At 36.2% G+C, this 116,081-nt stretch overlaps 1 protein-coding gene across 1 annotated transcript; it reads right to left on the bottom strand.

Annotated features, from left to right (window-relative positions):
• Window positions 1-21,104: 21,104 nt before the first annotated feature.
• Window positions 21,105-90,270, bottom strand: trabd2a (TraB domain containing 2A). Its single transcript, XM_038299352.1, has 7 exons — window positions 89,589-90,270; window positions 86,916-87,476; window positions 55,255-55,401; window positions 54,720-54,894; window positions 29,791-29,881; window positions 24,729-25,001; window positions 21,105-22,195 (listed from the first exon to the last, which is right to left on the bottom strand). Exons 1-7 carry the CDS (start codon window positions 89,691-89,693, stop codon window positions 21,991-21,993), a joined length of 1,557 nt encoding a protein of 518 aa, XP_038155280.1. The 5' UTR covers window positions 89,694-90,270; the 3' UTR covers window positions 21,105-21,990.
• Between the last annotated feature and the right edge of the window lie 25,811 nt (window positions 90,271-116,081).

The raw sequence follows: 116,081 nt of genomic DNA on the forward strand, positions 1-116,081 counted from the left end.
TTGTGAGACTCCTGAAATTTGCAGATGAATCCAATGTCATTGTTATTATGCAGGATCTTGAGGAGTCCTCGTTCAGGCATGAAGTAAATCCCCTGGTCCTCTATAGCCCTTAGAACCATCATTGGCTAATTTAAGAATGACAGTGAACAACCATGCATACAGCATATTAGTCTGGAAACTCCCCACTCAATATCACCTCACACCATCATCAGCACAACTAGTTACGTTAATGTGCACAAAATTTTCCAATCAGATAAATGTGTGTTAAGACGTGCAAACAAAAAATGCTCAATCATATTATTTATATGGACATAAGGAATGAGAATAAAATGCACAACTAAAAGTGTGACGTGTAAACATGCTATTCGGATCATTCTGACAACCAACTAGCCACTCAGACGGCCCAAATTAAAAGTTGAAATCATACGTGCTTCTGGCAGTTCAGGTGACCTATGTGACAGTAAAAGAAAGTTCAAGTTGGAAGTCATGAAGTTTAAAGTAATAATGAAATCATCCAACCTTCCATCTTCTTCCAGATATCCACCACTTTCCCAGTGGGGCTAGTGCCCATCTTCAGACATCTATGGATGAAAGGCAGTGTAAAACCAGTCCCTCAGAGGGAAACCCAGAGACATACATTGTAAATAAAATAAATTAAGAAAAAGCTTCAACCATGCTCAGACAGAATATGGAAACCTCATGCAGAAAGACCCTTGGTTGGGAATCAAACCCAGAAACTTCTTGGTTCAAGGCAACAATGCAAAAAAACAAAAACAAACAAACTGTGCCCTGAAGTTAACAAACAAAGATTAATATCAGCAATATTGTTAATGAATAATAACAATAATCAATAATACACTTCACATATGTATCTTAGAGTGCTAAAGAACAGTAGTAACAGCCTTCAAAGAAGTAAACAAAACAGTAAAAGTTGAAGGAAAAAGAACTTAACGACCTTAAATCCTGGAAAAGCGCTTCCACACTGATATCCCCTAGTCCTCCAATCTGACACAAAATAAGCAAGCACTGTCAAATTTACCATTTTCATAAGGCAGTTGTTTTTGACCAGAGACTGCTCCTGGAATCTGGTTCAAGTGTGATAAATCACATTACAGTAAATATTTGAATCCAAATGTAATGTTACTACTGTACATTACCATATATTCTACATAGGCAAACATGCTAGAAAGTTTGCATTTATTGTTCTGCTCAATTTAGACATGCCATTGCGCCTGATTAGAAAATAAGCTCTAGGCACACTATCAAGTTTGCATAAGTTCTTATAAATGCAAACCTTTTGAAGATCCAAACCTTCCTTTAGGCACCAGCTATTTGTGTTAATAATTATTTTTATACTAACTATTATTTGCTAATGTTTTTAATGCTGTTGGCCTGTGTTATTTCTAAATGTTAAATAAATTCTCTTTGAAACCATGGGTACCAATGTATGTTTCCATATTTTTTCAGTTTGCCTGTGATTCTATAAATAAATGTCACACTGCAGGTAACATTTGCCTATGTTAGTTTCAAAAGAAAAGTGCCTAGAATTATATGGTGACTATGGCAACAGAAGGCAAAAAACATAAAGAGATACTTAACACAGGAAAAAATACACTTTTTTAATATAAATAATCCTAACATAAAGTAATCAACCTTGGATGTTCATTGGTATAACTAAAAGTGACACTAAAAAAACATTACAAACTATTTCTGTTAAGGATCTCTTGATAGTTTTAAGTTGTGCAAGAAAGAAAAAGAATGAATAAAAACACACTGGGGAAATGTCGAACAATTTTAAATGATTTAAAATGCATGTTATTTTTAAATAGATAAATAGTGGAAAAATGAAAGTTGTCTGATATCCAGAAGTTTGTCAGAGATAAGAACGAGAAAGCTGAAATCACTGTTTCCCATGCTATTATGTATCCCCATGTTATTTTGTTTTACAGCAAATACCTGGAATACTTTTTTTTATGCATTTGGGTATGTAACTCCCTGCACTGATTCTTAACAGCTTCCATTAAAATGTACAGTGTGTCTGTTTGCTAGAAACATAAGGGGATACTCAGTGAAAGGCTAAAACTTGTAATATCTTGAAATGAAAGCAATTTTCAGTCAAATGAAATGGTTCCACAAGAGAGCGGACTGAGAGGAAAAAGGGTAAAATCAATTCTTGGTTAATTTATGTAGGCTCCGCCATCCCTCCAAGGTTTTGACCTGATGTATTTCTATTATCAAAACTTTTGTCATGATTTGGTTTAGTAATGAACTCAGTTGCAGTGACTGAATAGAAGCCAGATATGTTAGTAATAAAATAAGAACCACTTACACCTTGGTCTTGTGCAACGAGAAAACGACATGGAGCGTGAGAAAGATAAGAGGCAATGAAAGTGGGCGTGAATATAGACAGTCTAACTCAAGAATCCACAACCAAAAACAAGCAAAGAGCTTAAATACAGGGCCAACGGTTGAGAAATTATGGCCCACTGTGTCTATTAATCAGTCAATCAGCCACCCCAGCTTTATTTATAAAGCACTTTATAGAAAATACTGCATGAAACCAAGAGTGTTGCAAAGTGAATAAATATACTGTTGGTACAATAGCCATGATACCAATCCTTAATTGGTGGTATCATTCAATTTTTTTTGTCACAAATTTTTTATGTCACGATTTGGATATGGTTAGTTGACCAAAAAGCAGAGGCAGGGAGGCAGAGGTGAATCTCTTGTGGATTAAATAATGAGTTAACAGAAAACAGAGGCAGGTTATCCAAAAATCCCAAAAGAAAACAAAGTCCAAACAAACATGAAAGCAGGAGTCCAAAAATCAAAACATGAAATTAGTCAAAACGTACCAGATACCATGGAGACATCAGGGGAATAACAATCATAAGGAGGAAGGCTCAGAGAGAAGGAGTTGGAGCATGTTTGACGAGGACCCAGCAAAGAGGAACTGAAGAGAGAGGGCTTTTTAAAGGAGACTGAGACAAAGAGGGGGCTAATGAGAAAACTGGGAGCAGGTGTGCACAGAACAAGAGAGAGAAAGAGCTAGGGAAGAAGGAGAACATAAGAGGGCAGCAGAGGGCAACAAATAGAAAGCTGGAAGACTGGAAATAACAACAAAATAATAATTAAACTACTAGAACTATAAAACACGGAGAAAGGAAAACTAAACAGTAACACTAGAAAACAAGGAGTAAAGCAAGACTGGATACTCTAAAGAACAGAATATTCTATTTAGTTTACGTATATAGCACCAATTTACAACACATACAATTTCAATGTATTTTACAGAGACAATACAGTCAGATACAAAGGTAACTGTTGGACACGTCCAGGAAAGACACAGCAAAGCAGCTGAGTTCAGGGTCAGAGGATGAATGCGAGCACATAAAGTTAATCACTATAAAAGATACAGGAGTACACTGAAAAACAGTTCAAGCTATAAACAAAGGTGTTGATAGCAGCAGCACAGCAGATATTTCAATCCAGGAAGGGGTCACAGCCAAGTAGGAACAGACCAGATGAAGCTACTATGACAGAAAAAAGCAGAGAAAACATAAGATTATGAATGGAACTCAACAAATAATGCAGAATAGAAGAATAGATATATACAGACACACAATGAAGGAAAACTGTCCCTATGTCCTTACATATAGACATATAGCAGCATAAATACAGAAAGTAGCTAAACTATTTTTAGATGAGGCAAAGAGATTTTCAGATAAGGTAGAGCCACAGTAGGGTCAGGGTAGAGCCAAAAAAACAACTGTCAAATTAACCACAGAAAAGGCTAAGAGCAGTTTGAACATAATTAAACATGGATAAAAAGAAAACCCAACTACAAAAGAATTCTAAAAAAAACAAAAAAAAAAAACCTGGGGTTAACACAATAGAGTTTTCCAATGAAAGCATATTGAAGGCTTGTCTGCTTTCCAGGATTTTCAATAAATTTACAGAACATCTACTGTTGCTTTTTAGCATTTCTTCAAAGGGTCTATTGAATAACTAAGGCAGTCCATCACTGTGGATGGTTAACCAATGCAGGTAGCACAAGCAACTGATTTGGCAATTGATTTGATTATTACACTTGTTATTACCCGTCACGAATATTATAAAACAAAGAGAGGTTACAGATCTCCCCATGTTTCTCTTACAATCAAAGATGAAGATATTGGATAAATCTGATGTATGGGCCTTATCTAATTGAGCTTTAATGCATGGATTCATTGGAGGCTGTTATACAATGATGAAATCAAAAAGACAAGTTTGACAGCTTACTGTAAGAGCTTCTGTTGCCAGGAAACAATATAAGACTTAAAAATTCACAGCAAAAGCAATACTGTATTCAAGCTAATTTCAATCCAAATAATAATTAAATTCTGTATATCCATATTCCTTATCTTTCACCTATCTAGCATTATTTAGAAGGTTAAGACATCCAGACAGGAGTCCCACACACCCTTCTTCTTAACAACTATGTACAAAGCAATTACAAAGTATTACCATGTCAGAAGGCACATAGCTTTATCCTGCAGTGCATGTTAAAATTATTGGTTTAAAGATACCAACAGAACCAAATTATGTGCAAAAAGCTCATTTCAGCTATTTCAGTTTCTGATACCAGACATTCTCTTTTGGAACGTTTACTGTTGACACTGTCAACACTGAAAACATAATGACACTGCATGCAGTCAGATAAGTTGGCAATTATTAATAGATACATTGTTAAAAAAAAAAAAAAAAGCTTTTCTTATCAGGGCATTTTATACTTAACAAGAATTCATACAGGTATCCTTGGAAAGTGTAACGGGAACTGAAGGTTGGACCCAATATTCAGCAGACAAACAGAAAGTTTCAAAAAAAAAAAAAACTGAAAGAGGAAGATGGAAACTCCTCAGAGCGGGTTCTCTGATTTTCTGCTGAGACAGGAAACTCAGGTCAGTGACAAGAATGAAGAGTGGAGAAGACAACAAAAAGTCACTGACCTGGTTGAGAGTTCAGTCCAAAACTCAGAGAGGAGAAACCGGGGGGGAGACAGTCCACGACTTGCGGTTGTTAATGCTTCAGAGAACAGAGTGTGGGGGAGCCGGCGCAGAGCGAGCTACAGTGACCGTGAGGGATTATGCTAAGCCGAAATCCAGTCCAGTGCAGTATCAGAAACCAGGAGATCCGAGAGCCGAAGAGGTATCCAGGGAAAATCCAAGCCGAGGTCAGAAAAACAGTCCAAGTTCAATAACAGGCAAAATCCAGGCAGTCAGGCCAAAAACCAAACTGAGCAGAGCAGACAGGGAAAAAGGCAAAAACCGAAAACACATGGGCAAAAAACAGAAGAATTCCACAGAACAGTACACCTACTTTGACAGCTTGGGTAACTCACAATGACACAGGTTGAATAATCCGACGCTGATGGCAGGAAAGCAAACAGCCTAAATAGCTGCAGGGACCAGGTGAATCAGATAGGCAGTAATCAGCCACAGGGCCAATTAGGCAGGTGAGCAGGAGCAGAGGAAAAAACCCAACCATCAGCGCCAGGATTATGACAGAAAGTCCTCATAGGTCCCTTCATTCATGTAGTAGTCACGTCCAAGAAAGGGGTTAAGGGGGTTTCAGTCATGGCAAAAGAAAACACATTTCTGTACCGTGGTAAGTTTAGACTTTAAAACTTGGGATGAGTGATTGCTCAAATAAATACAAGGTGTTTTCAATTATTGAAGCTGTAACATCTCAGGGAGAGAAAGGTCCTGACTACATTTGGAAAGTAACGTGCCTTCCAGAGAAAACAAAACTGGGAAAATAAAGTCTACAGAGACCATGAAAACAGGAGAGTAGTCTTAAGAACTAATAATCATCCATAATTATGGTAACTACACACCAGTAAAAGAAAAAAAAACAATGCATAAAAACTCTACAAAATTTTATTGTACAGTTACAGAAATGCAATAATCAATATAAAAATGTTAAGTTCAGGAAGCACAATAGTAATGGATTTTGCCGGGGATCCACTGAGAACATTAATAATTCTTTATAAAATATGTCATCACTTGGTTTGTGCACAGAGAGCAGTGGTCATTAATCTGTTATATTTTGGATGTATCTAACAATTACCTCTCCCCAAGTACATGATAGATAGATGCAGGTAAACATTATGATTTAACAGAGAAATAGGTTCTTACCAGAACTTTAAAACTAATGTGAAACTAATGTGAAATATATTTATTTGATGAAAGTAAACTGACCTTAAACATTTCTAAACAGTTTTTTAAGTTAATATCATACATCTGCACGGTTACTGAGTGCTTACATTATACACTCATAAACCGAGGCAAGGTTTATTCTCCAGATGGAGAACCAAAACTCAATTGTCGGTAATGTCAGTCACAGCTCAGTGATTATTTAAAAGATGATAATATTATTGCAATCAACATCTCCAAACAACAGCAATCACAGTGACAGCTGTGAAACTATTTTAAGCTATGAGCTCTGCCTCATGAAAATATTGTCAAGATGCCATCTAGCGTTCTTAACCTGCTATGAGAAAAATAATTTAAAAGCTCTTCCTAATATTAACATAATCTTCCTTTTCTTTTGGCTTTTTGGTGCTGTACAAAACAAGCTGTCATAAATCATTGGTGTCTCCTCCAGGTTATAAAGTAATAAAGGATTATGGACAGGGATAGCCATACCTGATTCCCAGGTACTGTCAGTTCTAAAACACATTTTCAATTTCCTCTGTCAGTCTTCCTCATCCCTCTCCAACTCTGCAATGGTGCTGATCAGCAGTGCTTCGGGGGAGTCAATGAGGTTCATCTGCTTCAACTTTTATTTGTCAGTGTCAGTTATCCAAACCTGAATCCAAAATATCAGACAAGCCTGGAGCAGTAGCATGCAGCTTACTCATGTGCTTCACCATAGATTTTCTAAGTAAAGAATCTATATTGTTTTTAGGTTAATCTTAATTTAGATGAACAGAAGATCCATCCATCTATTTTCTATACCTTCTTATCCTTTCTGGGTTATGGAAGGGTAATTCTCTTCTGTAAATCCATCTGAGAATGATTAAAAAGTTATCAAATTAATTGAAATCATTTTCATTTGGACATTATGTGCTTTTAATTATATTTTCTTCAGTTCAAACATAAAGTAGAGACATATCTTCTCCACTCCCCTATGGTTCAAATTCTCATTATAGTATACCTATTATTCTGAGGTTGACCGGTTAGATCATTCCCTTTTTGACATGAATTTAACATATGGTTTTATGCATGAAAACTTGATATTTTATGATTCACAGATTTTAAAACTTTTCAAAGCTACAGAAACGGAAAATGTCACAACAAAGAGTAGGCATGAAGCCCATCGCTTCTTGTAACAAAACAAAGAAAAAGCTATTTCTGTTTAAATGACAGAAACACATTATTTTGGAACAACAACATCCACTCTTCCCAAAGCCTGTTATTTTCCTCTGTATCCCCGGCTCTGGATACAGAACCTGCACAGGTCGGTACAGGTTATCTCTCTTTATTTCTCCATTTGCAGAATTCCTCTGGGGTCACTCTACACTCTGTCCTTCACTCATAAATTATCAAAATTCAATAAAATGAAAACTTCTCCCAAACATAATTTCAGTCTTTTCTCTCTGATTGGACAATGCTGCTAAGAATTGTTTTTCTGATCCCCTGAAACGGTAATATAAAAATAGAAAAGCAGACCAGATAACATTCAGAGCCAGCCCAAGGTCATATGGGGCCCCAAACAGAATTTGATTTGGGAACCCACCTGCAGATACGATCATCCATCAGCCACCGCTTCAACCTGCTGCATGAACTGTATGACAATCCTGTCAAGTCCGTCTGAATTACTTATTAAACAAAGGAGTTATGTCCTGTAAATAAAATTGTGCTGTAAAAACAGCGCCTGACTTTCTCATTAATTATTGGAGTCATGTGCAACACTATTCACTATGGAATTTTTAAAGATGGAAAGAATTGACAAGGTTTGCTCGATAGCACTTAGAAATGCAGAAAGGAAACTGTCAAGGTTAACACATTGACTTCCATAGAAGAAAGAGGTAATGGCAAAGATTCAAGCTTGAATTCGAGATAAAAAAATGAATATTAATATTGTTATTTATCCAGTGAGTAGGAGGATGTCAGGATAAATGTTGCCTGAAACAGAAACTTAGAGAATCAACAAACTGGAATCCTACTTAAAAGTTTTAAATAACCAAAAAACAAGAACTTTATTGCTACAATGTCAACATAATGAAATTTTACAGAGAAACCAGCTCAAAATGCACATGTAATACACTGATATATAGATTAAGAACACTTTCAAACACCGAATTTGAATTTCTTAGAGGAGACTCTCAAAAGTGTGAAAACAAAAAAAATATTTAGTAATGTATGGTGGCCTAAAGGTTGTATGCTGCCCACTTAGTTTTTGTTTGCAATGCAACCTCTGCCTCTTAGGCCACATGAGGGAAATGTTCAGTCTCTGTTAACTGCTCTTGTCAAATTAAATCTAGAGTTTTTCACCTGTTCTAGCCTTTCCATACTGAACTAATGTTCATATAAATTGAATCATGAACAAAATCACAAACATGAAGCAGCAGTTGTTACCTGCTCAGCTACTGTGTAAGATAAAGCACAGAGGAGTGAGTCTGTATAAGTCTGTATATAATTCATAATGTTGGCAGATGAGCACTTGAATTAAAACTCATCTGCTCAACTGTTTCTTTCCCAGACAAAGTCCCTTTTGGAACTAATTCGCTATTATCTTTACTAAGATAGAAAGTATTTATAGATCAGTGCTTCTACGTTCATTTCTCTCCTTGAACCCCAGTCAGCCTCGGGAGATGGCCGCTCACACAGAGCCTGGTTCTGCTGGCAGTTTCTTCCTGTAAAATAGGAGTTTTTCTCTCCACTGTCGCTACTTTCATGCTTGGTGTTAGGGATTGCAGTCAACTCAATGTTATCAGCTGGTTTTTCCTAGATAGAGAACTTTGAACTAATCAGACTGTATAAATTGGTTGTATAGGGTCTGTAAAGTGCCTAGAGATGACACATGTAAATTGGAGCTATATTTATACAGATGAATTGAACATAAACATCAATCTAAACCTCTAACGTTTCGGAATCATTCAGGTTAGACATTGTGATTTCTGATCAAATTCCTACTTTATCTGAATCTTAAAGTTGTCAGCCATTCCAATTTCCCCTGAAAGCTGTCACAATAATACTTTACATTACCGCCCCAGTTAACATGCAGAACATGTAGAAATATGATGTTTTTCAGAAAGGCTATAAAAGATCTCTAAGGAATATATGAATGGATGGTCAGTTGACTTGAAAAAAAAATCTTTGAGAAGACTCCATTGGTACATTAAAAGATTGAGTATGAAATAACCGAAACTAAAAAGGAAGCCTACATAGTGTTCACCAATATAGAGCATGAGTGCTAGACTAACAGGACAATGATGGCTTTCAGATAGACCAAAACAAGATGTATCAGAATTCTTGAACCAATGGTTATCAATCAAAGATTTGTTCATAATATCACTGCTGTCAGGATTGACCTGTATAAATTAGAGAAAGCAAACAAGTCAGACAGCACACATATTTTCATTTTCTCATCTTTTATTATACCATAGTTAATTATTTGTTGAACACAAGAGTACATACACAAGAAAGTAGTCTTGTAGCCTAAAATCCATGGATTCATACAACCAATGTTACAACACCTTTGTGAAGATACCAAAGTCGTCATGAGCACAACACATTTCTGGTGACTGCTAAAGTAATTACAATAACATACTATTAAACGTACATTATATCTCACATATACAAGCTACGTTAGCTACTCTAAGCTAAACTAATGTATATATTTAGGCTGTATTTTACTTTTGTATCCTGTTTTATTATCTAAAGTACTTTGTTTTCAATTGATAGCTGTTTTAAAAAAAAAGTTGAAGGTGATATTTGCTACACTAAATATAACAGATATTTCTGAGTGTTAGAATATTATTTTTCACTGTGACTAAGAAGCACAATTATTCGTAATAATTACTCATAATACTAATACTCAGTTTTTGAAACATAATAAATCATGAACAGCCAAGTTCCAACACACGTACAGTTATACTCTGACACTGCTACACAATAAGAATCTGTATTGATTTTTTAGATTACAAGAAAAAAAAGTGACTGGAACAGATGCTTGACATTTTCAAAGTCTGTTAATGTTTCCAAGCTTGACTTGCTGACATTGTGCACTCAAGTCATCAGTTTTCAATCCTTCATATTGCTGGATTTTTTGGAAATAGCTACTGAAAACTGGGCTTTGTATAACAAAAAATTATATTACTAAGCCGTGTCTATAGCTATTAAGTACCAAATTAAAATGGCCAAAGTGGCCAAATGCGTTACCGTATATCACATGAGAACTGCATATTTATACCTTCAAAGAATTTAAGGGCTCTTCGGCTTCCTAAGTACTGAAAAGTACTTCAGAAAAATCTATGCAGCAACTTGATAAGATAAAGAGAATGTTGTTGTTATTTTTAATTTCATCTAATGAGTGCTACTTTCAAATGTCAAGAAGGGAGAAAGAGTCGGCACATGCTTCATTTAAATTGCTGTCTCAAAAGTGTGAAGTCTGATGGAAAAGTGAAGACAAAAAAATTTATTTTGTCAGGATCTGTGGAGTTTGTAGAGGACCCAAATGCAGAGACTGAAGGCTGAGATGTTTTTCTGCAAGTTTAATGAAGAGGTAGGTGGTACAGAAGCATTAATCCAGAAATTACCAGCAAGGGACTCATGAATCAAAACTAGGAGCTGTTTGGGAGAAAGAAACATAAGAATTAAAAAAATCCAGGAATGAGGAACTGCAGTTTATATATGGGAGACGGAACAATAAATGGGCTAATCAGCTGATAGGGAGCAGGTGTGGATAGAAGTAACTAGAAAGGAGCTAAAGGGAAAGAAAAGTGACAATAGCGGGCAGCAAAGACTAACCAGGAAAAAACAACAGAATCTAACTGTAACTAGAAAAGAACATAAATCAAGCTAAGGTGAAATAAAACCAATTACTACAACCAAAACTAGACCAAGGAATAAATACTTAAAAAAATGCTGAGAAGAGATACCTAAAATTATGAATTATGAATTCAAAAATAATATAAATCTTGATGAATATAAAAGTTAAACAGAACCAAAAGGTCCAGAATGGCAGATTATGTGAGGTTTTTACAAAAAACATAGAAAGAATTTTTAATTTCTTTTGCAGAGAATTAAACTTAAGGATTACCCTTAACTCATTTAAATATATTTAATTCTAGGATTTCACATGGAGCCATGCCAGCATAAGTTGTTCTTAGAGTATAGAGAATATTTCAGCAGGGTTTTTCAACTTCCTTACTGCCTCTAACTAAACATTTCTCCTGCCTGCTTAAAAAGTCCTTCCCAGATCCTGCATACCCAATAATCATTAACTTTACTTCCTAAGGGAGGGCAGCACAAAAATAAATAAATAAAACTAAAGAAAGGCAGTTTAATACCAACTACTAGTATGGTAAGTAGCATTTTCTACCATCTGATGCGTCCTATTTTTACAAATGGAATGACATTGCAAGGACACAGTTAAATTCAGGTAAAGAACAATAAAATATTTGCACAACATCTAGGCAACTACATTATTTAATGTATCCCATCAAATGTATCCCACACATTTCTGGTGGGATACATTTGATGTATCCCACCAGTGCATAATATTATGAGTGGTCAGAGGTAACAAAATTACAATTTGACACCTCTTCAGAAATGTTTATGTGACTGAAGGATACCGTTAAATAAATTATAGTAAAAAATAACTTTTTATAAGCACAAAATTATGCACAGCATTTGAAGATTGCTCAAGCTGGTATATCATATATCAGCTTTAAAAGAAAAACAATCCGAAGCAGAAATAAGAACCCAACATGCGTATTAATGATTTTCATATTAAAAAATAAAATAATTTGAACTTGCTAACACTCTTCAAGCAGTTTTAAACTCCACCTGATGTTAAAAATGGGATACTTCAACTTTGCAGATGAAAATCTTGATCAGTTTTGTCAAGGATAGAATGAAGCAACATTGGTACTTATAACTTATTTTGTGGTGTTTGTGGTCCACCTTTAATTAGCTTTTATTTAAAAAAAAATTTCACTATGTAGATTACTATAATGAAAACGGTTGCTAAAATCTACATAATCCATATCTACAGAATCCCAGCTGACCTTTTACATTTCTCATTTGTAGTTTAAGCAAAAACAGCCTCTCTGCAAAAATTAGCAGGTCATTAGAGGTGGAACAAATGACTTTAAAAGCACAAGTATGAAATGGAGAAAAACTCTTATTAGCTCAGGTGCTATTAAGATGAGGAAGGCCGTAATCTTTGTCCTTGCCTCGAAGTCACATGGGTGTAAATAACCACGAGGTTAATGAGCTGTTCCACATGTGGGAGCTTACTTTTACTCTCTAATAAACTCCTGCCAGGGACAACATCATTCCTTGCCTCTTCTAATGGCATTTTAATAGTTATCATTTTACAATACCGCTTTGCCATCCGTGCATTGGAGGATGACAGGTATAGGAATCAGGAGGGGAATAGTTTACCCCTGCATTGGTGTTTATGGGACATGCATATAATGATAGCAGGAGCAAAATGAGTCAATAAGAGAGAGCACAGAAGACAGATATGAGGCTAATAGGAGGCTTGGACAATTCATGTCTTATGTATGTCTTTGTAGAAAGTATTTTTTTTTCCCCCAAAGAGTACATTGACCGCAAAAAAGATTTTCTTACACCTTAAAAAAAGGAATAACTTTTTCAATAAGTTACATGTATTTAATCAAAAATAACAAATGTTCTTTTTACACTTTTGTAGTGAGTAATGCCCATTTGTGGATTTTAGCATTCGATTGTTTACATTTTTAGTGATCATTGACAGGGACTGTTAACACTGTTAGCTGTTCGATGGAGAATAATCACAGAATTTATATTTAGGGGCATGCGAAAGCCAAAAAATGTACCCAAAAATGTTGTTTTACTTTTTGATTTAATGTTATTGACAAGCTTAAGGTGGAAAATCTGTATAAGAGATGAAATACACTCACCGGCCACTTTATTAGGTACACCTGTCCAACTGCTTGTTAACACTTAATTTCTAAGCAGCCAATCACATGGCGGCAACTCAGTGCATTTAGGCATGTAGACATGGTCAAGGCAATCTCCTGCAGTTCAAACCGAGCATCAGTATGGGGAAGAAAGGTGATTTGAGTGACTTTGAACGTGGCATGATTGTTGGTGCCAGAAGGGCTGGTCTGAGTATTTCAGAAACTGCTGATCTACTGGGATTTTCACGCACAACCATCTCTAGGGTTTACAGAGAATGGTCCGAAAAAGAAAAAACATCCAGTGAGCGGCAGTTCTGTGGGCGGAAATGCCTTGTTGATGCCAGAGGTCAGAGGAGAATGGCCAGACTGGTTCGAGCTGATAGAAGGGCAACAGTGACTCAAATAACCACCCGTTACAACCAAGGTGGGCAGAAGAGCATCTCTGAATGCACAGTACGTCCAACTTTGAGGCAGATGGGCTACAGCAGCAGAAGACCACACCGGGGGCCACTCCTTTCAGCTAAGAACAGGAAACTGAGGCTACAATTTGCACAAGCTCATCGAAATTGGACAATAGAAGATTGAAAAAAACGTTGCCTGGTCTGATGAGTCTCGATTTCTGCTGCAACAATCGGATGGTAGGGTCAGAATTTGGCGTCTACAACATGAAAGCATGGATCCATCCTGCCTTGTATCAACGGTTCAGGCTGGTGGTGGTGGTGTCATGGTGTGGGGAATATTTTCTTGGCACTCTTTGGGCCCCTTGGTACCAATTGAGCATCGTTGCAATGCCACAGCCTACCTGAGTATTGTTGCTGACCATGTCCATCCCTTTATGACCACAATGTACCCAACTTCTGATGGCTACTTTCAGCAGGATAATGCGCCATGTCATAAAGCTGGAATCATCTCAGACTGGTTTCTTGAACATGACAATGAGTTCACTGTACTCAAATGGCCTCCACAGTCACCAGATCTCAATCCAATAGAGCATCTTTGGGATGTGGTGGAATGGGAGATTCGCATCATGGATGTGCAGCCGACAAATCTGCGGCAACTGTGTGATGCCATCATGTCAATATGGACCAAACTCCCTGAGGAATGCTTCCAGCACCTTGTTGAATTTATGCCACGAAGAATTGAGGCAGTTCTGAAGGCAAAAGGGGATCCAACCCATTACTAGCATGGGGTACCTAATAAAGTGGCCGGTGAGTGTATTATATCTTTAAAGTAGGCTTGGAATGACTGGTCCCAATCAGATGTTAAAAAAACTACATAAAAAGAGTTGTATCATATTGATTTGCGTATAAGAAATTATTCTTACAGAACCATGCAGAAAGCCCATATTCTTATCTTCAGCTAACACAGTATACATGTCAGATTAAATTATACTACTTATACTTCAGCGATAGTATCAAGGTGTTACTTTATTGTATATCTTGTACCATGTCCGTTGGTTTGCAGTTCTTTTTACATCTCTTTGCAGGTGATATAGCTGCTATATTATAGCAGACTGAAGTTTTTTCTTTTTATCATTATCTCCCTTTTATCTCCTCTTTCTTGCATCTTTTCTCCTTTTTTTCCTGTTTTTCCTTTCCTGTTGTATTTAAATTGCAGTGTCCATATAATCTTTAATACTCCCTACATAATAATAATAAAGCTATTTATATGCTTAAATCAAGCGGAACACTATGGCAATAGCCGTACTGCTCAACTTGTGAAAGTAAAATCTGTTGGGCTCTTTTTGGCATCAAGACAATTATTCTTATTGGCACATTACCAGACAGGACACTGTATTAAAACAATAATAAAATTATTCTTACACAAACCATTTATCAATAATATACTTACTTAAGTAAGCTGAACTGGAGAAAACCAGGAAAATGTGGAGGTCATAAACGACAGGCCTTTTAAGGTGGATTTGTGTTTTGTGTCATCTCCTCTTAGGTACTGGTAACAAGTCACAGAGAACCAACTGTACCTTACCGAAGCACTTGCAAGACCCTGAATTCAATCCTAATGACAGTCTTATTGTATTATCTTTAGGTATTGGATATGTGGAGACAATTAAGTGTGTTTTGTCATAGATTTATTGAAGTGAATATTCTAAAAAACGTGTTTATGGCTTCTAGGCCTTTTTAACAGTTCATAACAAAGCTCCATTCCCAAAATCAGTACCATGCTTCTTGTGTTATGTGATAAACATAAATATAACAAACCAGCATTTCAAAAACACATTTTTGCTTCGTATTAACTAACCTTGGAGAGTTACCCAAAGACTTTAGTGCCATGAAAGTCATTATTGCAAGAATAGTGACTGACTTGGGTGGATGACAGTTCCTCTTCCTGCAGGCAGAGGGCAGCATTGCACACAGTTTGACTAGTGCTTGTTAACTTTCTTCATTTATTTGTAAGTGTTCCTCAAGGGTACAACGATTTTTTTAGCACTTCAAAACAATATAAAACAAAAGATTGCAGGCAAATAGTGCAATAAAAAGAAAATAGTTATTATTTTAAAAAGTTATAAAAGAACTTTGCAGTTACAGAAGAAAAACATATTTACACAAAGTGTTGCACATAAGAATATTGTATGTATTGTAAAAATTGCACCGCATGTAATGACTGTTAATGTGATTGTTGGTGGTTACAATGTATGTGAGGCATTCAGGGCAGCATCAGCTCTCGGGAAAAAAGCTGTTTTTTAGTTTGTTTTGGTACCTATTGCCCTGAAACACCTCCCAGAGGGGAGCATTTGTGATTTAAGGAGTCCCTGATGATGGGTTACCTTGGTAACCCATGTGTTTGTTTGATTGATATTTTTGATAAATGTAGGTTTTTAAAATGTGCATATCGAAGTAGTATGCGTTTTTTCCAAGCAGTTCTCGAAAACTTTTTCGTTTTTCCTAATTAAGCTGATTGAAATGAAATTATTCTGCAATAATCATTTTCTGGCTACAGCTTTTTTATCCTCTGTGCAAATAATCTGTTTAAACATTCTTGAAGTTACTTTTAAGAGCCTTTGAGGGAAGGGTGGAGTACATAGAGAGTAAAACTTTAAATAAAACATTTAGATTATTCAACAATATTTGTTGGATTTGGTTGGCATATGTTAAAAACATGGAGGCACACCTCTGGCATGACATTTTATAAGCGAACACTGTATCTAAAATAGTGTATTATTGTGTGTTTCTTGACTTTAACTTTAAGCTTGCAGCATAGGCTTTCTTCTCTTTATAGCACTACTCAGAAAAACAAATCCTTCTTGTGAATGGGATCCATTGACCCTAGCTGAAACTGAGTGACACCCCATGATGCTGTGCCAGCACAAAAACGGCTCATTTGTTTATAAACTGACAATCAAAGGCAGACCAGCCTTGAGAGGCCTTGAGAAACAAAAAATGGGTTTGTTCTGAAACCTCAACAGAACTGAAAAATAGACTTTTCATCCATGCATGAATGACATTTGTATTGGGTAAGAATTTTTTTGGGTTAATTATTTTTTTTTGCTCAGAGAAAAAGGCTAGGTAAATATCAAATTAGGATCTCCGGGAAAGGTATCATGGTTGCAGAAGTTATTTCCATGTTCTTCTTGTTGCGGCCACACAAAAATAGAACTGCTTTGAACATTTAAACACAAGATTTTAAAGGAATAGAGTCATGAACCAGGACAATAGGAAAAAAAAAAACGTATTAGGCCATTGATTTTGTTCTTTTAACCACACACATAAAATGAATCCCATTCACCCCATAGTTTGTCAGTATTTAGCCTTTAGAAAAGTATAAATGAACAAGATTATAAGCAGTAACAGCAACTAAATGAGTAAGCAGGTTCTTAGTTATTAATAAACTTAAAAGTTATATTCTATGAACAACAATTGTTGGAAATTGTTGGGATTAACTCAAATACTCCATGATCACATGAAGCAAGCTAGTTTTAAAGCAAACAAGCTTTGCTGATGGCACATTTTTAGGTTATTTTTTAAAGTAAAAACTAATGTCTGATCTCAGGCCATATTAGTGACCATTTCAGTTTCTGTTTCAGAACTGCAATATTGGCCTTCTATTTTTTTCTGAGATCAATCTATGTAAAACAATGGTTAAAGTCTAAACAGTACAGTTAGACTGGTGGTTCTTATGAGCAGGGTGGATGGCACATTTTTATTTTTGTCTATAGTTTCCTGTTTTACAGGAAACAGAAGTCTGCAAGGACATCTGCTTTTAATTTCTCCTGGTTCACTTGGCCGCCCAACCTCCAGTCCAATGTAGTGTGTTTTTGCAAGACCCAACTTTCTGATTATATTTTATCACAGAAATAGATTTATGCTAAACCAGTGAATGGAGCAGTCTGCTGATGATGACTAATCATTTGGTCTGATAGTAAGACCTAGGTTTAGGTTTTAAAAGGACTTTTTTCATTTTTTTTGTACTGCAGGTAACTTTTGTGGTTAACTTCTGACAGTCCCGCTGTTCTTCAAGCTGTGTTTCAAATGTTAAATGAGCTATAACATCTGTCAGCAAGAGCACTCCACAGGAGGCAATTAGGTGAGTGACCTGGACATTGTTTGTTTGCTCTTTTATGGACTGACTGACTGAGTGACTTACATGGTTTGTTGTTTTAAAAAAGGTTTGAGTTACATTTAGCAGATCATTACCGTCATTTAGAATTGCAATCTGTCTTCAACATCAATGTTTTTGAGCTGTAAGACTGATTTAGCAATGTAAATGAAATACAGGAGAAATGTAGTTTTTACCCTTTAAAAGGGATGTTATTTTTGTGGCAAATGTCTGGAATCAAGTTTGTTGAAGCTAAAAGAAAGTATGAAAAGCTATACCTATTAAATCAAAATGTCAGCAATCAGCGGAGGTCATTCCTGAAGGGGAAATCAAACTTTGATCAATATCAAATGTAATCGTCTGTGATTGTCTAGAAGCTATTTGGTTTGTCAAATACTTTCATTTACATTAACTATTTGCAATAGAAACATTGTAACGTTTTCCTCTGTTATGAAAACAGCTGAACTTTCAATGATGTTATTCAAGAAATAAACAGCTTTATCTCTTATTTCGCCTATTATCCTGCACACGTACATGAGCACACCAAGACCTTGCCCCACCTTAAATGAAAGCACAGGGTAAATAGTCAATTAGCTATCATTTCCTGTTGACAGAACAAATCTATTAACACTCATTTCCTTTACTTCTAAAGGGTCTCTTATTGCCTCACTTTCCTGTTTGTCTGCATTAACCAACATAGCAGCTGTTGTTACACAAGAGTTGGATTAAAAAACTTCTAATAGCAGTTTTCATAAACGAACATGAGAACAAAACAAACATGCCAAAGAAATAGCAGGGATCTTTTACGCCCACTTACTGTTTTGCACTTTAACCATGGCACACTTTCATGTTGATGAGGTTGAATGTCAATGCTGGACTTAAAAAAGTTTATTTTTAACACTGCCAAAGTTGAGAGACCAGTTACGTACAGGCTGCTCTCCAAAGACTCTTTGTAGATTCTTTGCCGCCTACCTCGTTTTGTTTATGCTTTATGGACCTTTGAGGATGTTCTGAGACATCCTTTGGAGATCATCTGAGGTGATTACTTTTTAAAAATGTTGTTATTGTATGTTTTTACTTGCTGCTTTCGTTTTCACTAGATCCCTGTGTTGCTCGATGTAGTTTTTCCTCAAACAGCCATCCTCAGATGTACATGTTTCCTAAAGGCCGTATTTCTACTTCTATTCCAGTTAATGGTAGTAGTTTTAATAGTTTTCTCATCAGTCATCTTTAGATCCTTGTCTTAATAATTTGTCCACTTAGATCTTTTTCTGATTCCTTACTGTAATGAACTTTATATAGGAGTCAATTATTTATATATTTCCCAGCTTCAAAGTGTACAAAATACTACTGCATGTTTTTTAACAAGTACGTGAAAATTAACCACATTTCCTTGATTATTTAGCTTCCTTACACTGGTTGCCAGTAAATTTTAGGATTCATTTTAAAATCCTTTTATTTGTTTTTAAAGCTTTTAATGAATAGTCCCTCTATCTGTCTGAGCTATTACATTCTTACACACCCTCCTGTTCCCTCAGGTCAGCTGATCAGTTGCTTTTTAAGGTCCAAAAGACAAGTGCAATCTCTGTGCCAGCCACCAAGCTATGTAAGTCCTTCTTTTGGACATAAGACAGGCCTCTTCACTCACTGTTTTTAACTTAGACAACTATTATTGTCATTTTGTGTGTACAAAATGAAATTTCGTTATGTACAGCTGTCAAACAGGTAGTGAGCAGCAGCTTAGCAGTGAAATTAACATTTCCATTTCATAAAGCGCACCAGTGATCGAATGTACAGTAAACAGTGTGGGAAAGAAAAAACATGGCACAAGAGCTATTGATGTGGAAGTTCAGAGTAGTGCAAAAACAAATATATATGGTGCAAAAATGCAGTAGAAAAACCTTTTTAAGTTAAAGGAGAAGTTCGGTTTTTAACACTTTTAGCCCATTTTCTGTAGTGTCCAGGATGAAATCGAATGATCGACACCAAAATTTTGACAATTGGTCCTGTCTCTGCTTTTTGGCTCATTTAGAATCACCCCCTGGCTGCTTTAGAATGGCTTCCATAGAGCATGTCCGATAATGTCCTTAAAATAACCTTAAACGTTCTTTTTTTTAAATATGCTACTCACCGGGTCGCCAGCGCTGTTCAATGACGTTCCAAAAAAAGTTTCGTAAAGAAAAAAAGTTCCTGTAGTGTTTTATTTAGCATTTTGTAAATCCCATTGAGTTCTGTTGGAATAGTCAATATTCCCCTGCCACCGGAAACGGAAATGGGGCCTGTTTACACAGTTGTAGTCTTTTCGCTTCACTCTGTGTACTCCGACGTCGAGAATCAAGAATCCACCTTTCGTATTCCATTTTCAGAGTTTTTTTAAAGTGTTTAACAGAGACGTTAGCACCTCGAGGGCGGAGTACATTATTTGTCTATCCCCATCCCCCAATACATCTTCCTACACCTTATTTAATTGATTTTATTTTATTTTTCTATTGTATATACTGTGTCTAAACATCCTCTTTTTTCTTATATGTGCAATTTTTCCTACTACTGGAAATACAATTTCCCGAAGGGAGTAATCCCAAGGGATTAATAAAGTCAAGTCTAAGTCTAAGTCTAAGTCTAAGTTATCAGTGTGATGCAGAGTCTCGATTTGTGACTTGATTTGTGTTTTTTTTTAACAGTTCAGCAGTCTGATGGCAGTGAGGGAAAAGCTGTAACAGAACCTCCTGATGCTGCAGTGGATGCTGCAAAGCTTTACTAGAGGGCAGCAGGGAGAACAGTCCATCTTTGTTCTTTGGCTTTTGACACAATCTAAGAGGTTTCAGTTTGTTTTATTGCGTCCGTTTTGTAATATGTATTTTATATTCAATCTTCTCTATTTTATAATTGAATCATATTTAATGATTGTGTGTGTTCTTTGGTCCTGTCAATGTTTAAAGTGCTTCATAAATAAAATTGGTATGATATTCCTTGTTAACTTTATTTTATTTTAGCATATATTAACGATAATTTAATTAATGCTTTCCAAAAAACTATTCCAGTCTAAATCTGGGTCTTATACCACACAAGATCATTTAAGGAGCATGGAACTCTAAGTCTGTTGTATGTTAAAGAAATAACAATAGTGATTTTTCACAAATTTTTATTACAGTAAATTGGCATCAAACACAAAAAAAGTCTAAATAAATATTTTATTGTATAAACTATTACAATTGACTCATTCCATATATGAAATAGTATTACCCTAAATACTACCCTGTACATGTTCTACATGTGTAGACAGTTTCATTATAAATGCAATATTATCATTATCTTTAAACATTAAAAAAAAAACATTTGTGTACTGTTGTAGCAAAAACATTTATAAAAAAATCATAAAAAGTGTACCTGATGCTTAACAGGAAAGCTAGTATAGTTGAATAATTTAAACCTAATGATAAACAAAAATGCATGGTCATGAACTCTTTCAACAAACACATAATTCAAAGCAGGTAATAACACTGATAATATACAATACAATCATATGTCAATATCACAACTTTCATTTTAGTGTAAAACATGACACAGGCTGTGGTGGTTAGTTCCTGATGTCCTTTAAAAAATATACCACACATCTATGGATTAAATCTTAACTTAAAAATAACCAAAATGCTTTTGATATTTTTTTTATTTTGATAACTCTAAAATAATTCTAAAGTATTTAAAATAATTATGTACAATTTCGTCAAGTAATATATTTGTGAAGCATATTTTTGTACATGTTGAATAAATTAAATTGTGAAGATTTCTGGTTGTGTTCATAAGGCCTATAGTCGCTGACAAACACTCTTACATGAGCAAGCACACATGGACATGTATACTCAGCAAACCCTGCTAAAGAGAAATGGTTCAAGTAGTGTTTATAAATGATATTTTATGTTCAGAAAATTGTATGTCTGTTGCAGGAATTGAAAAGATTGGTAGGATAACAAACATGGTATTGCTAAGAGAATTAGTTTGGATCCCTTTTCTTTCAGTTGCTTTTTCTTTTACTTTTCTGTGCAGTCTTATAGCTCTAAAATAAAATAAAATTATAAGAATCTGTTTGTTACAAAAAACACAAAAAATGTTTTTAATTTCAGTTCTTACAATGTATTTTTAAAACAGCCAAATAGCTACATGTAATGCTCATTTAACATGTCCGTCAGCTTATTGAAGTCAACCCTCCCGGTTTTAATCAGACCTTATATTAAATTGAGTTCATTAAATGCTTTTGTGCTAAATGAATTAACAATTTCCTGCTAGAGGACTGCAGAGTCTTTCTGAATTATCAAAGCTATAACTGTGGAAATCAAAATAATCCTGACGTATGGAAGGGAGGAGAAAGGTGAGGAAGACGGTAGATGATGGTAGTCATGAGTGCTGTAGATTCTGTTTGGTGGCTCCACTGTGATGTAACCATTGATGATTCGAACCAAGGGAGGAGGCGGGGACTGCACCATCGAACTGCAAGATGGAGTAACAACAAAAACATAAATTAGATATATGCTTTAATCCTTAGGTTTTCATGTAACCAAGAGGATTTCTGAATATCTGCAGACAAGATCTGATTACCGTAGCTTAGCTTATACCCACTGATTGTGCCTCTTTGATAAGTGATAGTTTTTGTTTATTTTAGTTATAGACAGATACATATATATGCATTCAGACAAAAAATAATGTTTTAAACATAAATCACATCAAACTTTTCTGTCTGAGCTGAGTGAGGATCATTGAAATTACCTATATCTATAAAAAAAAATGAATACTGACACATAGATCACTTTTTTATATTTTTAACACATTTTCTCTAAATTGAGAAGTTTACCTGTAGTTAATTGGTAACTGGTAGAATTATATATTAAACTCAATAACCTAGAATAAAAGGATTTGGTTATTTAGGGGGATTATTTTCCTAAATGTTAGCAAACGTTGTAGCTATAACTGGGGATGAAGGGGAAAATCAGGAAGAGAAGTGGGGATCCTATTTTTTTTTTCTTTTTAAAAATATGCTCAAAACTGCTTTGGAAAACTCCTGATTGTGTGACTATAATCTAAGCAAAGAAGCCTTTTTGATACAATGAAAACAAAGTTCTGTCAATTAAAATTAACCCCCTAACATTTCATAACTATTCATACATTCAGAATAAACGACTGCTCCCCAGGAATGGCAGCACACTGCTCCCCAAAGGTATAGGTTAAATGCAGAGAGTAATTTTCTTTGCTTTGTACTTGTGACAGTGTCAGACAATAAAGTAGAATTCTATTATGTTCTATTAATATATTAATAAACAGAATTGGTTTAAATTGGTCTTGTGCATTTTTAAATGGCCCAAGAACTATAATTTTATAAATGAATCACTATTGTATTACATTATTTAATATCACATTTGTTCTTTCAGCAGTACTTGGGTTTATAAAGCTACTGTCTGAAGACTAAAGCAACCAGGTTTGGCATTTCACACCATGTCCTGCAACAGCTCCATCAGAGGTTGTGCCTCTGTAGAGGACAACCCTGTCTACTCTGACCATGTTTCCTTTTGAGACATAAAAATTACAGACATGTAAATGAGTGAGCGTTGTAGCATGCATTAGCAAACAGACGGCTTCCTTTTGTGTTTAAAATTCTAGTACTTGCATAAAGAGAGAAAAAAATTCTACAGCCATAATGTAAAGAACATTTTATTTAACATTTTAATCCTATGCATACATTTGTACATTTGCTCTTTAGGTTGTCATATTCCACTCACACAGTTTGAGTAGGTCGGATGAAACTGGAAACCCTTAATGGTTTGTTAGGGCCATTTACTGTATTGGTTGACCTTATGACAAAAGACAGAAAACAGAAACTTGGAACAAACAGCTCCTACTGATAAATGACTGCAGGATATGGAAGTCCTACCCTGTTTGACAACTAGCATGAAAACAAACTCTTGCTGTCACAAAACATACAGAAGTTCTTTCTCATGGGAGGTAGCTCGTTTTTTTTCTTTTTTTTTTTCAAAAGGATGAGCTTGTTTTGTTCTCCTGTAAGTCCCTGCCTAGAGCTAAGTTGAGAGCCAAGTCAGATTTAACTGTCAAGTTGCTATTTTTATCTTGAAGACACTGATACCAGAAACAGAAGTGTGGATCTAATGTTTGTTTTCTGTCACTAAATGAAAAGGATGGTGATTTGATATCTCAACAGTTTGTTGGGCGTTTAAGCTTTGTGAGCCCTCAGCATCATATCAGGAAGTTCCCCACCTTCTTCTTCAAATCGTAATCTTAAGCCACAGCGAATACAGTAATGTTTCCATCTTCCTTTTATTAAAGCAATTCTAATTTTAATAATCATAAATATCATACAACTGTGGTCCAAAGTATACTTAGAATCATAATGTGCCTGAATGTCTCTAACTTTGGGTTTAAATTTTTTTTTTTAGGACAGGATGGTTAAATAACTTTGTGTATTTTTCAAAAAGAGGGCATTCAGGCTTACATTTACTGTGGATTTTTCTTTGTTTCAGTTTCACAAAGTCTAAATTAAACGAGAGGGGGGGAATAACAAAAAAAATAGATACAGCACAAGCTATGATGGAAAAAATATTAAAAAAAATAATAAGGGAGGGAAGAGAGTGAGAGATAAAAACGGCACAAGAGGAAGGAAGGTAATAATGAATGAAAAATAAGATGATAAGGAAGGAAAACATTTTCGTTTGGTCAGACCTTAACACCTAAAAGCTGCTGGCTTGTTCATGTGAACAATGGTCTGCTTTGATACTATTAAAATCTGTGTAAATTAGATCTATAGTACTGCAATCTACATCTCATCAATGACTGTGCATATTGTTTGAGCATAGATCTGTCATGTAGAAATCTGACTGTTTTACATTAAATTTAAAGTTAACTAATTATTGTTTAAAAATACAAACAAAATATATATAATTTTTTTTAACCTGGAAACAAACACTTTAAATAAATCCCTAAAGTTCTCTTGTCTTTTGTACTTCTGTCTCTTTACCTCTCTTCTATTCGGACCCAGAGGTCATTAAAATGTCGATTCCGTTGTTTCTTTTGCTTGTTCCGCCTCTTTTTCTTCAGCATTTTCCTCTCTGCTTTCTGTAGGAGATCCAGGCTGTCTGCAGGAAGGAGCATGTGGGGTAATGGATCCTCCTCCAGGGGAAGCCCATGGTCCTCCTCTTTGTGGGGGAGTTCATGAAGAAAAGGTTCCAGTAGAGTGAAATCATCATGGTGATCCTCTAGTGCTGGGGAAGCAGCTTTTAATAATGATTTCCTAAATGTCAAAAAACACAAGATGATAGATTGAAGAATATGAATGGAAAATGTTTTTTTGAATATCATACAAAAAGGATCAACATTAAACATCTAAACATCGTTTGACAGTTAAGCTTTTTTTCTATTTTTTTTTTTATGTTTGCTTTCAGTTATTTTTTCTATTCCAGACATTTTGTTAAAAATTCCTACATTTATACATTTAGGGTCATGTCTCTTAAAGATACAGATGCTGAGAGTTAGTTAGATGCTGCAGATACTCTGTGACATTTCTGTGACATAATCTCCTTCCTCCTGGGAATTTGTGAACTATTGAAAGAATGGCACACCCATCCTAGAAGGCAGTGTTTCTGTTCTTACATTTTAGTCAGCCAAGACCAAATAAAGCTAAAGGGAAATCGGGATAGGCCACTGAAGACGGGCGACAAGAAGAATTGCTCCAGGTAAATTTTGAGAGAAAACACATTAAATATTTGGGGAACACATCACAAAATCTGAAAAACAAATTGAAATAAAAAAATAGAATTATCAAAGAAATCCCCAAATTTAAAATGCAAAATTGAAAACTAGGTTTTAATAATATGCCTTGTCAGTTACTTTTAACTACTGTATGTTGCAGTGAACTCCATGATTTCTAACTTGCATTTCCTCTCTTTACACTTCAATGTATTCCTTTTAGAATAACAATCACCAATAAAAAAAAAAGCAGCATTTCATGTCCACTAAGACTTGTTGTCAGATTAAAGATACATTTAGGAAACAGCAACCTTTAAGCCTGGATGGCGCACACTTTTCATTTAACCCATGTTTCTGTATTAAAACTTTTTTATTGGTCTGTTGTGAAATATTTTAAGTAATTAAATGCTGACCTTTTTTATTTTATTAGCTCCAAGTGGAAAACTAATCAACTAATGAACAAATAAGGAGTAAAAAATAAATCTGTATGTCATTATTCTATAAAATGTGTTTCACTTAGTAAAATGAGCCAGTAAAATATATTACATTTGTGTCAGGATTGTATTTGTAGAAAATGATGAGGAGTATACCACTGAAGTCAGAACCCAATTTATAGGTTTGTAAAGAAGCCCTGAAATGATCTTGCAAAATAATCCAGTAAAAGCATGCATGTAGTGGTGGTCCCAATAAACAGGAATAATAGGACCATCTGTGCAGGGTATAATCTCCCAGAGGTAAAGTACTTTCTGCGTACTAAGTAAACTGAGTGTGCTTATAAACACCATAACAATTACATTTGTTATAGACCCTTTTCCTGATATATACTGTATTGTTGCAACCCACTTATACTTATTGAGACAAAAGTGCAGTACCCGTAAGGAAAAGATCAGTTTTTAGGTTAAGTTTAGGACTAAGTTGTGAATTGAGATCTCCAAATGTATTAGACGCCACACATAAAGGATACCAAAAAAAATGAGTAGATCTATAGTGTGTTCTCTCCAGCCACATGTCAGACGCATCACACCACGCACAAGCCAATTTCACTCCAACATTTACGTCAGATGGGAAATAATAATAATAATAATAACCAACTTGCAGAATTTACAATCGGAGGAGTCCTGATGTTCCACCAAGCAATCTCCGTCCCTCTTACCAATCCACCCACTGGAAGATGGGAGTAGAAATCTGCTCTTTAGTTATGTACTGGTGATTATCAAGGTAACGGTTAGGGTCAGGATTAGGCCACATAGATCTATAGAGAGTGGAAGTCAATAAATGGAAAGCAATTCTTAGTCCTTGTCAAAGTAGAAGAACCGAATGTGAGAGTGTGTGTCCTCCTGTTTCAGGATCAGAGGACCAATTCCCTATCGACCTCAAATTGGGGACATTCAGGCTGCTCCTGCTAGGACTCTGGCTGCATTCATACTCATTACTAAGTTGTTGGGCAGAGCTTGCTATCTGTGTATAAATATCCATTTTCATCTTCCAATAGGCCCTCTGTTTCTGTTTTTGGTTTTTGTTTTCTCTTTTCAAGTTGTTAGGTTGATTATTCTGAAGTTCAACGAAACGTTGTTCTGTCTGGTGCTTGACTTTTCCTGTTTGACTTGTGACATTCAGGAGCTTTAGGCAGAAACCACTGTGGTTTGTGGCCAAACATCCTTCTTGTGAACTCGCTTTGCTGATTCATTAGGCCTCAGTAACCACACCCACACTGGACCGTGGCTGAAGTGAGCGTACACATGGATTTTAATGAGGTTTGGGTTCCTAGCAGCAACCGCATCCCAGCTGTACCACAGCCGTACATTCAGTGTGAAGAAGCTGTTAGGTGTAAGACTGAGGTGTAAATTTAGCTTAGGGTGAGCATAGGTTTAAGTATGCTTTGGTAATGATTAGGGTGTAGAAAATTAAAAAAATGACTGAAAAGCTATGAAAGTCATTTCACTTCATGAGGATCTTGTGTTGGGGGGTTGATCTATGCATCTGTATCTAAAGATTAATTTGTAGTCTGCTGTGTTGTCTCAGTTCTAAATCCCTGCCCTGACAAAAAAAAAGTGACCTAATTCTTTGTAGATAACTTTTATACTTGATGATATCCACACTTTTTAACCAGTATTCTACACATACTACGAAACTGCTTGCCTCACTGTAAACTATGCTTAAAATGATCCAGGATTGTGATCAACTGAAAGTAGTACGCATATTATGAACAAAAAATGTTTCATAATCAATGGTTTCTACTTATTATCTACAGTAAGTAGAAATACTGGCTATGTACTTTACTGGAGTCATTCGTTTTTTAGACTTTTTACAGATTTTTTTTATTTTTGCTCAACTTTTGACTTCTACTCCATACATTTTTAAAATAGACTCGTTAGTTTTGTGTCATTTAAGCTAATTCTCATTATGGTTTGTTGGTATTTAAAAAATAGTTAAAAAAATATATATAGTTTTTCAAGATGATGCATTGTCATAGCAGTTTGTCACTGTTGTCATTACAGTACTTATAAAACTAAGAAAATTACCGTAAGTATAAGGAAGTTATCATCCAATTGTAGAATAATATTCCTTTAATAGGGTAGTGCCAGGATAAAGTTTGAAGCATCTCTTCTTAACATTTTATTCCTGCATTACTTTAACTTTTATACTTTAAGCAGTTTTAAAAATTGTACTTTTACACTTTTACTTTAGTAAAAAACTTAAGTTGATATTGATGGATTTATACTAGCTTGAGTAATAAACATTAATACCTTATACACCTCACGTTAAAATACACATTACTAGTAAGCTCTCCCATAAATAGTAGTGTGTGCCTCTAATAAAGCTCTAAAATTAAATGTTTGATATCAAATTAAACAGCAAATAAGTATTATGAATTTCCTAAATTAATGTTATTAAGGTAATTATAAATGTAAAAGCAACTGGGAATAATTTTTCTGGACTTATGATAACTTAATGACAGATCAGGTATGACTCGGTGAGATGCTGTGTAATTTCAGCCTCATAATCCCTTATCAAAAATCAGATTTATTGTGTGAAAGTAGATTTACTCATTCATTCAAACACATACGGGAACAAGAAAGCAGATAGAAAGAGAGATAGCCACCCGCAGTGCTCCACGCTCCACTGGCTGCACAACATACTTCGCAGCAGGAGGTACAAACCATACTTAGGTTGGCCTTTTCAACACAGCTTCATTGGTGGGCCGTTGGGGAATTTGTCAGACTTATCGGCTACACAATCAAAAGCACAGAAGCAGTCAGAGACATGCAAAATCCCTGAAAGAATGAGAGCCGTCCATGAGAATTATTTCCGCTAAAAGTATGAAATGTAAACACTACGTCTACGATATTAATGAATCTGATTAGGGGCAACTTGTACCAGTATTTATGATCCTGGGAGTACAATGAGGGGTGTTCGGAAGCATATCAAAAAATAAATCACTGTAGTGAAAATTACAGACTGTGACCAACTGAAAAGACACAACTTTTCATCCAAACAAAACATTAAAAATGCTGACTGTTCATTTCTATGGTGTTGTTATCCTGGTCTTAAAGCAAAGGAGATAAATAAATCCCTTTTTTTTTATCTACAACAGGGTTAGTTCAAAATAGTCATACAAATTAAAATTAGCTTAGATTTTTTTATTTACTTAGTGATTTAATGTGAAAGAATGTGAAAGACTAATCAGAATTATCTTTGTTTGCCAAGTTTGTGTACAAAAACAAAGAGTTTGACTTGGTTCACTTTTACAGCTAGTAACATGAAAGGTTTGTGCAGTGAGTAAATGCTGCCAAAATGGTGGCAGGCATATGCATTAAGCTCCTTTTACTTTGATAGCTTTAAAAAAATCCAGTGGAGCAAACAGCCTTAAAAATTCAACCTTTTATAGGGAAGTTATTCCGGTTCTTTAATCTTTGTAAATTCAACTAGAGCTGGCATTAAGCTTGTTTCAAGCCATGCAGATGACGTCATGCGGAAAAAAAATTCTTAGGTCAAATGAGATCAAATTTGAATCTTTACTGATTCCAGTTCTTCAACTGAAGATGGTATGAGTTAGGGGGAAATAAATTGGGCAAAAAGGTTAAAAAAAAAAACTGGAGGAGACCTCTTAAAGGGCTAAAGGTTTATGATTGAGCTGTAAAATACCTTTAATATGTAATGGAGGATTTAGACTAATGAGGTTTGATTTTATATCAATGATCCAGTCAGAGTTCAGACCTGGATCAAATTAAAACAATCTGATGCATCATTTTCCCTTCAACTTAAAACGTACTTACAATTTCTGCAAAATTATCTTGTAATAAGTATCTGGTTTTGTTTAAATCTTGGTTTACCTCTTTATGGGCTGTCCAGCAGGGGTGTGCTCCACCTCATATCCCTGGCGGCGAAGGACATCGATAACTGTGTTGTTGCCAAGAAAGTGACCTGCAATCAAGAAAATAGAAATCTATGATTTCTCTTATCCAAACATTATGATAATGTACTGTAACCAATGAGAGTAGAATATTTGATATCAGTGTCTGATCAGTAAAGCACAGGAGTGCAGGAATAAAGCAGTGTGGAAAATTCTACAATGATGCAGGAAGAACACCAGGTGGAAAAGAGGTTATTATCATACAGCAATAGTTAATAATATCGATTAAGGACCTTAAAATAAGTAAAATCAAAGGGCTTGAATTCACAATATTTTTGATTCTTAATTAAAAAGTCCATTTATCATCAATTTCACAGCTTTAGACTCTGAAAAAACACCATGCAACCATTGTTGTCTTTCCAAGGCATGTCTTCATCTCTTCTCCATCTCAATTTTGATCATTTTCCATCTATTCCCTTCATAGGATTCATCCTTTCTCCACAAACCATTTTGATCTCCATTCAGCTCCATTTTTATCATTGACATTCCCTCTACTTGTCTGTCCCCTCTTTCCTGGTGTGACCCTCTCACCAAGGTGAAGTGGGACCACTAAGGCTTCAGGTTGCCGTGTCAAGAGGTCTCCGCTCTTCCTCTTATTCTAACAAAAGGGAGCAGTGACCCATTGTTTGGACCTGCTCAGCCGTGGCATCACAGAGCTATGTAAACAAAGAGCTCCAGCACTTTAATCTGGCCAAGAACCAGATAGAAATTGGCTGGCCTGGATGCACTATGGGGGCCATGTTGCTGTCACGGGGACCTGGAAAAAATGCTTTTACATAAGATTAAATGTGCAAGAATAGAATATGCAAAGGTAGGAATTGATCTCTAATTTATGCAAAAATATATCCTTATAGTTGATATTTATTTTTTCCAAACAATTACATTTTCAGCACCTTATAAAAACGTTTTTGCCATTTCTACCAATTTTACTTTATTAAGGAAATATTTATAAAATAAAATACATTGTTTAAATTGTGACTTTATTTTAATGTAGGAGTGTATTTGTTTAATCTGCATTATTTCCAAGTATCTGCAGGGTTTTTACTAAAGAACTAAATTTGTTGGCTAAATATATGAAACCCCAAAACTCTGAGAGAAGAAAAAGATGAGACTGAATCAAATAAAAAGAGCTAAAGCTTTTCAGCTTGCAAACATTAAGAAAAGGCTAATTTGTTAGTCAGGTCTAAGATGTATTAAACTCTACATCAGAGGACTGAGGTACTTGGTTCTGCTCGACTCAGTGGAGGCTGGATAGACTTCAGAAGGTCAAAAAGACACATTCAAATATTCACAATAACAAACACAAATGAATATAAAAAATATGCAAGTGCTCAAGAGAAACATAATGAAACCTTTTTTTTAAGTTGTTACAATGTTTTAGTGGTAAAGGGTCAAATAAAAAGACAATTTAAAAGAGATTTTTTTAGAAAAACTTGCAGAATGTCTCTTTAAACAGACGACACTGAATGGTCAAAAAAGTGACTTTCATTCAGATAAAGCAATTCTGTCTTTTAAATTATTGGGGTATATTACTTCTAATTATTGACTAAAATTCCGACCTCCTGTTTTCACATGTGTTTTCACTACAGGGCCATTTCTGGACTCAATAACTCATGGAAATTGAAATAGAAGAACACGCTCTTTTTGGTCCCTGAACATCATCTAATGTGAAATCACCATTTTTTTCTGCTGCAGTCTAATGCATTAGTTACAGACATTTCCTACCTTAAGCCAAAAAATGTGTTACTCAGCTCCCACTTTCAGCTTACAGTAAAACTTGTACTTGATATTTATTTACAGCCTCTCACTGAAAGCAGACCTGCAGCCCCCTGTTATTTGGAGCCCAGAACAGAGTTTTGGGCTTCCACATCTGGAGTAATCTGGCACAACATCTGACATGTATTTCCACTGATTATTTACTTAGGCTTTTTTCATTCATCTTAAATCGATGAAATTGGCCGGTGATATTTGCACCAATGCACAGTATGTTCACTGTACGCCTTTTAAGTTCCAGCCAGGGAGGATAGATGCTGGAGATAAAGACATGAGACTGAACTGAAAGCTTTCATTCATTGGACTCCCTAAATCCAGAAACCTGAAATGGACCACTTAGTATGGGAGTTACACATTAAGTCACACATTGCTAGTTAAAGGTTGATTTTAATAATGTTTTCTCCATTTCCTCAAAAGGAACAACTTTTAAAATTCTATAGAGGGGAAATGCTATTAATAAAACTTGTTCTTGCACAAACTATAGATTAAGAAAGCAAAACTCGCAAGTAAACTCATATGTAATAAAACATTAATACCTACGTTAAATATATTTTGAAGACAACCGTTAGTTTAGTATAAAATAACAATTTCCATTCAAGTGCATGAGATTACTGCCAATTTTCTGTTACTGCACAGCCGAGATTAAAGAGTAAAAGCAAGCACTCCTCTTCCTAGCGATTCTCTCTGGGCATTGTTTAGTATTTACTTTATTTGTACAAAAAGCTTTTACTTTATAGAGAAGGTTTAGCATTGTGACTTCAGAAAATTTTACCACAACATACAGTGGGGTATTTCCTAGGATTTCAATGTCAGGGATTAAGAGTAAACATGCCATAGAGAGGTACAGTAAGATAAGAAGCTCCAGCTGCCTTTAGACCCCCCCAACCTAGTCATATATGGAAAATAATTCCTTCATGAAAACATTGCTTAAACTCACAAAGTGCAATACATAAAAACAATTATTAGGCATATATATACCTTTAAAAATCTGAATTTTCCCGAACTTTTACAAGTTATATTTTAATAATACTCACACCTTAACTTAAAGCTGCATAAGGTGAGAGCCACAAAGGTTCTTCTTTTGAGGAACATATGGAATACCCTTAATGACAGCCTCGGATTATTAGAACATGTGGAAAGTCTTAAATAGTGTTCCTTTTCCATAGTCTTCAGTATTTACACTACAGCTTGAAACCAAGGCCAAAGCAGCAGTTCTCATAACATTACAGCAGGCTGGATAAACAAAAGCTATAGTCAGCACTGAGGCCTTTCCACCCCATACAGACGTTTCTTGCTGTTTATGTACACATTATGTCCTGCTAGTCTGTAGGGTCCCACAGCCTGTAGTCATCAGCCCTGTGCACAGAGGCAAGCCTTTTTTGAGGAAACCAGCTGTAAGGTGTCACTATACAATAAAACATAAATAGAACAATTAAGTGTACTTAAAATACTTACGTATATCAAAACTAAAAAAAGAACTGAATTTCATGACCTAATGTTACTGAGGATGACGTAATTAACCACAACATTTTAGTGGAAAAACCCCAACACTGGTTAGTGGCAGCCAAGTAAAACCTCAGGGTGTTCAACTGTCAAGGAGTCTAAACCATCCATAAAAGTGACGGTCATGACAAAAACAAATATGAGCAAAATCACTGGTTATTTTATGGCATAAAAATAATTATCCTGTGTGTACTCTTTAAACAATGCCATCTCTATTTAGAAATAAAGGCGTTGATCATATGACACTCTGACAAGTTATTTGCCCTGGAAGGACCGAAGAAATGTCTTAAATCGTGAATCATCTTCAATAATCAGGTTGGAGTTTGAATAATAACTAAATATTCTTGAAAGAAGATAGTATAACCATATGGGATGATATATATGAATATATATGTCATCCCATATATATATATATATATATATGTTTTTAAAGCATGCTTTGTATTAATTACTATCTGGCCATAAAAAAAATCTCGGAAATTTACTGAAGAATTATTGTAACATAAAGCTAAACACACAGATCTTGCCTGCTCATCAGACAATTCCAAGGCTGCTACTTCATCACTTAGAGAACCAAGCTATAGCGGTAATTGTTTTATATTGTCGGTGTTTTGTACTGTAGCAATATTCTCAAGATATCATCACCACTGCATTGTGTGCAACCAAAAAAGGATGACAAAGAGCAGCTACCGGTACTCTAAACTCCTGCTGCAAATAAATACAGTGTCACAATAGGGCCTCTTGCAAACAAAGATCTGTGAGCACTGGGCCCACTATGGCTACAACCATACAGCAAGTCTTGATGTGCAAACGTTTTGTGCTGTAATCCAAGGTTGTTGTTTTCTTTTATTTATTTTTTTGCATGGTCAGTCATACTACTTAGGATCAGTTCACGTTACCCAAGAGAGCAGTATGTTCAGAAGGAGAGTGTAAATGTCACACAGCAATACACTGTTTACAGATGTGATATTGGCTGTGACTGGTAGTGAAAATGCTCATTGAGCTTGGTTTAAAAAAAAAAGATTATAAAATTTTTGCCAGTGTCTCTATCTTATTATTATACCGTTGATGAAAGGGAGTGATAATATTATGGCCAAACTGTAAAAACAGGAAGGACGGTGAAAAAGAAGAGCAAGACTCTTTAAAATGGCTTTTGTGCAGCAGGGACAGCTATAATTTTTTAAAACTGTTTGTAGATTTTAAGGGGAGCCGGGAACAAAGACTAATATGACAGAACAAGAGGGGGTGGTGGAAGAGAAAGAATACTTCTTCTTCTTCTTGAGAGTGCCTTCTTCTGCCATCCTGTACTGGGGTAACAGCATCACAGCAAATTAATTAAAAAAACTCAACAAGCAAAAGGGTCGGCTCTGTTCTACATATAAAAGAGATTCAAATGTATTACTTTTTAGGTAAAAATATCGATATCAGGCATTCAGACTCCCATGAGAAAGATATTTTGCCCAGATTTTGGGATACATTTGTCTGCTGTTTAAATATAACCTAAAAGTTGACAAAAAGTGTGTGTTCATCATATTTGTTATGATGAACAGAAGCCCTAGCTTCATTTACTAAGAAAAGAGAAATAGGATGAAGGTTTGTTATGAGGTACCTACATAACATTTGTTTCATCAGCTTATAGTAAACATATTATAATATGAGTATTTTAGATTTCTGAGCATAACTGTACTAAATAATAGTGTTGAGCACTGATTCAACCATGTTTGAATAAAAATGCCACCTTGGCATAGTTTAAAAAAATATTCATATGTGTTTTGCTATTATAGATACAAATAATATTAATAGCTAAATGAAATATGAATAAGTATTTTGAAAAGTAAATGCTTATGAATCAAATGTGAATAACAATAGGTGTAAAAATACAGAGGCTCAAGCCCTGTCACACCATGACGATTTAGACCAGCGTATGTCTGACATACAAAAATCTGGCAAAAAGGCAGGCATACATTTAATAGGTTATGGGTGCGTTTTGTATAATTTTGAGCATGCTCAAAATTTTCCGACATATGCCAGCGTATGCTCATACTTGGGACATAAGTTACAGATCATTGACATAAGTTAAATGTAAGTTACTCATAAGTTGTGGTGTCTAGCTTATCCAAAACCTATGAGTAACTTCAGCATAACTTATACCTAACTTATCAAGAACTTACCTCCACAGCATATAAATGTATCTGATGTGTTCCAGGCGACCGCTAAATGTGTTTTTTAACTTACAGTTACTGTATAATGATGTATTGGCAGCAATCTGGTATGACAGTGGGATCAAAGTAGGAAACCATCAGTTCTGCTCCAGACTTCATCCCCATCATAGGGTGGGTGTGAAGGTGAGTGAGATGGATCTCCCCTGGGTTCATGCCACGACCAACAATCTTCCTAGCAGACATGACGCTGAATCTGCTGCGACTACAAACCTTCTTTCTGTCTTTTTTTATTTTTATTTTTTATTTTTTGGCGGGCGGTAAACAGCAGCTAGGTTAATACCGCGATCAAAGATATCTTTTTATGCAGACTGGACATTACTGATGTTCGGTAATGCCCATGAAGTGATTATTGTGCCTCATTTCATGGGCATTAGGCTGCCGTGCTTTATGCATAAGTTAGGTTGTCGTTGGACATAACTTCTGGACTTGTTATAAATACTCTATGTATATGCCCAAAATTGATTAAATACATAGAAAGTTCAGCATATGCCACCGTTTAAGAAGGTTCTGGGATGTCAGGAGGGCTGGGCTGTCAAAATCAGCAAGGTGTGACAGGGCCCTCATCCAGCTCAGTCTGAGCTTAAGTAGAACTCTGCATGTTTTGAAAAAAATCTGTGTACAACAGGACATAGTTTTGAAAGTAAGCCGCGAAAGATAAGACTAAGCCCTGATAAAACATGGCTTTGACATGGCAGTGAGTTTTCAAAAGATAAGCTAGACTGATAAACAAAAAATAAACCCAAACAAAATAAGGATTCATTATTCTTAAGAATGATAATATTTAATCCATTAACAAAACTCTCCTTCTTTCTATTTTTCTGAAGCAGCGTGTGACTCAGAACATCAGAAACTGGCAACTCTATAGGCTTTTGGTTTGGTCTAATATTGATACCAATCTCCATTTGCTGAACAGAAAGCAGATGGACAATCTGAGAAGCACCAAAGAAGAAGGCAACAGCGACAAAAAAGCAGCCAACAGATCCACGATTAAACCCATAAACACAAGTAAAACAATATTGAAAACTAAGACTTAAGAATGTTAAGACATCTGATGCCAAACTTTGTTAATGAAATAAGAGAACCTGCTTTTGATTTTAAAATTTGGCTGGTAAAATTTTTAATGTGTGCTATCCAACAATATTCTAAAAGAGTATGTACGGTTAAAGATGGTTTTATAAAAACATTATAACTAACAGATCCATTCATATAGTCATTCTGCAGGAAATACCAAAAATAATTGGGTTCTACATAAACAGCTCAATAATAAAATACATTTTTGCACTATTCCATCTGCAAAATTAGCTTTTTATGTTAACACCATTTTTTTGGCAATTTATTTCAAATTGCAAATGTAAAAAAAAAAAAAAAAACAAAAAAAAAAACTTTTGAGACCGATGTTAAAATCCAACACCTTATGGATTCAGTGCAATCATGTTGCCTAAACAAATAAAATTATTAAAAATGTGGGAACTTTAACTTACAAAACAAGATTAACCGACTCAACTTCAGTGTCCAAAAGACGTCCATTATTTTTGCCTTGTAATATCAATCTTCTAAAATTTTATCATCAAGTATCATCAAATGTTATTTAAGCTCACACTGAAGAGAATAAAGTAGTTTCTAAGCTGTTAAATGCTATGCTGTAACCGTCTAAATTCCTTTTAATGAGACGGCAGAGGAAAGTGTGCTGAAGTAAGTGCTTTAAAATTATGTTTAGACGAAACAAGAAACAGGGCATAAGAAGTTTGTGGTGTGAGGCTGTTTTTTAAATAAGCTCTCACTGAAATTTGCGGTGACACGCAGCACTTTCGGGCTGTCTTAGGGATTACATCTGTCAGCCTGAAGTAGACTCTGTGCTCTCTGTGTCAGTGCAGTCTTCACTTTTGTCTGTTTGTAGCAAATAAATTATAAAGGCCGCACACACAACAGCCTACCCGGTAGTTAAGTTCACCCTATGAAGTTAGACAATTCTGTAGATTTAAGCAGATCTGATAAAGTGATAGTAATCTTTGCCATAGATTAAGCAGAAGAATACCTTGATATTTATGGCAAATTCAAAAAGGGGAATTTACTACAATTTGTGAAAATGCAACAGTATATTAACAGCTTCAGTGATGAATGTTAGTAATTAGCTAACTTCTTCTAACTGAAACATGATTAAACTATCTATTCAAGATAAAAGCTTTATTAGAAGAGATTCTGAGCAATTCTTAGTGGCATAACATGGACAAAAAAAAAATCTAAATCAGTCTTCAAAACTATGTATAGCACCACAGGTAAATACAGTATAAAATATCTGTAATTGTCTTTGACATGTTGCATTGGCGAGTTTTCTTTATGTCATTTAAGTTGCGATCTTTGGTGAGCTCACGGACCCACCGGCGGGTCCAGCTGCTACATGACCTCATAATTTTACCAAACCCCCAGTATTGATGTAAAAAACATATTTGGCACAGTTTGGTGACATTTATGGATAAATGTGCCAAAATGGCCTCTCCGCCTAAGAAATTTCTCAGTAATACCATTCTAAAATAAATATGATTCATCTGATTGAGTCCAAATTTGGTATATTTTTACACAACATTTAGATTTGAAAGTCTGTACTACTTTTTTGTGCTATAAATAATATTTTGGTAGTGTTTTGCAATGTTTATTATTATAAGAAAATTTTGGCGAGGTTCAAAAAATGCAAAATATTTTGTATTTTGTCCCTAATATTTCAGGCAGGATCAGAGCTACAATGGTGCTGACACCAGAAAACCATTCTATGACATCTTACCTTTACAGACGTACCAAAAGTTTCTTCTTAAATCTAATGGCTTTGAGGCTATAAGTTATTTACTTTTGTGTGTTTTTGTCAGGCAGAAATTTATTTATACCCCCTTAGGGTGTAAGAGATTAACATATTTGGCTTACAAACAGGTAATGGTGTTCGGTTTTATATTTTTATCTTGTTATGTAAGCATACTTATTTAATAGTAAGATCTCAATATGATCCCAAGCACTGGATTTGGATCCTGTATAAAGGATTTTCATGATTTTTTTTAAAAGACCCGCCCTCTCCACTTTGAAAAAAAATGCAAATGCACAACCCTGTACCCACTCCTGAGAGGGAACACCTATTAAACGTGTGCAAGAGCATTCCATGAGCAAATTTCTCCTTGTGCATGCTCTATTTATAAGTTGCTGTATTCATCGCTCATACAAGCTTACTTTCCAAAAGAAGATTTGCAATTTTTCCACTATATCAAACTCACCACCGATAAGGGAAAATGGGAACTACTCATAGGACGGCCTTACCTAAACACATCACCAGAATGATTGACAATTAGAAACTAAATCTTCCCCTGATACCTCTCCCTATCTTCTGTGCACATCTTGCACATCGTGGATGTGTGGTCTCATTAAACACTGCCAAAAAGTCACAACACATTTTTGTGCATCATGTTGATTTAACAAATTTGGGTTTTCCCTAATAATGTAAAGTTTTTTTATCCTTTAAAATGACATATTGTGGGAACAAAAGATATTATAGTGACTGATTAACCTGACCTGCTCAACCAGCTACAGTATGCACCATCATAACATCAGGATTACCCTGTCAATCGGTGATTAACCATCTTTACAAATTGTTACAACTGGTGGCAGTTCCAGGATGATTAACAGGGCAGAAACGTAGAATAACACATTCTTGGTGTACATGATTGTTTTTGGCTTTTTAAATGCTGTTTCTTATCTGTGCTTGCGTCTGCTGGCTGATCTCACATCTTTAAGCCCAAATAAAACAGCTTGAATATTTGAGCTGGCAAGGCTACACAGACACAATGCAGTCGACAAGTCGACACAGTTATGTTTAAAAGGGTCACGAGCCAAAATGTCAATTTTTCAAATCGGTTTGAGTAGCAAACACAACACAATCAGGGCAGAGAAACAGATAACAGTTATTCTCAGGCAACATTACATTTTTCTTTTTCAAGCTTTTAATACATTGGTCTCAATAACAGCTTCCCTTACCTTGTGCCATGCAACAAGTCCCTCCTCTGTCTGTCAACTGTCTCTATCCAGCAAAAAGCACAGCAGATAACAAAAGGAGTTGAATACCCTCGTGCTTTAAAAAAAAAATTCCACACTGCACTTCCATCTACAACATCTAAAACATGTGGCTTAGAGAGCAATTTTGTGGCTGTTTAGTTTGATTAATCTGCAAGCAATCTTTTTGTCATTCCCGAGGGCCTGGATATCATCTCTGTTTTGGGTCTAAGTCATAAGTAAAAGCAGATCCTCACAAAAGAGTCATGTAAATTCCCAAAGGCTGTTTCTGATGGTCATTCTACCCCATTTAGCATTTTGTCAGTTATTTTCGTCTTTACCAGGTGGATTTTGCTGCCACACTACTACCATCGCCAATTAACCATGTGTTGTAAGTATAAAACATTGCTGAAACATGTTTACTAATTGTCACTGCATATGTCTGATAGATAACAGATGTTGAATAAAACATCTGCAACAATTGCTATGTTTTACACACATGACATCAATGTTGTTTTTACAGCCTCTGTCTTTACAGGCAAGGATTCCCAACTTTAGGGGTTATTTCAGTGAATTTATCTTACTAGAATCACCAAATGTCTGACTTCTTTTGTCTAATTTCCTATAGACACTATGAAATATAAATAAGTTAGAAAGATTACAAAGGCAATATTAGATTAAATGTGAACAGATCTGAAGCAAGATAGTCAAATAAATACAGGAATAAGGTGTAGTAGAGTAAGATGTGTTATGAAATTTTAGATTACTCTGCTGTGTTGTTCCATCCAATAGAGGGTACAGCTATTCTGATATTTGTGTAAAAATATCAACAGAGGTTTGCTAGTTTAGCTTTTTTGAACTCTCATCTTTTCTTTTCTACAGCTATTAATAAAGTCGTTCCTTCACTGAATTAGTTCATATTTTGTTTTTCTTCCCCTATACTGTATGCTTAGCTCAAGGCTTCTAGGTTAAGTTGTGTCTCCTTTTTGTTTAAAACAATTACTGCCCTCTTGTTTGTGACTCTTCTATTGATAGATTTTTCTACCATTAGAGCTCAGTCTCTGTATTTTATTTTTTCCTATTTGTTTATTTTCCCAATCTTCATTTGGTTATGGGAGATATGAGCTTAGACTAAGCAAAGTTACCATATGGATTTTCTCCGGTTTAAAGGGGGTTGTTACTCTCCACTGTCACCACATACATGCTTAGGATGATGGACTTCTGTAAAGTCAATATATCATCCTAATCACCTTTTTTTTACCTTTTAGAGTTTAAATGATCAAGTTAATTTATTGCATTGCATTAAAACTATGATTGAAATTGACCTTATGCAATTATATATGAGGCAAAATGGCCAGATTGTAATTTAACTGAATTTTGGACCTAATTCAATAGCATATGTGCCATAATTTCTAGGTGTTTGGTTTTTTGAATTCATTTCATGCCTGTTTTCATGTTTCCATTTCTTTGTTACATATTGCCTTCTGTGCTTGGTTTCTAGGTTATTCATGTGTTTATTTAGAAATTCCGTTAGATTTCTTCCTGTTTTTCTCTTTGTCCAGATTCTGCATATTTAACCTTTTCTTCCGCAATCTATTCAGCCCTTATTGGTCTCAGCTGTTTCTCATTTTCCACTGATTGCCCTCACCTGCTTACCCTGTATTTCTCCTAACTCTCTTCCTGTGTATATATACATGAGGCATGTTACTTTGCTCTATGCATCATCCTATTTTGCCTAATGATTCTAGTACTTGCTTTCTCCAAATTCTGTTCCTCTAAGTGTTCCTTTGTGAGTTTCTTTAACTTTTTTAACCCCTTAGCTCCCATCTTTTTATAGCTTGAGCACCAATGATTTGCATATCAAAATACCATTGGGCAGTAAAATTATATCATAAATCCCACATCCTTGTGATGCATCTCATGTGAAAGCAAAGATCTTTCAGTTTCTGGAGAGTAAAAACTAGTACGTTTTACACAATCTGAACTATGTCACTTCAAACGTGTCCAAAATTATATGGTGAACATCCTGGGAAAGGATATTGAGATACTGGACTCTTATAAGTACCTGGGTGTTCACCTGAACAACAAACTGGACTGGACTCACAATACTGAGGCTCTCTACAAAAAAAGGTCGGAGAAGACTCTTCCTGCTGAGGAGACTAAGGCATTTTGGAGTATAGGTTGCACTCCTAAAGACCTTCTATCACTCTGTTGTGGGATCAGCCATCTTCTATGGAGCTGCCTGTTGGAGCAGTGGCTTATCTGTAGCTGAGAGAAAGCGGCTGGATAAGCTGATCAGGAAGGCCAGCTCGGAGATTGAATGCCCTCTGGACTCAGTTCATGAGGTGGGAAACAAAAGGACCCCAAACTAAAATACCCTCTTTGTTGCATAATGTCTACCACCCCATGCATGACACTGTTGCAGAACTGGAGAGCTCCTTCAGTGACAGACTGCTGCACCCTAAATGCTCCAGGGAGCGTTATCACAGATCCTTCCTCCCAGCAGCTGTCAGATCTTATAACCACCACTGTTCCCAGCAACCTCAGTAAGTTACTGATTTTTGCACAGTTTCTGTCTTAGTCAGTTAAATAACATGCTGTTGTCATTTTCTTGCACATCTCTGGTGTTGCTGCTATTTTTCCACATATCCATTACTGTAAAAATGTCCATAGCTGTTATTGATTTGTTTTTATTCTCAAGATACAGAGTATTTATATTGTAAAAAAAAAGCATACAGTACAGTACTTTATTTGATTTATTTGTTTTTATTTTAGCATATGTCAATAACATTTTATTAGGTGCACTTTGTTTTTTCAGGATTTTACTGTCATTACACTGTCACAAGTACAGAGCAACAAAACAAACTCTCTGCATTTAACCAGTGGGTTCCCCAAAGGAATAGTGCATTGTCCACTGTGCAGTGCCTGGGGAGCAGTGTGGGGCTAAGGGTCTTGCTCAGGGACCCAGAATGGCAGTCCATGGGAGTGGGGCTTGAACTCGGGACCTCTAGATTCCAAGCGCAATGCCATAACAACTAGGCCATCCCGCAGGCATGAGCGTGAAGAGTCTTGCCTACACTGGATCAGGATCTACACTGGCATCTAACCACCCCAGCTGGGATACAAACCCTGCTTCCTGTTTGCAGGACGGGTGACTCATAACTTGAGCTAGCCAGCCAATGTGTGACCACTTCTACTATAACCTTTTGTTGCTGTAACCACCACAATTTCCCCATTGTTGGACAATAAAGGGATTTTCTATTCTATTCTATTCTATTCTATTCTATTCTATTCTGTTCTGTTCTATAAAGTTCCAGACCACACAAGGACCAAACTATGGAAACCATGAAAGGCAAGTGAGAAAAATTTAGAATTTCTCTTATCTAGATTTTTTTTCTTCCCATTTGACTTTCAGGGCTTCTTTACCAAGCATGCAGTAAAAAACTTTATGGATGGATCCATCAGGAGTCAGAGAAGGTTTGTAAACTTTGAGGATCATAATGAGATCTGCCTTCTCTGCTGTTGCTCTCGCACTCCCAACTTAAAGGCATGGTCCTAAGTTGAGTTTCTTTGTGCCACCACCTCCACCCGTATCAGCATCTCTCTTTTTCCCCCCGAAACATGGTGCTGTTGTATGCTAGATATTTCGCCAGCAATTCCCGTGGCCAATGAGAAAAATTCTTTGCTTCCTTCAACACGTTGTGAAATAGGAATAGCCAGTATTTGCTTGTTTATTGTCTGTTCAGCTAAACATGACGAAGCTGGATTTTATTAATCGAGTCAAGGTGCTGAAATACCGAACAATGACGCCTGCGTCCCTTAGATTGACCAGAGATTGTCCCTTTTCAGGGAGTCCAAGACAACTGGATTCTATGACACGATTATTGTCACTTTCCATAGTATTCTTCTGTTAAGAATGCATAACTGTTGTCCTACATCGGGGTTGGATCATCCAGACAATAGAGTTGAGACCAGGAGGTTCTCGGAAGCTCAGGGAAGATGGCAAAAGTGCAATGCAGGAGACAGCACAGAGAAAACTAGAGCCTGACAGAGGGAGTGGCCCTTCACAGCAAATTAGGTTCCCAGAAGTGTAGTTTCCACAACTTGCATCAGAGCCTCACCAAAACCACTAGTCCAATCATCATTGTCCTGGATTTCTGACTCTGCCATCTTTTTTCATCTTCATCACTGCTGCTGTCTCAGTAATCATCTCATCTCTGGCTCAATTATCACAATCATCAGCTTCTCCTGTGCAGCCAAACACAACTGTACTTTAGCTTTCTGTTTTTGCCTCAGAATAGCATGGAACAGGCTGATTTAATTACAGGGAGCCTAATCCAGTCTGATAAACCACTGTTGGTCCAATGGTCAGACCAATCACAGCTTGAGAAGTGGGACTTTTCCATCTTTAAAATCAAGCTCTACCAGCTTTTTTATCAGACTGATATGTTATATATATATATATATATATATATATATATATATATATATATATATATATATATATATATATATATATATATATATATATATATATATATATATATATATATATATATATATATGTATGTATTTCAGTATGGATTGCAAGACTATACCCTGAATCTCCTGAGAGATTTGAAGACAAATAGCCTCCTTCTGCATGGAGTTTAAAAGCTTCAGTCATTCTGTCAACGCATCACATTTCCACGTATGTCAAGTATAACTAAACCAAAATCTGGTCTAACGTCTCCCATACCTCACTGTGGTGTAAAGTAACCAATGTTCCACTGTGCTCTTAAGTCTCCAGCTTATATTTACTTTGTGAAATTTTGGTTAAAAAATGGAATAGATACAAATCATAAAAACATGTCCTTTAAATATCCTTTTTGTCATATCCAAGGGTTGTATGCAGGTGTGTTAAGGCCACTACATACTATTATTTTCTTGCTCCAACAACTGAGAAGAGAATTGTCATTCTCTTCAGAATGACAATTCTGAGAGCACCGACTTGGGAACTCAGAGCACCGTCTTGGGAACTCGCTGTTTATTTTAAACACAATGGGTCCTATGCAACAACGTTTTTGTATTCTAATCTTAAATTTCTCTTGACCTCCCATGCTTGTTCATTCACAGAAAGAGCTTTAAGACAAAGAACAGAGACTCAGAACCAGTTCCGATATGGCCGTTCTGCTGACTGAGCTTAACAGAAGAATTAAAGGACCAGCAAAAGCCAAGCAGCAAAATGAATCATAAGAGCTGTAAATTATGTGTTTGCACTGTTACAGAAGCAAAAATAAATTAAACTACTAACTTCCAGCATCTGCTGCTTTTGAGGCATGACATATGCCTCAGATGCCCAGAAGCTCATGAATCATAATTAATCCAATTAATTTTTTATACCCTAGTATTCTTTGATGGTTCAAGCTTATCTGCTGTTGTATTCTGTGTTGTATTCTCGCCAGAAAATCTGTTTTGCAGTTCATGTTCTGTTCTTGGATTCCAGTGCTCCTCCTTACTCTCAGAGTTTGAAGAACGCACCTAAAGACTCCCACCGTGACTCTCCTCACAACTCTTGGTTTATGCTTTCAGGGTCCCTGCACAACAATCTAGAAAACCCTACCTGCCTGTTCAGTCATCATTGCTCAAACTGCTTTTTTTTCTCTCCCTCTGGAAGAAAAAGCATGGATGCCATTGCCGGGGAAAAAAATGACTACCACTTGCTGATCTCTTTGGATATTCCAACCTCCCCTGTTGAAACTCCACCATCTCTCCATTAATACGCCCCCCCCCTCACACATCTTATCTGAACGATATCAACTACTTAATGTATTAATAAACTTAACCTTCCCACTCAGCTCCACCCTGAATTTCTCTTTGAAATTAATTGTTTCATTTATTCACTTGTTTAAACAAACCGTTCAACTTCTATTAACAATCTTTGCCATATAGTCAAAGCAAAAATACTGTATTTTTTTTTTTATGTAGAACAGTGACTGCTGAACCAAAACACCCAATGCAAAATATAAAAAAGTAAAAGCTACTATTAGAATTCAGGTTTTGAAGTATTCCTCTTCTAATGCTCCAAATTAATTATGATCATAGGGTTACATTAGGTCAAATGTTTTGAGGAAGTTAACCCAAATTTTACATTCAACTAAATATTTCTCATTCAACTAAACATGCTTTATAACATTCTCAATATAAATACAAAGCGACTTAAAAATGAAATAAAAGTAGGTCCCAGAACTTAAAAAAAAAAAAAAGTAGAAGAAAGGCATATCTAAAGAATTCAAATCAGAATAAGAAAACCATTTTATTACACCAGTTGTTTTTTTTTCCGTTTCTTCATAACTTCTCCTCCTCTGGGCATTTCCTAAATCTATTTTATGTTTTATCTTTGAAATGAAAGAGGTCCTGTCTTCATAACAATTCCTATTTCAAATCATCAATAGACGGAAGGCTGCACCTATGCTAAATATATAGTTTTCCCTCTTCTTCTTCCTTTCATATAGTAGAGCATTTTTTTGTCCATTTGAAAGTTTGGCCTCTGGGCATGGACATAAAGAGCGTGTTCCAGGTGGATAAGGAAATACTGCTGGGTTTGAATAGGGTCAGGGGTGAGGAGTTCAACTCTTTCAATAAATCACAGCAAGATGTTTTGACATCTGAGAGAAGAAGTGTGGGCTGTATGAAATATGTCTTTCGAGAACAGACACAGGGGCCTCAGAACATATGAGAGCAGAGAAATGTATATATTTAGGTGCTTTTCACTCAGCAGCTTTACAGGCAGTTAGTTATCCAAAGTGGCTGACAGGTTTATCTTCCTTTTATCCCTCTTTAAGGGGGAAGGGGTATGCTGATGACATATAACAGATGCTCCTGACTTTTTATCTTTCTGCTCAAATGTTTTTCAACTTATCTGAGCTGTGTTTGAGATTGTAAATATGACTAAAACTAAGATTAAAGACTCCAAAAGAAAAACAGCTTGGGTTTGTTTGCTGCACGGAAATCCTCATATTGCTTCTGTGTTATATATCGTTGAAACGGCCGTCGTTTGACATTTGTTAACTGTCTAATAACTCAAAGACTTGTAGTAAGAACAGATGCAGTGTCTTGCAAAACAATTTATATCCCATATCATTTTCTTTATTGAAACCATAAACCAACTGAAAGAAAATAATAATTGTTAACCGAAACAATTTCAAATTGTCTACAAAAGACCACCTTAAGACAATAATTTGTAGATGCACCTTTCAGTGCTATTAAAGCTGCAAGTATTTTGGGTTATGTCTTCACCAGGCCTTCACATCTTGTGACTGCAACATTAACTCATTAGTTTGTGCGGAAAATATCAGGCTCTTTCAGGGTTCAGGTGTTGACTAGAGCTGTAGATTTCTACAAATCCTCCTCTTCAAATCCTCCTAATTTACTAAGGCCATCCTGGTTGGTCCTTTGTTTCTTAACATTTTTGCCCAGGTTGTCAAGTAAAGTGACAGACATTTCTTGGTTGGTTTGCAGTTTTTTCATTGTCCTTTTTTTCACTTGTAATTTATTGAGCAGTTATTGAGAGAGATTCAAAGCTTTGGACGTTGTTTGATCATCTACTGCTTTATTCCAATACATAACTTTCTCCATGACCTGTATGGTTTGTTCATATGTCGCATCTTAACTGTTAGACTTACTGAACTGTTTTGTCCAAAAATAAATTAATTAAACATTTAAATGGCCAGTTGTATTTCCAATTTTTGGGGGATTTATAAAATAGAGATAAAGTAGCGACAGAAAAGGAATGGTTTGCCTGAAGCACAAATCTTTGCTGTGCAAATAAAACATAAATCAATCTTTTTAAATAAAAAGTTCTAAAGTAAGGTGTCATTAAAACTTACATCCCAGAGTCAGTCCAGGTTGGGCAGACGTTTTAGCCCCACCCAATGTGTATGTGTTTGTGGTGGGTCTGGTCTACATTTTAATGGTACAGGATGACATGTGTGTACTCGTGTCAGCGACTACCCCAAACAGTTGTAAACTGCCTGTTTATGAGGTTGAGGTGCTGAAGAAAAGCAGCACTTTTTCTTTTTTTTTTTTTTTTTTGAGCTTCTTACCATCTGGTTAGAAACATGAGAGAAACAGAGAAGATACAGAACTCTGATACCTAAATACAAAGCACAGCAGATTGAATTTAGCCAGAATGTTTATGCTGGAAATTATCAAACTTTAAATAAGAAAGTAAAATAATTAAACTATCATGATGTTGCCATTCATTGCACAGTGGTTAAAGCTGGATAGTTTTTTTTTTCTTCTTTTTTTTAATTATGTAAATATCAATCAGTTGGGGCCCAATCACAAAATACAGGGGCCCAATCACAATCTGTCCCTAAAGAAAATGTGCAGTCACGTGGCTGCTGTCTGTTTATGCCACCATACTGAATGCCATAAAAACATACAAAAGTGGAGGATCTGCCAACCAATCATTGTCTAAATATGTTGTACATTTAGATGGTGAGTTAAAACAGTGCTATGTTGTAAAAGTTATCTTGTTGCAGTGAAGGATACCTATAATCCGTCAGACATCCCTGACTGACCTACCACGACTTGAACAATTAGTTGCTAAATCACCAAACTTACTTTTCAGGAAAAGCACTGACAGCTTAAAAAAATGTAGAGTTATTTTTTGTACACCAGTGTGAGAGGACGCTACGTTATGCTCCTGGAAGGAGGGAAGCATGGTGGACATATAACCAACACAAAGTGTTCATCCGTTTAGTGTGTATTTAATCCTTTTCAGCCAAATTTTTGTTTCAGATGCAACCCGCAAAAATAAAAATTGTTGATGCAGTTAACATCTGTGGACACAAACTCCATCGTTTTAGTAGCTTCTAGAGCTTTAGCTCCCACCTGTATCTTGTGGTTACTTTGGTATAGATCATTAACTTATTTAAAACATTTTATCAAAAAGAATAAGTAAATCACAGAACTGTCAAATTCTTTACCTTGTGTTTTTGCTTTTCCCAACTAAAAGCAGAAAATAGAAATGAATAGAACAAAATGAATATATAATAGATTACATAATAATAAAAGGTAACATATGAAATAAACAATAAATTCACATTATTGTCAAAAGCACAATGCACATTTCTCAGATAATAAAACATTCCTTTTTTTTTATTGAAAGTATTCATGTAAGTACAAAGTAAATTATGTAGCTTATGTAAGTTAGAAATCTGTTACTTTCTGTTTCCCTCAAATATACTATCTAATATAATATGAAAATGAAATGAAAAATACAACAAAAGATGCCACCCAAGCAAAGATGTGCTGATCTTTTGGATAAGTGAGGAATAGTTACTTACCTAAATGTAAACATATTTACTAAAAAAAAAAAAAAAATCAATTGAGCTTAATATAAACAGAAACGGTTACCGACAAGGCAGGGAATGGGCCCAGGCCTACAACACAAAGTGAATGATGTTGTTAAGATTTAAAAACTGTCCATTGCTCCCAAAAAGATTTGTTGTTTTATTTACTGTAAAGTTATGCTCCTATAATACAAAGTGATGCTTTTACAAATCTTAACCAGGGTTTTTAGAGCTTTAAGAAAACGTTATTTACTTTTTGATGTAACTCCCTTTTCTCCTAGTGATTTTCTTTAGATTAACCACTAGAACTAAAACCATCTGGAAAATTTCTTTTTTTATATATATATATATATATTTCTATCATGTCTTTCCTTTTTACCTTGACTGTGCCTATGTGGGTTAATGCTCCACATATCAGGCATCATCTACTTCCCTATGCAGAGCTACCAACATACCAGACATCAACTGGCTCTGGGAAATTTCAAGTCATCCTCTGCCTTAAGCCAGGTCAAAGTCCAAGATATCCATCTGCTTGAGTCTACCCTAAGCACTGAACAGATCAGCAACCAAGAACTATACACTTCAGAGAGCTTTGACCAAGCTAAATAGTAAAAGATCCAAAGGCAAACTCTAATTGTCTCTAAAATTAGTCAAACATTTCAAAGCATGCTGACTGTTGCAACATGTCGGCTAAACGGATAATTAAACTACTGCAAACATTTAAATTTCAGGAGTCTAAGTCTTCTAAGAGTAGAGTTTTCATTGAATCTTAGTGCTAAATTCAGGCAAAACATAAATTCTGTGGGTCTGAATAGGAACATGTATTTCACTGATATCTAAATACTATTTCTAAAAATTCCACGGTAGAAAGGTATAGCAAAGAATATGAAGGTAAGTAAGGTAAGTAGAAGTTAGTAAATTATTTGGAATCAGCAACGTTTCCTTAGATCTGTCTGTATGATTGAACTGAGTTGTCTTTGTAAAAAGTGCCTTAAAATGGTGGAGAATGGGAAATAAATAAATAAAACTGAATTGAACTAAATTGAATCTGCTTCTAAAAGGAAGTTGTTATTTATTACATCATAAAATGAAATTAAATAGAAATTTGTTTTTTGCTTTTTTTAAATGGTGAGGTAGGTAGTAGTTTGCATTAGAAGTTATAATCTTCACTGTCCTGCAGAGTTAACTGAATGAAGAGAACCCATACATGGTGTTCAAAGCATGTCAATATGTGACAACAAATCATCCAAATTTCATCATTTTCTATCTCCAGGTGTCTATAGGAGAGAGGCGGGGTACACCCTGGACAGGTCGCCAATCCATCACAGGGCAACAACAAATCAGTAAAATAAAATTGTCAAATTCATTTTATCCAGAACTAGAGTTTAAGAAACTTTACAGTAAAGAAAATTTTTCAATACAAGAATAAAATTCTGTGAAGTTAAAAATGTTGGTTACTCAGATTAAAATAGTGCATAATGGAATAGGGTGATTTTTAAAAAATTGCAAAAGTTGTATCCAGATATACTGTATGCATAAAATACTGAATAAAAATGTTGGGAAAAAATCTTATTCAAATATGTTTTATTCTCCACAGTTCTCTTTTTTGGAATGCATGTTATTATACCCGAAGCATACTGAAACACTTTTGTGGTCAAATGGCAAAATTAGTCTCAAATTGGGATTAAGAAGACATAGTACAACTGGCTAACAGCAGACAACTCTTATTTGTGTGTCAGTAATGGCATGGAACAATAATATATAAAAGAAAAACAGAAATTATAATAGCATAAACACTTCAGACATTGGGGTCAGCTTCCATAAACACAGATAACCAGGACAACCAGACCTATTCATGTATTTTGTTTTCTTTGGCATAGCTTGATCAGTATCAAACCAAGGCCCTTTGTCAGGAAGTAAATTATCATTTATAAACTGTTTTGTTAAGTTGTTGTGGCAATAAAGCTTACCGAAGGCAAAAATAAAAGCCCACAGTTATTTTCCATAAAGCATCAGTCAAGATGCTTTGGCAATCTCTGCACACTGACTAAATCATTACTTGGGAAGAGAAATATGCTCCCTATGCTGCCAGTCCTTTAAACAACACATCTCCAAATTCCATAGAATCTGATGTGGAGCCCAGACTGAGTTCATTTCAGCTAATTACGGATTAGCTAAACCTTGATAGAGAACAATTTAAGGGTGATATGTCCCAGTCTTTCCCAGAGCCCAGCTACTGCGGCATGTTATGACGACACATTGGTAAATGAAGTGTAGAAAATGGCTAAACCTTTAATTTGTTGAAACGTCCTTTTTGTGCTGATTCAAATGGACAAGAAATGTTCATTGATAAGCTTCACAGCTGATGGCAACAGAAGAGTGAGTACGCTGACATAATGGGTTCCATTGTATTCTGTGTGCTTGTGTGTGTATGGGTGTACTTTGACCCCTCAAGATATAATTAAGGACACATTTTACCTAGACTGGGTTTGGGAATGACTTCTGGATCAGGTTTTCACGTGTATGGATATGTGTGTGTGTTCTCACTGTGTGAGCATGTTTGTGTGTGTGTGTTTGCACATGTGCGAGTACCCTAATGTGCCCCATCCCATTCCTTGTACAAGTCGACCTAACCTGCCCCCTGTATGTCTATGACTAGTGCTTCTGGGCTGATTGGCCATATCAGTTTCACTCAGCAGCTCACACACACACACATAAAACACACACAGATCCACACACCTTTAGAGACCAAGCCCTTGTAAAGGCACCTCCTCAGAGACGCGCTATGAAATGTACTCCTTGTTAGGACTTGTGTGTGTATGTGGTGGGGTTGTGGGTGTGTGTGCCTGCTTTTCTTCAGCTGTTTCCTGCCAGTTAAGGGACCAGTAGACTGTGAAAGTCTCTACTTCTGCAAAAAAAAAAAGTAAAGTAACCCACTGATTTTCTGCTTGGAAATGATTAGGGAATCTTTGGAAAATAATAACTGATGATATCACTGTAGAGAAATTTGGGGTTTTCTGTCATTATAACCTGATGCCCTCTCCTAACATAGGAGATACTGCACTAACCATTATTTATACCATGCAGTGCTCTTTGCAATCACTTGCCTTCCCATTTGGAGATATCCCTGATAAAAATGTGAAAAAGCCTTTAAAAAAGAGTTTTCCTGAAATGCATTTAAATGTGCTCACACTGATGAATTAAGACCAGACAATGAGAATAATCCCACATCAAGTTTTTATAATAAGATAATTTAGGTTAGCGATAATTATTGGCAGATAATGGACAATTATGACGTCATACTGATAATTACGAAAATTTAAACTTCCCAGATCTGATACACTGCAAAAAAATTGAAATCTAAATAAGTCTTTTTTGCTCAAATTAAGTGCATTTTTTTTTTTATTGAGGAGGTAAGTGAGACACTTTGCCAATGGAACAAGACAATTTACATTTAAAATAAGAAAAAAACAATTGCATTGTCTTATTTTAAGTGTATATTATCTAATTATCTTATTTTAGGAGTAAAAATACTCATTCCATTGGCAGATCATCTTATCTACCTGCTCTAATTAAGGGTAAATACACTTAATTTAATTTAATTTACTTATTTTTGCAGTGTAATAACTGCTTGATTCTGGCGCAGTTGTTCTGTGCTTTTGCTCGTAACAATCCTCTCTTCACCCACGTCCTTACTGCAAGCTTCTGTTGCATGGACGTAGTGATGTCACATAACTACACTGAATCACTGAAACGTCAAGGCGTCACCATCCCCACGTGTGGGCTCACTTTAGTGTGTCAGAGACAAATGATTCACTCACGGTTTGCAACACATGTTCAGCAGAAGTACCACGTGGAGGGAATAGAAAGACAAGCTACAACACCACAAATCTTATATGTCACTTAAAAATCCTTCATTACAACAGGGTTGGTTAAGAATATAAAGCTGCTAGGTGTACTACGGCTAACCCTGAAAAAAAATGGAAGGTGCCTTGAGTGATAACTATTGATGAGACATTTGATAAATATGAAAAGATGAACAGGAATAACCCTAGTTAACTGTTACCCTAGTAACAATATTACTGCAAATTTAATTTGGAAAAATCAAAGCTACACCCTTTTATTTGGTTTACTTGGAGATTTTTTACCTTAGATGTTTAGAAAAATATACACTGGTTTATTATCAGTCATCATCTAACAGAAACAGGAAATTATTTGTTTTCAAAATTTATTGTGAAAAAACATTATTGTGCATCCCTATTTTGTACTTCAATGATTTTACTTCAATAAAAACAACTCACATCTTGACAGATATATATACTAATCTAATTACTCAGATATCAATATAAAACATTGCAGTTGTTCATCTTTGTTTTACTGCCTTTGATTTTTTTTCATACACAATTGTTATAAAGTCAACTAAATGAATACAAGAAGACTTGTTGGAGCTATTTATTCTTTATTTCTTTATCCATTTGAATTGTGTTAATTCCTAAACTTATATATTTTTTGTATTATTTACAGACTTAATTTATAGGTTAATTGTTGCATTTTTGTGCATCTATTTTTTGTTGTTTTATTATTATTTTTTTTTTTCTTTATTTTATGTAAAACAGGAAGAAATGTGGGCGGTCCACTTTCTATAATTGTAGGAGCCTGGTAAGGACCAGCAGGCATTTGGGTTAGGGGCCTATGGGTTTTTACCAGTGCAAGAGAGGTAACAGGGCAAGGAAAGTTTGAACTCTGTAATGTGACAAAATATAGGAAATAAATCAACTAAACATCTACAAGTTTGGACTTCCACTTCTTTTGCCTGCGTCAAGAAAACGTGACCCCAGTGCCTATAGTGGCTTATTGGAACTTAATTGGATGTTTGGTTTGACAAACAATTGCCACTACAACTAAGTAGCCCGTTTATTTAAAAAACAAACACATCACTAAATAATTTTAATATAAAAAATTCAGAGGAATTAAATATAAATGGTTAAAGCATAAACCATTAAGATCCGCTGATTTAAATGGTTCTTTTATTCTCCTTTCCAGGTAAATAAAATGCTTTTATGTAGGATTGTGTCTCAACTAGAATTTCTGATGACCTTATTTTACAGTAAGTCATGAAGGTAATGAATGCTTTTTAAGCGGAACTGATCAAGCAGTGATTACCATTTTGGCAACATTATTAAGGACTACAGGAAGTCTATAGCTGCACGCTAAGAGAACAAAGCTACGTGTCAAATGCAATCAGTGTTGGACTGAATAGTAAGAACACATGATTTGTACTGACATGTAATAGGAAGGTTTGTCATAGAAAGGTTGTGTGTGTGGGTGGGGTGGAGAAGGGGTAGGGGTGGGGGGTTCAGGGGCTCAGGTTTGGGATTTTCAGGATGAGAAAATAGACTGGAGTCATTTTAAGTTTCCTGAGATATCGCATTTTGTAGGGATCGCAGGCTAGAAATAAATGTTCAACAGACCACATCATACATATGTGTGGACCATGATTTGCTCAGCTAAATTATGAAAAAAATATATGATATATGTAACTTAGACCATTAAGATTGAAAAGGATAGTCATTTATTAGCAGTTTTTAACCTCTAATCTAACCAAAATAAGTATGAACAATCTCCTACCTGTAGACATTATTGGGGTACTGACTGTAACTAAAGTGCAAAAGTCTAAAATTGTATAGGGTTTATTGATGCTGGCAAAAAAAGATCAAAAGAGTAGTTTGAAATGCTTGTAGGAAGGTTTTCTTTTTCCGATGAAGTGTATGCATTCATGAATTATTCATGAAGTGAATGCATTGTAATAACCATGTTAAGACACATTAAAACCTCCTAATATTTTACATCAGCTCATTCTTTAAGCACATCCAAACATAATTATGTTTCAAAATTAGAATTCAGATCCAGAATCATAATACTATAATCAATTGGCTAAAAGTAGAAACATCAGTTTTGATTGTGTATTGTCAAATAAGACCAACCTGCACCAAAGGCGAAGAAGAAGCTCTTGTCAGGGTGCTCCTCCAGCAGGGCTTTGACCCTCTTGCCCATCCTTTCATTCCTCTTGTAAATGAGCTCTTGTCGGAAATAGGCATCAATTTCCTGAGCAGTTATCTGCTCACTGGGTGGCAGGGTCAAATTGTTGAAATTAGGCACCTTGGATTGAGAACAAAAACTTTCATTTCACAATAATTTGAATATATCGATTTTTTTTTTAAATTTCAAAAATATTTCTATAGGAACTAACAAAGATGAAACAAAATGACATTTCAAATTCCTCAGTTAATAGAAAAAAATGAGGCAATTGATGATACTGGTGACTAAATCAATGTAAAAGGAAATGAGGAAATGTGGAGGAAAGTATGGGTCAAGACTATTATACGGTAAGAGGTGAAAATAAAAGGATAAAATGTCATTGAGAAAAACTAAATGTTGGCTGGTGAAGAAGTCTTTTACATGTATTGAGTTCGGAATGTTTGTAATAAGAAAAGGTAGGATTCAACATCTGGGACAGACCTGTGAGGTGTCATGGTTGAAGATGATTGAATTGAGATCCCCACAGTTGTAGTGTCTGATTAGGTCCTCGGTTGTGTATGGAACCTGAAGGCTTCCTGCTCTCAAAGACTCCTGCTGCAGTAACGTCTGATTCAGGGCAAAGATCACCTAGAAAGAGGCAAACAAAAAGAATTTTTTTTATGCAATTGCAAGGCTGTAAGTCTTCCTTTTCTTCCAAAATATGCGCAATATCATTGCAGGTGGACAAAAAAAAAAAAAAAACATTTAACCACATTAAGCTTTCACTTTTGTTGTAAATTTTACTGGAACTTTTAAACCTCTATAGGATCAAACTACTACAGAAAATCAAAGGCACAAACATCATTGCAGGATTTGCATAAGCTCATGCCATTGGATTCCAAGAATTGTAGATTCCAAGAATCTTTGAAAATGTCAAAAACTTTTAACATATCTTTTTTGAGAGTGTAGCATTCATGTTTGATAGTATTCATGGGCATGTGTTTTTTCTGTCAAGTACATTTTTCTTGATGACAGAAATAGAAATCCTAATCAGGTGATTAAAGCAACAATTTTGTTGTGTTTTTTTTTTGTATTGTTATTTTTTTGCTCAGTATCCTGAGTTGCTCCAATGACACTTCGTCACTGGGCTGTCCCATTGTGGGACCCTTGATGTTGCTGAGGGGAGCAGCACAGAGTAGAGCAGATGCCTTCTTGTCACGGGACAAAGAACCCCTCCGTCACCCTCTCTTCTGCACTCCTTCCACCTTTCATCAGCCGTGCATCAAAGTAGTGCTCTGCATATGAAAAGTACCCTGTCTTTTTTCCACACAAATTAGCCTATCACCGCCCCTCCCCAGTTCATTTCACAAAAACACCCTCACATCTGTGCCACGTCTGTGAAGGAAGGCCCTCATCTGCGGGGTCTTTTCTCCGCTCTCTACTCTCCTCTTTCACTACACGCCATGCCTTTCAGCCCCTTAAATTATAGCAGCAAAGGGGAGGAGGAGGGCAGTGAGGTGTGGGTGAGAATCAAATATGTTTGTATTAATATCTGATGTGCAAAAATAATAAGAAATCCACAAAAACTACAGAGGAAATGTTAAAAAATAAAAACTACATATATTGTATGTTGGTGTTTTGTTCTCTCTGTGATCCTCCAATTCTGTAAGAGCACTTAGGGTCAGTGGGTGCATTTTCCCACTCGGCTCCTTTCATCAGGTCCCCCTGTTTCTTCTCTTTGCAGTTGTCCTCTCACCCGCCGCCCCTCTTGCACACACAGAGAGACACACAGACACACCCTTAGCTGATATCAAAGCGAGCGGAGCCAATGAAAGTCAATAATTGTCCTTTGTCATGGAAATGTACCCTCTTGTTGAAATGGAGTGGTGTGGGTGTGCGCGACTAGAGCAAACATCATCACAGTTAGATTCCCACATGTGGAGATTTGGAGTGTTCAGCGGCTCAGCTGAAAGCTCTCGCTCTAGAGTGTGTTAGCTTAAAGTTGGATTTACCAAAAAGACTGGAGAGAAGGATTTGTAGAGAGTCTTTGAAGAAGCACTGCCTCAATTACAGTTAGAAAAAAAATATGTTACTGATGTTACTGGGATCACTGATTGCGAAGAGCAATAGCAACAATTTTGTTTAAAATCTCATAGATTTGGCAGCAAAAGCCCTGAATATAGCTAAGTGCCAGTGCTGCAAATAAAATGTGCTGAGGATGATTAAACTTGTTTTGATGCAACAAAAGCTGAAGGACCAGCTTGGCAATGGAAACTTTTTTCCATCATGCTAAATAAACAACTGCAGCCCCTTTGCTGAGATCATTTCAAATGACATGTAATCAATGGACAATAATGAAGAGGCAGAGGGAAAGTTAAACCATATGTGCAATAACATCTCAATCATGTGATTTCTAAATGGTCATTATTTTAAGACAAGGAAATGAAAAACAATTATATCCTTCTTCCACTTCTTTTTTTTTGTCTCCAAGGAAAAGCTTTGATCTTTGTCTCCTAGTTTTTCATGAAAATTTATAAAATATCTGTCTCTTTGCATTCGGAGTATAAAGGCTGTTAAAATAACTCCTATTTGTTTTATATTTTAGTCATCATCACAGTGTGCACTTATAGTTTTTCATGTTGGTGTTGGAAAATTGGTTTGCACTGTATTTCCCGACTGTTTTAATTACCATGTGTATTACAATGTAATACTGATTGTATTGTAGAAGGGTTGAATTCCAAAATAGGATTACTTTAGAAAAAATACAGTAAAGACAACATATCTGTTTCTTGTGCTTTTACCTTATAAATGTTCAGTGTAAATAAGCCTTGCAAAATGTTCACCTACACAACCAATATTGTTATTTTTGGTCAAAATCCTTGGCCATTTTCCCAATTACTTTTGCTAAAACTAGTGTCTAAAATGCAAGGATCTTGTATTTTACAGTATATTCTGTCTGGTTATGTAAATGTAATTTGCAATTGGACTACTTTTTAGAAACTGTGCACAAAACTTTAAGTTTGGTAGAGAAATATTTAGATGCAAGTCTTGTTAAGAACTGTATTTTGAAAGGATCTTTATTTTTTAACTGAGATTTCTTAGGGTAACTTTGATCTCTTTTTTAATCTGTGCATAGCCTGCCTAGCCATAAAATGTCCATGTCTGTGTAAAACAGTAAAGTATCTACGAGTGACAGACTTTATCATATATGATCCGTTTATAGAGCAGGGAAAACTGTTTGTCCCAGTCTGTTTGAGAGGATTTTATATGTGCAGCAGCCATACTTGAATTAAGTTTGGATCCGTTATCTTTTCCCAGAGGGAACCTGGTAATCTGGCCTCCTGAGCACATAGACCAGATATCTTCAACCTCTAGTTTAGGGAAAACTACAGTGTTTCCCTTGTACGCATCTTATAACAAAGCATTTATGATACGCTTTTCAGCTAAGCACATCTATCAAAGTTGTTTTGGACATGTTGAAAATGTTTGTGGCAGAAGCAGCATCACCACACATTCAATATAGCTGCAAAAAGTAAATAAATGTTAAATCTGCAGGAAAGACTGAATAATTGCTCTCAGTCTCATCTTATATGGCACTATTCTGTCTGCAGTGATAGTTTTTCTCATCATAACATGCCAAACACTTTTATAGCCTGAGACTTTGGAGTTGGACCCATTTAACTGTTATTATTTTAGAAAATCTCTTTCATCTCTTAAAAGGAATCGTGTGAAGAAACTTTCATCTCCAGATAGCCAGGTGATCATAAGGTATAGATAGTAAAAAAAAAATGGCAGCCCATCTAAAATTCCTTTTGCAGTAACAAACTCTATACTGTAGTCCATTTATCGCAATTAACGGACACTATGCAAAGTTGTTACCCCTGGTAAGCGACCTGCACTCTTTTAGTGAAAAGGCTTCATGTTTCAATACAATATATAAATGAATAAAAACTACATCAAAGTTCTTGTCACAGAAAGATTGGATTATAATCTAAACAAAATGTAGACATAATGATATGCTTCTTATTTAACAAGGCCTTTGGCTAGTTCAGGTTCTTCTAATTGCAAGTTCTGGCACCGAGTTAAGAGCGCTTCAGTAACTTAATTTCCAATTCAGCTTTAATGGCATTCTAAACAGGATCATGTGTGTTCCTGTACGCAGCACATCCTTCTGTGTGGGTGTTTTTCTTTGTCTTATGACTGATAGTGTGTCTGATTATGAGTAGAAAACCATGTGCTGTAGTAATTGTTTCAAAGAAAGCAGGCAAACACACAAGCACACACAATTCGGAGCGAACTGTGTGTTCCAATTCAATAAGCCTTGGCTTCCTCCCAAGTACAAATGAAGACTTTCAAACATTCTGTTTCTCTCTGTCTTTGTGATGTTATCACAGTAACACAACTCCTCTTCTTTCCGTCTTGCACACACATGAAGCTGTTTAAGACAAAAAGAAGTGCAGTGATCTCAAGCAGAAACAAGCACGGGGGAAAAAGTCTGATCAATTAGACCAAAGGAAAGGGTTATGAAAAAAGGAAAGTAAAAGACTTGCTTCCAGAGTTAAAATCGAAGTGGAGACACTACATCTTCCACATACTTGAGTCATGTAAAACTTGGTGCGCACAGAGCTTTGTTTTTATCTTTATATTTCTTTCAGTTTGATAGTATAAATCTTGAGGTCCAACTGTGGATACTGTTAAAAATGAAGAATGATATCGTGAACAAATTTGTCACTAGCTATATTCAGTTTATTTTCCAAAATATAAAGCCATTCAAAAGGTGCAATAATTCATGAATAAAAGCCCCCCAGACTAGGAAATACGAGAACCTAGAAGTGAATACATCAAATTCTGTAAGGAGAATAATAACCAAAAGCATATTTAACAATATAAAAGAATTATGAAAAAAATAATTATTTACTAAATAAAAAATATAAAAGTTTGTTGGTTTGCTTACTTCAAAGTGAAAAAAACTCTCCTATTAACAATAATTCATATTTAGGGTACTTTTTACAAATATATGTTTTTAGGCTGAGGAGAAGTTGTGGTACCTGGAAAACCCCACACATGTAAGGGGAGAAAATGCACACTCCATGTGGACATTATCAGATGAAGGGCAACTTATTTTCATAGCTTGAAATATGTTTTTTTTTTTATTTAACATTATAATCTTAAACTTCTTTGCTTCTAGATGTTAGTTTCCCATTTAATTCAACACTATACCATCTGACATACATGTTACGAGCTGATTTTTTTCTCATGCTTCTGACATTGGTAAAAATGTAAACTGAAAATTATTTTTCTGACCCACCTGGATAATATCTTGTCTTTTTATGCAAAGATGGGAAAAAAATGATCCATTATTATGGCGTCAACGGTATATTCAAAAATACATTTTACTGGGGCATAAACATGAACATAGAAAGCACATTTTGTTAAATATTAGGTACTGATGTATTTAAAGTATGTTTGTCAAAGTTCAAGTACCCTGTCTTTTATCTTGTGTATATTAAGATTAAGAATGTAACATGTAGTAAATCATTGCATTTTCTGTCATACCCCCATCAACTACTCAAATAATTACTAACTAAATAGAGGTCCAAATAGAGTAAATAGAGTTCCACAACATGGAAGTTTTCAGAAATGAAGCATCCTTCTTAATTACTTAATGTCATGCCCTAGAAAAAATGCTAAAATATGAAATAAGATTAATCATTTCTTTATTTTTCTCCTTCCGTAAACAATCTTTAAAGAAGGAGAGCTGGAAATGATTTGAAATTGATTATTCAACTGAAAAACTAGTTTGGATTGCTCTGCCATCCATACAATCCCTCATCAGTTTGTATGCAATGCAAATCTTTATCAGGACAGATGCAATACTGTTCATCCATTAAATTGAACCACAAGACAGATATGTAATAATGCGACAGTAGTATTAGAAAATGTCTTGTATTCATAAGGCGGTTTTGGAACAAACTTTGCTATATCACAAGATGAAAAGTTTCCTTATGCTTAATTTTTTTTTTTGACTGATTCTTTGTGCTGAAATGTGGTGAAAACTGTTTCATATTGTAGACTCTGCAGCTAAAAATGTTTTTCTAGTTTTTCTCCAATTTTGGAAGAAATTATTCCAAAAAGCTTGTGGGTTTTGTGGCTTCCAAAATGCACTCAGTCTTATTTAGCAGGCATTGGCAGACATACAGACATGCACACACACACACCAAAAGCATATATCTCTCATCACCCCACAAGCTTTCACTTTCAGGCTAAAAACTGACCATTCAAATACAAATGCACACACCTGTCAAATTGAGTTATCTGCATTGTTTCAACACTGCATATCTCCACCTCCACCCCCCTTCTCTGTCTTTATACCTTTCCTCAACACTTTCTCTTTACGTTTCCTCCTCCTACGCTACACCTCCGCTCTCATTCACAAACTCATCTTTCTCCCATTCCTCCCTTCCTCTTCCTTTTGATCCTATTTATCCCAAGCATCTCCTTCCATCCATCTCTCCCTCCCTCTCTCCTTTGATCTTATACATCCCCTCTATCACCAAGGTCTTTTAAGATTTGACCTCTACATTCCTTAGGTCACTAATGACCTCCTCGCTGTGTTTCTCTGTTTCCGTGCACGTAAGTGTGCACACACCTGTACAAGATTAGGTATTTTCTCTGTTGGTTTCAGTGCTGGTGTGTACGTAGGTGCATGTAGTGTTTAAACGTTTCATCATCATGGATTATGGCAGCCATCACAGAGCTCAAAGTGGACCTTTGAAGATAGGTATATTAATATTTTCCAATACAATGCAAATAGAGAGGAAATATGGGGCCGTTATTTCCTCCAAGGACAGAAAAAGGGAAAGTGAAAAAGAGAAACAGCCAAGCCACATAGGGGAAAACTCCCCAGGCCCATGGCGTTGAAAGTAATGATGGCCAAAAATTGCCCCACCCACCCCTCATTTTTGAAAGTAAAATCCATCCCTAGACATAATTGATATATCCTATTCCTTTTGATCATCAACATTTCAATCTATGAATGTTGACAGAGGCCACTTTCTCCAGCAGGCAGACAGATGAAGTCTGTTAGCACACACACATTTTCTTTATTTTTGAAGCATTCTAAAGAAACTTGTCCTTGATTGGAAAGGGAATGTCTTAAAACAGGTATTAGCTTTCATCCCTGTGCAATTCAACTACTTTGATTGTTTGATGAATTATTTTTGAGAAAATTAAAAAATAAACAAGACATTCCAAAGACTGCATTGATTTGAGTAAAATTAGGAAAAAAATAATAAAAAGAATACTGCGCTAGCAAGTCACATCCTTAAATCCTTTTGGGCAGGTATATCGGTCATCTCGAACTCAGTCAGGTTGGGTGGATAACGTCGGTGAACAGTCATGTGTAGTAGGTCTTTGAATAAAATACACAATATCTTATTGACTGCTAACTGTTCCTTTCTTGTTTTTTTAATGAACTGACAGATGGGTGGGAGTTGTTAAATTTGATTATCTTATCAATCGGGTGAAACGTTTTTGCGTATTCGACCAGCTGGTAAGAGTCCAACAATGCAAAACTATTGGGTTTTGTCAACACCTTTTTGAATAGTACATCACTTGTCACAACTGAAGCCTTAGAAGCGCATTTAGCCATTGTAATGTGAGAAAATGCTTGATAGTTTTGTGTAATTTTCATTATCTTTCAACTATTCAAGCCAAAGGGCACCCTGTTTCCTTATTTTACTTTTTCAAAATAAATCAATTTAATATCAACCCCTTAAGTCACACTGACATCTGCTAAACCTGTTGCAATCACTCAGACTACATTTATTTGACAGTGCAAAACATCTCTCCATCTGTAACTCACTGTGTTCTCTCTTATTTCTCGTACTTTGTGTCTATCCTACACCTACCTCTCTCACTCCCCTTCTCTATCTCCCCCTTGTGCCCTATAAAAACATTCTTGGTGGGCGAATTTACCTTGGTGCCCAGACCCAGCCAAATATTTAGGCTGTCATAGGGAATCAGCCTCAGACCAAAAAGCCCAATGGTTTGAAGCGGCCTTTTTTTGTGTGCATAGTGGGGATTGTGGTGAATGAAAGACCAACTTCTGAGCCCTTCACACCTTCCTGCTTAACAACACTGAGCAAGCTGCACACATCCCAACTAATTCAATGATATTTGAAGGCATCTACATTAAGAGCTACCTGATGGGCATCACAACAGGTGATTACCAGTGATTACCAACATTTAGAAATGCAGCTAGTGAGGGGATTCTACTCAAACTATACGTAATGTTCCAGTACGCTAACATCATAATTGCAACAAGCACAGAAAAGAGCCCTAGAGCTTAAAAATTTCAAAGAATTTCAGGAGAAAAAAATATATTATATGCCACTTTGAGCAGAACATGATAAATTGCAGCCGAAATATAGTGTTATTAGTCAAAGTATCAATAAGTCATATCAAAACAAATTGCTTTTACTGAAAAATATATTTTAAAAAGCCTTTTTATTTCATCCCTTTGGACATCATGTGGTGAGCAGACTAACAGTAGTTTTTTTGTGGACACTCAGAAGCGATCGGCATCCATCTCAACTCAGACACCAATGGTATTGCCACGTAAGGTAAAAAGAGTAAAAGCAAAAACGTTGTCAAGAAGTAATGACAAGTAGAAGAGGCTGCAGTTGTGGGATTTGGCCACATGTGGCAGTACCTCTAACATGCTGACATTCAGCGAGTTTTCATTAATTTTTAAATTGCACAAATTCTTATTGCAAAAATACATTTTTGCTAAATAAAAACACTACAATTTTGAATAAAACTAAAATGTTTTGATAAAAATATGTTTGGTGAGGTGGTTTTCAGCCAAACTGAGATTGTTATTTCACACAACTGCAACAGAAACACTTTTTTTTTCTCATCACATGAGTCACTTGTTCTGCAGCTGGACCTTACTGCTTTTGGAAATGACAAAGAAGACCAGAACTAGTTGGAGGCACTCATTTTGGATGTGATCTGCCATTAAATGGCCATTATTAGCAGTTATTGGTACCATATAATGGCATCAGACTGCGCCTCCTCTACCTTCTAGTAGGTTTCTTATCGCTGATTGTATGCAGCTTATTGTTGATAATAGCTGCTTTGGCCACCTCTAAAACCTCACCCATCATGGGTGATATATTTTTTTTAATTACGTAATAATGACATTTATCAAAGCTTTCATTTAACTGGATGAACAGTTTTTTAAATAACATAACATTTTAAAGAAGCAACCAGGGGATGCTTCAGAAACAATGGAAACAATGGCGCTTTCAATGGAATCATTCTGTTGACTAGGGTTAATAGCCATGAGAAGCCATACCGTGGCGCATATGTATCACTTCAATTACAAGTGGAACCTAAGGTTGAGACTTGGTACTAAAGATGCCTAACACATTATTGACACATAAAGTAAATTTACTAAAAATAAGGGGAAAATGAACAAACAGTTAATTCCTAAGTCCCGAAACAGATACTGTTCTTTAAGCACTTAAACTACACATTCATACACATTAAAAAAGTGTATCAAACAAATGCCAAACAAAGGTCAACATTATACAGTTATCCATCATAAATCATTTAATGCATGACTACTAACAACCATTTTCATTTGATGCTTCAAACAATGTTTTGATTCTATTTTAAATAAATAATGATTTTATATTTCTGAAAGTTAAGCCTAAATTTGCCTCATATATACTAGTTCCTTTATGAAAAACACTCCAGACTCCAAGACAAAATAAATCCTATAGCAGAAAAAGATGAAAGCAATTTTACTCAGGCAAGATGCATTAAAAGACTGAAAAATAACAGAAACCAATTCCAAAAATATGGCTCTAACTTTTGACAACAGAAATCAGAAAGATGTAAATGGAAGCTAAAACCTACCGCATTGTTTACAAATATCTCCAATCTGCTCAAACCACTGGCCTTGACAAAGAAAAAAAAGCCCTGCTGGTGAGGCAAACACGCCTGGAGCTGCACTCATTCATATTAATAAGCATGTAAACACTTTGAGATAGTTGGCACCACTTCTAATGCTCTAAATAAAAACACTGAAAACACAGCATACTTTCCTGTACAAAACGCAGCACCTACACACGAAGAAACACACATTAAGAAAGGGTTTGTGTAATGGAAAATAGGATCCAGTATCCAAACCGTCAAAATAATGGATTTGGTTGTTTTGATGACAGACTGATCCACAAAGGAGACAAGGGGCTGACAAAGTTAAACAGAGGCTAAAAACTGATTTTAGAGGCATACAGGGGGGTAAGAAGTGGATTCAAACTTTAAATAAAGGAAAACAGCAGGTGATAAAGGGGGAAGGTGATAATATCGAAAATAAGAAATAGACAGAGAGAGGGAAAGATGTTACTTTATCAGAGTGAAGAAGTCCGCCCAGGCCTGTTGCCTGACCACAGACACATAAACAGTCAACAAAATATGAAAAACAACCAAATTGTTCATGTGTTTGCAGGCTCGTTTAAACAGATGTTTCCATTTGCATTCACTCAAGATGGTAAATACATAAACAAGAACATCTTATGTCAACTAAAGACCAAACAGCAGCTGACTGAGTTAGGAAACAAAGAGCAAAAGAGTTTAAAAATATATATATATATATTTTAATTAGGGAAAAGGTTCAGAGAGAGAAACAGTCTGTCAAACAAAACAATTGAGGTATACAGCACACTTTAAATGTTTCACAGCTTTTCACACAACAAATAAGCATTTCATCAAGATTAAAGTGATATATAGAGAAGTTCTTTAATAGTGAACCTCCAGTGGTTAACTTTGTGTGTCTATCCTATTAACCTAATCTATTTAACCAGACATTGGCAGAGACAGAAAGAGAAAAAAACCTAAATAGAGTTTTCAAAATGTTAGTAACAGCACTTTTTCCTTCTTAATGACCATATGAAGAAAACAAGCAGTTAAGAAAAAATCCAACTTTCAGCTCTGAGATGCTATTCATATAAAGAAGCATTATACATGCATTCGAACATATAGATTGATTTATTGGTTGATTGAAATAATTTTAACTAAACAGAGTAAAAATTAAAACGGAAAGCACTCTGAAAAGCATTTAAAGTAGTTGGAATAAGGTTAACGTGCAACCATACAAATAAATATTTTACATAGGAAAGCATTGTTCTAACCAACAGTATTGTCACTGATGATTTCTCAATAGCAGCTTGGCTTTTGAGCCATGATGATCCAGTAACACTGGTCAGTATGAAATAGCAAACAGGGTCAGCAGCAAATAATGTTGGAGTTTATTATTCTGCTTTGTCTTTGTTGAGCACTGTTTTCATCTGTGAAAGCTGTGTTAAAAATGTGCTTATGTAGTTCAAAACACTTGTTATTTGCAGGGACCACAAGCTGAAAGATGAGAAGACATCTAGATGTACAATGAAGATGTCTACATGTAGCAGAAGTGTGGTTAGAGCCGCTAAAATCACCTAAACAAGCCGGATTCAAAACATCTTTGTCATGTTACATTGGCTGCCCGGAATAGCAATAAAAAAAATAAATAAATACAAAAAAAAAATCAGAGGACTTTTAGTGTTTAGAGGAGTACTGATGCTCACTGGTCCTCTTTTTTAAAGAGGAGAAGGTTATGTAGCCCATTCAAATAAACTGACCGAAAACCACTTCTACTTGACACTTAACCCATATTGTCTACCATAATTGATACAGTATAAATATAAAACACAGGAGGTTTTTTTACATCACTTTATGAGTTAAAGGAGAAAAACATCTCTGAAAGGTTGACTGACAAAAATATTATAGATGTAGAAACATGGCGGCACACCACAGGTTTATAAAACCTCTCTTTCTTCCCTGTATGAATTCAAAACAAGTCAGAGCAACGGACCATCACATTTCCACTTGTGTTTACAACAAAATCCGTCAGACATCCAAAAACCAAGAAGTATTAATCACACGGAGACTTTCACCCACAAAATATCTTATCAAAAGTGTGCTACTGCTTACTGCTGCAGATAATAATGGAGAAATTTTCTTTTTTCAGACAGAGGAAAAAAAAGTGTAGACTAAATCCCTGATTTCAAAAGATGCTGGTAAATCTTACAATTTAGTGAAAACACAAATTTTCTTGGTTTAGTCAAGTTTTACTGTATATTCAGCGTAGGTATAAATAACAATATGTATCCTGAAACAGACAGTCAAATGTTAAAAAATTGCCTCATATGAAAGCCTTAAAATTAAAAACACTCATTATCATCATCTGCAAAGTTTTCTACTTTTCACTTAAATAAGAGCAGCCTTAAATGACGCCTAAATGGATACGCCTCTAAAAAGAGTAACTTCATAATACTATAATGAAATGTTAGGGCCACTATAAAAACAAAACATGTTTTGTGCCAAAGCAGGGGTAAATGTCTACCAAATACTTCACTCAACTCAAGGGAAAAATTAAAGGGATAAACTAAAGTGATAACTGGGTATTGACTATGGGTATTCTGGTCTCAATGGGTATGATCATCTGACAGAACACCAGATCTAGAGAACCTTTGACTGAAGACACTCTGTGGTTGTTTAAAAATCTTCTGAAGAGGATGCTCACTAGGGCTGCATCTAGTGATTATTTTGCAAATTTATTAATTTGTTGATTACTTTTTTGATTAATCGATTAATAATCTGATAGCCAAAAGTTCCTTAAAGAAGATTTTTTTTTACTAAATTAAACCAGGTGAACAAAAAACTTTTCCACCTGAGATGTTCTTGATAGACGATATTCATTTACGTTTTGTACATTTCATTTTGGAAATATATCATTTATATCCCTTTTTTCTTGTATAGATATAGATATATATATTATATATATATGGGTTGGAAGTCCCAAGGTCAAAATGGAAGACACCTCCTAAGGTAGTTGAGAATGACCGAGCTAAGATCCTATGGGACTTCAAGATCCAGACAGGTGATGGCTAACCAACCAGACATCGTGTTGATCGAGAAACAGCAGAAGAAGGCAGTAGTGATAGATGTGGCAATCCCAAGCGACAGCAAAATCAAGAAGAAAGAACACGAGAAGCTTGAGAAATACCAAGGGCTGAAAGAGGAGCTAGAAAAGATGTGGAAAGTAAGAGCAGCAGTGGTGCCAGTAGTAATTGGAGCAGTGGGGGCTGTGACCCCCAAACTGGGAGAGTGGCTACAGCAGATTCCAGGCAAAACATCAGAGGTCTCTGTCCAGAAGAGCGCAGTCCTAGGAACAGCTAAGATACTGCACAGAATCCTCAAACTCCCAGGCCTCTGGTAGAGGACCCGAGCTTGAGGATGACACATACCACCCCACGAGGGGTGAGAAAATTGTTTTATATATATATATATATATATATATATATATATATATATATATATATATATATATATGTATATGCGTGTGTGTGTGAAAATTGGTCTAGTAAATTTAGTTTTCCCTTTTTAATAACACATTAGGTAAAACCATAAAGGGATCACCTCACATGTAGGCACTGTTTGAAGAAAGTTCAGACAGAGACTTTACTTCCTGCAACATCTACATTAACGGATTCCAGGCTCGGACTGGTAATCTGTGATACCGGGTGATAATCCGGGTGATAATCTGTGATAATCATTTGTCCGGTGGGCCGGTCCTAATTTCAGTGTGCGAGGGTCGGCCCTCCTTAAATCATACCGGCCCCAATAGTTTCTCTCTGGCCAAAGCACGTACCTGTGACAGTAAATAAGTCAAGGAGCTCAAGAAATAATAGAACGTTATCTACCTAAATGATGCATGCAGCATATATAGGCCTTCCTTGTCATGCACATCGCTGTGACAGTTGGCATATGGTGTAATTTTCTATTTCTTCAAACTGTAAAATCCTTGCATCCAGCTAAATTATAATAAAACTAAAATGCTTTCATTAAACCAAACTACGATGTTCCTCTTATATTTGGCGAATTTATGTTATTTATGTTGAATATTTGAATAATTATTTATTTTTTTGTAATGTCTCCATTGAGAGCCAAAGTGAAACCAAAATCAAATTCAGTCAAAAAAAAATTCTGTGCAAAATCTTGGTATCAAAAGTAAATTCTGATTTTATTTCTGTCATAATCATCAGCTCTTCACTGGTGATGTTACTTTTTTACTATTTACACTTTTTTTTTCATTGTTGCATTATTTCCTTACAGAATTTTTTTATTGGAATCAATTAATCAAAATAAACAGGAATAACCTGACACACCAACCATCAGTCGCTCTGATGTTTAAATATCAGTACCATCAAGAGAAGCCATAAGCTTCATTCAGATTAATTAGTGTATTTAAAAATAAAAAAGTAAAAAATGCCCAAAGATTAACGTGGCTGTGTATCAGTTGTCCTTAATTAAAAGAAACACCTATTTTAGTTGAATTCTCATAAAGTTTAACTCCTTTCTCAGAGATTAGCATTGACCACTTGGCAATATTGAATGAAACGTCCTGTTGACGTACAGGGCACCTATTCATCAGATTTTTGTTGCAAGTAAGAGCATCGTGACATTTGCCTGTCTGACTCCAACTCTGGTCAAAACATCTGCAGAGTCTGACAGACCCTCCTGTGTGGTGGCCACCTGTGAAATTCCATTAAAGCCACAAAAACGCAGACTGTACCCAGGGAGACACAAGTGGATTTATGGTCATGTAGGTTCAAAACCATAACTCTCCTTTTTATTAGGTTAATTAAACTAATTTTCTGAACATTTTATAAAGATCAAATTACATATTTAGTGTAAAATATATTTTAGCCTCACCTTCATAATTGCAAAGCTATGTTGACAATATTTATGTAAAGGTTTTATGAGCAAAGGAGGACACCAAAAAAAAATGAGAAGTCCATTTTAAAGAAAGCAAAGAAAAACCATTGTTAAAAAAAAAAGAAAAGATGATAAATAATCAACAATCACTTCACAATCAATTCACATTTAACCACAGCACAACACCATTCAGGCATTCAGAAACTATTAATGCTCTGGGCTCATGGACATGTTTGGCACTGGGTTGGTCGGCCTGAGTCCAGCAAGATTTGGCTAGTTTCTTCGAGTGTTGGATCCAATTCAGACCTGCCACAGCTTGCACCAGTATGAAGAAAGTATTGCCACAGTGATGCCCAAGTCCAGTCTTTTTAGAGCTACTATGCTGCAGCTTTTAAATGCATCCCAGCACACCTGAATCACATAAAAAAACAAATAAGTCTTTCTCTAATTTGTTTCTAATTCCCCTTTGTTTACTATCAACAAACAATCCATTGTAATCTATTAAGTTGATATCAAGAAATATTACTCTATGTTTGCTGGTGATTTTGGAAATTTCCTTTGAACATAATTCAATTCAATCTTTTGCTCATTTCCATAAACTGCAGTTCTTGGTTAGGGCCTTGTCATACCTTGCCGATTTAGACAGTGTATGTCTGACCTCCCAGAATCTCCTAAAATGCTGGCATATGCTGAACTTTCTATGTAGTTTTTTCAAGTTTGGGCTTATGCATAGCGTATTCATAATGAGTGATGAATGATAGGAAGTTTGTTGGTCGTGGGTATCAGCGCAGGGAGGATCCATCACACTAAACTTCTCGCTCACCATATGATGCTGATGAAGTCCGGAGGAGAACTGACAGTGTCCTCTTTTGAACCCCCTTTTATACCAAAACCCTGCCAATATGCCATTATAAGGTAGCTGTATGTTGGAAACAGGTCAACATTCATCTGGAACACGTAAAACAAGTGCTGATATGCGTTGGAGATAAGTTCTAGATAAGTTGCGCATAAGTTATGCACACATTACTCACGTTAAGCTGGACACCACAAACCCTAAAACATTATTGCCATGTTAAAATTACATGCATGGCATTTGAAAAAAAAATACCAAAGCTGACTTTTACAATTGTAATATTGCAGAAAAGGTGTCTGCAATTAAATGAATTCTGTTTTATTTACTGTATTTAACTTTTACAAAGGTCTTTTAATATGTCTTTGTTGGTGCTTTTTGAAAAAAACTATAATAAGTATGTTTGGTTTCTAAACAGAATTAAAAGATGCAGAAACAATAATCTAAAAAATTATCTCTTCTTTACGGCAAATTTGAACGAATAAATTATTTAAGACATACGTTACATACTAAAAGAAACAATTAATGCATAGAAATTCCTGTAAAGAGCTGTTTATGTATCTTACACCTTATGCTTTATGTTTTAAAAATCGACAGCATATATCTAGCACTGTGTAGGTACTGAGCTTTTTCTTACTTAGATAATGATGGTTGAACAGTGAGAGGCAGCAAAATGTGTTTTCAGCGTTTTTCCATGAGCTGTTTATCCACAGCAAGGTTTCCTAATCAGATGCTGGATCAGTGGATGGAAACTGCCCTCTAAAATAAGGAGTTGCAAAGATATCTGCTATTTCATCTACAGTTAGATTTAGGGTTAGTGTCAGTTGAGCTTTTTAATGTCTATTTATTCCTTCATTCATTAAACCAAAAATGATGTTATATAGCATGATTCATAATACTACATCATATGCATTTGTTTATCATACAAGTAAGGCTTTAATTGTATTCAAGTCAAAGCAAAAGTTCAACAGAACAAGGCTACTGTCTTTCACACTTTTTTATTAGTTTTTTTTTTTTTTTACTGAATTTGTAAATATAAGAGTTATGAATGGGAAAAAAAGCAGAAAGTTTCTCTTTTCCAGTTGTGATTAGTCAAAGTTTTATCAATAAGGGATAACTGCACTTCCATAAATCAAAAATACATTAGACAAAAAAAACATAGTCCCACCACAACATCAAATTCACCAGAGAGGATGCCAATGACAACAAGTTACCTTTTCTGGACTGTTTGGTGAGCATGAAAGGAGATGGAAACGTAAACATTGAAGTGTATAGGAAATTCACAGAAACAGAGCAATCTCTTCTTTTTGACTCACACCACCCACTGGAACACAAACTTTCTGTCATTAGAACCTTACAACACCAGGCTGAGCATGTCCCTACTAAAACAGAAGGGAGTCCAGCAACATCCCATATGTTGCTGGAGTCTCTAATAAATGACTTTCTCCAAGCACCAAATCCCAGTACATTTCAAACCAAACAAGACCCTTAAACAGTGACAAGTGCAATACAAAACCCCAAATATGAGCGGAGTGGTGTATGCAGTTCAATGCATTGAGGAATGCTATAACCTTTGTATTGGAGGAACCAAACAACCTCTCCACAGACGCATGGCCCAAAACAGAAGAGCGACCTCTTTTGGACAAGACTCAGCTGTCCAACTACACCTTAAGGACAAAGGACATTATTTTGAGAAACAGAATGTTCACCTTTTGGACAAAGAAGACAGGTGGTTTGAAAGGGGTGTGAAGGAAACCATTTATGTTAAGAGATAAAAATCAACCTTAACCAGAGGGGGTGGACTCAGGTTTCAGCTTTCAAAAACCTACAACGCAGCAATAGAGTTGATTCCATCCTATCATCTCAAACCCTTATCACCATTCAGGGGACCAACACATCTCACCGGGTCAGCCAGGCCAACAATGACCCTAAATACTCCCTTTTCAGAGGCACAGGCCAGTATTGGGTATTGCAGGCTAGCAAAGACCTCAATGACTCCCCATTACCAAGGGGTGGACCTGTTCTTTCAGTTCAATTTCCATGTTTTCTAAGCCATAACAAGGCTTTGTTGGGCTACTCTATAAAGCTTGGAACGCAATGCTAATCCATTTTTAATTCAAAAAGCATCCTGGATGGGAAGCAAAATATCTTCAAACTTAAAAAAGAAATTCCAGTGGTTTGTTTTTTAATTATTTTTTACTTTTTTGGATTGAATATGACCTGGATTACTGAGACTCTTCACCAGCACATGTCTGCAACAGTTTAGATATATTAGTAGTAGAATATGTGTGCGTGTTATTTTGGGGTCGCCGGGTCCTAACCAGTAAATACCGAAAGCTGGTCATTTTATCTGGGAAAATGCAATGAAAATTACTTATTTTAGCTGCACAGTCATATTTCTATAGTTTATTACTTTTTTCTCATACTGTCTCACTGTGAATGATATATTCAATTCTTCGCTTACATAGAATTTTAGAAGAACCTCAGTCTCACAGCACTGACTTTTGATCAATAGTTGTGGAAACTGCAGGATATCTTCAGTCTTGGAATGAGAAACAAATATAAAAAATTCTTTCAGCACCACATAGATTCCATCTTACTACCATAATCTAGAGGTTAGCAGCTGCCTTTACAAGCCAAAAGCCATTTTTGGTTTTATTCCTGTGACCTACTCAAATATTCAAGAATCATTTATGGAAAAAAAAAGTTGTTCGCAACAAAAAGGAGAAATAAAAACATGAGAAACTTTTCATAGTCATTTTTATGCTTATATGTAAAACATTGTAATTTAATCACCTATGACCAATGTTATTAAGAGGAAACGTGTACTCTCCTCTTGTACAATACATTATATATGCATTATGAGGGTTTAGTGACATGGCCTTCACAAGATTTGCCATTATTAACTGGGACCAGTAAATACTTCATATCTATATTAGGGCATTGAAGAATTGACAAGTTGACTTTCGTAATCATGTCAAAGTCTCATTCTATGATGTCATCACATGAAGTCGGGGGGCAGGGCTTTTTTTTTAACTAGTGTACCACAGAAGAAAACAACACATATAATGTTTTTGAAACCTTATTTTTCATATAGATTTTAAAATGTACATCTATATTTTTCAGAGAACCTGAAATCATGTCAACAATTCCAACTATGGACAAAAACTAGATTCAAAGTTCTTACACTTAGTCGGTCACTCACAGCGTGAAACATGTGAAAGGCCACAATGTTGCTACTATGAGCTTGTACACGCTTTCATGACCTGGTGTAAAGTCAGTGAGACATGCTATTTAATCCCTTTTTGAGCTACAGGAGCCTGTGTTACACCCAGGAAAAGCCTGGAACAGTCTCTGCAAGTCAAACCCTACTTTTACTATGTGTGCTCTTGGTCATCTAAGACTTTTTTCTTGGCACACAGTAGGCACCATCCAGTGGTTTTCAGTTCCAACTTTAATGGAAAATGTTGGAAAAACAGCAAAATGCCATAATGTGTCCTTCATGGCAATGAAAAATCTTAATTTGTGTCATTAACCTATCTTGGTGAGAATGACAGTGGGAAAGAAGAGGGCTTTGTGGTTAAATAACATTAAATATTTTCAAGAGAAACTAATGCTTAATGTTTAACAAAACACAAGACTAATGAACAGAATTATTTATCATAGATAAAAACATTTATTAGACTAATGTGGTTAGGTTATTATCTACTTTATTTGAATGGTCATGGGATATGTTCTTGGCTCTATTTACATTCAGATTACATTGTATGGAAAAGTATGCTTTTGGATTAGGAACCCGTTTTTTATGATGCAGAATATGTATCCTAATGAGCTCATAAGAAGTTCATCTGTCAATATACAAACTGATATTTAATTAAAGAGGCTCAAAGAGGCATTGGGGATTTTTCCAATGACACTGCCACCAGTGGCCAAAATGAAAAACTGCAACACTATTCTGGCCATTTTTGTTCTACAGCAGTTTTTTATTTTTTTTATATGTATATAAAATGTCTCTTTAAGCATTAGAAGACTACCCAAAGTACCTGAGGCTACATTTAGTCATTGATTCAGCTGCGACATCAGGATAGCAGGGTCAGAATATCACCATTACACATAAAGGCATGGATCCATTCTGCAAACTAAAGGTAGTTTAAATATTTAGACATGTTTTTCACAAACTTAAATGAAATAATTTTAAATTGGGTGCATTTTAACCATGGTCTTTAAAATACATGGCCCTACAAACCAAAAAATGTGAATCTAAATAAGTAATTTTTTTCTTTAAATAAGTGCATTTTTTTATTGAAGAGGTAAGAGAGACACGTTGCCAATGAAAGAACACAATTTACATTTAAAATTGGGAAAAATAATTTTAGTGTCTTATTTCAAGTGCATTTTATCTAATCTTATTTTAAGAGTGAAAATAGTCATTCCATTGGCAAATCATCTTATTTAAATACTCAAATTAAGGGTAAATACATTTAATTTAAGAACTTTTTGGTGATTTCTAAATGTTTCAGAGTTTCCTTGCTTTAACATATCTATCTCATATGATTGCAGTTCAGCCAAAACATGTTGATTATTCATTAATTTGAATTTAGTGTACTAAAAGAGGGAAACATTTAAAAACATAGAAGCGACACTTGAAAAACAATAGAATGTCACAGCTTACATAATTATTTTTTCCTGATGTCAGTGATCTGCTGGTCTATATTGACCTATTAGCTCAACGTAAACAAAAATGTTTGAGAAACATTTTTTTAAGCCTTGCTGAATCTATGACGGATGGAAGAAAAGGAACATCTTCAAACTTAATTTCAAAAGACCAAGGACTAAGTTATCAAAGCAGCCTCCTGATACCTTAACAAAAGAGCATTAAACTACAGTACATGTTGAACATTTCCTATTCTGTTGATGAAGTTTTTTTGGAAAGCAAAGTGAAAGAAAAAGGAGCTCAACATCTTTTTCTCTGGTGTCATGTATCCAGACAGATGGACAGATAATGTCTAAGGAAATGCCAGACATAGAATACGCCACTGTTTGGTCAACAGTGGAGAGGAAATCAAGCACTTTGGTGTGGCATGAGACCAGAGAGAGGCAATTGTAAGGACATGTTGGAAATTCAATGATAGAGCTGTATATGCACATTTAATGCACATACCCACACCGATCCCTTTTTCATACCGAGGTATGAACTCTTGGAAACAAGCACAGAAATGCACATGTCTATGGAAACATTCATACTCACAAACAACATTAAACAGCAATTACATGAGCTAGTACACACTGGGCAAATTCACTCCATGCTCTGATTACATATGGAAAGTTTATTCCCTAAGATCAAAAGCAGTGTAATGCAGAATAAATTATTTTATAAACAACCCTGAGAGAAAGTACAAGTGAATATAGTTAAATAGTAAGGTGATAAATCATGAGTTAAACCTTGCCGCATTGATGCTATTCTAGTATAAACTACTGCAATAATCCACTAAACATCTGTTTTCTGCAGTACTAAAGAACACACATTTCCTGTTCATATCTCACATGTTGACATGTTCTTGGAACAACATACTCCAATGTCCACATAATTCATAATTTGAATAAGTACCTTTTTAGCCAGAGTAATTAAATGGCGTTGTTAAGCTTCTGCCTAATGAATACCCTAATGAGACTAATAAATTCCAGCACTGGTAAAAATGTACAGCTAACTTAGTCACATCATTGGCAACATGACAAAGAAAGTAAACTGTATTGATTTCATCACTGTTAGTCGTTTTGCTCTGACTGGTCTGCATAGCGACAGTACTTTCCTGATTTGCTCTCTATTTATTTTAGTGTAATACTGCTATGTTGTTACCTGTCCAAACTCAGTTACCCATTCAATCATAGACATGCACACATAGACGCACAGAAATATTTATGGTGGCTTTTGAGGAATGGTTTGCTTTTCTTTAGACGAGGAAGGAAAATTTACACCAAGCCATCATGGTATAATGTGTATTTCTGAAGTGCCATTGTAATAGTATGTTCAAAATTACAATTTTTGAAACAGGGTTGATCCCTATGTCCCACAGCTGTGATGAATTTTGACTGGCGAACCAGAGTTAAGTGTATCCAATATTCTAATGAATCCGACCTTGTTTTTAGGGTTAATTCTAGTAGAGCTAGTTGGCTTAATATCTCTAAACCCAAAGTTAAAATTCTGTATATTTGCCCTAGATTATACAATTTGTTGTTGTTTTTATTTTGTCATTTAACAAGTGACTACCACCACTCTTTAACTTCAGGTACAGTTATGCTGCTACAGACTAAGACTTCTGGAGGACATAGGGACAACCCCATTTCATCATTCTGCGTCATTCTATCTCTATTCTCCCACTCTGCAGAATCTGTTAGTTCAATCTCTAACATTATGATCTCTATGCTTTTTCTCATAGTAGCTTTGCCTCGTCTGTTCCTATTTGGCTGTGACACCATCCTGGAGAGAAATACCAGCTTTGCTGCTGCCATCAACACCCTTGTTTATAGATGTTGGTGATCGGCCTGTTTTCCAGTGTATTCCTGTTTTTCTGACTGTGACTGGCTAGATGTGCTCTCTTCATCCTCTGACATGGGAGTAAGCTCGGAGCTCGGAGACTACCTTTTACAGCTGCTTTTTGTATCTCTACTTCTGTCTCCTTTAAAGCGGTGGCACCCCGTCTTTGGAATGAACTCCCCCTGTCCCTGCGCTCTCTGGACTCGGTGGACATCTTTAAAAAGCAGCTAAAAACACACCTGTTTTCACTAGCCTTCCAAAACACATAGCCTGTTGTTTTATTCCCTTAATTATTATAGCTTTTATTGCATTTTATCTGTTTTTACTTGTGTTGTTTTTATGTTATCATGTGAAGCACTTTGTGACTTTGTCTGTGAAAAGTGCTATACAAATAAAGTTTACTTACTTACTTACTTCCTTGAACACCAGTTGGCCACGGCAGATGGTCGCTCACACTGAGCCTGGTTCTGCTGGAGGTTTCTTCCTGTTAAAAGGGAGATTTTCCTCTCCACTTTCGCTACAAGCATGCTTAGTTTTAGGGATTGCATTCGAGTCAATGAGTTGATGCAATCAACTGGTTTTCCTTAGATAGAAAACTTTGAATCAATTTGACTGTATGATCTGGTGAACTGTAAAATGCCTTGAGATGACATGTGTTGTGAATTGGTGCTATATAACTAAACTGAATTGTATTGATTTGAAATTGAACCTGATTTTAATGCTGGATGATCCAACCCATCTAATGAGCCATCCATCATCATGTACCAGCAGGGCAGCAGGATTTCTGAAAACCTCACCACCTCTCAACATTGTTCCAGCTGTCAATGTCCTCCAAGCAGGTTGCCATCCTTGCACTATTATGCATAATTATGCATAATAAGCTATTTATGGACATTTCTGATTTTCTACACCTTGTCCAACTGATTAATCATCCCATCTGACCTGTTTGGGATAAATATTCGGATTCACCATCTTTGTATTAAGATGAAAGTGTTGCTTTAGGAATAAAAATAAATTTCCTCTGTGCATAGGCTGATCATGTGCATTTAGAGAGCGCAACAGAAGAACATCTACAGTGTATATCCAAATAACGCTGTTTCCATAATTTTCCTAGGTGTGTTACTGTATGGCACGAGGCTACATTTCAGTCAGTTTCATCATTAAAATTCAAATAAAACACTAACTTATGAAAAAAGCTTTGAAGTTCTTCAGTTTGGAGTAACTAAACAAAGCCACATTTCATTTTATCTCTAACTTTTAGTGCTCTTTTTTAGATTGTTATTGTTGGTTTAAAAAGTTATTCAAAATCAAATGGGAATTTTTTATACATCCCGATATTTTACATTTTACGTTACATTCCCATCGCTCCATATGTTTTATGTGTGCAGACTCACTATATATGAGGTCAAAGGTCAGATGATTCCATTGGTCAATCAAAAAGCACCAAAAAGGTCAGCGTCGCCTTTGTCAGACCAAGAAACGGCCCAACTTTCTCAATACACGGTCTTGTGCGTTCTTGTGTGCTCGTGAAACGTCATCAGCCTCAGCCCTAGTACTGTTCCAATTCACAACAACACAAAAACGAGAACAGACAAAATCCCCTGATGTTGTTCTCGCCCCTCCCTCTTTACCGATTGCGCATCAGAGCAGACTTCTGCATTCTCCAGACCTGCAGCTGTCCCAGCATGCACCATGGCAGCAGCAGCTTCCAGAGGAGGGCTCAGAGACCTCAGAGTATTAAGTTAAAAGTTTACTTTTCTGTTGCCATTTTTCTACAAATGTAAATTTTAAGATAATTTGAAGCACAAATATTATACTTTAAGCTTCACTATATGGCCCATTTACTGATTATCTAGAGACAATAACAGAAGGTGACATGCAGCTCCAAACAAGCTTTAAATGTGGGGATGTCATGAGTACATTTCTGTTCCAATTGACAAAGATTTGTTTTGCATGCTCCCATTTTCCGAGTCCATTGTTCTCGTGTTCTTGTCTAGAACATATTTGGTGACAACACAAGTCCATACTTGTGTTCTTGTGAATTGAGAAACGGCCCAACTTTTGGTTCATTTAGCATTGTGGCAGTCCAAATTAATTAGTGTCTCCTCTTGTAAGCAGAAAGAAGCAATGAGTGCACTAAACTGTCCTGGTAGATGGCTGTGTGACTGTGGACTTTGGAAAATACAGCGGACCAATATCAGCTGATGACATGGCACCTCAGATCACCATTTACTGTAGGAACTCTACACTGGACCATAAGAAACTTAGATTCTGTCCCTTTAAATTCTTCCTGCATGCTTCTTCAATTCCAAATGAAATGTTAACTTATTTTCATCTGAAAGAATACTTTGAACAGTCCAAGTCTTTTTTTCTGATGTGCAGGATTTGTTGTGCATATTGGATCTTAATGTGCAGATTCTGACCTCAGTCCATTTCATGTAAAGATTCCCCAAATTAATACAGTTTGACAATCCAGTTCTTCCTGTTGCTCATGCAGCTTCATTACCATACTTTTTTCTTCCAATTTGGGTTTTTTATTTCAAGTATTATGAGCTTTCCTTGTTTTTACCCTTGTTTCTGATATTCTAGTTTTTATATATATGTGTTTGATATACTTTTCTTTTTTTCAGTTATGGTATAGTGTAAATATGAGTTTTGTTTGTGGTTGTTAAAACTTTGCATTGTTTGTCTATCCACAGTCAAAATCATGTAGTTTGTCAGTTTATGTCAAAAAGGAAATACAAGGGTTTCAAGGTTGTCAAATAGAGGTAACATCATGATGCCGTTAATGGAAGGGGAGACTACTGATCTCATTCTGCATCTCAGTTCTTCTTGTTCTTACAGTAATGAATGAACTAAATGGGCTTCAAACATTCCTTCTCTGCTCTCACAAACTAAGACTGAGACCTGCATTCATCACATTTCCATGCACCGTTACACCCAGTGATGGGAGGAAAGAAACAACACTTTCATTAGCAGGTCTTCGCCACTGAGGTGTGGAATGTCCCGTGGGTTTCCAACAACAGTGGCAAAGAAAGCGGCCTTCATGCAGCCATTGTTGTCCTGAAAAAGCACACTTAGTGTATTAGGCAAGGCTGAGCCCACTCTTCAAAAGACGGGGGCACCAGCCTAGAATAAGAGCAGTCAAGCTTAGCCAGATTAGAGAACCGACTAAAGAAAGTAAATCACTTTGTGCTTTGGAATAATGAGCTAACTGGGCTTAATTTGTATTGACAAGCACATTTTTAAATTAACACTTTACTTGTAAGGAAAAGGGTGATCACCTTTAAACCAATTACCTTATGTACTTGAAAATATCCAGTCTAAATATTCTGGAACACTTTGAATGCATGTAAAATGAAACTGACAATCAAAATGTCCACACAAAAAAATGGAAATTAATCTAAAAAGAATGACCACTTGAAATTCAGTGTTGTCAAAAAAAAAATCTAAAAAAAAAAAGAAACCCTGTCATATTTTTTTCTACGCGGTATGCTTGCAAAAACTTGGAATAAACCAGCAGCATGAACAGGATGTTTTTAATATCTTTGGGGACCTTTATGAACTGCATAAACCAGAAACCCAAGGGTTAATAAAGTTGCATTTATTTTGGTTTTATCATTTAAAAATGTTAAAATTTTGTACTAGTAGTCACTACAATAATACATCTACAGAATAACTAGAGTGAAATAGAGCCATTTATTTGACAGGTCCAAAATATATAAATATTTACTTCTGCTTGCCAGGGCCAAGGTCAAAACAAAAGGATTCAGCACCAATAGAAATAGTGGTTCAAGTCATAGGAGATGGAGCTGAAGCATTGCCAGATCTACTCTAAGTAGTTCTATGATAGAGCTGAAAAATGGCTTCTTCTCTGTTACTTTTCTCAAATTCAAGCCCAAAAAACACAAAAAAAGAAGCAAAATGGTGAAGAACATCAGTGAAGCTTTTGAACATTGGTGGTGAAGTTATGAAGCAATTGGGCAGAAGCCATGAGGAGGTTGCCATGTTTGTTCTAGATATGTAAGATACATTAAAGGTATATTGGAGGATGTTCTTTTTTTCAGGTGGATCCTAAAAATCATTCTGGTGATATATTTACGTAAGGTCGTTTTACGTTCTCACCACTAGAAAGCTATCTGTTTCTGCGCATGTGCATGAGATGTATATTTGTGGTGAGCTATGGTTTTAGTCAATCATTGAAGGTTGCCTTTCTCACCACGGTTCTTTAAAAATGGCAGAGGGTCGTAAGAGAAAAAGTGTCTATGAAGTGTATGAGAAGTAGAGAAAGGTCTCAGAAGAGAGAAACAAGACCGAGTGTTTTTGGGAGATTCTTTCACCTAATGGCGTAGGCTGAAAGCACAGCTCGGGCTTCCCACTAATGCCTCGGTTACGAAGTTTCTACTCGACAGGTAAAGTTTGGCATGCTATTTTGAGAAATCCATTTCACATCAATGCTAATAAAACAAGGAGAAATCATGCATGCTCTTGCACACATGTACACAGGAGCGGGTACAGGGTCGTGCATGAGGGTGGGTCTTTTTTTTAAAATTTGCGAAAATCCTCCACCATACCTTTAACAGACTTAAACAAACAACATGGAATAAGATTAGGTGAGTAAGATACTCACTGGCCGGGAGGAGTTGAACTTGCATTAGCTATCACTTCAAAAAGGAAATTGTTATTTTGACATTTAAGTCCTTTAGATGGTTAGATCTAATTAGGCTCTTGGCAGTTAACAAGTAAAACAAGATTGACTGATCTACACTAACAAAAAACAGTATCTACACCCCACGATTAAAAAACTATGAAATCAGGATTTTAGCAGCTGGAGCCTCGAATCAGCAGCCAGACCACCAAAGCGACAGTGGGTATAGTTTGTAAGCATCAAAAGTACAATCTCAAGTGACAAAAAAATTAATTTCTGTATTTATCTTTAACTGTGCTCTGTCATTAAAAAAAGTAGGATGCTTTTTTCATATTATTCCTCACGCATCATTTATTAATTTAAAACAACCCAACCCCCCCCCAAAAAAGGAGTTGGGTGGCACAGTTGTTGAGAGAAACAGGAGTGCTGACACATGTACAAACTGGTCAAAGGGGGAGAAGAACTTAAGGCGTCTAATCTGAAAGCAGAGTTTTTGTCCAAAATATTTTTATCACAAAAGCTTGATGGAAATGGCAAAATTTGAAAGACAAAAAAAACTCAAATTCACTGAAAAAATGTCTATGTTTGATAAAAAGCAGTTTTTGGCTATTGTGAGAGGGGTTAATGTGCAAAACAGAAGATGGAAATACTTTTTTTTTCTCTGATGTAGCAAACTTTCACCTCACATGACTGATCAGCTCTTTCTGCTGTTGGCATCTTCTCCTATTATACGCATAAACATGGTCAGAAGTGACATTGCCATTATTAGGTGATATGGTAATGTAAGAACAACTTGATCGATAGCAAAAAATTCATTAAAACTTTCCTCCATTACTGATCTGTGGTCCGTCCTACATTGCAGCCTCTACCTTTTGTTTAAACTTGCTTAAAATTAGCAATTCACTTAGATGTAAACATGACTAATGGCAATATACAGGTACATTTTGAGTTCTGCAGAAAAGAATTGAACCCCCAAATAAGGTGGTGGTCTATTTGGTCTCTAAACTACAGTTCTAGTGGTATGTAAACATCAAACAAAATTCCAGCGATCATTGTGAGCGATTTACATCTTCACCTTATGTAGAGGCATGTTCAAGAGCTCAGAAATGCAAAGCACCATCTAAGGCAATGATGCACACATAAATGTTCCAACCATAATGGCAGAAAAAAGTTCTTTGTTCTCCGATTCCGCCATTTTTTTAATGCTTTTATAAAAATGTAATTCTTGACTTTAAAATGAAAACAAATGTTTTTTTTTTTCGTAATACTCAACAAAACTATAAAAATCATTATTATATACTCTTTAATCTTCTCATCATATGCAAAATACGATAAGGGATATCGCAACTGGCCCACCTTTACAGGTACTTGCCCCTGCACCATCTGTGAGCCAGTGGCATCGCTCTCTCTCTCTCTCTCTCTCTCTCTCTCTCTCTCTCTCTCTCTCTCTCTCTCTCTCTCTCTCTCTCTCTCTCTCTCTCTCTCTCTCTCTCTCTCTCTCTCTCTCTTCAGCAGGTTGTCAAAGGGCACCTCCCTTCACTGGTGTTTTGTTGATTTAAGCCCATGACACCTCGGAGGGGCTCAACGGCAGATCCAGCGTCCTGGACCCACCCCTACTGAATGCCACCCAACTCTATATTCAGTTCTTTGTTCACTCAATGCTTCGGTTCTGCCAGCGCACCTCGCAGAACACACTTTTAGTTGGTATTATACAACATAAATATGAAATATAACCTCAGAACTTGATCACATTTTACCATAACTTAATTTTCAAAAGTTTTGGAGGAATCACCTCAACCTTCCAATCTGGAAATGAATTAGGAAAATCAAATTTAGCTTGATACATATTTTAATGTAGGATGTGGCAGTACTGTCCCACTGAATGTGTCTGCCAATCATAACTCTCTACCTAGATATTTCACAGTTGAGCTAAATTCAAAAGGTTTTTAATGGACCTGGCCCTGTCAAAAAGAATATCTGGGAGATAAAGGTTTACTGGAATATTGAGGCAGAGCGAAAGCATCTGTTGAGCCACTGATAGCCACTTCCAGTGTGGTCCTGTTTCTCTGACCGTGACTGAGTGGATGTGCTCTCTTCGTCCTCTGGCATGGGAGCTGCCTTGGAGCTCGTCTGCCTGGTTGTGTGTTTCCTGGACGGGGCCGCCTTTTACAGCTGCTTTTTGTATCTCTGCTTCTGTCTCCTTGAACCCCAGTCGGCCTCGGCAGATGGCCGCTCACACTGAGCCTGGTTCTGCTGGAGGTTTCTTTCTGTTAAAAGGGAGTTTTTCCTCTCCACTGTCGCTACAAGCATGCTTAGTGTGGGGGATTGTATTTGAGTCAATGAGTCAATGCAATCAAGTGGTTTTCCTTAGATAGAAAACTTTGTATCAATTTGACTGTATGATCTGGTTGAACTGTAAAGTGCCTTGAGATGACATGTGTTGTGAATTTGGCGCTATATAAATAAACTGAATTGAATTGAATTGATAATAGGATGGAAACAAAGTGTGAATATTATGAAGCTTCCAGCTATGAGTTTTGGTACAATGTCGAGACAGGGACTTGCCATGTAGTAGTGAAATGGATTTTTGAGTAGGTTAGGCTGAGTATGGTTTATTCAAGTAAAAACTTACTTAAATAAGCTGTTTTTTAAGCTGTTGGCAAACTCCATCAACCCAAGCTATACTTCTAATAACCAACACTGCACTACATCACAGGAGCAAGATACAAATTAGTGAAAGTTAATATGAAAACAACAACAAGAAGAATTTCCAATATATGCTCTTTTGTACAAAGCTGATCTGTGCAGTTAGACAGAAAGAAATGTAAAGTTGTTTCTAGTTTCATTTAACAATTAGAGTTTATATAAATCTTCTCTTTTAGACTTCCTTAGCCTTCTACAAAAACGTATCTTTGGTGTACAAAGCATATTAAGCTGGACAAAAAACTTACAAACTCCATCAGCAATTTATATATAAATTATTATACTGCTTCCTTATCATTGATTTTCTTCATCATTGAAGCACCAATAAAGCTCTGCTGTGCTGTCTGTTGAGGGCCCAGAAAGCGCTGCTTTAAAATAACACTATCCCCAGCTTAAAGCTGTTTTGTTAAATAACCAGCAGTAATTCCTTCAATTCTAAAACTCCTGAGTAATATGGAACATGATTTCATAGCAATGGCTACCCCTTGAATGTGTTTACAAAGACGGAAAAGGTCACAAAAGGGTGCAGAGCAAAAGACAGGCATGTAGTCAAGGGACTCCAAGTGTAGCCATCTGAAGAACAAGGCTGCTTTTCTCTGATTCTGACTCTGTTATTAGGATCAATTTTTCCTTAATAATAAAGACATAGGGGAGCAAGTTGGTGAGTGTTTGCACAGCTGATTATTATCACACCTTCCTCTACTTTACTAATCTGTGGAAAAACAAAAAGACCATCGCTTCTGTGAATATTATAAAAAAAAAAAAAATTTGGTAGAAAAGATAAACAGACAGACAGAAAAACAGACAGAGCCCAACATTTATATGCTTGTGGTTAGAGCAAAGGAAAATTGCAACTTCAGTAGAAAAAAAATGCAATTCTGATTTTTTTTTTTTTTTTGGCATAATCACGCTGCCTTAAATTAAAGTTCAACTGTAATCAATGTTATATGATTTCAGTGCTTTCCACTTGACCACACATTCTGGTGTGTAATTTGAGAAGCTGGCCGATTCAGACAGTGATATTTTGGGTTTTTGTTTTTTTTAGGTGAAATACTCAACGGCCAACTATATATTTTTTTACTTTTAGTATATTCCTCAATTCTTAGCCCTATCAGTTTCGTTTAAGAAAAAAAAACTCCTGGAGAAGAAGGAAAGAAGAGCTAAACTTAGTTGTGTTTTATTAGCAGGAAACCTTGGCCAGCTAATTGAAAAAAAAACTGTAGCAGTTCTATCGTACTGAGTCGGTGGGAGAAATTTAGTTATCCTAAGAAGTTTGTCAAGAATGTTCTCCAGTGTCAGACAGGATATTGTGTCTGAATCAAAACACTGGAAGAGTGAGTCTTTGATGGTTACACCTCACAGGTAGGATGTGACTGCAAAGTAATGTAGATGAGAGCATTGCAGGACAGCACAGGACGGTGGTGTACATGAAGACTTTGATGGTGAGGAGAATGAAGAGGACAAAGGAGTGGAAGCTAAAAGAGTAATAAAGTTTTGTCCCTTTCAGGGAGGAGTTGAGACAGCCTCTGGAGGGCCAGGAGGTGCTTCCAGATGATTTTACAGCAAATATCAGTGTTGAAGAGATGATAAACCAAGAGAAAGTTCAAGAAGTTCAAGGTGGGAGTGGGACAGCATCAAGGATTAGCTATGATCTCCTTCTTGATGTATGAAATTAAAGAATAATCTCTATGGGCGAAGGTGTTTGAAGAAGACATTTTGATCTTTGGTGAGAGCAGAGAGTATGTGAAGGAACATCTATAGAGATGGAGACCTCACATGGAGAGGAGAGAAATGAAGATTATCTCCAGCAATACTTGCAAGCGACTGAAAGTAGCCAGAGCGGAGCCACTAGGTTACAGCAAACTGCAGTAAAGAATGTGGAGGGTGTTAGGTAAAGCCAAGAGTTCCAGTGGGACAGGGAGAGAAAAGGGACAGTTCTGGTGTATGATAACAGAGTATCAGCCAAACAAAAACAAAGCTTTACAAGACAGTGGTGAGATCAGGAATGCTGTATGGTTTAGAGACAGTGGGACTGACATGGAGACCAGAGGCAGAGCTGTAGAGATGAAGCTGTTGAGTTTCTCATTTGGAGTGACGAGGATGGAGGGGGTCAGGAATGAGAAGGTCAGAGGGACAATCATATTAGATCTATTGGAGATGAAGCCAGAGAGGACATACTGAGATGATTTGGACTTGTGGTTTGGAAATGAAAAGATCATGTGCTCAACATGCTGCGTTTTTTGCTTTCAATCAACAATTTCATCTCTACTCTCATTTTATGCAGACAGTTTTATCTGATGACTATGGAGCTTAAAGAGATCTAAGTTTTAGAGAGAAACAAAGTATAAAAATAACAATGAAGATTGCAACAAAGATCATTTTAAGATAATTTTTAAAGTCTAATAAATGTCTGTGTGCACCCAGAGGAATAGACGTTTACAACACAAGTCAGAAGTTAAAGACTTAATACTACTTTTTCTCAAAGAGAAGCAGCCTATGTTAGCAATGCAAACCTATACATTTAGTCTTGATTTGAAATCCTGCAGAAGCAATGTACAAAAAATAGAAGTAGTTTTAAAGCCAGAAAGTTTCAAACTCACCTGAGAGAAATTGAGACCATTAAGCGGATGGCATTGTTCCTCCACCTTCTCCACAGCTCCTGTTCTCTTCCTCATCCTCTCCGCCTCCTGGGCCAAGTAAAGGTCCAGCACTGGCACCCCTCGTGTCTTAATGTCTGCCTCAGTTAAAGAGTTCACCATCAGCATCACCCACACAGGACGCTTCCTTTCCCAATTCCCAGCAATGGCATTGAAGAGGTAGTCTGCATAAAGTCCTTTCCCTCTCTGATCTGGGGTCATCCAAGATGGCATCATAAGTTTTACATACTCAAGATGTCTTTTAAGTCTCTTGTAGATGTCCCTTGGTAGGACGTCCTGCAGGTTTTCCCCCTGGGGAAGCAGCTGACAGCTGGTCAGGGCAGAGATGGTGTAAGGGTCAGTCAGGTCCAGCTCAAAGTAAACAATGTTGCTCTCTTGGAAGGCTTGCTTGGAATTTTCAGGGATGAAGTCCCAAACCCGGGTGTAGGGAACATGGATTGTACCATAAAAATATGATGGAGGATCCCGTTTGATGGTCCAGAGGAAGGAGTTAAGGTCAGATTGCTGAGGAAAAAATTAAAAGGTAAGGCTGTGCAAATCTTCTGGACAATGATAAAAACCATTAATTGAATGGATTTTCATGATAATAAACACTACAATATTAAGAGTGAAAATAAATCACCCAGACATATATAAACTGTATTCAGTAATTCCTTGTCATTAAACATGATACCATTTTGCGTTGGTTAATTAATTTACGAGGTAGGCCTACTCAAGAGCAAGTTAGGAAGGCATAAAGACCCTATAACAGAGCCAAGGGTTGGATTTACAATTACTTTACAAGCAACAGCGGACTTGTCTGACACCAAGAACCTCTTTGTCTGCCTGTTAGACTGCTAACAGACTGATAATGACTTTTTAACAGGCCACTTAGAACCCAGGTGCCAAAGAAACAATACACATGTTGCTGATTGTCAGACTAAAAGGCTGTTACCCAGAATATTATGCCTTCCTGTTGCCACTGAATGAACCCCCCAAAAGGTGGAGAAAAATGTGTAAAAACAGAAGTGCTGTAAAAGTGACTAATTGCAAGCAATAAAAAATTGGTAATATTATTAAAATGTAAAAAGTAGAGGAAATAAATGCAATCTTAATAGCTTCTTTAACTTTTTTACTCAGGGGTACCAAGTAAATCCCAGCATGATGTATTTAAATCACTTATGAGCATCAATTTTGCAAAGTATGTTTAGTTTTTCTTATCCTGAAAATGAACCTCCATCCCAGACTCAAGTCAATTCCACATTTCCTAATGCTACTAGAACATGTTCAACTTATTTGCAGTGCTGTTTTCAGAACTGAGCTTCGACTTCTGAAACTAATTTAACATACCATTAGCTCAGTCTTGTTTACAAAACCGTTTTACCAAAATTGTTGCATTATTTATATAACTTGGCTACCATAGCCATGTCTTACTATGAACATAGTTGAGACATTCAGGATGATGTGACATGCTACTTTTTATATGGTGGAAGCCAGAATGTTACCTTTTTGTCACCTTACATAGCCTTTGAGAAGGTGCAGACTGGATGTATTTTGCAAACATTTTAACATGGGCTTCCTTCATTCAGTACTTAATAAAGACCCAGAACAAATCAGCATCTTCTAGCACGTTCTCCACCCGGAGCTGTGAATCTCTGCAGCTCCTCCAGAGGAACCATGTACATCTATTATTTTTTGGTCTTCATTATACTGCTCTTTAACAAGTCTCTAAGCCCCTAAAAGCCCAACAGCATGGGAGTTTGTAGACAGGGGACAACTGGGGCCAGCGCCTCAGTAAGTCATGTCCCCTTCAATGGCCCCTGCATTAAGTCACAATGACCAACTAGATAAATTTATGTTAATTCAATTGTTATATACAAATGCAGTTGATTATTATATTTGTTTTTTGCTTTACAGTCTGATTTTGATGACGATGTAAAAGTTAGGTTGTTGCATTTTTAGCTTCGGAAATATTGAGATATAATGACAGTTTTTATCTGCTTTATCTGAGGATTCCAGAGCAACAAAGGGCTCTTTGGTTCCCTTAATATTTTTAAACAAACTTTTAGCCTGTTTTTGCTTAATTCTTTTCTTTGGTACCCCCATGAAAAAACACTGGCCCCACCCTCCCCCCAGTAAGTTTGGTCTAAAACCACCACTGCACAACCTTGTTGATGTTGAATTTCAATCATATAAATAATTGGCTTTTTTTTCTTTTCATTTAAATTACTTTTGAAGGAAAATGCACTAAACATTATTTGAGGGCTTTGGAGTTTAGGAAGCTAAAAACAGTGTCACACTTCTCTTTTTTTTTTTTGTCCACCTGATAGTTATGAACATAATGTTGAATGACAAGATCAAATTCCATCATATTACTTTGTGCGAGTGCAGCTTGACAATAACTTCAAGATTTATAAAGTTTTGTATAGCTCTGTGTTATTTTCAGTTAGAATTAAGCCACTGATGTTTCATATTGCAATGGAACAAATAAACATTAAAAGTTCATAAAATAAAACATTTGAAATAAAAATATGGTTTAGTAATTATAGGTGGGCTAAGATGAACCTTTAAGACTCATTAAATTGCATGTTTTTTAATTAAGGCAAACCGCCTGATTGATGTTTTAAAAACACTTACCTTCTTATTTAACTCACAGCTGGATGTGTCTTTAAGCCTCCACTGGTCTGCACCGACCAGCAGGATGAGACAGCACTGGATAAATGCGCTCAGACTCCCCTGCATTGTGCAGCTCTCACCAAACTTGTGCAAGACAGCTCCAACAACGTGTTTGCAACAACTCTGTTTATTTCTCCAGCATGCATGGAGAGCGCTCTTTAACCCCGCAGCACAGGCACCATGCGGTCACGTAAAATGAGCTGACAAGTATCCCACTAAACCGCCGGACTCAGTCATGTTCCCTGAAGCCCTCTGGACGCCGCTGCGGCTCCTGCTGCAGATTCACGTGTTTTCTGGCTGAGATGGGATAGATGTCCTCTGGGACTTTACGCAGAGTCAGATCATCCTTCCAGCGCTCCTCCAGACAGATATCTTTAAGTCTACAGATCTGCAACGTTTATTCTTTAAAGCGCACTCGATCTCAGACAGAAGTTGCAAGTGAGTTTGATCCAACAGGTCCGGGGCTGAGTCAGCGATCCAAAGCCAAAAATAACAAGAAGCTTCTGTTATCTATGGTCGATTTAAAGCTCAAAGTGAGAAAGTAAAGTTAAAGCAAAGTTCTCAGCAGTTTGCGCTGCATGCTTGGTCCTCCGCGTTTGTGCGTCTGTGTCAGTGTGAAAGCACGCAGCTCCACTACCCCCTTAGTTTGTCCGCATAATCCCACCATCACGACCCCCATTCCACCCTCTCTCTCACACACGCACACCCACACAAGTAATAATCTGATTAAACATCACCCTGTCAGGATCATTAATATAATCCATGTAAAAAAAAAAAAAGCGCGATGACTGCAGACCACAGTTGTAATATGTATGCATTTTATTTGCGATTACCTTTAATTTAATTAACATGATTATTCCCAGTTTGGCTGATCTCTTGTTGTGGCCCCACAGGAGGGCCAAAGACAATCATGGGTGCCAGTGGAGATTCCGTGGATTACTTACAAATTGCAGGCATTAACATGAGAAACACTGGAATAACAGCGTATTATTCTTGGTGTTTCAGGACAGAAGCAGAGCTCCACCTTTTTTCACGATGATTTACGCTGACTGCTACTGTGACAAATTAGATTTATTTATTTACTTTTTATTTATCTTTAAAAAAAAAAAGAAATACAAACAAAGTACATCATCTCTGGGCGCATCACAGCACATTGGCATCTTGGCCACTATCACCATGAGATAAGTTCAAAACAAAATCTAAATTAATGTTTCCATTGTTTTTCCAATTAAATGGGCAATAGAATTTGATCAACATGACATAAAAATGTCCTAGATCATCAAGGGGCAGGTCTAAAATGTTAACACAGACTGAAAATATCACACAATAAATCTAAAAAAAAAAGGTTCAAATCTTCATTACAAAAGATATGAACATATAACTATCTTTCAATTAACTTCAAAATGAAAATATCCAAAATTAAATTCTATTTATATGTTTCATAAACATGCACTGAAGTTTATCATGTGCATAAATCAGTTAAATCGCCCCCTAGCGGCCATAAGTGTGTCTGCATTTAATCGTTGTCTCCAACTTCAAAAGTTCAATCAAGGACTTACAGGTGCTGGTCATAAAATTAGAATATCATGAAAAAGTAGATTGATTTCAGTAATTCCATTTAAAAAGTGAAACTTGTATATTATATTCATACATTACATACAAACTCATATATTTCAGATGTTTATTTTGTTTAATTTTGATGATTACAAATGACAACAAATGAAAATCTCAAATTCATCATATCAGAAAATTAGAATATTGTGAAAAGGTTCAAAATTGATGGCCCCTGGTGCCACACTCTAATCAGCTAATTAACTCAAACCACCTGCAAAAGCCTTTAAATGGTCTTTCAGTCTAGTTCTATAGGCTACACAATCATGGGGAAGACTGCTGACTTGACAGTTGTCCAAAAGACGACCATCGACACCTTGCACAAGGAGGGCAAGACACAAAAGGTCATCGCTAAAGAGGCTGGCTGTTCACAGAGCTCAGTGTCCGAGCACATTAATAGAGAGGCGAAGGGAAGGAAAAGATGTGGTCGAAAAAAGTGTACAAGCAAGAGAGATAACCGCACCCTGGAGAGGATTGTGAAACAAAACCCATTCAAAAATGTGGGGGAGATTCACAAAGAGTGGACTGCAGCTGGAGTGAGTGCTTCAAGAACCACCACACACAGACGTATGAAAGACATGGGTTTCTGCTGTCGCATTCCTTGTGTCAAGCCACTCTTGAACCACAGACAGCGTCAGAAGCGTCTTGCCTGGGCTAAAGAGAAACAGGACTGGACTGCTGGTGAGTGGTCCAAAGTCATGTTCTCTGATGAAAGTAAATTTTGCATTTCCTTTGGAAATCAAGGTCCCAGAGTCTGGAGGAAAAGAAGAGAGGCACTTCATCCACGTTGCTTGAAGTCCAGTGTAAAGTTTCCACAGTCAGTGATGGTTTGGGGTGCCATGTCATCTGCTGGTGTTGGTCCATTGTGTTTTCTGAGGTCCAGGGTCAACGCAGCCACATACCAGGAAGTTTTAGAGCACTTCATGCTTCCTGCAGCTGACCAACTTTTTGGAGATGCAGATTTCATTTTCCAACAGGACTTGGCACCTGCACACAGTGCCAAAGCTACCAGTACCTGGTTGAAGGACCATGGTATCCCTGTTCTTAATTGGCCAGCAAACTCTCCTGACCTTAACCCCATAGAAAATCTATGGGGTATTGTGAAGAAGAAGATGCAATACACCAGACCCAACAATTCAGAAGAGCTAAAAACCACTATTAGAGCAACCTGGGCTATCATAACACCTGAGCAGTGCCACAGACTGATCGACTCCATGCCACGCCGCATTGCTGCAGTAATACAGGCCAAAGGAGGCCCAACTAAATACTGAGTGCTGTACATGCTCATACTTTTCATGTTCATACTTTTCAGTTGGCCAACATTTCTATAAATCCTTTGTTTTTATTGGTCTTCAGTAATATTCTAATTTTCTGATATGATGAATTTGAGATTTTCATTTGTTGTCATTTGTAATCATCAAAATTAAACAAAATAAACATCTGAAATATATGAGTTTGTATGTAATGTATGAATATAATATACAAGTTTCACTTTTTAAATGGAATTACTGAAATCAATCTACTTTTTCATGATATTCTAATTTTATGACCAGCACCTGTATATATTATCTTCCTCCATATATATGAATTTATATGAATATTTATATTAAGGTTTAAAACCCCCACCACAGTATCTTGTAAAATCATCTTGAATGAGACACAAGGTTTTAAATGTATAGTTCACATTTGTAAACTGGCCAGCTTCTACATATTTAATTTGTAGTTCATGGCTTATGTTTTTTTTCTTGATATGTTTATGGAATCATGTTTTTGTTCTCCTTGCATGTTTTAAAAAGGGGAAACAAAATGTGACATTTTTTGTCAGCCTATCACATAAAACTCCCATAAATACATGTTTAATTGTAAATAAATTAATGATAAGGTTCTGGATTGTTCAACTGTGATGTTTCAGAAGCCTTTTCCTGAAGTGTACTTTATTGTAGTATCCTATTCTCACGCATATTTAAGAGGTATAAACCTGAGGTGATTATCTAGCAAATGTCAAGGGAAGTTTAGCAGATTTAGCAATTAAGATAACTTTTGAAGGTAAAGAGGGTTTATATCTAGGAATAAGAGAATACAGTTATGTTGATTAAGAAATCAGAGGCTTACTCACTGCAAAACAACCTTCTCCACATTTATATGATATGCCCTCGTAAAATTTTGTATCAACAATATATTTACTCGCCTAAATGTAATTGCGCTCACCTTTAAAATAAATTTAACTAAAGCTATTTTACAGGCCTGTTTGTAATAGCTACTCTTCAAAATGGGAAACACATGAAATGATATCAGTTTAGATTAGCCGATTGATGCTTACTTTCAGTCTGGAAAGGGCTTTAGAAAGAGACTTCTAGTATAATCTTACACATCACATCCCTTATCGAGGGAAATCCAGTTATATGTTCATTCATATCCTCATCAAATGTGCCAAAAGTTGTAGGAAACATTCTGCTCCGTAAACCCACAAAAAGCAGAAAAAAGGAGAAATGGGGAAGATATAAAAATGTCACCAGTTTATAATTTTCAAAGACACTGCTTATCAAGCTAATTCATCCAAGCTGTTTGAAGATCACACACATAAAAAAAAAAAAAATCAGAAAAATGTATGACTATCCTGATGATGGCCTTTTTTCCCCCGATGCTGTGCAGGATTAAAAGATGACCATCTGTGCATCCGCCGCTACAGACACACACCTGGTCTTCATCTCCTCTTTCAGGCTGCTCTGTCATCCTCCCTATGTTCTGTTTAGAGTCACAGACAGTACAGCCCGATGGAAGACCTGTTAAGCAGTCCTTTCTACAAGAATATCATTTATGGTTCTAGACTACAGAAAAGCAAAACCTTATGCTTAATTTTTCACTTGGGATCTGACCTGTGACCCTTAATTCTAACAGACTGAGGTACTTATAATTCAAACCACTGGATTATCTCTAATGCTGATTAATAACAATACAAAAAAGAAGGATTTTGCCAGCGACATTTATATATTTTTGTCAGTAATCTGATATTTAGGTTTGCGTAAAACTAGAGCACAATTTATTTTTCATGATTTTTCTACAAATATTCAAACATTTTCAAACAAAAAACATTTTTTTAAGTCACGTATAAAACAATTAAAACAACAAAGTGCAATTTCTGTTTCAACAGTTTAGTTTTTGAAGCCCATCAAAGATCCTGATGTTTCCGTCGTCAGTACTGCCTCTATCACATCTGTACATTTCCACTTTAAAGTGTCCGGTGTGAAGACATCAAACAGATCAAGGGTCCTCTGAGTGTTCCTGAGCGAATATCTGATTCTGCCTCTTTATAGAAATCTTCAAAAGGATTTGGTTATATGGAAATGACCACATATGCTTTGCCTTATAAACACTGCGTGGTGGATGTGTTTGATCATGATAGGTGACTCCTAGACATGTCTTTTTGTCTTGGTCCTTCAAAATAACAGTGACCAAAATAAACAAAAAATATTTTTTCCTGAACAAGAATAAAATGATCAAAAATAATAATAAATTTTTAACCATACAGTGTTCATGCATGTTTGTTACACCCCTACTAGATATATATATATAAAAAAAATGTTTATTCTATTAGAGTAAATTATTTGACTGAAAACTTTCCATCCTTTTTTGTAGTTTGAGCACATTTAACCATTTGAAAAATAAACTTATGTTAAGGTTAAACTCTTTCTAACACTGCTCCCCATTTTAAGTTATTGATAGCACTGTTAACATTACAATAGAAATAAATGTATCTGCTATTTTTATAATTTATCTTTTGGGGTTAATCTGAGAATGTTTTTTTCCTTGATATTCAAACATGATACAAACCAAACCTGTTTCATTTCCTTTAACCAGCTCACAGGTAAATATTCAAACACATTCTAAAATCTCATGAAAAGGGGAGGCCATGTCTCCCCTCTTCACGAACCATGTAAAATTGTGAGCATGAACATGAATTTATGTCTATTTCTATTCATTCTATATTTTTTTCCTTTTTCTGAAAGACGGAGCTTTTAAAGCTTTTGTAGCTTGTTACTGTAGGTTTTTGACACACTGGTCATAATGTAGTGCATAGTGCCTTTCCACTTGTCTATTTGAAACCGTCTTCACATAATTTAACCAAAATGATAGTTGTTGCTATAGAGCAGCTTTGTTAAATTTTAGGAAGTTGTGTTTGGTTGTCTAGTGATTTTTGCTGCTTGCTGTTTGCTGCTCTGAGTTAAATGTTTAGTGTAACACTGTTTGGTGTCAAAAGGAGCCAGACGTTTACTCAAGAGGACTGAATACAAGTAATGGGAAGCATGTGGAGTCTGCTGGGGTAAAATAGAGTATTGACAGCTAATATGTGTATATCAAATATGGCAAAATGTTCTTTCAGTCCTTCCAGCTAGATTGTTACTTTGGCTGTAGGCCTTGATGGAGGCAGAGGCGTCATATCCAGAGGCTCAGCTAGAGTGGGGCTAAGACAGGGGTGGGAGTCGGGGGCACGTTTGTTCTCCGACATATAAAGTACTTGTACAGTTTTTGGTGTTATGCCGAGGTGGAAAGATTGCAAAAAGAAAACACCACACAAGTTAAAATACGGTAACTCAGATAAAATTTCACTTAAATAGAAGTTACCAGTGCGAAATGTTATTAGTTAAAATTACCAGAGCAAAATATAACTTTAAGTGAGTAAGTACTTTTTCTTATGCTGGAATAAAATTCTTCTGCTCAATTTCAGAAAGGAAAATAGCTAGTAAACTGTTAATCAATATTGCCTTTTCCCCCCCTATTGGAAAGGCTGCAGGATTCAACATCATGAATCCCCCCCCCCATGATGACAATGTTTGTTCATATAGATAAAATGTTTTCCAAAACATAAAGATTGAGACTTTAATTCATAGACGATTCATACATTTGTTTTTGTCAGTAAATCCTTATATTTATTACACACTGTAGGTTTAAAATTTACAATAGAAACATCCACCCATCCATTTTCTCCCACTTAGTCCTTGTGAGGGTCGTGGTCGGGCCATTGCCTATCTCTGGCATTTTACGCGCATAGGCGGGGTACACCCTGGACAGGTCGCCAGTCTGCAACACAAAGAAACAACCATTCACACACATACTCACACCTAAGGACTATTTAGAGAAGCCAATTAACCTAACAGTCATGTAAACTCCATACAGAAAGACCCTGGGCCAGGAATCAAACTCTTGCTGTAAGGCCACTGTGTAGCCCTTAATAGAAACAATGTATATTTTTTTTTCTAGCCATAAACAAAGTAGCTTACACCTTTTTCATAATGTTTTAAAGGAGTGGCCACTATAGAACGTATTGAAGAATTTGGTTCTCTTAAATCAATTAGTAAAAGACTGAAAGATTGAATGTGTTTATATTTTACTGTTTAATTCAAAGCACTATGAATTGTCCATGTAATGAATTGTGCTAAACAAATAAATTTGCCTTGCCTTAATATTGCTTGAAGGTATGTAATCAAGTAATTAGATGCTGTATTAGTGTTGAAAAAAACTTACACAAAGCTATGGATTTGTTCAGCTAGAGTTTTTCTCTCCACTGTCTCTACATGCATGCTTGTATAAGGGATTACTACAAAGGCAGAGACACAATGCAAGCGACTTTCCACTGTCGCCTGATGCTCATCCAGGAGGAGTGAATTTTGCACTGTCAATGATTGGATGCAATCTGCTGCGTTTCATTAGAAAGAACATTTTGAACTAATCTGTTTCTATGAGTATCGAAATAACTCTGTAAAGATTCTTGAGATGACCTGCCATGAATTGGTGTTACTTGGATTAAAATAATGAGTGTAACTGTGTTTTCTTAATGATGTTACCCCAACACATGGAGATAGAGGGAATCACAACATACTCTTGCAGCATCCTGGTACAAACACTGAAGAAATATAATTTGCTTATTACTTTCTTGTAGACGGCTTCACAGCTACATCAAGTGCTGCAAGACCAAAGTATTTACACTCCTACACTTCCGCTTCAAAAATGTTAATAGTGTTTGGCTTCTTCCCGATTCTCACGAAATGTACAATCAACCCTCTTTTTTTAGCCACTTTCAGGATTAGATGATTGTTCCCACACCAAGCAGTCCACCAGCTCCCTGTAGCTACTCAGGTTCTTTGCTTGATTGACCTTTTTATCAAATACGCTTTTACTGCTACTTGAGTAAACATATGTTGAGGTTCTGCTTCTCCCACTGGAGTATTATATGTGAAAAATCTACCCACGTCTGTATAAACTGTAAACAACAGGATTAATGTAAACTGAACAAACCTGAAATGCAATGGAATTAAATGATTGAGTATGAACCTTATATTTGACTCCTAAATCAAGCACAGTGGAAAATCAAGTAAATAAAAAATAAGCCCCTCAATTAGCTGGTGTCCTTTAGGATGCAGAAGTTTTATCTGATTGCTGTCTGCTGAGGCAGGCTTTTCTATGCTCTCACAAACAAAACAATGAGTCAGATATAATTCTGGCAGCATGCATCCGGACCTTGCTTGTTTGGAATGCACTCTATAAATAAATCTTAATCTATGCAATTTCAACAAACAAATACTTCTCTAGATGTTTTCAGATGGGATTGGAAGTTGTACCGTCTGATTGCTACAAAATGTTTATCTATTTAGTGCATTCAAAACATTTGGGGTGGTTTTATCATTCTCAAAATAAGACTTCACTGGTGTCTTCTGTAATGACATTATTTTAAGAAACCATGAGAATTTCTCTGTCAAAAGATAATTTTGGTGTTTTCATGTTGCTTACAGTTACAACCCCCTTTTGTAATCAGTGCTTTCCCAACATAAGCAAGAAACTACCCAGATAGCTCAGCCCCAACATGATTTGTGCGTTGACTCTCTGGTTTTAGCAGCAGGACAAACCACATGATTGTTGTTGCTGATATTCACGACACATTGAATTATCTGGTTCTTGTAAACATCCACAGTTTCACATTTCAAAAGCAAACATGACATAAATGGGAAGTGGCACACAGACCAGAATAATACGTGCCTGCTTGAGTAGTTATGGTGGAAGTGGTTGTGTGACAGAGGCTTTAGTCACAACATCAAAGAACAAATGGTGTTCAGGGTGAAAAACATTTACTGGAATCCAGAGTCTACTAGTGGCTCTGTGGGTAAGCACGCATTCCATGATGCAAAGCTCTGATCCCAAGTTTATGACTCAAGCTCGCCACTACCTTCCACTCATTCTTGTCTAACTTAAGGAGAATATTTTCTCAATTTACAAGTTATATTTAAAAGCCTCTACAGAGACAAATGGCAATAATTTTATTTTCCATTATAACCTTATATTTTAGCATTTCTAAGAATAATTTATCCGAGGATGCCATGTCATGACGGTAATGACATGGAACGATGGTGCAAGATGTTTGCTGACTGGACTTCTGAAGGGCTACTATGGTATCCCACACTGCCAAGTCCTTTTATTTAAGAGATTAGTGAAGTCTTCAGATGTTTAATAAGGCTAAAATGAAAGACAAGCCGCACCGTGAAGACCAAGGAACACAGTAGTCAGGTCAGGGGTTAAGGTTACAAAGAAGTTATATGATGGTTCAGCTATAAAACAATGGTAGAAGGAATTTGTCCACAGGACAGTTCTGAGTTTTAACAGTAAACAGTTCAAATACTTACACTTGAAAGGTTTACGTTTTGTGATTCAAAAGGAGATTGATAGTTTATATACTATTTGCTATAACTATTTATTGCAGTTGACATTTCTTTGTACTACGGTTGAAAAGGTTGGCCGGGGGTGAAGGAAAAATTTTTTGGTGAGGGCCTTACTTGTAAATTAAAAAGGGGCCAAGCAAAAAAAATACAAACACTCTGTGTTAATGCAGGTGGAGCAAGTAGACCAACATGATTGAAATAAAACTAGAGGAAGTCCTTTATAATATTTTTCCTATTCAATCCATAAGACAAAGAAAATGTGGAAAACAAAACCAAACAAACATCACTTTGAAATGAAGCCTAGGCCAAAATACAAACGGGATGATATCCAGCCTCGACTCTCATTCTCAGCCTATCAGCTCCATGCCAAGCCTACACCATGGCTAATTACTCTGGACTCGGCTTTTTAAGTATCTAACATCCATAGTTCTCCTTTCTTTTCAGCAAAGCTGTACCCTCTCCTTCTTCCCATCATCCTCATCTTCATCTGGCTCCCTTCTTCCTTCAGCCTGTATTTCACCACCTACAGGTGCTGGTCATAAAATTAGAATATCATGAAAAAGTAGATTGATTCCAGTAATTCCATTTAAAAAGTGAAACTTGTATATTATATTCATACATTACATACAAACTCATATATTTCAGATGTTTATTTTGTTTAATTTTAATGATTACAAATGACAACAAATGAAAATCTCAAATTCATCATATCAGAAAATTAGAATATTGTGAAAAGGTTCAAAATTGATGGCCCCTGGTGCCACACTCTAATCAGCTAATTAACTCAAACCACCTGCAAAAGCCTTTAAATGGTCTTTCAGTCTAGTTCTATAGGCTACACAATCATGGGGAAGACTGCTGACTTGACAGTTGTCCAAAAGACGACCATCGACACCTTGCACAAGGAGGGCAAGACACAAAAGGTCATCGCTAAAGAGGCTGGCTGTTCACAGAGCTCAGTGTCCAAGCACATTAATAGAGAGGCGAAGGGAAGGAAAAGATGTGGTCGAAAAAAGTGTTCAAGCAAGAGAGATAACCGCACCCTGGAGAGGATTGTGAAACAAAACCCATTCAAAAATGTGGGGGAGATTCACAAAGAGTGGACTGCAGCTGGAGTGAGTGCTTCAAGAACCACCACACACAGACGTATGAAAGACATGGGTTTCTGCTGTCGCATTCCTTGTGTCAAGCCACTCTTGAACCACAGACAGCGTCAGAAGCGTCTTGCCTGGGCTAAAGAGAAACAGGACTGGACTGCTGGTGAGTGGTCCAAAGTCATGTTCTCTGATGAAAGTAAATTTTGCATTTCCTTTGGAAATCAAGGTCCCAGAGTCTGGAGGAAAAGAAGAGAGGCACTTCATCCACGTTGCTTGAAGTCCAGTGTAAAGTTTCCACAGTCAGTGATGGTTTGGGGTGCCATGTCATCTGCTGGTGTTGGTCCATTGTGTTTTCTGAGGTCCAGGGTCAACGCAGCCACATACCAGGAAGTTTTAGAGCACTTCATGCTTCCTGCAGCTGACCAACTTTTTGGAGATGCAGATTTCATTTTCCAACAGGACTTGGCACCTGCACACAGTGCCAAAGCTACCAGTACCTGGTTGAAGGACCATGGTATCCCTGTTCTTAATTGGCCAGCAAACTCTCCTGACCTTAACCCCATAGAAAATCTATGGGGTATTGTGAAGAAGAAGATGCAATACACCAGACCCAACAATTCAGAAGAGCTAAAAGCCACTATTAGAGCAACCTGGGCTATCATAACACCTGAGCAGTGCCACAGACTGATCGACTCCATGCCACGCCGCATTGCTGCAGTAATACAGGCCAAAGGAGGCCCAACTAAATACTGAGTGCTGTACATGCTCATACTTTTCATGTTCATACTTTTCAGTTGGCCAACATTTCTATAAATCCTTTGTTTTTATTGGTCTTCAGTAATATTCTAATTTTCTGATATGATGAATTTGAGATTTTCATTTGTTGTCATTTGTAATCATCAAAATTAAACAAAATAAACATCTGAAATATATGAGTTTGTATGTAATGTATGAATATAATATACAAGTTTCACTTTTTAAATGGAATTACTGAAATCAATCTACTTTTTCATGATATTCTAATTTTATGACCAGCACCTGTATGTCAGGCCTCGGGGGAAGACATACCTATTGTAATTCATTTGCCCAAGCATAACATCATACGTCAATATGCCTACGTCTTCCTCCTGGGCCTGAGCAAGAGCTCTTTATTTCTTATGTCAATAAAACACCACAGTTGTTACTTGTCTTCTGTGTGAGTCTTTCCAGGTTAAAATCAGCACCATAACAGCAAACAGTGATGTGGCAACATCTAGTTTCCTGTAAGTTTAGCTTCAGAAGGCAAAGAGAAGTGAGTCACAATTGCCAAAACAAAGTCCAGACCTATAGAATCCAAGGCAAGATATACAAATTGTTGTTTACCGTTCTTTAATCTGACTGAGTTGGAGCTTTTTTTGCAATGATAAATGACTGCACATGTAGTGACTGAATGACATTCATGTACAAATCTTGTAAAGTCATAACCCAAAACACTTGTTGGTGTTCAGTTGAACTTAAATACAATGTAAATCCATGCAAGAGCTTTTAGATTTTTCTTTTCTTTTCTATTCAATTGTAAATTGTCACTATTTGTAGTGACAATTTACAACGCATGTCATCTCAAGGTACTTTTCACCCTGTCCACTTTTAAGCTTAGTCTTAAAAGTGGACAGGGTGTCTGCCTCACTGACTTGAACTGGCATTCGGTTCCACATGAGAGGAGCTTGATAACCGAAAGACCTGTCTCCCATTCTACTTTTAGAACTTCTGGGAACAACTAGCAAACCTGCTGATTGAGAATAATGCTCTATTAGGAATATAAGGAACAATCAGATTTCTGATGGAATATAGAGCACGGCCATTTAAGGCTTTATATGCGAGAAGGAGGATTTGAAATTCTACTCTTGATTTAATGGGAAATGATGAAGGATGTTAAGATAGGAGAAATATGATCTCTGTTAATCCTCACCAGAACTCTGACTTGGATCAGCTAAAAGTTTTTAACCTCATTCAGTGGACTATCTGATAGTAAAGAATTACAGGAGTCCAGCTTTGAAGTAGTAAATGTATGGACTAGTTTCTTAACATCACCCCTGGACAGGATATTTCTAATTCATGCATTATTCTAGAGATGAAAAATGGACATTTAACGACACATTTTTAGCATGGAATTTGAATGACAACTCCTAATTGCAGAAATAACACCAAGTTCTTTTGCAATATTATCTGAGACCAATATCATTCCATCCAGATGAAGTGATTATATAATTAGCTTATTTTTCAAAGATTCTGATGCAAAGACAATAATCTTTGTCTACCTGAGAATACAAGAGAAAAGCTTTCATTTATTTGCTTAGTATGTCATGATCACTGTTTGGTCTGATATGTCCTGAGTAACACATGATGGGGACATCACACAGCTAAAAGTGCTCCATTAAATCTTTATGGTTCTTCATTTCTTCTCATTGCAACAAACTGACCAAAAAATAAATTTCAAATTGTCACTATTTTTTCTCCATTGGCTGCCATCTTAATGTTTTGTCAGTAAAGTATGTTCTTTACTCAGATATGTGGTATGTTTCAACTGAGGTCAAAAGGTTATATAAAAAAAATGATAATTATGTTCCCGCAATCACCAACTCCACCCTCAGTCACTAGCACAATCCAAGATGCTTAGCATGCTTGTGTTCATATAAGTTATTTCAGTTAATCATAATATGTTTAAACTGTCCTCTGTTGCTGCTGCTGAAGGATTTGAACTAAAAAAATAAAAAAAGCACATAAATTTTCATTTAACAAAGTCAAAGCAAAGCAAATAGTTGGAAACTGTTTTAGATGTTTGGGTATCTTTGAGTTCCATCTTTGCTGCTGCATTTATTCCCAAGTCTAAATTACTTTTATTTGACTCATTACTGTTGGATCACTGCACTGTTCCAGTTTAACAATGTAATTGCATATGTGAAACAAGAGTAAAATGCAGGATGGTAGTTGATAGACTTCATCTGTTTAGCATTAGTGCTGCAGTGGACACTTCTGTCAGTGTTTCCCCTCAGGTATAAGATCTTTCTTCAATAACAATTTGATGAAAAGCTACATCTGAACTACTACAACCTCTCCTGGGACTGCAGCAACATATATTCAACAGGGACACTGTCAGAGTAGAGGATTGTCAAATGTAGAACTTCTGTTGGCTCAGTTTGAAAGCCATGGAAATGTGCTGAATCATTTAAAACTCAAATTTCTTTGTAATTCAATTCCCCTCCCACATTTTTAGAATGTTGTATGTCGCTTGTACAAAAATAATTAGTCCCATGTTAAAAAATGAGTTACAGGATGACTTTTTAATGGAGAGACAGTCAAGCTTCAATTCTTTCAGCAATAAATCTGCAGGTTTTTGCCAAAAGTAACAGTTTAAGCTTCAGGTTCACTTGAAGGCCAAACAGAAAAATTATCTTTTTAAATCCCAACTCACTGTTTGTGTCAATGTAATGCCCTTTAAACATGCTAAGTGTGGATACTATGGTGAAACCTTTGAAGAGGGGCTCACTTATACTTTAATTTAATATTTTACAACATATCCATATCAACAGTTTGGGTTATTTTAAACATAAGAAGATCAAGGTAGGGTTCTGAGTGGCTCAGTGGGTAGAGCTGGCCCACCATGTGCAGAGGTTATAGTCCCCAATGTAGTTGTCCTTTATTTCCAGTATCTAATCATGTGTTGAATGTTTTCCCATTTCTCTACACCCTCCTTCCTGTCAGGTTTATGTTCATTAAAACTTATTAGTGCCAAACAAATCAAAAGATTCCTAACCTGCTAATTGGATTATACCAGTCCCAATCAAAGGACTTTTAAAGTGTCAAAATCCCTCATTAAACTCAACTCCCAGCACTTGTTTTATTGTCAGGTTGTGTCAAGGTTTTTAGAGGACCCAAGTGCAGTTCCAGCACTGAGGAACTGCACAGGAAGAGTATATATGAGAGACAGAACAAAGACTGCGGCAATCAGCTGATAGGGAGCAGCTGTGAACAGAAGTAATTAGAAGAGCGCCAGGTGAAAGTAGACTGGCACCATAGGGCAACAGGGAGCAACACAAAAAACACAACACTGCTTAAATACAACTGGGAAACAACTACAATTACACAAAATGGAAAAGAAACAATAACCAAGAAAACAGAATGACATAAGTAAAAATGCAAATAAAAACACAATAAGAAACTCAAACACAACCAAAAAGTCCACAAAGGACAGGATCATGACATTTCTTGTCTATGATTTAATGTGTGCTGCACTGCCAGTGAGCATTTTTTACTGCTAGGGAAAATAAAAATCCTCTGAATCATTAAAACTAAATTAAAGGCCATGTATATCACTTTATAACTCTAACAAACCAGCATTCAATGTATGTGTTTTCACCATTTGCATAGATATTCATTTACTCTAAAGAAAGCAGATTAACTATTAATCATAAAGTTGTATAATGTCTGAAACAACAAGACAAATTTATAAGCTATAGAGATTGTGTCTGTATATCATTAACTGAAACTATATTACCGGTACTATTATTTATTAGTACAATTGTCGGTGAGTCCTATTAGTGTTAGTCTAAACAAACATTTAATTAGATGGCTGTCCTGCTGAAACTTTAATGTAAAGAAAAGCAGTTTTAGGAATACTATTGGTAAATTAACAGATAAAAGGCCTGCAGTTCTGTTTTTTTATTGCACTTTAAAGCTATAGCATTTTCCGAAAAATGTGACTTTGATTAGGGTTAGATTTTGCAGAATTTGCACAAGGTTATTTTGTAAAAAAAAAAAAAAAAAAAAAAAAAAAAAAAAAAAAACATAAAATCCTGATCTGTTTAAAAAACCACAACAACATATTTGCTTTATTGACTGTAATTAGAAAATACAGAAGATAGGACCTATTTTTCAACATAATTCAGGACCAAATATATAAAAAAAAAAGTTTATTTTTGTTTCCCTGTTAAATTTTGCCAGATGGATCTTTAAAGTCAGGCATACAGATGAACACCAGTATATTTTTGTTAGCTTTATATGTGGTTTTATGGAACATCTTCAGTTTCACATTACCACACATTCACTGAACAGCAGGCGGTCTTTCACTGCTAATGTCTATACATCTGGAATTGCCATGCATCTGACTGACAAGCAAAGTATGACTTTAGAGGAGGTTTAGATTCAGGTATAAAAAGAAAGAGAAGCTGTATAATGACTCATTCAGGTGGTCAGGTCCATTTTTCAGCAACAGCTGCAGTTGTGAATATTCAGTCAAATTTCTCAATTTTATCTATGCACTCACATGACCACAGAACAAGAATCGACTTTACTCACTTTTCCACGTTTTTTTGTTTATACATTAAGGTTGACCACAACGACAGGCTGGGATGAGTTAGTTTTACTGAGTAGAAAGAGAGAGAGGGGAAAGGATGAAGGGGTGTGAAGGAATGCAGCTGTTCAAACAGCTCCTTGATTTAGTGGTCATGCTGCCCAGTGTGACTCACTGTGGCTCAACACAGAGGAGATCACATAGACACCGCTCTGGTCCATCGATTTTCAGCTCTGCCTTTTTTTGTCGGAGGTGGCAAGAAAGAGTTCTTTTTGCTGATGTGATTTGTGGTCTAATTCTCTATTTACCAAAACTGCTAAAATATTAATACAGGAATAAGTTACCTGCAGACAAAAATCTAATGGAAAAAATTACCTGAGTAAAGCGAATTTTCAGCATTTTCATGACCCCAGTGTCTTGTTTCTCGCAACCATCTGCTCTTGATAGGAAACTTGAATATTAACACACTAGATGGAATGAAAAGAAGGCTATGAAAGTTGCACAGCAGTTTCCCATTTTCGTCCTTAATATGATCTTCAACTGTGCTGAAATATCCTGCAAACCAAAACCTAGACAAAACAAATTGGTACACACACACACACACACACACAAAAAAAAAAAAAAAAAAATATATATATATATATATATATATATATATATATATATATATATATATATATATATATATATATATATATATATATATATATATATATATATATATATACATACTATGCTGTGTCCATGCAACATTGTAAAAATACAACGAAGGCATTTTGCTGCAAGAAATATGATCAGCATATGTTAAAAATGCCCTAGGACAATACATTTGGCTCTTTACCTATGAAGCAGATATTTTGCTACACCTAGTTGTCTGCTGGATGAAAACAAAGTCATATGTTTTCTCCTCATATTGATTCCACTAGATCTAGGACAGAAACAACCACTTTGGTGGCATTTCTTGTTTTTCCACCACAAAATGTAAAATTACCCAATTTAAACTGTCATATTCCTACACCTGAAGAGAAAGAGTTGAAGAACAGTTGTTTCTAAGTGTTGGTGAATTTAAGTGGGAGATGGATTGGTCAGTTAGGTATTTATGTTATCTCAGTTCTTGATTATGTTTGGTTTCTCTGATCCCCGTGTTTCCATGTCAAATATTTATTTTTCCCCAGCCACTCCATTCATACACCTGCATAGCTGGAGTGTATTCAGTTGGACTCCTCCAGTCGTTGATCACTCCTGGTTGTTTTTTCTGCTGTGCTCTGGCTCTGTTAGTCTCCTCCTGTCTTGTTTGGTTATTTCAGGAAAAAAATAAATTGAGTTCCATCATGTTTTTGCCTACGTCCTGTTTTGTTATAAGTCCTGCCAACCCTAAACTCTTAAAAAATTTGGACCCAAGCTGTGCCTCCTCTGAGGATTCATGTAAACAAAATTGTATGTTTTAGCTGAAGATAAAATATCCCACCCTCAGACAGCTAAAATACCCCTTGGTTGAATTAACTTTAGTAAAACGACAATTTTTGTTTTTAAGCTGCATGAGGTTTTTGCAGTACTGAGGTTATGCCACGCGTGTTATATTTTAGATCTAAATGTTAAAAGCCAATTAATCCAGACAACCTGGTCATGTAGACGTTTTCTGTGGATTCCTGTGAGAGAGTAAAAATTTCCTTTTGAAAGTGAAACTTATACAGTCTTATCTCCTAGCGCAGTTTCATGATTTAATAATAATTGAACTTCATTAAACTCACTGGAGAAATTCACCTCTGCATTTAACCAATCCCCTTGGGGAGCAGTGAGCTGCCACTGTGCAGCACCTGGGGGGTAGTGTGGGGTTAAGGGGTCTTGCTCAGGGACCCAGAATGAAGGCTGTGGGGATCGAAATCGGTACTTGCAACCTTCTCATAGCACAAGTGCACCCCTCTAACCTCAACATAATTCGATTCAGTTTATTTATAAAGCGCCAATTCACAACACATGTCATCTCAAGGCACTTTACAGTTTAACCACATCATACAGTCAGATTGATTCAAAGTTTTCTATCTAAGGAAAACCAGTTGATTGCATTGACTCATTGGTAATCCCTAACACCAAGCATGCTTGTAGCAATAGTGGAGAGGAAAAACTCCCTTTTAAAAGGGAGAAACCTCCATCAGTTGACAACAGAGTTGACAACCCGAACCTGTTTCTGGTTGTCAACTCAATGATAACAATATGTCTAAATGTTCTTAAGTGAAACCCCTGAATGTTATTTTTTTCATGAACTCATGAAATCCCTTTCACTCTTTATTTCTGACAGCATCAGACAGCTTTTTGACCTCATCATGGTATTCATTGTTATCTAAACATTCAGAAGCACACCAAAATAAATGTCTAAATTATAAACACGATAAACCTGTCACAAGTTCTCACCCCGTCACGTCCATGTGTGATTTTAGCCCTTTTAAATGTAAAAACATTTAGTTGTGTTCTAATTTATTCTTCACAAGAGAAATATGACATAAAATAATGTGAAAGGCATTACTTTGTTAGCTGTTTCAGCCATTTATTTATTTTTTTCAGAATTGCTACAGCTGCTCCAAAATGTTATTACGTCCAAATATGTTGGCACACCAAACAGGCTGTAATGGGGTTCATTTGATTTTTTTTCACAAAGTTAAGTCTGTTTGAAAAGAAAATCAACGTCTATGCTTAGTTTTGAGCTGGGTTGGGAATTGTCGCTGTCCTTACCAGATTGCTTTGCTGAATCACTTGTATGAAAAGTATTTTGTCTTCAGTTAACAAAAAATATGACTTCTGTCTAAGGAAAGAGCTTAAAGGTAAAATTATTTTTTTCTCTACCATGTTATAGAGCTAAAATACTAGAATGACTTAGAGTGGCTTTATTTGAGGCAAACATGTTAGTCCTAAAATCATTTAATACTTAATAAAAGCATCATAAGTTAAAAGTAAAGTGGAGGATATTCCTTTTCCAGGTGGATCATGCAATTAATTCGTCCCTACTAATTGTCAATCATTCTGGTTATATGTTTACATAAGGCTTCCTACGTGCTCGTCCCTTTTAAATTACCGGTAGTGACTCTGAGATAGTGGAAAAATTGCAAATTTTCTTTTGGAAAGTAAGCTTGTATGATTGATATAAACAACAACTTTTAAACAAAGAGTGCACGAGGAGAGATGAGCTTGCTCTGGCACGTGTTTAATAGCTGTTTCCCTCTACGGAGCGCATACATGGTTATGCATGTGGATTTTTTCAAAAATTCATAATTTTTTTTCAAAAATTTCACTAAATAAGAAGCCAAATACTCCTCTACTGAAAATTTAAGATTTATATTTCAAAAAATTCTCATTTCTGTTTGACATAAAATTCTTATTGACAGCGCCGCCTATCTGATAATCGTTTCTCTACTTGCTTAGCTGAGATAAGTGGTCTTTAGAGCTACTATGCAGCCCTTTTTATCTCTAATTGTGTCAATACCTTAAATGTGGATGTGCAGAGCCCCAGGTTTAATTCTGACTTAATGTAGTGCCAGAAAACTATCCTGTAAAATGTAAAATGTTGCCCTCTACTCACAGTGAAGCAACTCTTTGTATGTAAGAGGTTTTTAAGCTTTAGGAAGATGTCAGAATCAAAGGTCAAGTTTAGGCTTCCCTCAAAACACCAGCTCATCAGTTTGTGTTTCTCAATACAAGCTTTTCTGTTATAAGCGCTGCGCACCCCTACCCCCACAACCACCACCTTGCTGCAGTCCATGCAATGTAAACTCAACGAGCCATGAAGTCCATATTAACAGCCAAACACGTAGCAATGAGGAAATAATAAAAGGCTCTTTCATTAGGTAGATGACAACTCTGGCAACATCAGATGTTTTTCTCCGTGGAATGTTTCCATGATTCCGTCAATACTGAGAAAAAGGTTAAACAAAATAAAAGAAAAAACAGCACACATGAAAAACAGGTATATCAACACCAGCTGCCAGAAGGCTGGAGTGCGAGGCTTCCCAAGGTGTGTGGAACACTCAGCAGTCATATGGGAGTAGATCCAGAGAGCAAAGGGAGAGCAAAGAGACCTGCATGTAGTGTGGGGGCGGACCTTGCCAACGCATATGGGTCTGTCCCCCACCAACTCATCGACTATGCTGTGGACTTTTTTTTACATCCCTGTCCTCATTCGCACCCTGGTGGCCAGGTACTTTGCAGACTTCGAGATATGCTGCACTCACCAGGACTCCACAACAGGCTGGCAATGGCAGGAGGTTGGCATTGCCATGGGATGTTCCATCTCAACGATTCTGTTCATAGCAGTCATCCTCATAGGGCAGAAGCAGATGGCAGGAGGGATGAAGCTACCGACAGGCTGAAGGATTCCACTTGTGCAAGGTTACATGGACAATATTACTACCATCCTCCAGACAGCGGCTGGGCAAGGATGAGGCAGGGAAGCTATCCCTTTGCTGGCAAACAAACCCGTCCGTAGCTTGCAAATGGCTTGGCCAGGATCAACAAGAGCCAGCTCTCGGGGAAGTATAAGGTATGGAGCTATCAGTTCATACTCTACCCAAGGGTGATGTGGCCTCTGAAGATGCGCGAGGTCCCCCCTTCAGTGGCAACAATATGGAAAAGCTGGCCAACTCATTCATCAAGAAGTGTCTGGTCCTGCCAAAATGCCTGTCAGATGTAGGGCTGTTTGGAAGGAATATGCTGCAGCTACTACTACAGTTTATAAGCCAGGAATACATCCAGGAGAATGTCTGCTTGGTACTGGAGCTGAGGAAATCCACCGACCAACTGGTGAGAGCAACAGGCTCCCATGTACGAACATGGAGGAAGTGGAAAGCCCAGGAGGAGGTCGACTTGTCAGTCAGCAGGCTGAAACATCGCAAAGTGGTGGGCAGAGTCCAGGAGGGTCGTGCAGGGTTGGGAAAAGGTGAGACCCCCCATTTTAGTCAAAGGCCTTGAAAGAATAGCGGAAATGGCCAGGCCAGAACAGGATCGTCTCTATGTCAAGGCTGTGTCACAGAGCAGACAGGGAGGCTGGTTGTCATGGGAAGGCATCTCAGACAGGCCCATGTCATTGTCTGATCTTTGGAAAATCCCCCAAGCCAGGCTCAGCTTCTTGATCAGAGCCACCTATGATACCATACCCTGTCCACAAAACCTCCACCAGTGGTTCAGTAATGAAGAGAGCTGCTCACTTTACCATAACATCAACGCAGGCCTCCAGCACATCTTGTCTGGCTGTAAGATCGCACTTTCCCGGGGTCGGTACAGGTGGAGGCATGACTGGTGTGTAAAGGCCTGCAAGCAGGAGCTTAAAAAATGGTGGAAGTGTGTCAGGCAGCAACACCCAGCAGGTAGAACATCATTGTGTATTTTCAGTTATCTAATTTTTATTATGTAATCAATATATTATTTTGTGCAAAATAAACTTAAGCTCAGACTAAGTTAATAATGTTTCTTCTCCTACATTAAAAACATTTTTCTTTGGCAAAAACAGAGTTCAGAATGCTCAATTCGACAGATGTCTTCCATTTTTAAAAGTTCTAAAAGTTTTAACTATTGTGTTATTCAAAGATCCTACACAGTCATATCTAACTTAAAAAAAAAGAGTTTTAAGGACATTCATTCTATTCATATCTATTGGGCTGAGATGGCTCTACTTGGCGATAGGTGCCCTTAAAATGGATGAACCTATTTCGAAGGTACATTCAAACAAAATCATTTGCAACACTAATAAATTTGAGGTTAATATGTTGTAATTTTTCTTTTGACTGAATGTGTCCTGCTAGATTCCCAACCATAGACCAAAATTAAAACTGTACAGGGAGCTATAGATTATGGTGGCAGTTAGGAGGTTTTGCAAACTTATCACTTAGAAACAAACACACAAAAGAGCAAAAAAAAAAACACAAAATAAAATATGCATAAAGCCTGTCAACAGCTTAAATGCTATATATATCCATTAATATTTTTTTTTAATTTAGACAAAAGTTCAATATTTAAAAAAATAGATATGCAACTTTCTTTTTTTAAAGAAAATTATTTTTCTTATTAGATGAGTTGCCTGGTTCACTTCTTATAAGGAACCAAAATTGCAGTCAAAATAAAAGAAATTTGAGTCCATATCTGCCAGAAGATTAAATCAGTCCAGGCTTAACTCAATGTCTCAGTGTCAGGGAGTTTCTCCTGTAAATGGGTTGCTGGTTCAAGTCTGGTTGCTCTATCCTTCTCAGTTAATGGGCCCTTGTGTCCACTTGGGGGCACGCAGCTGTTGGTTAGAGGGCCCGGTGGCACCGACTGTATGTAGCTACTTTTGTCAGTCTACCTCATGGCACCTGTTGCTTCAATGCAGCTCAAAGCACAGGACATTTATGTATCAATAGAGAAATTCATACACTGAATATGTAAAAAAAAAAAAAAGGTTTCATGTTTGCTCTTGAGTGCAGTTTGTATCATCTAACCAACATTTTCCATAAGTCGATATGCTAAAGGTTATGGAGGGTCGGCGCTACGTTATTTTTTTTTTTTTTTTTTTTTTTTTTTTTTTTTTTTTTTTTTTTACGTTATTAAATTTTGGAAATAGACCATACCCCTGTTTAATAGGATTCATTATTACAATTCAAAATATAAAATCTGCATAACCGATTATTTGTTGTTTTTATTTCACACAAGGATTAAATGCACACCTTTCAAAAAGTTCTGAATTTTTATCACATAATATTTTTAGTTTTAGTGATCATTCTGATATTTAGACAGTTTTGAGATTGACGTGTGTGTTTTGCTTATTTACTAAGCAGCAGTTTTTCTACCATAGATGTGTGTTGGGGGCTTTTTAGGGCCATCTGTCTTATTGCAAATGTGTGAATACTGAATTGTACTGAATCATGTGAAGCCTGCAGTTCTTCTCCTGGATTCTTTCCAGAGTTTAGCGGTTGTTGAACTTTTGATGGTGATTTTGGTAGACCGCTCCTTTCTAGGGAGTTTCATTAGTCTTTGATTTTCCGTAAATGTGTAAATAATGACAAATGCTGAGATTCACGGAAACCCACAGGTTTGTAAGTCTCTTCAGATATGTAGATGTCAAGAGTTTAGTTCAGTCTTGAATTTCATTTGGCAAAGACGTATTGCCTTCTGTGATCTTTTGGCTAACTTCATATTGCCTGACAGGTTTTAATTAAGTTATGCTCTAATCCTACAAGTCAGGCAGTATTTAGACCTTTGTGTGGCTAATAAAACTGAACAGGAATAGTTTTTTCACTTCAGGCTAGTTTGGTATTGGTATACTATTTACCTTAATAAATTAACTAATTACTTAAATCCTATCATGCACGCATTTCCATTTTTGGTCATCTCAAACATTTAAGGGTGACAATATATACATTCAACGTATATTTTCAGAAAATAAATCTTCCGGAATTAAACTTTTATTGCTAAAAAAACTACTCGTGTTGGCCAATTTTATGGTATTTGTCATAGGTACAGTCATAGATATCGGAAGAAACTAGGTCTTTGTGACGGGCTGAAAGTAACTAAGGCAGACAGATCCAATTTAAAATGTGCTTTTCTGTTATGATTTGATATAACACTGGTAAACCTTTTAAGGCTGGGAGTCTTTTTTGTGTTCGAATGAGTCACTGGTCAAGGGGCTTGCCTAGCATGAAAATAAATAATCATCAGGGGAATAAATCCTCTGGCTCTGAACTTAAAATAAAAATTGGTGTTACATGCAGCCAATATCTTTTGGGGAAAATACTCAAAAGTACATAAAAAAATAAGAGGAAATTTTGGCTCTTTAGAAGCAATATTAAAGAAATAGAAAAGAAGAAGTATGACTGAAATAAAAAGACACAGAGCATGTATGTGTTCTGGTAGGCAAATCAGAACAAAAGTAAGATTAGTATCTCTAAATGGAATTAGATATTACCCTACCCAATCAAACTACAACCATCAGGTCTTTTCTTTTCATTGTCAAAGACAGACGTTAGGTGGTAACCAAAGAAGTGTATTTATACTGACTCAGGATCTCTGCTGGGGCTTGTGTCAGAAGGCACCCAGAGGCTGAGGTTATAGGTAAGGAGAAAAAGGAGCTTTCCGGAATGAAGAATAGGACACTGATACAGGAAAGTTCCGGTGTCCTCAGCCTCAAGGGGCATCCAGGCTTCATTTCCCAGGCTGAGCTGAGTTTGTGTCAGCAGAGAAGAGGAGCAGATACTGAAAGTCTGAACTAGCAGGTATTTTCCATTGCTTACAGTGTAGAACATAACAGACAGCAGAGTTATTTGTAAGATTAGAGATGGAATGCTGGGTATACATAACATTGTAGAGTCCAGATCTGATTCTTAACTCGGAACGTGTTCAAGAATGACAGACTGGTTTTTTAAGTAATCTGACACAACAACACGGTTTTATTTTATGAAAGCCAAGTTTTATCAAAAAAAACCTTTGTTATCCGAGGGGTGTTAACTATAGGCTGAATCCTTTTATATGTTAATCAGACAATCTAGCAAGAATTTGTCAAAGAATTTTGACACTCACACAGAAAAATATATAATTAACATTAAATAATCAAAACTAAACTTTGTTTAGTTTCTTTCTTTCCATGAAAAGTACTCCTAAACAGATGGAACAACTTTGAGCCCTGTCAATAGTCTGAAAGCTTTGACTGACTGAATTTTGGATTTTCATAAGCTATATGCCAAAATAATCCGCATTAAGACAATAAAAGACCTGAAATATTTGAGTTAGTGTGCAATTAATCTAAAATATATGAATGTCCAAGTTGTATCATTACATTATGGGAAATAATGAACTTTAACACAATATCTTAATATTTTGAGAAGAACCTGTATATAAATATATTTCCATAGAAGTAAATTCTGATTTTACATCTCTGTCATTAATATAGCCACTGCTTCAACAAACCTTTCTAATGTTCGTCTTTTCATAGACAGTACTCTTCACCAAGGGATTATATGTTTAGCTGCCTCCTTTTCCAGGAAAGGTTTACAGGCCTTTTATTACCATTAACTTTCTGAAATCTCTTTTTATTTCCATGGAAAGTACTTGTATTTATTTCTGTTAAGCTGTGTCTCTTCTGAAAACAGGAAGTGACAGAGCAGCTGCCTGTGACCTTGTGAACATTTACAGCAGAAAGTTGTCGTAGATTAGTACCACCAGTCAATCTTCAGATGGGTGCTCATAAAGTTTGTTTTAATGGGTCAAGTAATATTCTATGTAACTGATTTGGGTGGAGGCTACACACTGGGACAGCTGGTAACATGCTTGCTTTCCAGCAAAAAGGTTTGGAGTTTGTATTCTGGCTTCCGGTTCCTCCACATGGTGTTTGCATGTTCTCCCCATGTACTCCAGAAACCTGTTTTACAAAACCAATGACGATTTTACAGGATTTCCTTAGGATAATTTAAGACATGACTTGGTTTAAAAAAAAAATAAAAACGTTATCATTTGAGTTAACTATTGGGATCTATTCACCCATGCTTACTAAATCCTGATGCCTTATCAGTTCGATCAATGGTCTCACTGATCAGAAACCTAAGAGTTTTGTCAGTTAATCTGTTTTATTATCTGTGTCTTTTGGTATCCTTTCAGCTTACATTAAACCATTAACACATAATTTTATTTAGTCAAGTACCTGATTTATTTTAACATTACTATGGGGGACTACAGCAATGCTAACTATAATTTTCAATGTTTTCCCTGTGTCTTTGATACTGCTATAGCTCTGCATTTAACAGAAAGGCCTTTAATAGTCTATTGCATGTGCTTAGAGGATTGATAAGGAAGCCAAGGTGTTGTTTGTGAAGTCAGTCCATAAAAGTAGCTGCACATGTGTCTTCATTTACGATGGTGTTCCCAAATTTGATATTTTTCCTGACAATTACTTGCATGAGCATTACTGCTTTTAGAATAGAGCATGGCTAGACCATTACACAGAGATCTGTGTTGGGATTAGTATTTAACCTACTGGGATGTTTCTTAGCAAAGCAACCATTTATCACACCATCAGAGGTGTACATTTGGCATTAAAAGGATAATATGCACATCTTCAAAATCTTCCTCAGCCACAGAAAAATAAACTAAATCAAGGCAGGTTTCTACATTATACCTGCTACAAGGTGCTCTTTGATCCAATCTTATTAGTTCTGTATGAATATTGATAGGGTGTGTAGCTTAAACCTAATAAACAATATCTGCTACTTTTTTTAATGCCAGACAGAATTCATGAATTAGCCAGGAGTTGATCCAAAGTTACTCACTTTCAAGTTAATGCTTTAAAACACAACAATATAAAACACAACGCAATATAAATCTGTTATCTGTAATAACCATCGATACAATGTTAGCTTCCTCTGACATTTTTTAAGCAACTAATTGTTCATTTCAGAAGAAAAAATGAGACAAAACTTTTATTTTCAATCAGATTGATGACAATTTCTGCAAAGTGTATTTTTTGCTCCTTATGTTGACACAGGAGTTTCAGGGTTAATGCTTTTTCTTGTGAATCCATTTCATACAACTATTTTACATCAAGCTTCAAGTACAGGAAGATGTTTCAACTGGATTTCTATTCATACTAAGTCATAAAGTCTAACTTCTTATATTTTAACTGCTTTTGTAGAACAAAGCCAACAAAATGTAATTCAGTTAGCAAAGGCTTCCAAAAACTGACCATTCAAATTTAGCAATT

This window comes from Cyprinodon tularosa, unplaced genomic scaffold (assembly GCF_016077235.1).
Source record: "Cyprinodon tularosa strain WSP-4 unplaced genomic scaffold, ASM1607723v1 ctg425, whole genome shotgun sequence".
NCBI classification, from domain to species: Eukaryota; Metazoa; Chordata; class Actinopteri; order Cyprinodontiformes; family Cyprinodontidae; genus Cyprinodon; species Cyprinodon tularosa.

Excerpts from the sequence above, each read along its gene's own strand:
- trabd2a (XM_038299352.1), bottom strand. The coding sequence starts at position 89,693 with ATGCAGGGGAGTCTGAGCGCATTTATCCAGTGCTGTCTCATCCTGCTG. Across the intron at positions 55,402-86,915 it reads ATGGTCTCAATTTCTCTCAG|GTGATCTTTGCCCTGAATCA; the intron begins GTGAGTTTGAAA and ends GCCTCTTTCTAG. Across the intron at positions 22,196-24,728 it reads TGGGTCCGAATAGAAGAGAG|TTCGATGGTGCAGTCCCCGC; the intron begins GTAAAGAGACAG and ends TCCATCTTGCAG.